The 133,993-nt window shown below is 56.6% G+C and overlaps 5 protein-coding genes across 19 annotated transcripts; 1 reads left to right on the top strand and 4 right to left on the bottom strand.

The window, feature by feature from the left end:
- Positions 1-29,850: 29,850 nt before the first annotated feature.
- Positions 29,851-31,835, top strand: IL17B (interleukin 17B). The gene is made up of 3 exons (XM_057409767.1): positions 29,851-30,052; positions 30,934-31,220; positions 31,423-31,835. Exons 1-3 carry the CDS (start codon positions 30,032-30,034, stop codon positions 31,679-31,681), a joined length of 567 nt encoding a protein of 188 aa, XP_057265750.1. The 5' UTR covers positions 29,851-30,031; the 3' UTR covers positions 31,682-31,835.
- An 859-nt stretch (positions 31,836-32,694) lies between these two features.
- PCYOX1L (prenylcysteine oxidase 1 like) lies at positions 32,695-35,674 on the bottom strand. The gene is made up of 6 exons (XM_057409763.1): positions 35,576-35,674; positions 35,194-35,400; positions 34,612-34,786; positions 34,323-34,534; positions 34,089-34,229; positions 32,695-33,517 (listed from the first exon to the last, which is right to left on the bottom strand). The coding sequence occupies exons 1-6, from the start codon at positions 35,664-35,666 to the stop codon at positions 32,859-32,861; spliced, it is 1,485 nt and encodes a 494-aa protein (XP_057265746.1). The 5' UTR covers positions 35,667-35,674; the 3' UTR covers positions 32,695-32,858.
- A 2,229-nt stretch (positions 35,675-37,903) lies between these two features.
- On the bottom strand, positions 37,904-49,865 carry GRPEL2 (GrpE like 2, mitochondrial). 2 transcript variants are annotated; one of them, XM_057409816.1, is made up of 4 exons: positions 49,783-49,865; positions 44,488-44,656; positions 43,544-43,625; positions 37,904-42,184 (listed from the first exon to the last, which is right to left on the bottom strand). In XM_057409816.1, exons 1-4 carry the CDS (start codon positions 49,848-49,850, stop codon positions 41,829-41,831), a joined length of 675 nt encoding a protein of 224 aa, XP_057265799.1. In that variant the 5' UTR covers positions 49,851-49,865; the 3' UTR covers positions 37,904-41,828. The 2 variants fall into 2 exon arrangements, with proteins under 2 accessions (XP_057265799.1, XP_057265800.1); XM_057409817.1 differs by lacking the exon at positions 49,783-49,865 and adding an exon at positions 45,428-45,694.
- A 989-nt stretch (positions 49,866-50,854) lies between these two features.
- Positions 50,855-73,111, bottom strand: AFAP1L1 (actin filament associated protein 1 like 1). The gene is made up of 19 exons (XM_057409815.1): positions 72,987-73,111; positions 59,857-59,985; positions 59,261-59,344; positions 58,856-58,956; positions 58,598-58,709; positions 58,129-58,227; positions 57,272-57,483; positions 56,765-56,944; positions 56,053-56,139; positions 55,611-55,704; positions 55,317-55,469; positions 54,691-54,902; positions 54,246-54,391; positions 53,770-53,848; positions 53,552-53,657; positions 53,188-53,352; positions 52,791-52,969; positions 52,408-52,536; positions 50,855-52,016 (listed from the first exon to the last, which is right to left on the bottom strand). Exons 1-19 carry the CDS (start codon positions 73,000-73,002, stop codon positions 51,993-51,995), a joined length of 2,307 nt encoding a protein of 768 aa, XP_057265798.1. The 5' UTR covers positions 73,003-73,111; the 3' UTR covers positions 50,855-51,992.
- A 1,259-nt stretch (positions 73,112-74,370) lies between these two features.
- On the bottom strand, positions 74,371-124,685 carry ABLIM3 (actin binding LIM protein family member 3). Of its 14 annotated transcripts, none has more exons than XM_057409801.1 (22): positions 124,220-124,685; positions 94,054-94,194; positions 91,583-91,766; positions 91,138-91,250; positions 88,976-89,102; positions 88,746-88,839; positions 84,781-84,868; positions 83,860-83,918; positions 83,544-83,615; positions 82,988-83,143; positions 81,915-81,944; positions 81,535-81,664; positions 80,566-80,664; positions 79,243-79,293; positions 77,901-78,035; positions 77,597-77,661; positions 77,267-77,414; positions 76,664-76,693; positions 76,190-76,248; positions 75,622-75,690; positions 74,897-74,977; positions 74,371-74,559 (listed from the first exon to the last, which is right to left on the bottom strand). In XM_057409801.1, exons 1-22 carry the CDS (start codon positions 124,230-124,232, stop codon positions 74,428-74,430), a joined length of 2,076 nt encoding a protein of 691 aa, XP_057265784.1. In that variant the 5' UTR covers positions 124,233-124,685; the 3' UTR covers positions 74,371-74,427. The 14 variants fall into 14 exon arrangements, with proteins under 14 accessions (XP_057265784.1, XP_057265785.1, XP_057265783.1 ...); XM_057409802.1 differs by having other exon boundaries at positions 94,054-94,191; positions 124,220-124,683; XM_057409800.1 differs by lacking the exon at positions 124,220-124,685 and adding an exon at positions 116,163-116,358 and having other exon boundaries at positions 94,054-94,191.
- Between the last annotated feature and the right edge of the window lie 9,308 nt (positions 124,686-133,993).

Below are 133,993 nucleotides of genomic sequence, written 5' to 3'. Positions count from 1 at the left end.
GGTTCTTAATCATTTTACTAAGCTGTGTACAGGGTTTCAAAGCAATTTATTAACCTCCTTATAACAACTCTTGAGGGGCGTCCTAAGGCCACCTTGCAAAACGATTGCTTAATTTGGAGCGTGAAGTGCTCCTATGTGCAGTGTACCGGTTCATTAGTTTTAACCTATTTAAGACGTTCCTTGTTAAAAACAAGTGCAAGCCTTTTCTCCCATAAAAGGCTGTGAAAAAGGGACAGATTGCTGTAGGTATCACTTGTTGGTAACATTAGTAATGTTCCTCTCCCTGCCTTGCCCCTGTTCTGTGTGGTGATGGACGCTGGGACCAAGTGATGAATTCAAGCCCTGGCTGTGTTGAAAGCAGTTGGGCTGAAAGCTGGATGTTTCTGGTAGGTGTGTCAAGTCTGTCCAGTGTGCACTACTCTAATTCGGTTTCTGCTGACCTCTGTTGAATTCTGTCTGTGTGGGGTTATTTTTCAGGGTTACGTGTCCTGCTGTGGCGTTGTTCTGCCTATTCTCTCAGTTGGCTCTTTCAGGTGTGTTGCTTACAACTTGCAGGGACTTGCATGTGCTTTGTGTGCTGTGCTTTTCCTACATGGGCTGCAGCAGAGGTGAAGGCCCCTGAGCTGTGCTGCTCTGAGCAGGAGATTGTGCTCTATGCCTCCCTGCAGTACCTCCCAGCTGGATTTCTTTTGTGATCCCAAGCTGCCTTTTTTTGCATCAGGCTTTAATTTCTCTTGACAGCATTTTCCAATTTAGAAGATTTGTTGCTTAGCCGGCTCCATCAGCCCCATCTGCTCCTTAATTGCAGTGAAACCATCATGATACCATATCAGCTTGATGTCATAATGCAAGTTCAGGAGCACGGCAGTCTCCAGACTAAGGAAAAGTGGCCTGGGAGGAAGAGCTGTCTGCTGTGAGCACTAATGCCTCTGGAAACATTAGGTGAGGGATGACACAGAGGAAGTGCCCACCCTCCTAATAGGGCCTGGGTGGAAGGGCTGCGTTTGTGGGGTGTTCTAATGTGGAAATGGCTCTTTAATGTAATCCCAGGGCTAAACAGGAAAGGGGGAGGGTGGTACCAGGCCTGCATGCGAAGAGCTGGGATTGACTGCTGTGCTAGGGCATGAGGACAGGCACTGTGCTCAGCTGCATTAACAAAGCTTTTCAGAATAGAGCCAGGAGTATTGTCCTTCACCATAGGGAAATGTGCTGTGCTAAGGGAGGGCTCTGACCGTGTTTGTAAAGGAGCTGCAGTGTGCTCAGCTGCTGTGCAAAGCTCAGGGCTAAAGGTGTGAAATCTTTAAGATGCTAACTTAGCTTTCTGCATTGTGTGAGATGTTCTTAGATGTGCCTGTTGCAAGTGCTGCATTCAGGTAGCTGGAAGTCAGAAGGAGCTAAGGCGTATTCTCACAGAGTGATTAGATTTCCAAGTCTGTTTGTCCATAAAAGAGCTCTGAAGGTGATGTAGCTCCTTCTTCAGAGAACAGCTTGGCATTTTGGTACCAGGGTCTACTTCAGAAGTACCTGAGCACACTCAGCACTAACTGCTCTGTTTGCTTTCTCCAGGAGCGTTTTGTCCTGTTGATAATGTGGATAATATTTGTGAACACAGCTGGTCTGAACTTTATGTCCTTTCCTCTCTGAGTTGAAGGATAGCATCAGTATGCTGCTCTGTGCACTCCCTGTGTCTCAGTGAGCCAGCTCTTGGTTCCCTGTTCTCACCACCCGTGGACTAACAGCCTTACGCTGCTTTTCAGGTGATGGACTTTGAACTTCTTTGTGAAAGGAAGCAATTCTAGATCATCAGAAGAGCCTGAAGGAGTGTCCATGCTGTCATACAGGCTTGTGAGCTTCCCTTGCTGTACCCAGGGCCCCTGCGTGCGATGATGAACCTGGGCCTTGCCTTTTACAGCGCTGTAAAGGCACAGGGCAGGTGCCTGATGACTGCAGGGGTGGGGTGGTGGTATCTGTATGACTCACTGTGCTCCCTGCCGCCTCCTGGCCCTCCACAACAGGGGCACAGTGAGCAAACGGACCAAGGTACGAGGAAGGGAGAAGGCAGAGTCCCTCCCTTGTTGCTGTGGTGCATACAAAGCAGCGCTAGGGGACTTTCCCAAGTGAGACCATGGCGTGTGTGTAACTGAGAACCCCGCGATTAGAGGCTGGTGTCTTGGCACTGCTCACCCTGGTGTCTGTCTGGCTCGCCCTCGCTGCTGCATGTGCTGCTCATGGGGTTTGTACACCAACTGGTAACTCTGCTTCTTGGCAGCGTGGGTAATTGAAAGGTCCTTGAGCCCATCTCTGCATGACTACAAGGGCTGATGTTTCACCACTGCTGCTGGCCCCAGGACCAGCTTGGGGCTTGCAGCTGAGTTCCAAAGCAGGTTCTTGCTGCTGGACCAAGCTGGCCAGCCTCTGTGGATGGGATTTGCCAGATCTTCATCTGGTGACAGCTATAGGTAGGGCTTTGCCCAGATCAGGCAGACAGGAGCAAGGAAGCGTTTGTCTGCCTTGGTGGACAGGCATGTACATTCAGGCAGTGCAGACCAAGAGCAGAGAAGTAAAGCTAGAAACTGGTTTCAGTGCTTTGAGCTGAGAAGAATCACTTGGGCAGCAAATAGATTGGTTCTTGTGTGCTGAAGGCTCTCCCTGGCACAGCTCAGCTTGTGCCCAGCTTATTCTTCCTTCTCGGTGGCTGCTGGCACTGGGCCAGGACTAGTTTGCACCAGGCACATCCAGGCTGGGGTTACTGGTGCTGCAAACAGCACCTAGAGCGTTTGCACAGTGGAGCGTGTGTTCATGTTCCTGGGGGCTGGCACTTGCATTACGCCACTCAGACCTGGGGTAACTCCTGCTGCATGGCACTGCTCGAACAGCAGGTATAGCCAGAATTCCCTGCTGACTCACATCCTGGAAGTGCCCAGCTTCCTTCCCGAGACCCTTTCTTCTGCGGGAGGGAAGGCGAGGAGCCCGTCTGCGGCCATCCTCCCCTTGGGCTGCCCGGGGAGTATTAACTGATGGCTTTTATTAGCTGGGCTGGTGCTGCACTGCTGAGGAGCAGCAATAAACCCTGTTTGCACTGCACGCCCAGCGTGGGCAGGTGCTGCTGCGCTAACGCTGAGTGGCGCGGCCCTGCCGAGCTCCCGCTGTTAACACAGGACAATTCACCACCCAGTGACCTCCCTCTCATCGACAGCTTTTCACACTGCACCTTTGCCCTTCCCATACCTGCTGGGGAGAGCTCACAAGTGGGATGTGAGCTGAGTGCTGCCAGCGCCTTCCCAAGAGGCAAAGCATGGGCTTGGGAGCTTGATGCTGATTGGAAGTGGCTTGTTTCTTGCTTCCCGACACGCAAACAGCTTGTGGGGTCTGCGCTGCTGTGCTCAGCTTTTCCTAGTGAAAGACTGCTGGGTTTGTCGGCCCACTGCTTCCATTCCTGCCCCCAGTGTCCCAAAAGGCTGCAGTCAGTGGTAGCTGTGTGAGCAGATGCCATCAGTGGCTGCAGAAGATGCAATCACTCTACTGGCCAGACTGGCTCAGCTGGGCAGCTCTTCCTGAGTTGGCTTTTCCAAGGAGGGAGCTGACCAGCCGTGTGCCGAGCCTCCTGGGGCCAGCATTGGTGTCTGTCAAACACAGTTCACAGCAGCTGCCCTGTGACCTCTAGGAAGACGTTTAAATAAATGCAAGACACTGGAGCAAGCAGGGCACAGACAAGCCTATTGCAGGCTAGTTCTCCCTAGGCATGACATGAGGGCTTGTGTGGAGCGTGGTGGCAAGCCTGCGAGGTTCTAACGCATGTGGGGCTGCCATGCTGGCAGGCTGTGCTCTGGCAGGTAATGGGAGAGGAAATCGATGCTGGGAGCAATCCTGCTGCTCTAAATAGCTTGCCAGCTGCTGGTGTTTGTTAATGTGGCTGAGCTGTGGGAATGTGGGGTACTCGGGATCAGTGTTGCAAGGGGAGCTTTGTGGGATCGGAAGGAATCCCAAACCTCAGGGAATGCTTTCCAGGGAAGAAGTGCTTGTGCCCGAGTCCTATCTCTAGCAGGGCAGGGAAGCCTCCTGTGTGGATCCACAGCTGCTTTTAGTCCCACTGTGGTTGGTAAGTGAGAGCCAAGGCTCAAGTCCTGATCTCAGCCTCTCTGCCAACACCCTGGGAACTAAAGGGTGAACCAGCTCCACATCAGCTCCTGAGAGCTCTCCAGCTGTCCCTGGAGCTGACTGTGGGCAGCTTGAGGGTGCTGCCGGCCTGCAGACCTGTGTGTCTGCTCTGCAGCGTGTTCCAAAGCACTGGCCCAGCCCAGGGCTCGGGCACATCCTCACCCTGCTCCCCTCTGCCCCGATGGGTCCTCACTGCCTGGGAGCATCTGCAGAGATGGTCCATGATAGTGCTGCAGCAGCTCTGCCTGCTCCCAGCCTGCCTGGGATCCGTCCCAGGGGATGGGAGTGCTGGGCACGGCCTCTGCAGGGCTTGTCCTGCTGCCCTTGGGCCTGCCGCCGCCAGCAGCCTCTTTGGGAAAAGCCCTGGTTCTGCTAAACCCCCATGGATGAATTAGGTGAACACAAAGCAGCTGAAGCCTTAAGATCACCCTTGTGCCTGGCTGCCGGGGCTGTGCCAGCCCATGGAGCTGTGTCCCAGGAGGGACAGTTGCTGGGGGACCTGACACACATCTTTCTCTCCAAGAAAAAGGTTTTCTGCAGCACTTTGAGTGCAGGGGGGGTGGTGCTGTACCAGCTCCACTGCAAGAGCCCATAAAGGAGACTCATGTGCTCCTGCAGCACAAGCAGAGCTGGAGCAGAGCTCCCTCCTCTCTGGGTCTGTGGGATCAGCCCTCCTGCCGTCTGGGGCACAGGCAATGTCTGTGGTGCTTTGCACATGGGTTCAAAATGAAGTATTGAAGGAGCCCGGTTTGTAGGTGCTGGATAACGCAGCTCAGCCTGGCTGCCCTCTCCAACCCACCCACCACGTTCCTGGCACCCCACCGTCCAGCTTGAGAAATAACACTGCTTTTCCCTCAGATGGGGCGAGAATAAACTGCTCGTTGCTTCAGGTTACATCAGGAGGAGCGTGGTAAATCCCTAGCGTCTAGTCTGGCTTTGCCTGATAGCTGGAGTCTGGAGGTGTTGCTGATGCAAAGCGGAGCACGGCGTGGGAAGTGCTTTGGCTTAAAATGTGTGAGCTGCCACCCAGCCTCTTCCCTGCAGAGAGGCCCCAGGTACCGTGTCTGCTCCTGCGGGGCTGGTCCCGGCTTTCCCAGGCTCCGGAGCAGGAGGGGAGGCTGCCAGCTTGGGCAGTGCCGTCTCTAGGAGCAGATACACGCGCGGGACTTGCCGGTCCTGTTAGATAAGCACCTCTGTCACCCCGCCGGCTGGGCAGGACCAACGCCTACCCCTCAAAGCTGCCATGGAGCTGAAGCGCCGCTCCCGCTGCCGGCAGCGTTTCACCAGACGAACGCGTTCTCCGGCTCTTCCACCCACCAGGGAATGTCTGCGCTGCTCCCACCTCCCCGCTGAGAGCATCACCATGGCCCCGGGAGAGGAGCCGAGACCCAACCTCCTGCTGCCCCTGCATCCCGGCCCTGGTCCCTCCACCTCCCTTGGGGCTGGCTGCGCAGGGATGTCCCCTTGCTGGTGGGCTCAGGAGAGAGAGTGCAGCATGAGGTTGTTTTCAGCTATAAAAAACTCTTAGGGCATTTTCTTTCAAAGCTCTGAACTGGCTCCCCTGCCCTGTGCAAATCTGGAGCTCGCAGGCTCAGCCTGGTTTGTGCCATGGCACCCCTAAGCAGCTGGCTCCAGCTTCTTCATCCCACTTAGCCCAGATTTCCCTCTAAATTAGGTCACTCATTAATTGAGGGCAAGTACAAAGTTGCTCTGTTTCTCCCAGTTCTCGGCTGGACAGACCCACGTCAGGAGCTGCGCGACCTGGGGCAAGGCTGAGTGATGAAATGCTCCTTGGCTGCTGCGGCTCTGGCTGGAGTCTCCAGCTCCAGGACTCTGGGCGCTGGTGCGTGGAGCCAGGGAGGGCAGGTTGGGGCCGACTCTTTCTCAACAGTCTGTGAACGCCCAACCCTTGCTGGTTTGAGGGAGAAGATTGTAAAAGCAGAGCCTGGGTTGTGGCTGTTGGGAGGCAGGGAGGAACGGGGCTGTGCGTACCCCATGGCACAGGGGGAGCAAGTGCTGTGCGTGTTCCTGCCCTTCCTACTGCTGGGCACGGGGATGCTGGTGCCAGCCTGGGTGATGAGGGGTGCAGAGCCCAGCAACGACCATGTGCTGGGAGAGGGGACTGAGCTTTGTTCACCTCCCTTGTGGCATGTTGCCATGGTGCTGTGCAGAGCCCACTGGTGCCCATCTGAAAGGGGGTTTGGGGCAGCCCACAGGGCTCATCCTGGCAGCTCCTGCCCTGCACAGGCTCGTACTCCCAGCCTCTGTATGTGTGTGTTTAGGTTTCCCTGCTCATTTCCATGCAGATTAATGCAGATGGAAGGAGCCAGCTGCAGCCCCTTGTTCAAGCTCCATAGTCCACCTGGGCTTACAGCTGGCTTGCGGCTATAGGACCTTTCTCTGCCCAGGCAGGGGTTTACTGCAGCAGGACAAGCCATAGCTCAGGGTCCCACCACCCTGGCTACGGCATTACCCTGCTCCTGGATGGTCTAGGGTGGCCAAAGCACTCCCAAGCTGGTTTATCCTGCACAGGAACATAGCCCATAGGGGTAGGGGTTAATGCGCCTCAGGACCCCGTGCTTGGGCTGCTTCCCTAGAGGAGGAGATGAGGTAGAGCCAGAGCCCGGCCCACAGCACTGAGGTTGAGGTGCTCCTTGGATCAATGCGGGTTCTCACCATCCCACGGGCGATCCCGGCGAGGGGAGCAGAGCAGTCCCAGCCTGCCCTGTGGGACTGAGCCCGTGCAGCGAGCTGTGCACGGTCTCTGCTCCCGGGGCGCATCAAAGCCAGCCCTCATCCCATGCCCAGAGGGACGTGGGGAGGAGGGAACGGCGGTGGGAACCTGTCCTGCTGGCAACGTCCTGGCGCTGCCTCGGCGCTCCCTGGGCGCGTTTGGCTCCCGCAGGGGGCAGCGGGGCAGGGCGAGCCGGCCCTGCCTGGTGCGGAGCCACGCGGAGCAGGTCTGGAGCTGCCGCGCCGGGCCCTGCTGACGGAGGGGCTTTGGCAGCGCCGTCGGTCTGGGTGTGCGCGCCGGGCTGCGCCTGGTGCCGCGGGGATGGGCTGAGCACCGGCGGCTCCGAGCCATGGGCTGGCGGGGCTGTGCTGCCTGGGTCCCACCGGCACCCCTTGTGCTGCCCGCACCGTGAGAGGGTGCATGGGGTACGGAGATGCGGGTTTGGGCAGCACCCTGCCTGCCTGTGCTTTGCTCAGTCAGGACAGGGCCGCTGAGCTCCTGCGTGCCGGGCTTGGCAGCATCGCAGGACTCAGGCACCAACACAACCCGGTGCTGACTCAGCAGGGCGGGTGGCTGCGAGCCCAAGCTGGGAGCCAGGGCACCCATGGGTGCTGGGCGAGCTGAGCCCTTCAGCAGGCACAGAAACAGACACCCGCATCCCCAGCCCTGTGCACGGGCTGGAGCCATCCCCGTTCTGGCGTCCCCCTGCGTGACTCCTGCACGCCTGGGCTCCCATGGGGCCATGCCTGCCCCCTCCTGCTCCTTCTCCGGCTTCCCACGCACGCATTAATCCCATCCCGCTGCATCAGCGGGAGCAGCTCAGCCGGCGTGGCTGAGCCCTGGCAGGGGCAGGGCCGGGTGTGCAGGCACTGCTCCGGAGCTGGGGTTACCCTGCGGTGCTGTGAGACCGCAGGGTTTGAGGGGACAGTGCTGCCCGCATCCTGCCTCCAGTACAGCCCCGGGGGGCTCAGCAGCGTGGCCCTGGGGAACTGCTGGCAGGAGGTGGTGGATGTGGGGCAGGGGGTTGTGCCGTGAAGAGCCCATGGAAGGGCTGTGCCGGGCAGGGAGGAGCAGGGGTGCATGCAGGGCCCCCTGGGGACACGGATGGGCTCTGCTGCTCATCTGCCTCTCACTGTGTGCGTGTGTGCGTGTTCACACGCCCTCGACTCATCACAGCCCCGCTGAGCTCTTCAAACCCTGCACATGCACAAAGCCCTAATCCCAGGAGCTTTTCCCAGCGCGGGGATGTCCTGCCCTTGCCAGGAAATAAACCAGGGTACTCCACACCTCCTCAGGGCTATGCGCTGAAGCGTCGTGGTGCAGTGCTGTGAGGGCCATGGTGCTGAGTGTGCTGGGCACTCATGGCTGGCACTAGGGTCTGTTCGCGCCATGCCAGGTTGTGGAGCTCAGGGAAGGGCAGGGGGATGCCTGGCTGTGTGTGCTGGTGGGAGCTGGGCACAGGGCTGTGGGTACCAGTGGCTGTCCCAGGGCTGCCACACCAGCACCCACCAACCCCTGTTAAACCCACCCTGTTTCTCTCCAGGCCCTGGCAGTGGTGGCATCACCCACTTCGTGGGGCCCTGCCCGAGGCCAGAGCAGGACACAGGGATTAGCTTTAAGCCGATTGCTGCTGCCTGGTAAGTATATACTTGTCTGTGGTTCCCATGGTGGGTCAGTGAATCTGTTTCGTTTTGCCACCACAGCTCATCAGGGCTCATCATCTCGATGGTCTCTATGAGTGATGGTGACAAGCCCCTGCCCTGCCACAGTTTGGTGGCCTGGTGGGACACGCACAGAACCCTCCTACCACCTCCACCCTGGGCACCCATGGGGACAAGTGTCCCCGTGCTAGGGCAGGGATGGCTCTAAGAGACCCCCAGTATCAGCTTTAGAGGGCTGTGGCACCACATGTGGCTCTGGGAGGAGATGGAGAGGAGGCAGAGAGCGCAGGCAGGCAGCCCCTGCAGGCAGAGGAGGATTTATGGCTGCTGAGTTTCTGCACAGACAATAACTGCCGGACCCTGGGATGGGGGAAACTGCCCAAAAAAGGGAGTGTGGTGCTCAGCCTCCACTGCTGGGTGCTTTCCAGAGAGCAGGGATCGGGGGGGGGGGGTTGGTGGTGGTGCTTGTCCTGCTGGGAGCAAGGAAAGAATGATCATGTCTGCTCAGCACGGCTGCTGCCAGCTCCCTCCTGCATGCGGGGCGCGGGGCTGTGCCAGCGGGGCTGCGGCTGACTCAGGACAACGCCCTTCCCGCATGGCAGCCCTGGCCCGGCACCCAGCGGCACGGCTCCGGCCTGGGCCATGGCAGCACTGGGCTGTGCTGAGCCGTGCCAGCGCCGTCGCACAGTGAGGACACTGAGGCAGGGAGTGTGCGGCGCCTGTGGCTGCTGCCGGGGCACCATGGCACCCCTTTGTCCTAGGCACAGAGTGGCATGGCCCCAGCACTGCCCCGTGCCAGCTCTGCTCACCCCAGCACTGCCATGGGTCCTGGATGAGCCTCACGGAGCAATGAGGCTTTGCCCCCATCCCATGTGGCCTGGCCTTCCTCTCCTGGCCAGTCTTCCAATGCCTAATGGGGCCAACAAGAAGTCTGGAGAGGGACTTTTATGGGAGCGTGTAGCAACGGGACAAGGGGGAATGGCTGTAAACTAGAACAGTGCAGACTGAGATGGTTGGTATCTTAGGAAGCTCTGGCACAGGGTGCCCAGAGAAGCTGTGGCTGCCCCATCCCTGGCAGTGCTCAAGGCCACATTGGACAGGGCTTGGAGCAAGCTGCTCTAGTGGAAGGTGCCCCTGCCCATGGCAGGGGTTGGAACTGGATGAGCTTTAAGTTCCCTTCAACACAAATCAGGCTGGGATTCTGTGACCTGGGGTGAGTAGCAAAGCCCTGGCTGTGTTGTCCTTGTGGCAAGGGACAGGCAGGAAATGTGTGCCTCAGTTTCCCTATCAAGTAGATGGCTCAGTGCTCCAGGCTTTATGCCCAGAGCTGCTGGTAACCCGTATGAATGGGGCTGGGGGATGCACCCAGTGAGTCCCAAGGCGGACATTTGCCTAGTGCAGGGTCTCTGCCAATCCCCTGCTGGTGCTGGTGCTGGTGCTGCTGCCCAGGTAGGTCCTGGTTGGGAGCTGGTAGTGAGAGGTGGGGACAAGGAGAACAGTGGTGCCTCCCACATGCTGGGGCAGGTCAGGAATTCCTCAATTAAAGGGCATTTTTTGGGCCAGAAATCGCCAATATTGTCCAAACCTAAATATCTCAGGGACAGGGTCATCCCTGATAGATTTCCTAGCTGAGAAAAGGGGGAAAGAGAAAGAAGGAAACGATCAGAGCTCTCCGAGTTGGCATTTCCTGAGCCGAGTGCCGTGTTGTTTTAATTTGGGTGTGTGTGAGGCAGACATGACTTTCTATCCTGCACCGGCATGCCGTGTAACCCCCTAACAACCGGCATCAGAACAAACTGCTTGGAAAGGGTTGAGACAGAGCAGTTGCAGCCACGGCAACCCAGCAGCGCTGTCGCGGGGGGAGGCTGGGTTTGAGGCTTGCCTTGGCATTTCCAGAGAGGTTTTGTGATTTCTGCTTATGCGGGATGGGAAGGGCTTTCCCCATCTTTGTCCATTCCAGCTGGGTTTGGGGTGGTCCCTCTGGGAAGGATCTGTCCCTGTCCCATCGCAGACACCCCAAACCCCTCCAGGAGCTTTGGGAACCAAATGGCAAGAGCCCAGTGCGCCTTCCATGTCCCCAGACAGGCACACATGGGTTTGCCCATCTCTCCTTTGAAGGCCATGGGGAGGGGACGGGGCACGCATGGGAGCGTGGTGCCAGGCACCGGGAGTGCAGGCAATGGGGTGATGGGGCCCTGCGTCAGCAGCGAGTCCTAGCCTGGTGTGCTGCTGGCTGCACCCCGCTGAGTCAGCAGTATGGGTGGGGAGGCAGTTGGCCCTGGGACATGTCAGTTACCCCTGGGGCATTTCAGTTAGTTCCAAAGCATTCTGGTTACCCTGGGGCATTTCTGGTTAGCTCTGGGGTGTTTCAGTTAGCCCTGGGGCACTGGGGCATGAGCAGGGAATGGTCTGGGTAGGAACAGGGCTGTGTGGTGTGCGGGATGTGCCATGGCAGCAGCATGGTGGCTGTGCTGGCATTGCCTGGCTGTCTCCAGGGGCCTGTCCTTGCTGTGGGTGTCTGTCTAGCTGCATTTAGGGGTGGGAGTAGCTGGGGGATTAGGAACGCTCGTCTATTCCGGCTGGGAGATAGGGACCAGCGCTGCCAGCCCTGTACCCTGTGCTGCCCTTCACCCTGCACTTGTTCTTAGAGCTTGGGGGGGGGGGGGGGGGGGTCATCCATTGATCAGCTGTGAACGGCAACCAGAGCGGGGGCAAGCGGGGTCCCTGTCCCTGTGGCACCCACCCGGGCAGGTTTGTATCGCTGGCATCCAAGGAGGCAGGGCATGAACTGGAGCGGGGACACGGCGCAGCGGTGCGTGGCAAAGGAGGGGACAGCGGGTGCCCCCCGGTGACTGGGTGCTCCCCCTCCGGGTCCGGCAGCGCTCGGGGGGGGCAGGACTGGGCAGGACAGGCAGGGCGGGCAGCGCGGGCTGCCTGCTCAGACCTACGCAGCACCGCCACCTGCAGTCCGCACCTCCCGAGCACGCTGCCTGCTCTTGCCTGTTCCTGTTCCGGCCTGCTCCTGCTGCCTGCACCTGCTGCCGGCTGCCCCCGTCATCTCCTGTCTCCACCCGTGTGCAGGCAGGAGCAGGCCGGTAGTGTCTCTCTGCACCCGTCCCCCGATCTCGCAGCTCCCGGGCTGGGGTCGGGTCAGCCCCGCACGCTGGGGCTCCGGTGCGGGCAGGGATGTGATTCACGAGGGGTGGACCTGAGAGCCCGGAGTCTGCAGGGAGAGATCCCAGCTCCCGGCCCAGCCCGCAGCAGGGGCAGTGCATCGGTGCCAGTGGCAGGAGCACGGCGGGGCTGGGAGCTGTGGGACACGGAAGGGAGGACAGTGCAGGAGGAGAGAGCAGCCCCCGGGTTGCTCCACGGGTGGCTCCTGGCTCTCCTTTCTGCTGCAGAGTGTGCTGGCATCAGACCATGGGCTCCCACTCTGCTCCCAGCCCCAAAGGAACAGTCAGGACAGAGTCAGTCGGGAGCTGGGACCTTTATTGACCTCAGGGCAGGGAATTGTAGGGTGGAAGCAATGTGCACCGGCCATCTGCACACCAGCTCCATCCTCTTGCAGTGAGGATGTCCACAGAGACATCCATCATTCTCCGGTGTGGGGCAGCTGGGGCTGCCTGTGCTGCATTGCCCACCTCCCCATGGCTGGGGTAGCCATGCCTCCCTCCCGCTTGCAGCTCCCCAGGTGGCCCCATACCTTGGTGGATGTCTCTTCTGCAGGCTGTGGCTCCCCATGGGATGGGCCCTCTGCAGCCGCCGAGCCGTGGCCCCAAGAACAGTATTTCCAGGAATCCCCAACGTAGCACCCAAGGGATTCCTGGGAAAACTGGACCCCGAGGGCACGGCGACCTGGGCTCTGGGCCAGCCCCACACTTCCTCACTGCTGGCTGATGGGGGATGCTGCTGCCACATCCCTGCTGTGCCCCTGACACACAAGGCTCCCGCATTCCTCTGCAATCCCTCCCACTGGTGCCCAGCACCAGGCCAGGGTCCTGAGCAGACCTGGGGGTCAGCTCTCCTCACATCACATCCTCACATCCTGTGCGGTCCCAGGGTGCGCAGTTCCTCCCTTCCCGAGCTACAGTGCTTCATCTCAGACTCCCAATTGACCAGAGATGCAGCACTGCACCTTGGGCTGGGAGACATGGAGGAGCCCGTGGTCATCCTCGCTGCGGCTGGCGTGTGTCGATGGCTCATCCCGTAGGAAAGCTGTGTGTCTGCCTGGCTGGCTGCAGGAAGAGAGGTTTTCCCCCTCCAGTGCCATGTGTCTGCATCCCCCATGCCCAGCCCCAGCACCTTGGCAGGACAGACCTGGGCTTGGTAGCTCTGCTCTGCAGGGACAGACAGGGATAGGGACAGAAAGGGGGGGAGTCTGCCTCTAAATCCATGCGTCCCCCCAGAGAGTTAGTGAGGAGCTGGGCAAGAGAGTGAGGGTGATAGAAGTGCCCCCAGGGCTGCCACTCAGCAGGGCCAGGGCACCCTGGTACGGTGTGGGGCTATATGTATCACAGAGCTCATCCCTCCCTGCCCTCTGCCCCTTCCCTGCCCCAGGGGATGAGGGGCTCCTGCTGTCCCTTCAGCCCTTGTCCCTATCCCAGTCCCCATCAGGGCAGAGCCTGCAGCTGGCAGGAACCTCTGCTTCCCATCCCCATCCATTCCCAGGGTGGCAGGGCTGAGCCCAGCCCTTCCCATGGGCAGGGACAAGGGGCTGTGGGGTGAATGCTCCCTGGACCTTCACCCCCAGGTCTGAAGAGGCTTCAGCCCATCCGGACCCAAGGGCGAGGATCCAGGGGTAAGCAGGAGGAGAGGGAGGATGGAGGGAGCGTCAGAGTCCAAAAAAGCCTTTTGCAGGCGAACACTAACATCCTGTGCAGAGCCGGAACGTGATAAACAGAGCATCTATCAGAGCGGGGCCCGCGCTCCGGCAGCCTGACGAGAAGCAGATGCTGCACCTCCACTGAGCCCCTGCATCCGGCACCGGCCCCCGGCTGGGTGCACCCAGCTGCGAACTGGGGCAGAAGCCACCCCGTGCAATGGGCTGAGCTCCCCGTGTGCTGCCCCTGGTTCTTGGTAGGAAAGAGTGGGGAGAAGACCCCCACAGTGCCCCAAGTTGGTGGCATCCATGGGTTGGGAATGAGGTTTGGGAGCAGCCTTGGCCAGTGTGAGGTTATCTCCATACCAGCCATGGCCAGGCCAGCCCTGAGCTCTGGCCAAGGGTGGGAACAGCCACAGGGACCCAGTGCCAGGGGAGGTGCTGCAGGGACCCTCCTGCCACCACGCCCCATTGCAGAGCCTCTGCCCCACTGCTGGCCCTGCCGGGCAGCACCCCAGCCCCACACACACCCCAAGGAAGAGACCATCCTGCTGTGAGCAAGGAGCGAAGTGCTGGGAGGCAGCCCCGCTTTGTGCAGTGGGGCAGTGGGGACAGGGGCAGGATCCTCCACAGCCTGTGCCCGTGCAGCAGCTGCTGTCCTGCTGGCTCTGCCTGTCTCTTGCCGCTGGCCATGCTCCTGGGGCTGATCGGTCATCACATGCCTTCAGCAGCTCCCATGTCCCCAGGGACACCCATGGCTGAGCCTGTAAGACAGAGGATGGCAATCAGTGTGGTGGGGCAGAGGGAGTGTGGGCTGATGTGGAGCTCTTGGATCCCTTCTTGGGCAGCTGCTATGGGGTCCAGCGCCCCACAGGACAGAGGACAGCAACGCCAACAGCTCCATGCCCACAACAAACTCCATGACAGTCACTCACAGACCTCCCTTTGGTTGCTCAAAGCCATGTGTGTGTGGGACACATTCCCCTCTCCTGGTGGTAGCTGCAGGTCACCCTGCAGGAGCCCTGCAGTGGGCCCTGGGGATGGCCCCTGTCCTTCCTCTGTCAGTGTCCTGGCCTCAATGGGAAAAGACAGAACGGAGCCTTCTCTGCCCCCACGGCCCTCAGCTCCATCCCCAGGGAGGTGGTGGTGGGGTAGAAACGCTGCGAAGGGCTGCAGGAATGCGCTGGGCTGAGCATCCTGCCGGGATGGAGGGAAAACATCTGCGGGGCTCACCCACCGCTGCCACAGCGGAGATCTTAGAGTGAAAGAGGCACCCCATCCTCCCTCTGATGACCCCAGCGCATGTCCCCAGGATGGGGTGGAAAAGCCAGTGCTTCAGGGCCTGCCCTTTCCCCCCATCTCCACTCTTGCATTTGTCCTGGTTTCCCAAGGAAAGGAGGCTACCACCATTATGCCACACAGCCACCACGCTCTGCTCTTCAGCACTCATGTTGTTGCTGGAGGACCTCTGTGTCCGGGGGACACCAGTGTGTCCCAACCTGTGTCTGCCAGGACAGCTACAGCCCGGGGTTGGTTGTCCCCTCGCTCGCATCATGCAAACACTCCCCATAGCTCCAGAAGAAGACACCAGGATAACAAATGGCTGGACTCAAGGTCCTGCCGATGCTGTGGGGACCATCAGACACCACCGCATCTCCCTGCCGAGGCTGCGTGCGTGCCCAGGACAGCGCCCCGGCTCCTTCCTCGCTCACACCAGCACCGCTGGCGCTGCCTTCCCCCTGCCCGCTGCTCACCTCCAGCCTCCTGCTCTGCTGAGCGCTTCCCCGGTGGGTGCTCGGTGGCCACGAGCTGCCTGCCCGGCGGCGCGGGGCTGAGTCAGAGCTCGGCCCTCCCCGCGGTTACAACACAGCGCCCTTTCCCCTCTCCAGGCAGCCCGGGGCTGCAGGAAATGTCCCTTTAACAGCAGTTGGGATTTGTTTCCTCCTTCAAATTCCCCAGCCCCATGAGGCCAGCTGGGAGGCCAGGCCCTCGCCTTTGAGGGAAGCCTGAACCCTCTGGCTCTGCCCTGCTCCCTGAAGGAGGGAGGAAGGCACTGGGTGATGCTCATCCCTGTGCGTGCACCCTTTCTGCTCCTCCTGCTCCCCAAAAGCCTGATGTCCACCGGCCCTTGGAGCTCCATCATTGCCCCAGATGGGCTTTGACCCAGCTTGGCCATCCGCTACTCAAGCAGCCCTGATGCCACCTCCCGGACTCATTGCTGAGTGGTATCAGCAAGGTGAATCCTGCCCAAGGACCCCTCCACCAGGTGCCCCCTCCTAGGTGACGGAGGGGAACGTGCTAGTACTGGAAGAACTCACTGTGCTCTATAGAAACCTAAGGGACTGACCCCAGGGCAGCTTCTGCTGCCTGTTGGATGTCCCTCACAGGCAGCGGTCACACAGGGATGCTGCTCAGTGTTCCTTGGCAGCACACGCTGGTGGCAGGACAGCTCCAACGCCCCTTCCCAGTGGGGCCTTCCAGCTCTCCCAGCATCTCCATCCCGGTCCCCATGGACTATAGCAGCCTCTGCAGAGGAGAGGTACCTCCTGTTTCCCTTCCTCCCTGCCTCCCTCACCAGCACTGGTATTAAATCAAAGGTTTATGAGAAAGTGGAGGGGCCAAGGGAGATCCTAATCTGGTGGCAGGCTGATTAACCCCGGGTTCAGGCTGAGGTCCTGATGCTGGGCTATAAATAGCTCTGCCTTCCCTTTCCCATCCTTCCACTGGTCGCGGCGTTCCAACCCTTTTATGGTCAAAAAGGCAGATTTGGAGACCGGGCGGCCCCCATCTCCCATGCTGGGGACGAGCCAAGGGGGCCCAGGGGGATGGTGCTCCTTGATGGGCTGTGCTGGGATAAATTATAGTGCCAAGAACAAAGGAGCAGGTTTGGGGGGCTCGGAGCAGGGATGGGTGTGGAGGGGAGAGCACATCTGGTTTGTGCTCATTCCCCCTCCCGGGGCAGGCGGCCTCTCTCCTGGTGCTGGAGTGAGGGAGAAATCACCTAATTTGGTGCCTATGAGGAGAGCTGGGCTTGAGATAGAGGGTGGGGATGGCAGGAGGGAGCCCAGGGACAGACAAGGTGTCTGCCACCTTCAAGCTGCAAACCAAGTTGACATCAACGAGGGGCAGGGGACCAGTGATGCCCGTCCTGTGCTACCACAGAGAGCCCAATGGTTTCTGCAAAGCTGCTGGTGCCATGAGGCTGAAATCCTCCTGCAGCACTAGAGCCTGGTTTGGGGGTGAGAAAGAGCCTCCGGAGGAGCAAGCAGGAGGAGCAGGAAGCAGCATGGCTAAGGAAGAGCCAATGCACACAGCAGTGCGGTCATCGCCTTTCCCACGGCCGCAGCCCTTCCCCGCTGCCCCCAGCCCACCAACAGCCATGTCCTCATCCTTAGATGGTTTCCTCCCACTCCATGGGGCAGAGCAGCCCTGGGCCCCCTCCCCAGCCCACCACTGGAAGGTGTTTGGAGCCCGAGGCTGATGCCTGGTGTCCAGGTGCAGGCCCCAGGGCACATGGAGCGTGGGAGCAGGTCCCAGCACCAGCCCTCCCGCTCTGTTTACACGTCACATTCCCGGTCCAGAGGAAGTGGTGCAGGGGTGAAGTCCCAGCGGGAACAGGCCGTCACGTCACCAGCCTCCAGCCCTCACTGGTGGGAACCCAGAGTGCTGTGCAGACAGCTCCCCGTGGACGCTGTTCCCAAGCGGTGCAGGGAGGCTGCTCTAGCATCTTCCTTGCTCCCTGGGCTCTGCTCCTCACCCAGATCCTGAATGGCTTCCAGCCAGAGCTTGCCTGAGGAGCTGATGGAAGGGATGCTCCTTGGGATGCTCCTTGGCATAGCGGTGTGCAGGAGCTCATGAGGCCAACAAAGAGCCTGGAGCTGGAACAGGCAGGGAGCAGCGAGGCTCCCTTTCCTCTAGCAGAGGCTGGAGCTCATTAGGCTGCCAGTGCTCTTGGCTCCTTATCCAGCCCTTATCATCTTATCTCTGCTCCATGAGGGAGAGGGGGATTGGGGGGGCGGTGCACAGCATCATCTGGACATGAGAGGACCCCAGTTAGTAATTCACACCCCCTGCAGGCCCCAGCGTTCCCAGCCCTGCCTGCTGCCCACCCAGCTGAGCAGTAAACGACACTAAAAGAAAAAGCCCTAAATGGGCCGAGCTCCAAGCAAGCAGGAGATGAGATGTGGAAAAGGATGGAGCACAAAAGGTACATCAGGACTGATACTCAGGCTGGTGGGAGTGGTGCAGCTCATCTGCTCAGGTGTGATGGGGTTTGAGAGGGATGGAGGCAGCAATAATGAAAATGGAATTGAAAATATAAGGTTGAAAGGGGAGGGAAGCAAAGGAAGAACAGATCTGCAAGGAGGGATCCCAGGTAAGGCCAGGCTGGAAGCGAGAGACGTTGCCCTGTGTACCAGCAACCAGCGAGTGAGTCCCACAGTGAGCACCAGGCTGACCCACTGGCCACCACAGAGCGTCTGCACCACGCACAGTGTGGCATGTGCCACAGCCCCACAGCCCCATCCCGGGCCCTGTCTGCTGCTGTCTCTTGTCCAAGGGAAGCTGCTCATCCGCCTCCCAGCCCAGGGAGAGGCACTGACATCCACCCCCCAGCCCTGTGTTGCCACCATGACAGGGACATGGTGGTGCACATCCCTGCAGGTCAGATGTGCTCTCTCACAGCGGTCTTGCGGCACAGACCTGGCCGCCTGCATGCTGCCGGCCATCACCCACAGACCCTGCTGCCCTGGGTGGGCAGCATCTAGCACTGCCAGCACATCCCACCTGTAGCAGCTGGGGAAGAGGCTTAACAGTGCTGTCGGGTCCCCATCCTAACACAGCCCCAGCTGGGGCCAAGCACATGAGATTCACAGGGGGCAGATTGCCTGGAGCGGGATAGTGCCCATCAGCACACTGCATCCCAGCACCCTGACCATCTCCTGCGGCTCTGGCACTGCATGGCACTGTGCTTCCCAGTGGGACAGGGAACACGTTGGTGCTCAGCACCTCCTACTTCAATATCTGAAACCAAACAGAGCCTGGGCAGGCCGGCTGCATGTGTGTCTGTTCTCCTGCCTCGCTGACAGCCGCATACAGCACACACCTAAGGCAAGCACTTGCCAGCCCTCCAGAGCCTCCTCCCCATCCCCACAGGCAGTGTGACCATCCCCACTTTGCCCACCAGCACAAAGCAGCTCTGCCCCTCACCTCAACCCATGCTGCCTCACAGCCACCACAGCCCAGGCACTGGAGCTCAGCCCCACTGCACCAGAGCTGAAACGGGCTCCTGCACACTGCTTTGCAGAGGCCAGCTCTGCCCTGGTGCCGCTGCTTCTCCCTGCCCCAGGACGGTGCTGCCACAGCAGCTCCATGCGCAGCTCTGCAGCTGCACATGCTGAGTGTACAGCAGGGATCTGGATGCTGGAAGGGTCCCTGCCTGTCCCTGGGGCAGCCCAGAGCACCCACTTGTTCCTTTCGCTGCCCAGGCTGGCCTTGCTGTGCCCCCCCCAGGTAACCCTGGCTCTACAGGGTTTCGGGGTTCCAGGAACAGTGCGTGCCCCCCCAGCACCCCTGGTCTGCAGCCACAGGATGTGTGTTGGGCTTCACCCCCGGCTGGAGCCTCCCCCCAGTGCAGGATCTGCTTGCTTGTGTCTGTGCTCCCGGCCAAGGTCAAAGGATGGTGAAATGTCTCCAGAGCTCAGATTTCCAGCCTCTTGCCTCATCGCTTGCTGCTCACGGCGGCTCGCTCATGAAGACAAGCTCTTGCTGCTTCTGCCCCTCACAGGTTAAGGCACTGTAGCCATCCTGGGGTCCCCAGCCCAGTGCTCAGCCCCTGCACTGCCTGTGCTCCTGCCTGCCTGATGCCTGCACCACGCTACTGCCCATCACCATAACCAAGGCATGGCAGTGACTGCTGAGCACAGTGCCCAGCATCCTGCCTGCTACTGCAGGAGCCCCACTGCTGGGAGGCAAAGCAGTGCCATGGGCTGAAGTATGGCTCATCTTGGCCATGGTCAGCAAGAAGCTGCGGCAGGCTGCACCCTGAGCCCTGGCTCAACCCAGCTCAGCCCTAGAAGAGGAGTAGCAGGATGCCAGGGATGATCAAAGGCAGGTTTCACTGCAAGTACAGAAGAACAAGCCTTGGAAAAGCCTGATCAGGAAAAATGCTGGTTCTTGGGTAGAAAAGGAGACGGAGAAAAGGAAAAGAAAAGCAAGAAAAAAAAAGCCCTTAATCATCTCCAGACTGCCTCTTGACAATCGTGGAGGGAAATGCCACTCCATCCAGCAGCCACCCAGAGCTGCAGCCTGTCTAGACAGAACCATCCCCGAATTCCTGCTGATAACTGCTTGGGAAATCTTTGGCGGAGGCGTCTGCCTGTGTTTGTTGGAAATAAACTCCTCTCCTGTTGGCCAGCAATGGGGAGGCAATGCCATTGCCCTTCAACAGAGCACCCTGGCCAGTGCGCAGAGGCTGGGGAGCTGGGACAGCATAGGCAGGATAGCTCCATGCTGGGGACGCTGCCGCTAGGACGGAGTTGGCCGTGTCACACTGGTGGTTCTCCATCCCCACATGCTCCATCCCAGTGCTGAGATGCTGCAACTCCTTAGGAGCAGTCAGCGACAGTGGGAATCCATTGAAACACAGCTGGATGGGGACAGACGGGATGGTGGTGGCCACAGCTGCCCTGAGAGGTTACGGTGCCCTGGTTACTGTCACTGTCCCTTTGCAGAGGGACACGTAGCCCATACAGGAGCTTGCACCCCCAAGGATGTCACTCGCCCTGGCTGGACCCACTGTGCTCATGCAGGACCCTGCTGGTGTTTGTCCCTGTGGCAGTGGGAGCTGCCTGCGGAGGAGGAACATGGCAGCTTGCTGCGACATGCCCGTGGGGCACCGTGTCCTCAGGTGACCCTCTGGGAGGGGACAGCCACTGCTGGTGCCCTGGGAGCAGATGGACAGCCCGGAGCCAGCCGTAACCCAGGCAGAGGCAGCACCACGTCCTGCAAGGGACGGGCAGGGAGGAGGCACAACCCAGAGGGAGCCTTTGCAATGCTTCAGCTCGAGGCTGTCTAGGAACAAGCCGTGTCTATGCCCTGAAGCCATCGCAGCGCTGCCATTGCTGGCTGCACGCCCTGTGCTGTCCCCACCAGCCCAGCCGCTGGCTCCCATAGGGTGACCTCGCTCATCAGCCGCTGCTGAGCCGCCAGGGTAGGAGGATGAGGCAACCAGTCACCCAAGTGAGTGATGGAGCTGGGCGATGCCAGCAGCTGGGGTCACACCAGTGTGCTGGCTATGGGCTGCAGCCAGGGGCACAGAGCGAGGCAGTGGCACCGGCTGGGCTGGCACTGGGGTTCCAAGAGCTGTGGGCTGTGGGGTTCTCTCGGTCATTGTGTCTTCAGTACCCTGGAAGTCTCCCGTGGTGAGGTCCAGCCCCCTCTCCTCCCAGCCTGTTTCCCCCGGACAGTGGCAGCATCATGGCCGGGCAGTGGAGCCGAGTGAACTGCCCATGCTTCTGCTGCATGAGGAGCATGCCTCCCTCCGGCTTCCCATTTTTCCCATCCTAGACATGCACAGAGCAGGAAGCAATTCCTCCCCCAGTTCTCGGAGGGCCCTTCCCCACCTCCACAAAGCTGGGTGAGCCCCAACAAACCCCTCTCCCAGGGCCAGGACGGAGCTGTAGGGACAGATTTTGGGGAACCTCTTAGCTCAGGGCTGCCCGGTCCCGAGGCAGCTCTTGCTATTCCTTGCCAGCTCCATGCCCAGTGGGTTTCCCTACTTGCATCCCATGGCCCTGCTCTGCTCACCTCCCTCCCAAAGCACCCCTGCCCAACCTACTCGAAGCCGTCTGGGCTGAGCATCCCATGGCAGGAGGGATGTTGGAGGAGCCACGCTGTCCCCTGCCTGTCCCTGCACACACCCAGGGCAGGCACCAGGCAGAGCAGCAGCACTCACACCGCACCAGCATCCGCCCATCCTCATCACGCCATGCACCCATCGCTGCCACCCACGCACCTTCCCACTCCCTCCATCCACGGGCACCTACCTGCTGCGCCACACGAGGCACCACGGGATGCGGGCACAGCCCCGCCACCTCCTCCCGGCACATTATAACCGCCACTGGGACCCCGGTGCTGCCAGCCGGGGTTTTTTAAGCAGCTGGCACGGGACCCCTCAGTGAAAAACTGCTTCCAGGCTGCTCAGAAGCTGCAAAACCTTTTTGTTTTTACCTTATATGAGCTGCAGGAGGAGGCCAGGCTGCGACGGGCACCGCTGTCAGGGGCGCCGAGGGGATCCATTGGCTGGGGTGCCGTCACGTGGACCCGCCGCCGCGACCCGCCGCCGCGCAGCCGAGTGTTGCTTTTACCCCCTAAGGAAGGGCTGCTTGACAATTTTCATATTTCTTCTAAATTTGGAGATTTCAGACAATGCTGGAGGCTTGGCTCGGGATGCCAGAGGCCCATGTGGAAGTCATTAAGGCGGAGAGGGGGAGCGAGGGAAGGAGGGCTATGGGGGGAGCAGGGGGGAGGAGAGCAGCCAGGGCTGCAGGGCTGCCAGCGGCACGCCTGGGAACCCAGGCCATCCCGACCGGAGAAAGTTGTTTGCAATAGCTGACTTCCTGCGTGCACGGGGGGGACGCGCATCCCACGGCCGGTGGGGCGGGGGTCCGGTGGGGCAGCCTGGCCGTGGGGCCGGCGTGGTGCTGGCGGCTGTCCCGCCGGCCGGGGGAAGGAAGCGGAGATGCTCCCTGGCCCGGCTGGAGGCGGCTCGTGATTCACATTACTTTGAAAGGCTCCATCTGGCCTGGGAAAAAAGGCGTTTTGGAGGACGCGGGGCTGCCCGTGAGTGCAGGGTGAGATCCCGAGTGCTGCTGGGGCCGGGATCCACATGGGAGAGTGATGGTGAAGCCAGAACTGGATGCACGTGGCACCTTTCCCTGGGTTTTAGCACCGCGGGGAGCCAGGGTGGGAGCTTCATCACTGCAGGGCTGCGTCTGCTCAGCCCCTCCCGACTCCGCATGGACCATGAGTCCATGTATGGCCTCCAGCCGGCACTGGGGCCCCGGGAATGAGCAGCCAGTTGGCAGCTGCGGAGGGAAACACTCCGCATTGATGTGCCTTCATCCTCCTGCACCGGCTGTCAGCCCCTGGCATGGCAAGGAAAGCACGGCCTCTGCTCTGAACACTGCTGTCCTGCCTGAGCCACAGCGCTGTGCTGGGCTCTCCTGGGGCAGTGGAGCCAGCAGCTCGACTCCAGAGGAGGAAGCAGCCACTGCAGGGACCTCTCTAGCAAGTGATGAGTGAGGGAGAGCTGGGGAGTGAAGGGAGGACCAACAGCTTCTCCTCTGGGGTTTCCAAGCTGGTATCTCTCCATGGGGGAAGAAAAGGGCTGGTGCCTGGGGTCTCATGTCTGGAGAATTCTCCTGGCTCATGGGAAGGAGCTCATCCTGAGCTGAGCATGGGCACAGCAGCACTGCTGAGCACTCGTGGGGCCTGGGATGTGCACGCACTGCCCTGGCCTCAGTGGGGACAAAGGTGGAGTAAGAGCCTGGCAGGGCAGGATTTCCATCAGCACATTCTGGAGGGACCAGGAAAGGAGACAAGTCCTGCTGTCCTCAGGCCCTTGAGCCTGGGAGCTGGGCACAGCCCCAAAGCCAGGACCAGGGCCCCTGTGCCATCGTGCCAGGCTTTGTACAGGGATGCTGTGGAGCGTTGGTGTTCCTCCTGCTGCTCCTAGACTTACGCGTCACCTCAGCACCAAAGTCCCTGCTACAGAAGCTGAATGTCCTTTCAGCCCCTCTGTATCCACCCTGGGACATACTCCCATGCTGAAGCTGTGGCTGGCCCCAGCAAACCAGCCCTGAGTGGCTGCAGACATCTCTAGAGGGTCAGGGCTGGAACAACCCCTGCTGCCTGCAGGAGATGGGTGCTCAGAGTCATGCAGCTCTCCTGGGGGGTGAAGGAAAGCTGACAAAGCCAGCTCTGAACTGGCTGGCCTGGTTTAGCTCAGCTGATGGAGAATCAGCTGGAAAGAAGGAGCATGGGCAAGACATTCTGGGAGGTAAAAGGGTGAGGAGGAGCAGCAGTGGATGGCCAGGCTGCTGCTGAGCACCCAGCTGTGCCAGCCACCTCCTGGGATGGCACCTCGAGGTGTGAGCAGGGACAGTGCGGAGCACAACCAATGTGGAGGAGAAGTACCAGCAATAGGGTCTAGCCGAGGGGCAGGGTGAGTTGTCTGGGAGGTTTCTGCCCTGGAAAGGAGTAAGGAACTGGAGTGTGATTTTGCACCACTACACACACACACACTCACCTCTGCTCCCTGCAGCAATGAACCCTGCATCACAAAACGGGCAAATGGGGGAACAACCGTGTTCTCAGCCCCGCTCTGCAATGGGGATGCAGGGCTGCAGGCCAGCGTGACCTGACCCAGCGGGGGGAGCACAGGACACTGGTGGGAGCGAGCACAAGGCACTGGAAAGCAGCCACCAACATGGCTGTGGGGGATGCTCAGCATCTGCCAGGAGAGCAGGGACTGGGGCGGCAGCGCCTGGACCTATGGCAAGATGGCCAAAGCCAGGTCAGAGGGAGCTGGGGTCCTCCAAGGAGCCTGGGCCACCACTGGGGTACCTGGCCAGGAATAGGAAGAACTTCCGTGGGGCTGCTGAATGCAAACCCTGACTGCTTGGTTCAATCCCTGCACTCATACAGTTCCAGTGGCCCATGGCAGGACAAGCCTTGATTTTGCTATGGCCCAGGAGCAGACAGCCTGCAGCAGGTCTGCCTGTGGTCACCGGGGCACAGGGCAAGCCAGGCTAGGCTGGACGAGCAAAAGGAACCGCACAGAGCACAGCGTGGCCCCTGTGCTGCAGATAAACCTTGGTGCATGGCACAGAGCTAGGACAGCATGTGTGGCATGTCCCCAGGACACACTGGGGCTCCTCTGGGGCACAGAGCCCTCCCACACCATGTCTGACCCCTGTACCCCTCACTATGTGAGGCACCCCATGCCTGCAGTACTAAGCTCATCCCTATCCCGTGCCCTGTGAGCCCAGCAGCCTCCCTGGGAGCCAGGATGGAGCCGGCATCTCCCAGCCCCTGCCACCCCATCCCTTCTCCTCTCCATATGGCCGTGCAGCCCCTGCTCTCGGTGGGCTGGCTTTGAGTGAAACACAACCAACTGCTGCCATGAAACAAGCCCTATAATTAGAAAACAGGTTTCCTAAATGAAGTGAAAAATGTAACGTTAGCCTCTGTTTGTTCGCTGGATGCTGCTCTCTTGTTCCATGACCCAGAGGGGTCGTGCCCTGTGGTTTCTGAGAAGCCTTAATAAGGTAATGTTTAGGAGGTTACTATCTTTACAACTCTTGTCTTGTTACAACTCCATAAGAAAAACATTTGGGGCAAAGCAGGATTTCTTGGCGCGGGTTTGTTTTCGTTGCTCCTTTGCTCAGATGCTGCCCAGCGAGCCCTCCTCACCGCCATTCAGATTCAGGATCTCCACAAAAGTGCCTTCTTTTTCCACCCTGCTGCTGAGCTCCAGCTCCTGGGCTGGGTGTGAGGGACCGGTGCTCTCATTGCAGGCAGTGGGCAATGCTGTGGGGCGGTGATGGAGAGGGTGCCCTGGGCAGGCTCTGAGGGCTGCTCCCACCTTCCCGTGAGCTCAGGGAGCCACAAGAGAGCCCCCTCTCCCATGAGCCCCGTTGACATCCAAACACACCCAATTTAGAGCCTTTTCATTTGCTGCCCCACATCAGAGGGGTGCTGGGCGCTGTTGGGTGTTTCTCAGCCCTTGAGTGTGTCATTACACCCCAGAGCATGCAGCCCCTGCCTCCCTTGCCCCCATGCATGCACTGTCTCCATTGCAGGGGCAGGACGGTGATGAATGGGTGAGCTGCGCTCTGAAGGTGACCTTCAGGACTGGCCTGTGCTGCTCTGTAAATCCCTTCCCACCACAGACTGCTGAAACAGCAGCACAGGAGCAGGGATGGGGACCAGGGCAGGAGGCTTTCTGCCCTGACTGCAACCACCAGATCCCACCTGGTGACCATTCTGCACTGGTTACCAACACATGCAGCGGTGTCCCCATGCCCAGGGCTGTGGAGAGGAGAGGTTTGATTTGAACACTACGCACCAGACGTCACTGTCACTGCTGAGCTTTCCATTTACCTCCGCCTTCTGCTGTGCCCTGGGAAACTGGGAGCTTGGATGCCTGCCCACAAGCAAAAGCCACCAAAGCCCTCAAAACGAGAGGCTTTCTCCTTGCAGACCCAGATGGCATCGCTGCCCTGAGCTCCCTCCAGCACCGTGGCCTTGCAGGGAGGGCAGCGAGTCTGGCTCCAAGCTGCCCCGTGTCCTGCATGGGGCTAGAGGACCAGCCCTTCCCATGGCCAGGAGCCGGCATGCAGAGGACATCCTGGCAGGACCGTGTCTCACCTTTGCAATGCATCACGAAATGCAGCCACCCCTCGGAAGTCCTCAGGGGTCAGTGACTCATTGCTGCTTTGGCTGCTTTCAGCTGCAAGGGGGAGCAAAACCAACTTATTTGGGAGCCCCACATCGTCTGTCCATGCTCTGCACTGGCGGGCAATGGGGCACACAATGAGGCCAGGAGCCCAAAGGGCTGGGGAAGGTGGAAGGGCAAGCACAGGGGACACAGGGAGCAGGGCATGAGGCCAAGTGCCCATTGGGCTTGGCAGGCTGATGGAACACATGCCCAGGTAGTGCCTCAGTGGTCCCTGCAGCCTCTCTGCCTGAAGAACCCCATGGCTCTGCTCTGTTATGTCCTATGGCGGTCAGGGACTGCCCCACATAGAGAACCCAGAGGGGTCCCACTGGGTCTGGGGTCTGTCCCTGCCATGCCCTAGTCCCGGCCCCTGCGATTGTTCCCCACTGCCACCGTAGGGTGAGCCAGTGTGGGGCAGCAGGAGCAGGGATCCATCACGGCACAGTGCCGAGCAGGGGCGGAAGCAAGCGAGCGTGTCCGGCATGGGAAGCGGCAGAACAGGCTTTTTCCATCAGGTGCTCTGTCTCCAGGAGCAGGAGGCAAAAGAAAACAAAAGGCAGGAGAGGAGAGGGCCAGGAGGAACCTGCGCGTCTGGATCATGTAACCAGCGACGTGCTGTAAACGCTGGGCTGCTGATGGATGTGCCGGCGGCAGGATGTGCCGGACCCGCACCCTCCCTCCCGCCCCCCCGTCACCCCGTCACGGAGCTCTCCCGACGCCGCTGGCCCCGTGTGAGCCTCCTGGGTGCTGCTGGCCCCGCAGCACAGCCCTGCCTCCCGACCCGGAGCCTGGCTGTTACCTCACGCGAGTGATCCAAAGGGTGTGATTTACAGACAGCCCCCAGCATCACCCAGCTCCCCCCCCCCGAGGAGACAGCCGGATTAAGGCTGTATAAATAATACTGCCCTTTGATGTACAACCCAGGCACAGCGAGACCCCAGGCTGCCAACAGCTCATTCAGCCCCTCACACAGCCACCACGGTCACCCCTACTGCCTTCGGCGACCCAGAACCTCAGGGTGGCTCCATGGCCACAAGCACCCACATTGGGTGCTATCCCTTCCCTCCTATGGGAAAACCCTTCCCACCAGGGACTCTGGGGACAGCACCAGCGTCACAGGGGCACAGGAGGGGAGGGCACCCACCCCGCTCGATGCCAGCACCAAATTCCCATCTGCCCTTGCCAGCTGGGCCAGAATTCAACACTTTTTGTTTTTCCCTTTTTTGAGAACGAGGAGTTTTAATTCCCACCAAACAATGTTCCTTTTCCAGGGAGCTTAAAATAAGCCTTTTTGGCCCGGGTGTCTCTGCAGTGCTCACGCGCTGCGCGGGGCTTTGTGCAAATATGGATGTGAGTGAGCTCTGCGCTGCCGGCTAGGATGGGAGATACCTGCTGGGGGGGGGGCCTGGTCCCAGCCCTCCTCCCCACTGCAGTGTGGGGCTGGATGGGGTGAGGCCAGAGCACACTTACTTTTGATGAGTGGAAAATGTTGCTCATGCAGAGGTAGGAGGTGCCACCGCGGCGGTGCTGGAGCCTCCTGCCTGCCCCGGGCACACACAGTGTGTGTGTGTGCTCAGGTGTGCTGGGCATCACAAGTCCTGTGGAAGATCCAGGCTCTGGAGCAGCGTGGTGCCTGGGAAGAGGCCATGCCCTGCAGTGTGGCACCAGCACTGGAGGGACCACAGACCCCATGTCAGCGGCTCTCACCCCGGCAGGAACATTCCTGCTTGTGACAAAGGCAGAGAGCTGTTTTCTGACAGTGGGAACTGGGGTCTGATTGCCCCCATTCCCTTACCTGTGGTTCTCACTGTATGCTCTGCCACATGCTCCCTGGCCAGCACATCTCTTCTGCCAAGCACACCACATCCACCCTGCATCCCTCTGTGCCGGGAGCTTGAGCTTGGCCAGAGGCACAGCAGCAGGTTCTGTGATGGCTACACTGGGAAATATGTGCCAGAGTTTACTCAGGGCAGGTAGAACCTATCTATCTTCATGGCCCCTCCTGTTCTGCTTGGGACACCACACGTTTGCTGTGGCAGTGGGGCAATGTGGTGGGGAGATAGCAGGGATGAGCACTACAACAAACCCAAAACCACATCCCCCCCCACGGAAGCCATGCAGGGGTTTCCAGCCACCCTCCCCATTGCATCCCCGCAGCAGGATGACCCAGCACACCCTGCTCCCCCAGGGGCAGCACCACAGTTGGCACTGGCAAACTGAGCATGTTGGCTGTCCCATCCCAGGCGGGAGGCAGGGGCTGGCTGTGACCCAGCCGCTCACACACATTGTTCCTCCCCTTGTGCGAGGCGATGGGGAAAAGCCACCCCTGCCTCCCCCAGCTTATCAAACGCAGCCATGTCTGGAAAGCCCTGGTTTCCTTTTCACCAAAAAAGATCAAAACTGGGTAACTGGCTGCCGGTGCAGATGCCTCTGAGCCTCTCTCATGTGTAAACAGCATTGCCGAGCGCTGACACAACGCAGGCGGCCGCGGCACACAGAGGCACTGCAGCACCCTCCGGGTGCCCATGCTGCTCACTGCCCCTCCCTGGGGGATCATGGAACAGGGGTGCAGCAGGGGCTGGCTCAGCACCCCAGGAAAGGCTGCTGGCAGAGGGATGAGTGCTGCTGAGGCAGGTGGCTGCAGGGCCCCTGCCATGGCCAGGTCCCCAAAGTGACAAAAGGGACATGCTGTGCTCAGTGCACAGCACCACACCTCATCTGGGAGCATGGCAAAGCCCCATAAATGCTGTTCTGGGGGTGTTGATGTGAGGCTGTCCTGTGTGTGGGAGCAGCCAGACTGTGCTCCCTGCTGCATCCCCGGGGATGGCAGGGCTGGGAGGAGAAGAGGGACAGTGAGAGCTAGGGGTGCAGTGAGTTTTAGCCTATTCACAGGGTTTTCTAGAGGCCCAGTTCATGGGCTGGGAAAAGGAGGTGGAAATTTCCCACTGCTCTACAATGGACAAGGGCCTCCAAACCCCTGGGGATCAACAGCAAGTAAGGAGTCAGAGGGAAACTCAGCATCTGGTGCTGCCACACACACTGGCGGTGCTGGGGTGGGAGCAGGAAGGGCAGAAAACACCAAAGAGAGGTGGAGCATCCCCTCCGGGAGCTGCAGCCGTAACAGTGTAAAGGGTACCTCCAAAGGAGCAGGACAGACCCCGCTGTCCCAGAGGGAGGGGAAAAGCACCGGGCATCTCGCCTCCCGTGGCCGGGGAGGAGGGATGGACGGGAAGAGGGATGCAGGGAGGGATGGAGGGGAAGAGGAAAGGAGGGAGGGATGCAAGGAGGAGGGATGCAGGGAGGACGGATGCAGGGAGGGAAGTTGCGGGGGAAGGATGCAGACAGGAAGACGGCGGGCTGGCGGTGCGGTTAAGCGGAGGACAGCACCATCGTGTGGCACAGCCGCTGCCTGGCCACGGGGACGGGGACAGGGACAGCCCGGGGCAAGGGGCTGCAAAGCCGCGATGCTGCGGCCCCCGTCGCACGCCAAGGCCAGCCCCGTCTGATCAGGGACAGGGCATCACAGCCCCAGCGTCCCCCACCGCAGCACCCTGAGTCTCGGTGCTCGGCACCCCACCGCTGACATCCGCCACCCTGCTGCTCTGGTTTGTTCCCACTCTCAGGAGCTGGGGACAGGCTTGAGGACAGCAGGAGGGGAAGGGCTTGGTGACACAGACCAAGGGTGCAGGAAGTGATGGGTGCGGGGCAGAAGGGTCTGGTGTCTCCTGGGGACAGCAAAGCTGGTGGTGTCACATGGATGGGCTCGGCTGACCCCCAGGACCTGCACCCATCGCTGCCAGCAGAGGACACAGCCCCCCCCCCCACTCCCCCAGCCCAGCTGCCGTGTCACCGCGATGGTGGCACCACAGGGGTCGAGTCCAAGCCCCGTCCCCAGGGCAAGGCATTGCCCAGCGACCCTCCGGGCTCCAGCGGGGTCCCGCTGCTGTCGCAGCCGCAGATGGAACCAATGCCCGGGGAGGTGGCAGGTGGCCGAGTCCCAGACCACGCTGGCCCCTGCCCTGCCAGCGCTGGCACCTCGGGGACCGGACACACCTCCCGAGGAGCACAGCCGGGGGCTGAGGCTTTCCCTTTATAGCTCCCGGCCGCTCTGGTGCCAGCCTCACTGCAGGACGGCGGCCGGCAGCCCCTCCGCCGCGATGGAGCGGGCTCCAAACCTGGTAGGTGACTGCCCGGCGGCGCGGGGCTTGCTCCTCCTTTGCCTTCTTCAATAGAACCGTTTGCACGCTTGTTTACGGGTGGCTACCTGGGTTTGTTTGCTTTGGAGGTGCTGTGGCCTGCCAGCCCCATCACTCCCACACTCGGCATGGTGAGGATGCAACAGGCTCGGAGACCAGAGAGGCAATAGCGTGACCTGACAGCATGGGAAGGGGAAAACAGCCCCGGCAGAGCGGTCCCTGCCCTGGGACCACACACCTCAGGGCACGGCTGCAGGACAGCAAGCAGGGTGCGGAGCTGCCGGCTGCAGGGACACAAATAGCAGGGAGCAGGACTACAGAAAGCCACTTTGTTCGCCACTGGGCAGGCTGCCGGGTGTCGGCACAGGGGAGCTTGGCCCTGCGAGGCTGGAGCGAGAAGGGAAGGAAAAAGCATCTTTCTTTTCTTTCTCATCGTCCCCAGAGCATAGAGGGAGGGAGAGGAGGGTTTGGATAAAGATCCCATTCTTGCCTGTGTCACCTCTAAAGCTCCTTTGCAACCTGAGATGCCAGGTACAGCCTGAGCTGAGGGCAGGGAAAGGACCAGGCACAGCTCCAGCAGCACACGCAGGGAAACCTTGGGCAAAAGCCAGGGCAAGGGGCTTTGCAGCCACATGCATCAGCTGGGCCTTGGGCTGGAGGCTCGCCACAACCGTGTGCCCATCATCCGTGCAAACTGCCCTCATGTGCTCCCATGGGTCTCACCCTGCAGGCTGGTGTTGCTCTTTGGAGACTGCACATGCCCCTCCAAAGTCAAAGTGGTCATGTTATCACCCCGCGGCCCATGGGAGGTGGGAGAGCTGCCCTTCAAGGGGAGCCATGAACCATCCCTCCTTCCTCCTCAGCTTCTCCTCTGCATCTTCACCTTTGCCATGGTCCTGGTTCCCGAAGCGAAGGACCAAAGCAAGGCAGCCAAGGGCAGGAGAAGGGGCCTGGCACGGCCTCCCACAGCCGCCCCTGCCCTCGCCTGGGCCCTGGATGACCCCTATACCACCATGGCAGACTACGAGCGCAGCATCCAGGACATGGTGCACCAGCTGAGGAACAGCTCTGAGCCAGGTGACACCAAGTGCCAGGTCAACTTGAGGCTCTGGAGGTCCAACCGGAGGAGCCTGTCCCCCTGGGCGTACAGGTGAGTTGGGGCAGGGACCTGGGGGATATACCAGCAAGCACCATGGCAGCTACAGCTCCATCAGCGCAGGGCTGCGGTGGCTGCTGACGGTGTGATGCGACACAGCACCCCACGCCACCCTGCAGAGGCAATGACCTGCCCATCCCAAGCCACCCATTGCCCCCCATCTCTCCAACCATGTCTCACTTTCCCTCTCTTCCAGCATAAACCACGATGCAACACGGATCCCAGCAGACATCCCTGAGGCCCGATGCCTCTGCACTGGCTGCATCAACCCTTTCACGATGCAGGAGGACCGCACCATGGCCAGCATTCCCATCTACAGCCGGCTGCCTGTCCGCAGGCTGCTCTGCCCGGTGCCAGGAGAAGCAGGGCACAAGCCCTCTGGGAAGAAGAAGTGTCACAAGAAGTACCAGATGGTCATGGAGACCATTGCTGTGGGCTGCACCTGCATGTTCTGAGATAGCAAAGCTAACCCCTGCAACTACCTATGGGCATCTAACCAGCTTGTTCTTGCTTCCCAGCTTGCCCAGCCCTCTGGAAGAGGGTCACCTCGCTGAGTATCAGGCTGACGGGAGACCCTGTGCAAGGTGATGGCAACTCCAAGTGCTCCCTGAAATCACCCTGCAGGCTCCATCAGCCTCAGGGGACACCCATTGCGGGGACTGCCCCTGCCAGTCACCAGCTGCACAGTCCCACAGCCAGCCTCGCAGTCAGGCACCCCCCTGAGACTCCCCCCCCTTCATGGAATTGCTCAGCAGGGTGGGCTGCTGGTCTCCCCCCTTGGGCAGGATCGGCTCTCCTCCATCCCCAAAGCCCCTGTTTGCCTTCATTTGCTCCATTGGTGCCACAGCTCCGGGAGCGCCCAGTCCTCCTGTGCACCTACCAGTTCCTCTGTGCTGGGCCAGGGAGCGGGGCAAATGGATGGGGGTTTGGGTGGCTTCTGAGGTCCTCAATAAAGCGCATCGCTGGCCCCTGTCTGAGCTGCTCCCTGCCTCAGCCCTTCATGCTGCCCCTCTGGCCCTGCCCAATGGGGGGTGCTGCTCTGGCTTCTCCCAGAGAGGCTCTTCTGATCCCCAAAACACAGCCTGGACAACCCTGGAAGCAAGGAGCATCCGGCAGCACCTCTCCCTGCAAGCTGGAACCTGCGAGCACCCACTCTGCACGCCCATCCCTGGGGCATCAGGCCTGCAAGGGGGGGTTGGCTCCATGCACACATGGCATGGAAGAGGACACAAGATCTCCTGCCTTGGCCGGGCCAGCCCTACCACCCAGGTTATTGGAAGCAAATCCAGGCAGGCAGAAGACTAAGGTGGAAGCTGGGCAGCTCACCAGGGGGAACCCATGTGTGCCAATGCCAGCCACCTTGTCCTTGAAAGCCCCCTGATGTCCCTCCCCAGAACAGATGCACAAGCTTCGAGTAGAGGCTACAGAGGGGAGAAAAGGAAACTGAGGCACATGGCACACACAGCAACACTGGGCAGGGACTGTATTCCTGAAGGTGGTGCATGTTCAAGTCACCTGGGACACAGCCCGTCCCTTCTCCTCCAGCCCCAAACCCCCTGGGGCTCCCATAGCAATAAATACTCCCCACACTACCACACGCAGAAGCTCCCAGCCCACCACCTCCCCTGGGTGTCACAGCTCGGTCTTCACCTTGTGCATCAAGTCCTTCTGGTCGATTTTCTCCAGGTCCTGATGCCAGCGGTTATAAGCCAGCAGGGCCACGTTCTTGGCTGCCACCGCTATCATCTCCATGGAGCTGGCCACCCACTCCACCCCGCTGAGGTAGAACAGGTTTTCATGGAGCACAATGGGTGGGAGGGACTTGGCAGCATCGTAGCGGGGATACGTCTGCCACTCCGTCACCTGCACCGAGTAGTAGGACCTGAAGAGGGTCTTCAGCTGCTGCTTGTCCAGCGGCTGCTGGGACAGGACCCGCCACACCGCGGCCTCCTGGGGCTGCTTGCGGCGGAAAGCTGCCGAGATGTTGACAGGACAGATATTGTCCATGGCGTGGAAGAAGAGGTCGGGGGTGTCAGTGGTGAGGATGCTGGCAAAGGGGAAGAGCTTGGGGTCAGGGAAGCCGAAGTAGGAGGAGTTGAGGTAGCCATGCACCACGGAGGTGACGGAGGGCTGGAAGGCTCCAGGGAAGTCAGTGATGGGTGGCTCGAAGTTCTCAAAGGTGAAGTTGCTCCTGCTGGGGTGCAGGGGAGTCGTCACAACCACCATGTCATAGAAGGCTGAGCCCTGGCCTTCACTGCCCTCGTAGTGCACCTGGTACAGGGCTCTCCCCTCTGCAAAGAGATGGTTGATGGTTAGGAGTATCCCCGAGCACCATGCGGCATTGCCCTGGCCCCCTTTTTTATAGCATGGCCTTCATCCCCCGGTTTCCCAGTACACACCAGTGCTGGACCACAGCATTTGATGGTTAGGGATGAGCTGCTGATGCTTTAAGGCAGCATAAGGAAGATTGTATCAAGTCTGTGGGATAAGTTCCCAGAGAAGCCAAGCCTAGTGGGGCAAGAAGTAATGGGGCAGCACAGTGCACCCCCAAACCCCAGGAACCGAGCCCTTCTGCTGTGCTGAATGGGGGAGCATGCAACAAGGATGGTGACAGAGAATTGACCTGGGGGACCTCAGGATGGAGAGAGTGGAGCCTCAGGGCTGAGGTCTGTGCTGCAGGGCTCCTACTGGATCAGAAAATGGGAGGAGATGGACAGACCCCTGGGCCCTCACCCAAACACTGTACCAGGACAAGGATGCTCTCCAGCCTCCCAGTGCTCTCTCTTTGCTCCAGCATCCCTTGCTGCCACCACCAACCTCCTGCCCTGGTGCGCCCAGAGCAGACCCTGTCCCCAGGCTCACCTGAGCTGTGCAGAGAGACGCCCGTCACCCTGGCTGCAATGACGTTGGCTTTGGTCAGCTTCAGCAGACCTGAACACACCAGCTTGTTGCCTCCTTCCACTGCCCAAGTGCTGCCCTGGGCCCCTGCCAGCGACATGGCTCCTGGGAGAGGAAGAGGAGGGAGGCTCAAGAGCCTGCCCATGGAGGGAACGCAGCGAAGGAGTCACAGGGGGAGGAGCACGGTCCCAGTCTCACCTGCGAAGGCGGGCACCAGCACCGACTGCCCGTAGCTGGAGCGCAGCACGGCCGCGATCACATCGTCCACGAAGCGCTGCGTGACGCCCACCTCCAGCAAGGACTCGGCCACCGAGCGCTGCGTCATGTTGATGAAGGCATCACCCCCCAGTGAGCGCAGCAGCTCCTCCAGGCTGGAGAAGGCGTAGCCATGCGCCTGGTACTTGTAGATCCTGGAGGGGACAGGATGATGTCCTCGGTGCTTGGGAAGGCCCCATGCATCCTTCCCCAGCCCCATGGGCTCTCCTACCTCATGAACTTCTCCATCACCTCCTCCACCCACATCTGCAGGCGCAGGAAGCTGATGCCATAGTGCCACCAGAGACGGAAGAGGTTGAGCAGGTACCAGTCGGTCTCCTCCAGGACGAAGTGCTCCCCGCTGAATATGGCACTCTTCCCTGCCACCTCGCGCCGGTGCTTGAGGCCTGTGGGGAGCATGGGGGCCCCACTGTGCTCGGCTGGCTCCTGGGAAAGGCCAGCACCAAACACCACCATGATGGGGATATGGGCAGAGATGCTCTCGGAGGAGCATCAGGGAGTGTGAGACCCTGGGGCAGTGGGACCCCAGCCAGACCCTGTATGGTGGCGCATCCCATGGAATTGCTCCTGCTAGTGGGGCAAAAGGGGAGGAGGAGTTTATGAACACACACAACCCCCCCCCCAAATCCCACCAGGACCCCTTGCCCTGATGCTTTGCCCAGCTGCCCCATCCCGTTCTCTTCCAGGGTGCAGGGACAGCACTACTGCACACTGGGAGCAGACGTCCCCACTACACCGGGGTAACAATCCTTGGGGATGGAGGCCGTGCAAGTGTTGGGGTGTCAGTGCTCACCCAGGATCTTGACGAAGTCCTGCATGTGGAGGCTGAGCGCGTGGATGGAGGCTCCCCTGCTCTCGTACTGCTGCTTGTTGACGGTGAGGGTCGCCAGCCGCCCGCCCACCGCCGCCGCCTCGTACACATCCAGCTGCACCTGCGGCCCGAAGTGCTGCTGCAGGAAGTAGGCGACGGCCGAGCCGCCCAGCCCGGCGCCCACCACGGCTGCCGGCGGAGAGGGGCGGCGGGGTCAGAGCTCCGCTGCCGCCCCGCTCCCCGCGGGGATGCATCCATCGCGGCAGCGCACCGCGGATGCAGGCAGGGAGGAGGCCGGGCGCTGCCGGTACCGCGATGGGCGCCCTCCCCTCCCCTCCCCGTACCCCCCCATCTCTGCTCTTACCGATGCTGCGCGGCGGGGCGCGGGCGGCGGCGGGCGCGGCCAGGAGCGCGGCCAGGGCCGGCAGCAGCAGCGCGGCGGGCGGCGGGGCCATGGCGCGGAGAGCGGGGCCCGGCTGCACCCGCCCGGCACGGCCCGGCTCGGCTCGGCCCGCCCCTGCCGCAGCCCGGCCCCCGCCGCGCCCCGCCCCAGCTGCCGGCGGGCAGCAGGGGGCCTGCCCGGGCAGTGGGGACCTGGAGCCAGCGCGGCGGCTGGCGGCGGGGCGAGGAGGTGCAGCGGCCGGGCAGTGAGCAGCGCAGCGCCGGGCGCGCACAGCCCCGGGGTAACAACAGCCCCTGTGGTCAGTGACCTCCAGCAGCTACCCCCAGTGAGGGTCAGAGGGGACCTGCGTGTAGCACATGAGCAACCCCCGGCACAGCCACAGCCGGGATCCTCGGTGCCCGCTGTCCCTCACACACTGGCTGTGCTGCCATCAGACCTTCAGCAGCACCGCACTCGCTGTGAACCCACGGGTGAACCAAGGGCCCAGAGCCAGGAGCTCCCCCAGCATTTAGTGTGCTCGGTCTGCACATGGGCAATGGCACATGGTGCTCGGTACCCGGCTGAGGGGAGCAGGCTGGGTCTTGCATGGCTCGCACATCACCAAGGGTATTTCAAGCTTTCACTTGTACTTTCTGCCCTGGGCAAAACATGGTGCCTGAGAGCAGGCAGCTCATGCCATGGGAATCCCATCTGGGAGCCTGCTGCTGCTCAGATTACAAAGGATAGCAAAGACTGAGCAGAAACTTAGAGCAGGTAGGACATGTAATTGCTGACCTGGAACCTGCTGTAGCCCAGCACTAGCTCCAGACCAAGGGACACAATCTAGTTTGAGAATCATCGTCTGAACTTTGTTTCAGGAGAAACTCGACACAAGCACAGACTCCCTCCTTTCCCCCAGCGAGGCCCCACCATGGCGGAGGACACAGGCAACCCAGAAACTCAGGCATGAACACTTCTTTTTTTTTTTGGGGGGGGGGAACAGACAAAACCTCCTGTTGCTCAGCTTACCAAAATCCTTACAATGGGCACTATGAACCCACCAGGATGGGGAGAAGACATTCCCAAAGCAGCTTAAAGCACAGCACACAAGTATCTGTGCAGCACGCTTCTGGTTTTAACAAGCTCTTACTTAACCAGCCTGATTTAACCCCGGCTGTGGGCGATGAGAAATCTGGCTCCAAGGGTGCGGGTCAGCACCGCTCCCCATCACCTCCCTCTCATGGCAGACTGTGCCCTTGCTTGCAGATGCTCTGCAATACTGTGCCAGAAGCAAAATGCTCTTCCCTTTGCTCACAACCTCCGATGCTTTTCTGCAGATGGCTGTGGTTTGAGAACTCCCAACTCTCACTGTTGCCGCGGAGAAAAACCAGAGCCAGAAATTAACTAACACAGCAGCAGGCAGCACTGCTTCCTCGTCTAGTCCAGTTAGTGAGCATGGAGCAGTGCCCACACGTCTTGGGCACAAAGAAGAGCCCTGGCAATGGGATGTAACCTCTGCAGTAAGGGAACCCTGCTGGCACAGAAATACAGCTCTCCCCCCATAAAGGCCATTTGTAAATGGTCTTTTGCAGGTTTTTTTCCAGTGAGAAGTACCCAGGGGCATTCCAAGTTTCAGGAGGACAAGGCAAGCAAGGCCTATAAATAGCTATCAGAACTAGGGAGACTAAAGCAAAACCAGGAATGGAGGCCCATCTATTTTTGCAGAGAATGAGATCTGCTGCAATCACACCCTACAGGGAAAGCTTGTTCTTCTCTCCAACAAATCCCTGAAATCACAACCCACCTGCGGATATCCCAAGCGTTAATATAGGCTGTGTACTGAGCCATCCTGGATGGCGCTCAGGACCTACAGCACGCCTGCTACAGCACATCACACACAGAACACCCAAACCACAACAAAGCAAAGCTGTGAGAGAACAGAAGGGCAAAACCAGACATCAAGAGTTTGACTGCTAGCAGAGCTCTGCAGAATGAGCCGTCAACAAAGGCTTGCAGACAGCGTTTCCCTACAGGACGGCTCACCGGAGGACTTGCTCAGAACAGAGAAGCAGGCACAGGAGAACCAGGGAACAACATACTTGGACCGCTGATCACTGCAGAAATCCCTGACAACTCACCCAACAACTCACCCATGGCACACACATCCAGATACACTGTTAGTAAAATGTTCAACATGGCCAAAGGCTCTCAGTTTGGACCATCAGATCAGAATAGCAACATCTCTCATTTGCAGTCCTGCCCAATCAGAACAAGCAGCAGGCTGGGGCAGGGAAAAAAGGAAGAAGAAGCAACTGCAATGCTTTTTTATTAGCAAATGGACAGTATCTGGACATCTAAAGGAAATCAGCCCTTTCCAACATTAACTCAAATGTTGTTGTCAATTACTTGCACCACTCCCGCACTTCAGTCTTTGTCTTTCATACTGCGTCAGAACCTTTGGGTAAACAAAGAGCAGAGAAACACAAAACAATACAATATATACAGGCTTCCCAACAACTAAAAGAACCTAGGTTTTTGGAGATTAGCAACGCTTTGTTCATTTGCCTTTGCAAGTAACATCAGAGCATCCCAAGTTTGAAAATAAAAAAATACTACAATATTCACAATAGAAAACTTAAATACAGGGGGTTTTAAAAATTAAAGGACTGCTAATAGCTATTGATCTATCACAGCTGTCTCCCAACAGCAGCTCTGCTGATGAAGCACTGAGAATTTAAGGTCCACAAAGCAACATTCACATTCTACACTGCTCCCGGTCAGAGTTCAGATGCCACTGCACTCATGAGACAGCACAGCTGGAGACTCATCCAGGAGCTCAACTCATATACATCCCACCAAGTGCAGCAAGGTCACAGAACAAGGCAAATGCCTACATTGCTGGTGGGACTGCCACCTCTCGAAAGCATAAATGCAGGTCCATGCACCAACACCACCTGCACATCTCACCTAGCTGTCTGCATTCCCAGCTCTCCAGTTTGTGGCTGTGCAAATGGAGTGGAAGTGACTAAGAGGTATGTCCACTTCCTCTCCTCTATCCTGTCCCTGTTAACATTCTCCTCTGTTTTACTAGTCATTGGATAAAGTGACCGGAGAGAAAAAGCTCATGGGTTGTCTCCTCTCTGGTGTAACTGCAGAGTGCAATGGAACCGCAGCAGGGGGAGGCTGCCCCACTGTGCTGAGTGTGCAAGCTTTACACAAACAGGGCAGACCTACAGAGCAAGCACCTACAGCAGAGAAACTCAATCCACCCGTACGCAATCTCATCCAGGAGAAAAGAGATCATAAGTGTGCTTGAAAGGCAAGTGAATCAAGTTTTGCCTAGGAAATCTGGATTCTGCAATGGAATCCAGGTTTGGTTATTTCATTTTCACTTCAACATTCAGAGGAAGCAGAAACAAGGACAAACAACAGCTACAGTATTTATCTCTTTGGTAACGTCTGTAAAAGTCTCTAAACAATGGGTACATCTTACAGTAATCAGCATAAAAGCCTGGTAAGATCCTGGAGAAGTTTCATAGATTGAAAAAAAACAGGGAAAATAACTTGGCCCAAATTAAACAGGGCCTGCAGGAAGGTGAGAAAGACTGCACAGGAACTGGATCCCTCAGATTCCTGTTCTAGCCACACAGCAGTGCCTCAGTGAAACTAGATCCCCCACACACAAGCTGAATCAATAACCTCTTAGTACAGACAGAAGGTTTGGAGTGCATTTAAGGATATTTCTTTAAGGCAAAAATGGGTGAATACAAGCTGAGGAGGCAGGAAGGCTGGCAAATAGTCTGAAGGTGGACCAAGCAGCCACAGAACACCTTCACAGTCAAGGGGTTCTGTGGGTCTATTTAAAGACGATTTGGATCCCATCACTTCTGGTCACACACGACTTTTAAATCTGGCTCAGGTAAGCTGCAGCCTTGCTACAACAGAAAACTACCTGTTGTATAAAATGCCTTTGCTTTTGTTTAGTTCCTTAGAAAGTTTCACATTCAAGGTTAAGTTTTCATAACCAGCTCTTCCTCATATTGCAAAAAGACTCGGCTGATACAGCACAGGCTGAAGAAGCAGCAGAGAACCAGTGCTCCTTCCAGCTGAAGACAGTTTCCTCAAACAGGCTGCAGAGAGTCTTGAGGCAGAACAGCAAGACTTGCATTGCCACGTCTTGTATTTTACCTGTTCTTTGTCTTGGGTAACAGCATAACCTGGTGGCCCAGTCAGCATGCAGACCAGAAAAACAACGAACAGGAGGTCCTGCATATCTGAGATTTCCAACACCACGTTACAACAGGAGCACCGAACAAGAGGTTAGTCCAAAATGATCTAATGCTGCCATGAAGCACTGTTTCAGGGTTGAAAACACAAGTACCTGCCTGAAAACCTAACTACGCAGTGGCAGAAAACTGCACTTCAAATATATCTGCTACCGAGTCACCCCCATAGAGCTGTCACCTAAGCAGCTTGCATGAAGCATATTAAAAACATGCATCTTCCTTAAATTTCTGGACTGACAGTCATCAACTGCACAGAGTCTCCCCAGATCACTGTCGATAGCTGCTAAGTGAAGGCTGCGGTAATCTTGAAGTCTACCACAAAAGGATTATGCAACTGAAGCCTGCAAAGGAATGGGAGAAGAATAAGCTTCCTTCCAAACCAGTGATGGGATCCAAAATAAATAGCTTTTGGAAGTGGGTATCAAATAACTGCCAGGCCATGGATCCAATTCTAGCAAGTAAAAAGGCAGGAATTAATGAATCAGCAAGGATCAACCTGAAAACAACCATTCCTGCCTTGGCTTTGTGTTGTGCAGACCACAGGCTGGTTTTATAAAACTCTTCTGTCACTATACTGTTTGCTTCTCTGTAAAGGGTTACATTCTGATCTTACTCAGTGACTGCATCCGTTCAGCTGAGATAAATGGACTCCCAGGCAAAAGGACCACTGGGAAATACATATGCCATGCTGTGACAACAACATGCCTGCAACTAAGAGGATGGCTTGAGGTCAACTTTCACTTCCTCAGCTTTATGCTTCTCTTGCTTTCTTGTCACTGCTGCTAAAATTGGTTCAAGGGCACTTCAGATTTCTAGTAGAAAATATTTCTCTTCTTGCATCAAAACCCCAAAGGTTTAACATTTACTGTGGGCACACAAAGGTAGAGTCTGAATGTGAACTGGAAGTTGGTGTTATCTGAGTACCATTATTGGGGAGCTGAGAAAATAGAACAGTCCAGATTTCCTGCTTAAGGGCGCATCTCCATTTTGCCAGCAGCTGCAACAAAGAGCATATAGTTTATCATGCTTCAACGCTGCACAAATACCCATCAGGGAAGAGAAATTACTCTCCTCTAAAATACAGGTTTTGGTTAGAGAAAAAGAGATTTGAGAACAGTTTTCTGTTTTCACCAAGAACCACAACCCCTTGTTTTACCTTTAGGAACAAGGAGGTAAGCTGAAATTTTACCTGCAGAACAAATATTAACATATTAGTCTGACCTAACAACCAAATTCTCTTCAAAACCTCAGCCCTATTCAACTGTAGTACAAGAGAGATTTCATTAATTCAGGATTCTTTTCCTGAAGTTGAATGGAAAATAAGAAAAAGTTGCCCCTCAATGTCATTTCAGGTGATGATCTTCATCCCCACCTGAAGGGTCTGGGGACAAGGGAAGACACCAAAACAGCCTGATAATAATACCCAGCCCTTTGGGCTTTTTCTCTTCTGAGTGCTTTGCAAAGAAAAAGCCTCACCACATCCCTGTGAGGTAGGTCAGTAAGTATTATTATACTCCCTTAATACAGATATGGAAACTGAGGCAGAGAAGTGACTTTTCTGAAGGCTGCTGCAGGAATCCATCTCAGAGATGGAGCCAGGAGACAAGATTCCTTAGCTCTCAGAGAATTCCCTTTCTCTCCCATATCTCCCCTCTTCCCCGTACAAGTCTTAATGGAGAAATGAGCAATGGAGAAAGGGGCTACAGTGCCATGTTTCTGACAAATAGCAGGACTCCTAGTACTACTTACTCCACATACCCCAAAAAGGATTATTAAATATACAAGTACCTTAGAATGAATGCCAAAATGACTGCACACATTATAAAGAAGCCAACATACAGTACAAACCTAGCTTAATAAATAAGTAAAGACATGCAGCTGCAGTTGTCACTGAGTGCTAAGGGGTCCTCAGCACAGCAAGGTCCCAGATGCTGGTGGGCAAGCCCACGTCATTCCTGTGACTCTACTGCCACACCGACGAGCGCATGTCTGATGGTGCGACCATGGAGTTTATACCCATCCTGAGTCACCAGTGCTATCGTGCCCGGCTGCATCCCCTCTGCTGGCACATGGCAGACTATTTCATGGTCATATGGATCATATTTGCCACCAACAGGGTTCATCTTCTGAAGGCCATGTTTGGCAAATACACTTTGCAATTTGGCCTCTATGAGAGAGAGACCTTCGTAGATTTTCATCAGGGTTGGGTTTGGATTACTAGGCTCTGCTTCTTCTGCAGCGCTCTCAGCGGTCTTCTCCAAGATATCTGCTACCTCCACAAGGTCTTTGCAGAAACTCTGGATCCCTACGGGCACAAAGAAGCAAGAAGTAAATGAAGGGTAGAACATACAGAGCTACAGCACTGATGACAGGCACAGTCACAGCAGTTTCAAAGCCCCTTTAAAGCTGCTAACTGAATTGCTACTTCAGCAAGAGCAGACAGTGTCTTCTGTATCCTGTAGCCAAAGCTTTAGCATTACATGGGTAATTATCAAGATTCCCCAGATCAAGGTGTGTGCAGGAAAGGTACATCCATAAATACACACAAATATATATAGTATACCTGACAAAGCAGACCATTAGTGTTTCACTCCAAGAAATTCTAGCAATTAAGACTTGCCATTTAGGACACTATTCCACACATGGTCTCACACGGTCCCACAGACAAATGTTTTGCCAAGCCACTCACACAAATGCCCATGCACATGGGAAATAAATACAATGGGGGGAAGTAAAAATAATATATGACCATTCCAAGGTACAACCACAATTTTATTCGTAAGTTAAAACCACTGTGGAAGGCTGGACAGAATGGTCCTTGGGTTGGTCATCAAAAGTCATGCAGTCTTTTTCATTAGAAAAAAGGGGTTAGATTGTATACATCAGTAGAAGTGGTGCAGTACACAGTGCAGAAATGTCAGGAAAACCAGCCTCCCTCAGTTACATAGATGCTGTAATGAACTTACTGGAAACACACATTAGGAAAACAGAGAAAGAAACAATAGTTAGGTTCCGTCAATAGTTGTACATACATGTTTAAACAAGCGCAGAACGAAGAAGCATGAAGGAGAAGCAACAAAGGAGCAGACAGAAGGAGACTGATTACCAACCAGCTCATTGAATCATTTATGTTGTCAAAGCTACAAATCCAGTTATCTTCCCTGATATTAAAGTATTTCTTATAAAAGTTTTAAGGAACATCTGATCTGGGAATTTACAACCTTTGTCCCAGGCAGGATCTACCTCCTAAAAGCTAGAGCAGAAGAGAAGCTGTTAATATGGTAAAGATCACAACCTGGTAACACGGCTAAGAGTACATCATACACCCTTGCCAGAGCTAATTCTCAGCACGCAGAAAAGCCTGAAATTTCAACCAAGTCAGGAGAACTGCGCTCAGCTGCACTAGACCTATTCTATTTAAAAAACAAAATTAAAAAAATGAAAAAAAATCACAGAAGAGTCACTGAGGTAACCCTGACAGGACACTGCTGGACACACAGGAAAACAGTGAGTAAGCCCGGACACCAAGAGTCCAGGCAAATATCATGCCAGACTTTACAATGACTGAGTGCAGAACAGGGGCAGAGAAACACTGCTGATCAGCCCTTTATACTCAGACAGCCATGATAGTGCAGTAAACACATCTCAGCCTCCTTTCACTTACCAAAGAGCTTGGCATCTTCCACAAACTTCTGTGTTCTCCTCCGGACATTCTCAGAATCTGCCAAAGCTTTCCGGTATCGCTCCTGTAACCACCATCACAAGGGGAGACATCAAACAAAGAGATAAAACCCACTTCCTGACAGCTGGCAATCCCTTAAGCTTTAAATAGAGCCTGCTTCAGATCAGAAGGTTGTGCTGGGCTCCTCCTTGTCATTACATGCAAACCCAAGTCCCTCTCCTGATCCATCAGCACAAATGCAACTCCCTCAAAAGACCCAAGTGAAGGCCAGAAGCATTTGGGGTGCAGCTCAACTGAACATCAATGACAGGCTGCTGCTTTTTGCGTGACTCACTGCAACTACTGAGACACTCCCTCCTCTAGCAGGCACTGGTGGTCCCAGCAACGGCTCCACAAACGGCTGATTTATCACTTGGTGCAGTAGTATTCTCAGGGTGATTATCTCCAGAGTTGCCTGGTGCTCCGGTATTTAATCCTCTCCTTTGTCACATCTGTTCTTCAAAGTTCCTATAACGTGATCCCCACCATCTCCACCACACCGCTGTCACTATAGAGGACGTCCCTTCTCAGACAATCCAGATCTGGTGCAACACAGTATGTGATGCTAATTACGACAAAGCTACTGCCATTCCCTCTGTACAATGCTGTGAAAGAATTGACCAGACCATCTCCAACACACAGTTTTGCCTGTCAAGATCATACTCCCAGTGTCTTGCTCCTAGGTACCACTGACAGATGGCGTTTCTGGGGAAGGCAGACTGTACTTCCACAGTGCAACCTCTCACACTTAAAGCACAGCTGCTTTGAAGTCTGCCACAGCACAGCGGTGTTGTGTATGTGCTATAGGGCTTACAGACAAAGCTGGGTGTGAAAGACAGACCAAGTCACAGGGGCTGAATGAAAGATGCCACCAGCAGCATACTCACAGTTAAATCTCGGACTTGTTCTTCCAATTTGATGGCTTTGTGCTTTATGGCACAGTCAGAAAGGGGATGCTTGGGCTCATCATGGGGATCCTCTGGGCCGCACTCGTCTCCTGTACTTCTCTGCTGAGCTGCAGTGCTGAAAACACGGGGGGACCCCCTAAAACATAAGCTAACGACAAAGAAGGGAAGTTAAGTAACAACAGGCTCAACAAGAATTTGAGTTTAGTGTTGTTACTAAAAGCAGCTCTTACAAAAGGCACACAGGTTCTAGATAAAATCTTAGCTCCTCTCAGGAAATACAGACAAGCAGCACAGAAGCACAAAGAGATGTTTTGAAAACTTCTTTTACTTTACACTCATGTCACTACAGAGGCTGAACACTTCCTTGACACGCCTTGCAACGACTCCGATTTTCACACGTAAACAAGCTGTGGGTTGCATTTTTGCTGACCCCCAGTACAGGCAGTCAATACCAAATGGCAAACTTCAGCAAGCTTTTGCAAGGTAGTCTTGAGGAGTTGAGCAGTATAAAGCTGGTTTTAGTGATGTAGAAAACCCCAGACACAGTATTTGATGTATTCAGTTTTTCTCCTATTGAGCAAAGAGGAGAGTTTGAAGCTTTTGCCAATCAGTTCTTGCAAAGTAGCACTCGCTAGACTGAACCAGCTTTCACACTGACTGCAGTTAAGAGATGAAAGAGAACTGTCAGAGACATGACCAAGTTTTGTACACCCCAAATATTCTGGAGCCTTCTGCCAGGACCTTCACAGCTCCATTAGCTCTGGAAAAGGGATTGAGCATGCCAACTGAAAGTTGTGCCTAATATTCTCCAACAGTTCTAAGCACTTAAACTATTTTTATCTCTACTGGCAATGAAGTCCCAAAGGCAAAAAAAAACCAAAACCCAAAACAAGCCCAAGCCCCAAGTGCTGAAGCCTACCTTATCTGCAGTGACTTTTTCATCCCAAGTATGCTTTTCATCTAAAAAGCACACTTGCCAAAGGTTGTGCTGGTACAGCAGGTGGAGCTCACCCAGGAGCTGACTCCACAACTTGCAGATGAGATGATGAAACCACCACAGAGGCGGATAATTGGGCTGAGCTGCATGAACACCGCCTCAGTAACAACCCCACAGGTTTCCCAAAAACTGGATAATAGAAGTCTGGCTGAAAACGGTTAGGTCAGAAGATGATCAAACCCAGTGTGAAAATACTTTTTTGCTTCATTCTGTTCTTTTCTAAAAAGTCCTTCTCCGGCAGGAACAATGCTGTCACTGCCAGAGTGAAACCAAGAGCTTCCACTCCCCCTCCTACACCACTTTTACAAACGGACCTAGACAGGACCCGTTCTTGCCAGCATGAGGCCAAAGCCTCAGCCCATCTCCCCTCTCATGACTTTATACAGGTCTAGACCTAGAATAGGTGTACAGAAGAAAGTTCAATTTCCTTCCAGATCAGCTCCATTCAGGAAACACTTCAGTATACACTTAACAAGGAAGGGTATCTCCTTTTTTGGGAATGCCTGAGCTCTTCCTCTGAGCAGGGCTTTCAACATCCCCTTTAATAGAGGGGTTTTGCATATACTAAGTGCACCTCTACTGAGTCAAATGAAGCATGGCACGGAAATCACTGTGCTGGCTCTGACTCAAACTTGTGTGTTTATACAGCACAATTCAACACTGCCCAGAGATGCTAATTCAGGCTCTACAATCAATAGAGTGAGCTCACAATACCAGGCCTGCACCATTAAAAGCTTTCTTACTTTTCAGCAAGGCTTATATTGCTCAGTTACAATGTCACAGAAGAGTCCATCATTTGTTTCTGGGTCTGTCAAATGGACCATAAGACCAAAGTGCAGTTCAGTAGTCCAGCTAAGCTGAGCTTACAGCAGCAAATGGAAGGGACATGTTTTGCTCCCCTTACTTCAGTACTAGAGCTGTGCAGAATGAAGCTGCAGGGAGTTAAACCAGCTGAAAACTAACCCTACAAAACAAAAAGACTTTTCTGTGTCCCTGAATAGGTCTGCTGACAGATCAGATGAGTGCAAGTGCCAGTACAGGAGACATGAAGCCTGGTGACATGTGGAAGGGAGAATATGGGGAAGGGAAGAGGTGTCCCCCTTTGGGTGGCAGCCAGGGCTCTTTGACCAAAGCACAGTTTAAGAGGTTTATATGTGCCCTAGCATCTCCCATCACCCCAAATTTAACAGCCCAGATGTTGCCTCAGCGTATCTTTAGTACAAGGTTGCTAAATACAGCACTAATGACAAACTTCCTTTTTCCCAACTGAAGGCATTTGCATATGAATTTTTTTATTAAGTACTTAAAACACTATCTGTATGTCAAACCGTTCCTTTTCAGCACACTGCATGCCAAATACTAGTCCGAAAGTGCTTCTGCTACCTACACTTGCTGTAGAATAAGATGTTCTTCTCATTTAATCTTTAAAGAACCAGGAGAGGGGCTGTCACCAGGCTTTTTTAAAAGAGCTACCCAGCCACTGCAGTTCTGGGTTTCAGGAATGCCAACACAGAAGATAACCCCATATTTTATCCCTGGCTGCAGAGATCAGTTTAAGGCACAAGACCCCATCTCGAATGATTTCCAAGATGCTTGCCACCTTTGTGTGTTGACTGGTTAACACAGCACTTTTTCTAAGTTACAGAAATTAGACTAAATTGGAGGTGAGGACACAGGACCCCCTTCACCAAGGCTTCAAAATCAATCCATGAAGCTTTAAACAACTGCATAGCTTCCACTGTAAAATAAAAGGTGTGTCCATGGTAAGCACCAACTACAAGCTCTGTCCTTTACCATCTTACCTTTCACTTAAAGAGCTGCAGGGACGGAAATTGGCCGTGCTACAGATGAAGCAAGGAACCTGAAATGCAGCTGAGGAAGCAGCCTTGGCAGGCACCCCACAGGTTAGACTCTCATGCCTTAAAAAAGCTACACAAATGAGTTAACTCTTGCATCCACGAAACAAAGGTGCGTCATTTCCCTCTGCAAGTGATTTACACTACTCCAATGGGTGTGTTTTGGTGTGTAGGAGAGGGGCAGGAATGAGCTGGTGCCTCAGCTGCAGGGACCTGCCTACGTGAAGCAGAGAGTTGCCTGCATGGACTCCTTTCTCCAGCTCCTGAAACCGAGCCACAGAGCATTCCCCCATGCAGTGACATGCCCCATGCATCGTGTGCTGCTCAGACGAACTGCCTTAAAAGTTGTAGGCAGGATGCAAGAACCACAGACTGACTCCAAAGGAAATTCTTATTATGCAGAATTGAAAATGCCACCCAATTTACATCTTCCTTGCCACTAAAATGGGCAAGTGCCATTTATAGTCTGTCCACTGCACTGTGCTCCATCTTCAAACACAGTCTTGATCACAGCCACCCTAAAAATAGGCAGAAATCCCCCTGGAGGAAGTTGACACATCCTAAAGTGACAGACACATGGAAGTCCCAGAGCATGTGAAGGGATTATACAACTAAGCTGGTGATACAGAAGGATTTACAAAGTGATGTCACAAAACCAGACAGATAGATGTAGCAGACAAGTTGACTGTAGCCACATGGCTTAAGCCAACTGTCCTTAAAGATCATAATTTACGCGATCAGAACACCCCTCTGTGGTCAGAACAACAGTATCACCTCTTTCTGGAGCATAGGCACGATGGTGAAATGTTCCAAGACTGTCTTGTTCCCTCTGAACACAAGGGTCCTACCACACCTCTCCTTAAACACTCCCTCCTCCTCCCAAATTAGCATGACAAAGCACGCAAGTGGTGAGACACACAGAAACATCTGCATTAGCAGTGGTTTAACTCCATGAGCTTGCTTTGGCAGGAAGTCTCCTAACGACCCCCAATTACTGTGCTCAGTTTCATCAGGAAGTGATACCAGAGATCAATTCTATGTGGATTCCTCTCCCATGGAACTGGAGCACACAACTGCACCTTAACACAGGACAGAGTTAAACTGGGCAGCAGGCTCCTGACTGCAGTGAGTTTATAGAATCACAGACTCACAGACTTGTGTTGGAAGGGATCTTAAAGCTCATCCAGATTCAACCCCCTGCCACAGGCAGGGACACCTTCCACTGGAGCAGGTTGCTCCAAGCCCCTGTGTCCAGCCTGGCCTTGAACACTGCCAGGGATGGGGCAGCCACAGCTTCTCTGGGCACCCTGTGCCAGCGCCTCAGCACCCTCACAGGGAAGAGCTTCTGCCTAAGAGCTCATCTCAATTTCTCCTGGGTCAAGTTAAAGCCATTCCCCTTGGCCTGTCCCCACAGGCCCTTGTCCAAAGCCCCTCTCCAGGTTTCTTGTAGCCCCTTTAGGCACTGGGAACTGATCTAAGGTTCCCCGGAGCCTTCTCTTCTCCAGGCTGCACAAGCAACCCTCTGTGGATCAGCTCCCATCAAAGCCACCTACTTCCAACTTGGTGCACACTGTGAACAGTTTTCACATATATATGAGCATATAAAGGGATGACTTTCACCAAGCACCTTTACATCTAGTCCCACACACCGCTGCTTCTATTACATGCTGCAGAATTATTTTAATGCATTTAAATGGTCTTTTTTTTTCTTCCACGGGAAAACCCCCTCTAGAATAAACTAACATAGAATAAACTTTTCTGCCCACATTTTACTCCAATAACCAAAGCACCTGTTATGGATTTCCCTTTTACAAGCCATATCCCACCATGTCCAAAGATAAGAATGGACACTGTTTTTTCTGCTCAATAGCGGCCCAGTTAAACGTATCCTCTTCCCTCATCCATCCAGAGCACGCTGAGAGCACAGGTGCCGCATCACTACCGAGGATAAACCCCAAGGAGCACATGCAACATGTAATTCACGCATAAATGGTTCAGACAGTCAGGAAGAGATGCAGAAATCACCCGTGGATACGTGTAACGGCAGGACACAACCTCACACCGCGGCTCACTGACCGCAGAAACGCCTTTCGCTAGGAATTACAATTAATTCCTCCTCAAAATGACACGTTTCCAGACAAGAGACTGATTATTGCGAGCCCGTTTTTGTCCCGGGCCTTCTGACGGTGGGCAGCGCTGCCCTGGTGAGGGGAAACTGAAGCCCTCCCGGGGGTACGGGGCCCTCCCGGCGCCGCCCCACACCCGCCGGGCGCTCCGGGCCCGGCGCCGCCGCGGCTCCTCGCCAGGCCCGGGCCCGGGGCTGCCACGTCCCGCACCGCGGGGCGGGGAGGGTTCAGCGCCGCGGCCGCGAACGGCTGCGGGGACACGCGGCCGCTCCCACACTCGCACCGCAGCACGTACCTGCCCCGCCGCGCCGCGCCGCCGAGCGAGAGCCCGCTGCCGAGCCGCCGCACGGAGCGGGCGGCCATGGCCCCGCACAGCCACGGCGCCGCCTGCAGCGCAGCGCCACCGCCCGCAGACTACAGCTCCCGGCAGCCCCTGCGAGGCCCGGCGGGCAGCGCAGCGGGGCCGGGCCGAGTTTGGCGGCACAGTGCATCGGGGTGGTGTGGCTGTGAGCTGAGGGGTGATAACGGGATGGGTTCAGCTCTTGATCAGCAAATACCAAGCGGCTTGGCCCAGCAGGCGGACCCGAGGTGGAGGAAATGGTGCTTCTTACCTCTTGGTAAAGAAACAGTAAAAATCCCCCAAGCGGTGGCGGTGTGCCTTTGACGGGTCAGTCAGAGGTGGGGAGGGATCTAACGGGAGTGTAGTGACAACGGGAGGGGAATGGCTTTAACCTGCCAGAGGGGAGACTGGGATGAGCTCTTAGGCAGGAGCTCTTCCCTGTGAGGGTGCTGAGGCGCTGGCACAGGGTGCCCAGAGAAGCTGTGGCTGCCCCATCCCTGGCAGTGCTCAAGGCCAGGTTGGACACGGGCTTGGATCAAGGTGCTCCAGTGGAAGGTGTCCTTGCCTGTGGCAGAGGTTGGAACTGGATGAGCTTAAGGCCCCTTCCAACCCAAACCAGTCTGTGATTCTATTATATGCCTGTAGTAGGGTCCAGCTCCAGTTCTGCCCACTGTGGGCACAGGCTCCTTGTCTCCTTAGTGGGAGAGGTGAAACTTGGAGAAGAGGGTTTCCACCCTTTTCTGATGGGAAATGGGGTGGTGCAGCTGCAGGCCTGGAGGGGACAGGAGCCGTGACAGTCAGCACAGGGAAGCTGATAGGAAGTACAAGCACATCAGGAGCAGGGCTTCTTGCACCTTATCCTTGGGAGTGGGCAGCCGGTAAATCCTGGCTCTGAGCTGACAGTCTGAGATTCCCCCATCCTGGCCCCTGGCAGTGCTGCAGGGGTGCTGAGCCCACCCCATTCCCCGTGGAGAAGCATTTTATCCACCCTCCCCCTAGAAGCAGGGCTAGGGCAGGCAGGCCGGTGCCAGCGTGTTTATTGAAAGCTGCTTACCTGGTTACCAACAAGAGGGCTTTGAGAGAGAGCTCCAAAGGTTAATGGTGCAGCTGTTAGCATGAGTGGGTGACTGGCCTGCTCACTTGTTCCCGGCACAAAAGCCTGGACCTTTCCTTTTCACTCCTATCCCTCGTTTCTGCCAGTGCTAATTGACCTTCCTCCATTTCTCTTTTCTGTTCCTCCCCTCATTTGAAAGCACCTTTTTTGGTCTTTTGTGTTTTGTTTTAAACTTCCCTTCACTCCATTTTGACCACATGCCTTGCCAAACTGTATCTGACTGCAGCAGCAATAGTGTGAATGCGCTGTTGGCTGGGAGACAGCCTTGTCCCTTTTCCCTGCTGCCCCCAGAAGCTAGCATGGGGCTAGGGAAGAGAGAGCCGGGCTGCCTTCAGCCTCAGCCCTTTGCAGCACTTCTAAGCTGTTTAGCAATGTTGAAGAGTGTCCATTGTTAATTTGCTTTCAAATGCTGACACTTGAGTTTTGTTCATTCCCAAGGGAAGCCAGCATGCCCTCACCCTTACTGCTTGCAAGACAAGAAGGAAATACTGGACAAGGGCATTTGAGCTTGAGATATAAGGAACCCTGAGATGAGATCCCGCAGACCTGGGAGCAGTGAGCAGGGCAAATGATCGGCATCTCCAAAGTGTCCGGTCCTGAGCAGCTCATGAACTCCAACACTGAAGGGGGCAAAAAAACCCCAAGTCTGTGGTCACTTTGAAAAGCTTTAGACTGGCTGCCAGCATCCCCAGGGTGGCACACGCTGATCCTGATAAATCACAGTGCACGCAGGCAGTGCCGACTGACACCCCTCTCCTTCCTTATGCATCTTGTGCTGAACTCCTGCCCCAGGGAGGCTCCCCCAGAGATGGGTTTCCCAGTAATATGTGACCCTGATCCAGAAAGGACTCCCCTTTCCCCACCCGCCTCCCAGATCCCCCTCCCGCCCCTTCCCCATGGTTCATAGTGTTGCCCACGAGGCAGATGGTGCTGCAGTGGTGGGGTGTGGGACAGCGTCTCTCGCCCCATGTGCCTTGGAGAAAGGGGGCTTGTAGCTCTTCCATGAGCCCCAGTGTCCATTGGGGCTTGGCAGGCATTCCTGCAGCCTGGCTTAAGTCTGCTTCTTTTCCCATTCCTGCAGAGAAAGGACAAAAAGCAGCGGATGAGGAGACATTGCTGGAGAAGTGAGCACTGAGCTCAAGGGCATCCCTCCCTTCTGGGGGCTTTGGGCCAGTTCAGCATCTTCAAAGGCTGGGGTTACTGCTGCCTTAGGCATTGTAAAAGCAATGCTCTAGCCCCTGCCACCCAGCCTGCACTTCCCAAATCTCCCTGCAGGCTGGGATCATGCCAGCAGTGAGTGCTTCTGAGCTGGGTCAGCCTGGCTGCAGGGGACCCTGGCAGTACCCTTTGCTTTTGGGGTACGGAGCCAAACCCCAATCCCCCAATTTCACGATCAAGCAAAGGGGACAGGGCAAAGGCTGAGATTTCCCATGGGGCCAGGGAGGAGAGGGTAAGTGAAGCAGGACCTTGGCCTTCCGCAGCACGTTCCCCTTGTTGGCAGGGATTATGGAGGGACTTCTTTTCCTCAGTTCAGCTGCACAGTTAACAGGGACCAGGTGCTCAGGGGTGCTCCCATTTGGCTTGTTTGTAGCTTCCTGGAGAAAAGAGGGAGCAAGAAGGACAAGGATTTAGGAGATTCAGGGAACAAGGACAGTCAGGAAGAAGAAAAAGCACAAACTGTCTTGAGGTCAAAACTGATGTGACCAAACCTAACCGATGCTTTGCTTCCCACCTGTGTCCACAATGAGACAAAGGGGCAGGGATATCCCTTCTTCTCCATGTGCTGCTTCCCCCGCCACCCAAGCACCACTGCTAGGGGAAGCTGGAAGCAGGAAGAAAGGATGCATACCCCATTCTCAGCCTTGCTGGTCACAGCCAGCCCCAGGGCCGGGCCTCCCGCCAGCGACTGCTTCAGCCGCTCCTTAACTTCGGTCAGCTTCAGCTCCAGATCGACGCGTCCCTCCTCCTTCTGCCGGCACTGCTCCTCCAGCACCGCCACCTGCTGCTCCAGCTCCTGCAGCTTCGGCCCTGCTTTCACAAGCGCACCAGCTCAGCTCCTTTGCCCAGGGATGGAGAAGCCAGCCATCCTCCTGGGTTGGGACACTAGATGGGGCTGCCAGCCTGCCAGCGGGCTGCAGCCAGCCTGGCTCACAGCCGCAGTGCCGCCACCAGCCCAGTGTCCCCAGCTCTGCACCACAGTGCCTTCAAGCAGCCGCAGCTGCAGCACTTGGATGGCACCAACCTACCCGTGCTGCTCTTCATTGCTTCCCGCAACTCTCGCTTCTCTTTCCGCAGCAACACCAGCTCGCTGCGGATCGATGCTTTCTCCTTCTCCAGCTTCTCCTTCTCTGTCAGAAATCGCCTGGCATCCTCCTCCGCCCGGTTCTTACCATACCTGTACTGGTTGGCATCTGCATGCCCAAGGAGACCCTGTCAGGAAGGCTCCAGGTCTAGCAGCACCGGTGGCAGCTGAGCTGGCGCAGCACAACCCATCACCCGTGTGCCAGAGCCGGTCAGCCCCAGCCTGGCTGCAGACCCCCTTGTGGAAGCAGCATCCCCTGGTCCTGGCCAGGGTCCCCATGGAGCTCTGTGGCTCAGGGCCCCACTCACTTGACGCGTGCCTCTTGACCTTCACTTGTGGGTCCACCCGCCGCGATTTCTCACTGCAGGAGGATGCATGGCGCTTCACCTGTGCGCCTGCTGGCCGCTCCTCAGCCTGCGGTGGGACAGGAGGACACCGTGCTGTAACACCAATGGGGCCGTCACAGAGCATCTTCTGTAGCCTGGCCACAGTGGTGGGAGAGGGCGAGCCATGGAGCCTCACCCACCTGAACCTTCTCATAGGGGACATCATCGTACACCACACGGGAGGAGTCTGGCTGGTGGTCTTGGGAGGAGCTGGCCCACCTGCAGGAGGAGAGATGGGGTATTCACTTCCATTTGCCAGCCCCACATTGAGCCATTTCATCTCAGAGGGATTCCCGCATTGCATTCTCAGCTTCACTCATGAGCACTCTGCTCTACCCTACCCTACTCACTCTGCCTTACCACACGTATCCCTTGAGTCCTTCATCCACACTGATGAAACACTTTATGCTTTCCATTCCTTACAAGGGAAACTGCCCTGCTTTGGGCTGCCCAACCTCTGGGGCAGTGGCTTTCCCCACCATCACAGCACAAACAGTATCCCAGTCTGGGCCTTTTCTAGGGAGCACAAGGGGTGAGGATCTCCATTCCCAGCCCAATGCACTGCCCCCAGAACAGCCCCTTGCCAGCCCACAGCACAGCAGGAGGACAGCCTTACAGGTAGGAGTGCCTCACAGCCGTCACTATGTTGGCAATGGTCTCCACATCCACATAGTCGTAGTGCAGGGCCTCTGGTGCTGTCTGTGAGCCCGTCTCCACCAAGAGGAGACCCAGCCAGCGGCCCAGGTCTTCGGAGCAGCTTGCCTATGGGGAAGAAAAGGGATTGGGGTGCATGCCAAGCTCCCGAACCCTTGTCCTCACTCTTGTCTCCCAACACAAAGCCCTGCTGTGGAGAAGCGCTTTATGACATGAAGCGTGTGTGCAAGACTTAGGAGGGTCCATATGAAAAAGCACACAGGCACATGGAAGAGGCCTCAAGACCCCCAGCCCTGGGCTTCCTTGACATGCAGGGGAGGGGAAAACACAGCACTGCTTGCATGCAAGTGGGGATCATCACAGGAGATGGTCCCCAACACCCCCTGACCACCCCACTGCCTGCTTACCTCCAGCGCCACCACCTCCTGCCCGTTGCGAAGGATGCGGAAGGCAAAGGGGTGTTTGGGGCCCAGCCCCGGGGCCACCTCGCAGCCCCGGAGCACGATGGCATTCACGTGTGTCCGCAGGTCAGTGCGGTCCTTGTGGAAGTAGAGGGTGTTGCCCTTGAGGCGACACCAGCGCTCCTTCCAGCACTGGTTAACCAGGACACTGAGGTAGCCTGGGGGTGGTAGGGTCAAGGGAAGGGTCTCAGACATGGCTGCACAGAGATTACAGCATGGCTCCCTACTCCTTTGGTCCTTGTGTGCCTCAGTTTCCCCACAGAGAGCCATCAGGAACACCCTGGTTCCAGGTGAGGTGCCAGCTCAGTGCCACACAGTGACCTAAGCCTGTTTTCTGGATACAAGTAACAGTGGAACATGGTTCCCTGGGCATCACAGCTATTTGGAGAACTGGGACTGGGCACCATTTCATAGCCTGAGGCATATCACAGGCCTGGAGCAGCTCCATGCCCTTGCCCCCACCCCACTGCCCCTTTACCCCCTGTCTGCCCCCTATAGGGGAGGAAGGATGCTGCTCCCCACCGCTCCAGCCCCACATGAGCCGAGCCCTCTCTGCCCCAACCCGCACGAACCGCAGCAGGGGATGTCCTCCTCGGTGGAGGAGGTCTGCGTGTCCTCGGGGGAAGGCTTCTTCTTGGAGAAGCTGATGATCCTGGTGATCTTCTTCCCCGCTGCGCGGCTCATCGAGCCCTTCAGGTCAGCCAAGCCACTCTTTTTGCCCTTCCCTGGAAGGAAGACAGGGTAGCTGTGTGCCCCTGGTGCGTTTCATGGCATCCACCTCACGGGGAGAGGATGCTCTCAGCTATGGAGCACACAGATGACCCTCAGCTGGGGGACAGTCAGCACGGCTGGGTCAGGGACTGTACCATGCTCGCCAGGCTCTCTGCGCACTGCTGTGGAGCTGGTCTCACCCGTGGCCACACTGTCTGAATCAGAGGTGTGCTTCTCCTGTGACAGACGCTGCGGGAGAGCAGAGCAGGGACCCTGTCAGCAGCATCCCCATCAACAGCATCGCCCCTGTCAGCAGCATCCCCCCTGTCAGCAGCATCCCTCTGCGCTGCCCCCAGGCAACAGCCACTACCAGCCTTTCAACCCTCCTGCGCAGGGCTAGGATGTGTCATGGTACCAGGTGAGTGCTGTTCCCCTTCCCCAGGGGTACAGAGCCCCATAAGCCTCACAGAGCTGCTGTGAGGATGAGAAGGATTCCTCGCCCAGCGCCAGGAGCTCGGTGTTTCCAGCCCCGCATTCCCCAGTCTTGGCCACAGCAGCCCCATGCAGCACTTTGGTGAGGTGGTTAGAAGCCATCACCTTATCCAGGTCCAGCTTGCAAGGCATCATCGGGGAGGTGGGGGCTTCCATCCCGCCTGCAGCCGGACTGCTGGCTTCCTTTATCACCTGCGGAGACAGCCCCCAGCAGACACTCAAAATGGACCCAAGGGACAGGGCATCTTCCTTCCCCTTGGCTCAGCATGCTCCCATCTTGCTGCCAGCGAGAGGCTGAACCCCTGGGATGTATCCTGTTCTTTGCAGAACAGGCCAGCAAGCCCTGCTGAGGGCACCAGCCCAGCTTGCTGAGGTGTGACCCACACCTTGGCCCCTCCAAAACTGCAACTAGTTTGGCAGATTTTGGCAGAGACTTTGGGAATCTCTGTCAATCAGAGGCGAGGGCCGTGGGTGCTGAGCCACAGTCATCCTGCCAGCACAGGACACCCCAGGACCCCCTGTTTTACAGGCAGGCACAGCGTGGCTGTGTAAAACAACCCTGTTCTCCCACTTGTGGGGTAACAGCGGGGTTTGTGGTGAGCTCAGAGGCTCCTTTCCCACCATGGCCCCCGCCTCCTGCCCCTGAACAAAGGCAGGAAAGGGCCATGGGGAAGAGGAGGGGGAGAGCAAACATCGGGGGCTATCAGCACCGGAGACGCCCTGGTCCTGGGAAGCATCTGGCCAGCCCCCCAGACGATAAGAGATGGGAGCAAAGCCCCCTTCCAGGGGGGCAAGACCTTTCCCAGGGCTGTGGTACCTTCAGCCACTCCTCAGCCTGCTCCTTGCTCTGCACGGCCAGCACCAGCGCCTCGGCCCCCGGTAGCGAGAATCGCAGCTCGTGCTTCTTGCGCCGCCCGTCCTTGGGGACGTAGATGACATTGCAGGAGCCCAGGGGCACCTCCACGTGTGGCTGACGGTCCTTGGAGCTCTTGTAGCACTACGGGAAGCAAAGGGAACTGCTCAGAGCCCAGACGCTGGCAGAGCTGGGGTTCCTCTCGGGTGGCACAGATGGAGATGGCTCAGTCTCTGCACCAGCCTCAGTGGCAGAGGGCTGCAGGGTGTCCCCTCACTCCATGGGGTCCCAGAAAGGGGACTCCTCCTTTTGCTAGTAATAGAAGCGAGAGCAACTTCTGCATGTGCTGCAGGGCAGTGGCAGCCTTGGGGCAGGGTCTTGGCTTGGATAGTGCTATTCTTCTTCAGCTTAGACACAACCACCCTCATAACCCACTGACAAGTTTCTGTCCCACAGCAGCTCTGGGCTCACCAGCAGTTTGCTGTCCCGTATGATGGTGAGCTGCTTGGCCCACTGTCCGAAGCGCTTCTTGCGCAACAGGAAGGCACAAATCCTGCAGTCCTTCACCAGGTTCATGGAAGCTTCCTCTGACGGCCACTGGTGTGTGAGCTGCTGGCTCTTCGCCTCCTCCTCCTCCTCATCGTATGACTCGTAAGAGCTGCTCATCGCATCCGAGTCATTGACTGGAAGGAAGCAGGCGAGTCACCCCAAGTGGCACCCCAGGTCCTGCCTGCCGAGCACCCCTCCACACTGCTCTGGGGCAGAGCCTGGCCTGGGTGCTAGAATGGAGGGACTCCATGTCATTCTCTGCAAACAGCAGTGTTTTGACCCCAGCAGTCTCCACTTCCCTTCCAAACCAGGCAGGATGCTCATGGGCTGCAGGCCAGTCCCAGGTGCATCTGTTCAAACCCCTGGGATGGCTTATTTCTGTGTGAGGCTCCAACTTTGAAAGCCTGGGTTAAACCTTCTACCTGCATCAGAGCATCCCGTGCTGGCCCTCTGCACACACCTCCCACACAGGGCATGGAGGAGCAGGGCTCTGCACTGGTGTCTCAGACCTCCTCTGCCATGGCCAAGGCAGCTCACACAGGTCATGAGAGCTGCACAGTCCACCCCATGGTGGTGATAGACACAGCACCAGTTACATCCCTTCTGCAGCACAAGGGCTCTGCTGCCGTGACAAACAGCACCACACGCTCCTTGCTTTTTTGGCCAGCACACTCTGATATGAGAGGTTCTCCAGCCTCAACCCCACCGGCCACCAGACCAGTGCTCAAGCCCCATCTCAGGGCTGGATTTCTGCTGAAGCAAGGGCACCAGATACCTACAGGAGGTTTTCTGCTCCCCGTTCATCCTGGTGACAGGGTAGCTGCTGTCTGCATCCTCGTAATAGCCATCCTCGATGGAGTTGGGGGGGCTGGAGCTGTCTGCAGAGGAAGCAAGGGGCAGCAGGGGCTGTTAGAGGGCTGACAGGGGCTGTTTTCCCCCGAGGATGCTCTGAGCAGGGAGCTGTGAGCCAGGGCAGAGCAAAGCACAGCTTCCCAGGGCATCATCACCGGCTCCCTGTGGATCCAGCCTCTCCCCGTCACTCCCTTCCCCATCAAACCAGAGCGAACAACTCCCTGCAATAACAGCACAGCAGGATGGGAAGGGAACAAGACAGGATCAACGCTGATGGGAGCAGTAGTGCTTCCTTCCCCAGGACGAGCTGCCAGGCAGGCAGGCAGGGGGTGCAGCGGGCAGATTTTGGGGCTCCCCCCCCCCGCCTCCTGCACCCCGGCACAGAGCAGGACTCACTGCGGGAGGTGATGTACTCGGGGGCCTTGCCAGGGCCCAGGGGCAGGGCTTCCTCGTAGTAATCCTCAGGCGGGGGAGTGGTGGGCAGTGGTGGGGCAGGGTCCACAGGAGCCTGCGGCAGAGACACCACTGCGTTAGCAGAGCGGGTCAAGAGGAGTCCCAGTGGTGACACGGGACAGAAAGGGGTCCCAGCCCTGGCCACCGCCACCTCCCCGTTAGGGTGCGGAGCAGACCTCATCGGGGCAGTCAGGGACTCACAGGTTTCGCCGTCTGGGTCCTCGCCAGCTCCTCCCCTCCAGCACCTTCACCGGTGTCCCCCTCCTCCTCCTGCATGTCCTGGAGGTCCCGCAGGTCACAGTCTGCCCGGGGTAAGTGAGAGGGTGAAGGGAGCAGGAAACCCCAGGGCTGCCCTCCCCAGCCATGCCTCCTGGGACCCCCCAGGCAATCACCCATGGCCCTTCACTGGGAGGGTGCTGGGTGATGGCATTGCTGGTAACCACTGATGGTGCACGGACCCCAATGGCCAGGCCCCAAATAGCGATGGGGGAGTGGGAGCAAGTGCCTGGGGTGATGATGCCCACACTAGATACAAGGATACAGCTTTCACCCTCTTTCCCCGGGCACCCCAATAGCCCTGCCGTCAGCAGGGGCCCCAAGACATACCAAACTCCTCAAAGAGAGACTCCACGAAGCTGGTACCGTTGCTCAGGGATGCTGTGTTGACATACATGTAGTCCACATCCTTCCCTGGGAGCAGAGGGATGCTTTCAGCCTGGGGGTGGCTGGGACAAGCACTGGCACCCTTCTTCCCCACAGACACCAGCCCAAGGACACAGCTCAGCTCACCCCACCATGCCATGGGGCACCTCTCTGGAGCAGGCACCCAGGAATCCCCAGGAGGGCAGGAAGATGGGAAGGCTGTGAAGCCCTGGGTCCTCCTGGCCTTCCCACAGAAACCCTTGCACTCAGCAGGCAGGAAGACATCTGTGGAGAGCTGCTTCCGCAAGGACCAGCCCCCTGCAGCCATGGCAGGGCTGACACCGGCCGCTGCATCCAGGGCGGAATGAAGCTGGGAAGCAGGACCAGGGAGCAAAGTGTCCCGAGGGAGCTGAGCATGAGCTGGGCACTGGGCACAGAGGCAGAGCACTCTTGCCATGCAGAACGTGCTCCTGCCTTGCGGGGGATTTGGCCAGGATCCCTCTGGGGCAGCCGCCAGCCCTGGGGACAGACACCAGGCACCACAGGAGCGGGTCACAGACCTGCAGGCGGCTGCAGCTTCTGCAGGATGGTGGACACGGCCAGCTTCTTCTCCTGCGTGGTGGCACTCAGGTACTCATGGTCCAGCAGCTTGAGCAACACGCTGAGCTCTGGCAGGAGCTGGTCCAGCACTGGAGAGAGCAGGAAAAAGCCCGTCAGCCAGGTTGGTAGCGTTAAAACCAGGCAGAAGGGGCTGGAACGTATGGAAGGCCCCAGGATGTGGATCTTTCCCAGCTGGCCCAGCACGGCTCAGGCGGCATTTGCTAATGCACACGTGCTCCTTCCACACACAAGCTCTTCCACCTGCACGCAGACACCAGGATGCAGCCTGCTGAGCCTGTGAATGGGAACGCCAGCTCTGCATGCTACTGGAAAAGTATCAAAGGGCTGAGGACACATTTTTCCGTGCAGATAAAACTACACCTCTGTCTGCCTGACACCCATCACTGCTGTTGGTACCCCCTCGCTGTGACGGGCCCTGGGTGGTGATGAGGGAAGGAAGGAAGAAAGGAAGGAAAGGAAACCCAGATGCCATCTCCAGAGCCACCTGGCAATGCCACCTCCAGCTGGGGGACATTCATATTCCTCTGCTGTGCTCAGCCCACCTCCACATGGTGCCCATACACAGGCTAGAGCCTTCCTCCCGAGGCTCACCAACAGCAGTTCCTCTGCCCTGCTGCCACTCCTCCCCTGTATCATCCCAGCTCATCCACCCGACTCCATGCATGGAGTCACTGCCCCAGCTGACAGTCCCTTCCCAACACAGGCACTTGAAAAGTGCTTGGGAGCATGGGGGGGGGCCTCTCCCCACCCAGCTCTGTGCTGCTGGTCCAACACACACAGCCCAAGATGCAGCCAAGAGGGTCAGAACAGTGGAAATCTTGGCAAAGAGGAGCTGCACCAGAAGCCACAGCTCATCCGCTTTCCAGTGTGTGGGAATCATAGAATCAGCTAGGCTGGAGAAGAGCTTTAAGATCAAGTCCAACCACTAGTCCCAGTACCCACCAGCTTTTGGGCTGCTGCTGCACCTGAGCACAGCATCATTCCAGCAGACAGAAGGGAGACAGAGAGAGCCCAGCAAAAAGCAGGAAAAGAGAATTTGCCACCAATCACCATCACAGGCACAACACAAAGTTCTGGGTCTCCTTTCTGATGTGGTGATTCTTAGGCTATTTTTTTAGCACCCAGTAGCTGTGGGGTTACCCACGCAGCGAGGCTTCAGAAAACACTCGGGTATTTGCATATCAGAGCATGGCTACATAATTTAATCACTGAAAGTGATATTTATGGGGCTGGCAGTGGCTGACCAACACATTAGCAAGGGATGGGAAGGATGGGGAGGACCTGAAATCTCTTCTGAGCTCCCACACTCCCAGTTCTGCAAGTGCACCACATCCTCATCCCAGGTCTCTTCCTGTACCAATCTCCTCTGAGCAGGATAGGACAGAACTGAGCTGAATCCCAAGTCAAGTTTCTGTTTTACCCGGGACCATGGGTACACCCAGATGCCCAGGGTAGTCCTGCAGGGTGCGGTGCCTGCTGGAGATGCATTGGAGAGGCCAAGTTCAGGGACGCCAGCAAACATGCAGCCATGAGGCCACAGAGGGAAGGATAAAGCTGTGATTTCTTCCAGTGGAAGTGTGAGCAGGATCCCTTCCCTTGGCAGCAACCAAAAGTCATCATGGCACAGCTGGGACAGCATGCAGCTGGCCTTGGGTCTCCAGGGACAGTAGGAGAGGCCAGAGGTGATTGCAGGGGCAGCTTGGATGTGCTGACTGACGGAGATGTCTGGCAAGGAGGGGAGAGAATGCCCCAGGAGTATGGAGCATCAGGGACACCCTGTCTGGGCTGTACCCATCCCCACCACCGGGTACTGGGATCCCACAGCAGTGAGGGCTGGCATGGGGTGTATTTCCCAGGGGAAGAGCACAATGCTGCACTGCTACATCTGACGGGATCCTCATCACTCATGCTCTTTAAGGGCCTATGCTGGGCCCTACCCAACCACCACATCCACCCTGCCCAACACCCATCCAAAACTGGGCTGCTATAGTTTGACCCAGGAGTTTGGGTGCCCACCTCCTACCCACTGAGCCATGGCACAGAGCATGGAGTGATTCTCCCAGGACTGGCAGGAAGCAGACTGGCACTGCTGCCCCCAAAGCAGGGACAGTGCAATCAAACAGAGTGCTGTTTTCAGCTGAAGGGAAGCCAAATGTGAGTGGGTTGATACAGATCAGCACCCGGCCAAGATGAGCCCCTGGGCAAGGAGACAGCATGCCCAGCCCCAAATCCCTGCCTCCCCAGGACACAAGGCAGGATGCGCCTCACAAGTCTCTTCCTGCCGCCCCAGCCGATGGGTTTCTATCTCCGCAGACCTTCTGCTTCCTCCTCCCTCCCCAGTGCCAAGCTAAACAGCAGCCTCAGCCCTTTCAGCAAGAGCAGCTTTGCCAGCGCACATCTCCTGTGGGCAGGCCAAAGCAGGACAGGTAACCCACAGGCGGGGAGCAGAAGCCTCAGCACAGCTCCAGACAGAGCTGACAGCATCCCCCAGCCCATAGGAAAATAGAGGGCAACCACAAGGGAAGCGGGGGTCCTGCTCCTTGGGCTGGAAAAGCATCTCACAGCAGACAGGCAGCCACAGGATGCAGGTCCTGCTGATGCTCTGCTCACTGCCGCTCTCCACCATGCACCTCCTGGGGTGGGGACCTGCTCTGCCATGCAAGAACCTCATGCATGGTGATTGAGGGTAAGCACTGAGTTCTCATGGCCCTCTCTTTGCCCCTCTGAACAGGCAGGGAGGGAGGGAAAGTGCTCCCTGGGATGTCTGCAGAGTGCAGCACAGGCAGGAAGGGAGCAGGTTCCTGCTCAGCAATGTGGTGGTGGTCTCCAGCCCAGGTCAGATGCTCTCCCCTGCAGGGCTTGACAGGGCAGGGGACTAGAAAGGAAGCAGATGGGACAAAAAGCAAGATGCTCCCTGTCCACCCAGCACCTGCAGGCATCTAAGGAGACACCCATCTTCCTGCTGCCCCAGCTCAGCATGCTCTCAGCTAACCACAAGCTCCCACAGAAGAGATGGGGACCACGTGCACTCCCTACATCAGTTTCACAGAGCGCATGGAAGCCCTGGCCATGGTGGTCACCAGCACCCTCATCCCCTGCCCTGTGTAGGACATCTCTCATCACAGCCACCAGCTCTTGTGTCAAGGCTTCAGACCAGCTGAGGGCAAAAGAGCAGGAAGGTTCCTATTAATAGTGACAAAGCAGGCAGCAAGGGGACCCTGCTGCACGCAGGGAAAGAGAGTGGCTGATAAGGGAGGCTTGTGGCCAGCATGGCAGGCGGGTGAGCACATCACAGCGCCCTGAGCACCCAGTGCTGAGCTGGGCACACAAAGCAGGGTGAGCACTGAGGGCTCCTTTGTTCCCCACAGCTGAGCTGTCCCCTCCATCTCCCTTGTTAAACATCCTCCAAAACACAAGGCAGTAAAAGAGGCCTGCAAAGCAGGAGGGTACAGAGCTGCAGAGCTGAGCCCCTGCTCAGGGCCAGCAAAGGAAGGGAAGGAATTCATTTCCTGCACTTGTTAGACTTTCAGCGTAGATCAGGTCAATGGGGCGGCTACAGGAAACAAGGGGAGATTGCTCCGGGCAGGAGGGCGATGGGGACTGATGTGATTGACCCATAGTCACCTAGTGAGCAAGGAATGCACATTGCTTCTGCAATAGCCACTGATGGGACATGGACACCTCTGGCCTCACACCCACTTCTGGTACTGACAAATGGCTCCCACCTGCTTCCTTCTGCAGCTTCTCCTGCAACTGACATCCTGTGGGATCGCACTGCTTTGCTGGGATCAGGCTCTGGACACAGGCATCCCAACACAGGGAGCGGTGCCAGCCTCCCCTCCCAGGAACTCCCTCCCCTCTATGCTTGCAGCCTGTTGCACTGCGTAGTGCGATGGGGAGATGTCAGTGAGGTCCCTGAGCCTGGGAAGGCCAGGAGCCGGGGCAGCAGATGGCTTTAGCATTAACTAACTGGGGCTGGATGGATTGGGGCAGCCAGGGCAGTTTTGCTGGGGTGGGGTGAGGCAGGGAACCAGCACCAGGATGCTGCTGCTGTTCACAACAAGGCAGTGTTTGCTCTGCTGCCCTGGCAGTGGTACCAAGCACGATGCTGGCAAAGGAGCTGCGTTTCCTCCACCACCCCTCTTCACCCTGCACCCAGACCAGCTCTATTTTTAGACCCAATGAACAACTCCCCCCCACCCCAGAGACCTGTTTCCACAGCACAGAGATAAGGGTCCAGGCACAGCCTGCAGCTGCAGAGCCCTTCTCCCCCTCCTCGGCCTCTGCTCCATCACAGAGCAGGAATCAGGTCTTGCTCCAGCAACCTGCAGAGAGGAGGAAGAGGAGGAGGAGGAAGAGGCTCTGGCCAAGCCAGAGCAGGAGTTTCCTGGTGTTCAGACCCAGCTTTTGGAGGGGGGGAGATGAGACAATGGATGTGGAGTTGTCACCCCCAAGGAAAGCAGCTCTGCAGCCTGAAAGAGAGCCCCGCGGAGGGGAGAGGCTGTTTCACAGCACCATAACGCTGCGAGGCTGCTGCAGTGGGAGGTGGATGGGGACTTCCATCCTGTGGCCGCGGTTCTCCTGTCCTCCTCCTGCCCCCGGCCACGCTTCCTCCCGCGTCAGGTGAAGGCTGGGGGCGAGGGGGAAATCGGATGCTGGGAGTAACCACCATTGTTTGTAGCTAAAATAAAGCCCAAGCAAAAATAAACCCTTCCTGTTGGCACGGGCGGGCCCTGGGATGCTCTGCCTGCTGCGAGGCTGCTTAGAGCCATCAACACCGCTAAACAAACGTTTATAGCTCCTGGGATGCCATCAATCGGTGGGGTGTGGGCCAGGGAAGGGGGCACAGCAGGGGACACCCCAGCCCCAGGAAGGAGGTCACCTGCCCCATGGGACAAACAGACCCAGCGCTGCTGGGGAATTGCTTGTAGCACACAAACCACTCTGACCTCTCCCTGGGCTGATGTTGACAAGTGACACCCAGGCACCGGGGTGTGCCTCCATGCCTCACTGCCTGTCCCAGCACAGGCTGCGGGTATCACCGGAGGGGTGATGCCTTAACTGGCCGTTGACAGTTTCCGTCCACCGCGCTGCTTCCCACCCCAGCAGGGCTAGCTTTCCCCCACCACCGCCCCTTGAGGAAAGCCGTGGCCTCCTGAGCTCTTAGCTGAGCTCCCGAGGCAGTTCCTGTTCCCGTTCCCATTCCCAAGGAGGTTTCTTTCTGATGGGGAGAAGGCAGGCGCGCAGCCGGTGAGGAAGCGCCTTGGCGGGGGCAGCGATCCCAGAATTGTTCCTTTGTGCAGGAGCAGGACGCACCACTGCCTGCCTGCTCCCTGCCTGCGGCCACTGCTGCTCCGGCGAGGGCACAGCACCCTGCCAAGCAGGCAGGGGAAGAAAGGGCAGCGCTCAGCCCCGAGAGGCAGCAGGGACGAGCAGGGCATCCCTGCCAGCCAGGCACAGCCTCCTGGCCAGACATCCAGCTGGGTGTGGGGCAAACTGGGATGACTGGGATGAGCTGGTGGGGCCAGGAATACCAGCCTGGAAAGTACCTCCTGATCCCTGCATGGCCGTGGCAGCAGCTTATCGTGCTCCAGCCCAGAGGGTATTTAGGGAAAATCCAACCATTAATGATCACACTTAAACTCTGGCAACATCCCATAACAGTGGAAGATTTGCTAAGGGGCTACTCAATGGACATGAATCATCTCCTCCCTGGAAACAAGGGCCCCTTGAGTGGGGCGGATGGGGGGAGCACGTCTTCATCAGACAGTGTCAGCAGGAGCCTGAGAGCTTGGGGCTGGCTCCTCCGTGGCCAGGAACCCTCCACCCTCCCAGCTCTCCGACTGCTCCAGCCAGTGCCTCTTCCCACCCCTCGCTGTGGTTAACCACCTTGCTGTTAGCCCCAGGAGCCGGCAGCGTCCCTGCTCCCCCTTGGCACCACAGCAGCGTCCCCAGTGCTGTGGAACAAGGCGAGCTCAAACATTTTGTCTTGTCCCCCAGACTCCCAGCACCTCCCCGCTGCCTCCCCACAGCACAGCCCGCACAGCCAGGCTGCATCAGGCAGGGACACACATCTCCTGGGATCTCAGCATCCTGACCCCACAGTAACTAATATCCTTAGCTGATAACCTTGGAAAATCAATCTCGAGACATGAATGTGAAACCTGCTTGCTCAAGGGGACAGAAGGTCCCTCCCTGCTCTCCTTCCCAGCGCAGACTCCTGCTGGCTTCTCTCCTTAGATGAAGGAGCCCACGGGGTTTGTGGGGCCCCTCCATCCCACTCCAGACCTGCGAAAGTGGAGATGAGCAACCAGAGAGGTTAAATAGCAAGAAAGCTGCCCTGGCTGTGCCTCCTTCATCTGTGGCCCCATCTGCTCCAGATGCACACCCCAATGCTGACAGCAGCACGGGAGGGGATGCCTTTCCCAGCACAGCTCCAGCTTTCAGCAGTGCTCATGTGAAGGGTCCTGTGTCTGCCCCAGTGCCCTTGCCAGCAGCGGCTCCTCTCCCCAGTATAAATAGCCCTGCAGAAAGCCTTATCGCATGGCCTGGCTCCCAGCAGCTCACATCCCAGCAGAGACCAGCCAAGCAGCAAGTCCAACCTGAGGCCGGGCAGCAGAGCTGTCCTTGCAGCCAGGCTGTCCCTAGGCCCTTTAATCTGTCCCTCTGCACAAAATGGGTTTCTCAGTCCTCGCCACCACCCAAAAGGGGAGAAGAGCAAGGGGAGCTGCTCTGCCCAGCACACCCAGCCAGGCACAAGAGAAATGGTCACAGAAGACTCCCAAAATCCCCATCCTAGTGCACTGTTTTCTAGAGGAGAGACAGGTTCACATCCTCACTGTCTTAAACTAGAAGGAGTTCTGAATAGAAAGATGTGTAATTACAGGCTGACAGCTTGGAAAGGGCAGATTATCACCTGCATTCACGCCCCTGTCAACTCACACACAGCAAAACCCCTCGCTGCTGTGGGGCCAGTCAGGCCTCTTCTGTATGTAAGCAGATTAAAGGAGGAACTGGAGAACAAGGGGATGGTGGTGGCTCCCTTCGCACCCAGCCCTGTGCCGGCAGCGCACCCCTCGCAGCATGGCCCATAGGGAAGGGTGCAGCTCTGCAGCCCCAAGCTGGTCCAGGCTTTCCTAGGGATGCTCATACTCAGAGCATGGCTGTGAGTGGAAAATCAACCCCTCAACAGCAGCACTGCATCTCCAGGGCTCTGCTTGGTGTCATCTCCCAGGGAGCCCCCAACAGTGCCATGAGGATTGAAAGCCTCTTGCTGGACTGCAGGGTATGTCCTTCCTCGCAGCAGCTTGTATCAGAGCAGCTCCACAAGTGGTGCAGGTAATAATTAACAGCCTGATTAAATTACCCACAACCATCTCCTGTGACCCAGGCAGATAACCACCCTCCAGCACCCCATGCTGCAGCAGGACTTCTCCAAGGGCTGTTCCCCCTCCACTGATGGCTTAGCAGCTCTTTCCTCACCTCCTGGAGAGGACTGTTTGCTTTAGCTCACCGAAGGCAAACTTTACCCCTCTAAACCCAAACAGGCTGCATTTGCCCCCACCCCAGAGGAGCAGGGGTGGTTTCTCCATCGCCCTCTTAACTGCTGAGCACAGCAACAAGTCAAGCAAATAAAAGCACCCAGGTGAGATATCGCTGTGACCCTGCTCATGCCCCCAGGCAGTGCATAGGCAGCCTCCTCCCTGTCTGCTCTGCCCTTCATTCCTGAGGGCCTCCTAACCCCAGGAACAAGTTGTTTCCAGCCACAGCTCAGCCCAGTTAACACAATTAGCTCTGCAAATACACCTGGACCAGATTCAGTAGTTCCAGACTCCATTTTAAACCTCAGTGCCAGCCTCAGCGGGTGCATGGCAGGATGCTTGGCCAGACCAGCCTGGGGCTCGGAGGCTGCTGGCTGGAGAATACGTTTAAATAATGAATGAAAAAGAAAGGTTTGAGATGCCCTTTAAAGGAATAGTCAGACAGGGGCGAGACCTGCTGAGTAATGTATAAAGAACAAGCTGCAGGCAGAGGGGAGATGTTAGCATTAGTCAGAACCAGAATAAACTCTTCCTCCAACCTGAATTTTGGTGTCTGCCTTTTCCAAACACTCTGCAGTGCAGGCAGCAGCAGGCTGGCCTGGGCTCCCCACGGACACTGGGACTGGCCCTGGAACCTGACCACCCACTGTGGCAAGGAGAGCATCAGGAATCCTCCCCCAGTCACACCTCGCTGCTGTCTCAGAGCTGGGGGGACCTGAAGCTCTCACCTCTCTGCAGCCCTACGTCTCCACCAAACCTCAGGCTGCACAACAGCAGGAATTACAGCTAATTGCAGGCACCATGGTGGGAAACCCGCTGACTCAGCACCCCAATACTTGATAATGGCTCTCCTGTGGACATGCTCTCCACACTGCCCTGCCTGTGGGCAGGCACAGCTATGTCAACACCCAGGGCCAGGTGGGTCCTTCAGCCCCCAGATCTCTAAAATGGACACCCCAACTCTCTGCATCCCAAAAGGCTTTTCTCTGTGTCCTTCCCCAAAACCAAGATCCAATACACGCTGGGTGCAATACCCAACCCGCAGGAGTGAGATGTGGGAAGGCTGGCAGGCCTGACACATCTTTCTAGAGGAAGAGTCACATAAGAGGCTGTGAAAGTGACTGGACCCTCAGAAGCATAATAGGGTATGAGACTCTCATCTAGCAGGATATGGGTGCAGGATTTGCCATAAGGAGCTAATGGATTAGCCACCAGCCAACTATGCTTTCCCAAATGCTTTCAGCCACGTTGCACAGTGCAAACCCCTCTTTTCAGAGGCAGTGAGGAGAAACCACAGACCCTCTGTGGGGGAAATATCTCCACAAAGTCGAAGGGAGACAAGCACACAGCACCCAGCCTCCTGTATTACATCCCTGCCCCAACCTGGCAATGCCCAGGAGCTGTGAGCTGTGCTGGGCTTGAGTCCTCCCTGCCCAGCAGTGGAATTGGGACCCTCTCAGTGGCCAGCTCAGCCCTGTCCCTGTATTCAGTGATGCTCCTGGGCAGGCAGGGCAAGGCAGAGGGTGTCTGTGTGTGGGGCCTGGCCGTGTTGCCCCGGAGGACCCTCGGAGGGCAGGATAAGCGTATTTTCTCAGCTGAGAACAGCCCTTCCGTTTCCTTCCCTTGCCCAGCTCTGCCGGGAGCATCAGGTGCAGTAGCAAGGCCACCGGCAGACAGCATTTCCTACCCGCTTAACCCCTGCAGGGCAGGGATGGAGAGGCAGGAAAGCCAGTTTATCCCAGCAGGAAAGCCAGTTTATCCCGGCGGGAAAGCCGATAAGCTGGAGCACACGGGAAGATGCGACTGCTCTGGTTAATGCCGATGGCTCCATCAGTGCCAGGACTGGTTCACCAAATCTGCTTTTAACTGCAGGATGCAAAAGCCAACTATCAAACCTGTTGGTAGGAAATTCCTGGCTCTCTTCTTTACACCCTTAGTTTCCGAAGGCATGACACTGAGACCACATGAAATGGGAGGCTGCACCCAGTGGACAAGGAACCAAAAAGGGTTTTCCCGCCCCATTACCAAGCTGGATGGGTTTAATGTGCAAAAAAACCCAGAAGAAAGCCAAAGCCATTCTTTGAGCCACTCCTTCCACATCTCCTGCTAATTGCCAGTAATCAGAACATACCAGTCTCCCGGGGGCTCCCTCTTATCACTTCCAGGATCACATGTGCATGAAACACACTTCAAAAACAGAACAAGAAAAAAGCATTTTGAGCATGGAAACCCCTCGCAGCAAAGATCTGTTTTCGTTCTAAGCTCTTATGAAATATCAGTGTTTTCCCCTGCCTGCCAAAGAGCCTGCCTTTGATGCGATGGGAGGCATATCAGGAACAAAAATGGAAGGGGCTGCAGCAACCTTGGGAGGTTTCCAACCCAATTGTCCTGCTGCTGCCCTGGAAGGGTGACATTTAGTAGATACTTCACAGAATTGACAGTTGTGCCCTTAACTAAGGTTCCTTACGCATAGGAGGAGATGTGTGTTCCTTAGGAGAGAGCTTTGGTTGTGCTAGGCTAGATAGTAGTTGGTGTAGGGAAGGGTTAAGAGGACAGGACATGAGTCTGAGATGCCAGAAACCACTTCAAGCCTCTATGCTATTATCTCTGTCCCCAGCAAGTTACTTGGCTACTGAGCCACACGCAAAGCTTGCGTCAAGCTTAGTTTTTGCTCCCTGTGCTCCCCTGAAAAGCCTTCCCACTGCTGGGATGAGACAACTTCTTCAAAGCCTTAAACAGAGTTTTCCTGGGCTGGGATAAGAACCACCAGTCCGCTGCAGGCAGAAGGGTTTCAGGTACACGGGGGCTCAGTGCTGCTCCATAGCAAAGGGTGAATCAGCCTCAAGGCTCAGCACATTTGCACCGGAAAACAGCATTTCCAGGTCAAACGTGGAAAAGAGGCAGGTTTTCCACACAGCCCAGGACAGTCCCCAGGGCCCCTGGCTGGAGGACACTACCCGGCTGGGGACACCAGCCTGCTCTTCAGCAGCCCCTGCTATCACATGCACCCATGATGTGCAGGGCAAGTCCCTCTGGAGCAGCCAGGCTGGCTCCAGCAGTGATCCAGGACCTACAGCAAGGCTCATTTCCCTTGGTTAAGGGCAGCGTGGCACACAGAAGGATACTGGAAGATACAGGACAGATAAATCCAGTGTTGCCCTGCTCCACTTGGCATCAGCACCCTTGGGGCAATCTTCCCGCTGCTCTGCCCAGCACGCAGGGGCCTGGGCAGCCCACGGTGGGCTCAGCCCCTTCCCCACATGCTCCTGGCTATAAACAGGCGGTGGATCGGGGCAGCTGGGTTTCCAGCGGAAGGAATGGCTGCAATGCGGGGGAGAGCTCGGCACTTGCCTGGCGCTAGCAGCTGATCCCTGCTCCTCACCCCCGTCCACCAGGCTCCGTGCATGGATTCCTACTGCTAGGAATGATCCGGGGCTCCCTCCCACCAACCCCGTGGCCTCCCCATTCCTGTGGGCAAGCTGGAGCCAAGTTTATCCCTGACACACCTCTGCTGGTTTGCTGGATTTAGACCCCAGATAAGTTTGGTGCAGGAGCTAAATTCTGGCGGCAGAAAAGGTCGGGGAAGTGTCACTAATGAGGAGAAGCCGTGAGTGAGCACAGCCCTGCTAGAGCAAAGGTTCATGGCACAGATCACTTCCCAAACCACACACGCGTGTGCTCCTCCATCAGCACAACCCAAAACAGCAACACAAGCAGCCACTGGTGTGGAGCTGAGCCCTGCACTGGGAAGGCAGCAGGCTCAGGTGGAGCATGGGTAGAGATGGAGGAGCTGGCAGATCATAAAGCAAGAGCAAGGCAGGATACACACAGGGCCTGATTGGAGCTCCAGGTGAAGAAAGGGGCTGCCAGAAGGCAGGTAGAGGCTGGGAATAGGGCAAAGAGCTCCTACCCACCACAGATCCAGTACCCCTTGTGCTAGGTAAGGGAGCCTGGTGAGACCCCCACACCTCCCCTCTGTGAGGCACAGAGTGATCCAGCTATTCAGGGTGATGAACAGGAGGTTTACATTAGCAGAGAGCCATCCAGATACTAACAGCACCTCATTACAAGGACCCAAAGCAAAGCAGGCATTGCAGCCACTACCACAGCAGGCACCAATGAGGGGAATAAAACAGCACCAGTGGCACTCTTCTAGCAGGGTCAGCCTGCGGAACAGCTACACCGTGCCCTGGCCTGTCTTCATGGTGCTCCAGGATGGTTTCCATAATGTACCAAGCATCCCCTGCCTGTCCATGCAGTCTGGCTCCTGGTTTGATTCGGAGTGGCCTCCCACCAACTCGCACAGCAGGAGGATGGGAAGCAAAGACCCTCTGCTCTCCTCTCTCCCCATCAGTGAAGCCCTCCAGGACCCTGAAAGACAGCTCTGCCATCGCATGTCATTTGGCAACACTGCTTCCAGCAACAGCATCCTCCTTCAGCGCTGGCAAAGCCACCCTGGCTGGCTGGCAGGCAGGGCGAGCCACAGCCGCGGGGGAAGGCTGTCCCTGTCACCGTCCTGTCCCCTCGCGGGCTGCTGGGCACTGGCACTGCTCCCTGAGCACAGACACGGCGAGCGGCAGCCCAGGAGTCAAACTCCTAATAACTGAGTTTCCACTGCGGAAACGCCACCCCATCCTTTTACATCGGGAAGGGGAGCTCCTGACCCTCGGGTCCTTCTGGTGTTGACCCAGAGCTGCAGACTCAGCACTGTCTGAACCACCCTGGGACTTGTGCGTGGTCCCAGCCTGCAGAATCAGTGATGCCCCTGCCCTCCTCCGTTATAACTTTTGGCTGGTCCTTCTGTAGCACCTCTGAGGACTGGTTAAAGGCCAGTACCCCCATGCTACACCATGTCACCACCTGCAGCCCCAGGCCACTGTTCAGCAGGTGCGAGCAGCAACTCCCCCGAAAGTTTCCTCTGCTCCCTCCAGCGACCTGCGAGCCCCAGCAGAAAGCCCGGAGCTTCTCTGCAAAGTTGGCCCAAAGCCCTGGCAGGTTTATTCATATCCCAGATCAAAGCCCAACATCTACGTGAGCCCCATGCCATAGGCAGCAGGCAGGAATCACACACGTGGGAACGCAGCCTCTTCCCAGCAGGGTGGGGATCAGGTCCTCCATAGCTTTACGAGACCACCGGCATCCTCCCCAGCTAGGGAAATTCTGGATCCGATCAGCTTCATCTAGAAACACCAGCCACCTCCCTTTCTACGACCATAATTGCCCCTAACAAGTGCTTACACCCCATCAACTTGCTTTCAAGCCACTGGCTTTTCACCCATCTGACCAGCAAAGGGAAACTGGTACCAGTTTGCGTCCCTGCTGGCCCTGCAGGGTTGGTGGGGGGCAAAGGCACCAAGGGGACAGAGTCTCGCATCGATCCGGTGAGAGCACCCGCTCGGTTTGGAAAGGGATACGCGACCCGCAGCCCCCGGGACCCGCACGCGCATCTCCGGGCTCCGCACGCCCGGCACAGAGGGGAGAGAGGATGCACATCCCATCCCATCCCGTCCCGTCCCATCGCCCCTTACCGCTGAGCCGGTCCATGGTGCCGGAGCCGCGGGCAGCACCGGCCGCCCCGGGAGGCGCGGGCGGGCGAGTGTCACCGGGAGCAGCCGCCCGGTGGGGCCGGGTCTCGCCGTCGGAGCGGCCAATCGCTTCGTCCGCCCCTCCCTCCGTGCGCGGCAGCGCCGAACGCGGGCCCGGCCCCCACGCACCGCCCGGGGCTGTCCCCATCGCCGGTGCCCCCCCATGGGCAGCCCCGCACACACCTCCCTACACCGCCCAGGGTGCCCCGGGATCCCCGTGAGCCCCCCAAGCGCTGCCCCATACCGCGCACTGAGCACCCCGGCACCCGCAGATCCCCCCCCGTATGAGTAGCAGGGGTCCGGAGTGGGTTAGTTTGAGCTGATTCCCCCACCCAGCGCTGATTCACCAGTCCCAGTGAGCAAGCACAGCCCCTCATTAGCACCCCGCAACCCCTTCATATCCGCTCCCTCCTGGTGCCCATCGTGCGCCCAGCCTGGCCATGATGCTCCCTGTCACCGTCCCTCCCCAGCAAAGACCTCAGAGCAAAGCTGGGCTTCGGAGACCAGTGGGGTGTGAAAGGGAACGTGTGGCAGCAGGAACAGCGACTCCTGGCACCCCCAGGACAACTTCGCCCACCTCAGACCTGCAGCAGAGCCCTCTGGGGACAGCAGGCTGTGACAGAAACGTGTTTCAGTTTCACACGTACCCACTTATCACTTAGGAAAGCAAAAACTGGACCATTAGGCGTGCATTAGCAGCTGGGCTCCAGGGCTTCCCCATCTGGGGCACTCAGCACAGAACAGTTGGGAGGCAGTGGTCTCTCTGCATCCCTTGTGCCCACCTCTGCTGCCCCTGAACAGCATGGGCTGGAGAGGCTTCCCTGAGAGCTAGCATTGAGCCCTGCCTCAGTTTCCCCATCTTTGCCATGCAGGTAGTTATGGGCAACACTGTCCTTAAAATGCTTTGAAAATGAAAAGACTCCCACCATTGTGTTATTATTAATAATGGCCTCCAGGCTTTATCACTGAAACTGCTGCTGGAGATGGAAGTTTCTCATATCCACAAACGGTTGAGCTTGATTTAGGGAGACACAGGTTATAGGAGTAAAATCATTATAAATAAAATCGGTTCATTTGCTGCTGCCCTAAAGCAGACAGGAGCAATCACCAGTGCAGCATTGCCATCCCCACCTCAGCAGTGACAGACACCAAGTGCTTACAGGCCCTGTGGCTTCAGCCCCTGGCAGAACCCAAGAATGGACACAGTAACAGGGTTGGGAAAGAAAACCAAGAGCATAAAATGATCTGCGAGACTCCAATTCACTCTCAGGGGTGCAGAGGGCGCCTCTGCCACGTACAGCACCGAGAATCATACAGAGCTGCAGGATAGAGATCTTTCTATGTATATATTTATAGGTATGTATATATTTATAGTGCACTGCATTTAAAACAGCCGGGCCTGCTTCTTCAGCTCATTCCTCTTCCACAGTGCCAGGCGGTCGAACTCGGCGATGGTCATGCCGAAGATCTGGTAGAACTCCTCTTGGGAGAGGTGCCGCTGGGGAGAGACGGGATGCTGGGCCAGGAATGGGGACCAGAGCCACGACCTGGGGGTCCGATGGCATCCCCTGCCCTGCTGTGCGCAATGGGGTGCTGCAGCCCCCAGCAGTGCTCACTCGGGAGAGCACCCAGCTCCCACCTGCTAAATGCACTGATGCTGTGGGCATGGGGAACAGCTCTGCCTGGCCAGTGGAGCAGCAGCACCATCATGAGTGTGCCATGGAGATGCTCCTCACACATTCATGAGCCCCTCACAGCCTCACACTGCTTGCTGGGGCTAAGGGGACACCCCAAGGGATGGGGTCCCTCTGAGCCCTGAGGAAATTATCCCGAATGGAAAAGGCTCTTCTCACCTCTAACCGAGTCCTGTCCACATCTTTGGGCAGCTGGTTCCTTCCCCTCGTCTTCACCAAGAGCAGCTCATAGGGGTATATCTGCACAGGGACAGGAAGACCATGGGACATACTGGGGCATACCTGGAAATGAGGCTGTGGAAGCCACCAGGATAAAGCTTCCTCCTGCCATGTTCAGCAGGGTTTGGGTGGCTTGGACAGGACAAGGCAACCGGGGTCTTGCTCTCATGGTGACCCTGATCCACACTGAATCACTGTGGTGGCTCTGGAATTTCCTGTTCACTGTGAAACCAGGAGTGATCCAGGGATGAGCGTGAGTGGGGGAACCACCAGCACTACCACCCTTCTCTGTTCCCCATCAAGGAGACAAGTGCCTGGGGACAAGCCCCCATCTGCTCAGCCAAGTGCTTGGGACCCTGGCAGGAGGGAAAGGACCGTGGTCTGAGCCCCATAGTTCCAGGACAGGGCTGTTAGGTGGGGAATGGAGGGTGATGAAGGTAGGGCATGGGGAGCAGAGGGCAAAGCTTGCTCCTAAAGGGCCTGAGGACACATGGACACATCTCTGGGGCTCTGGTACTCGCACCTCCAGCTGGCAGCCACTCCTTGGAGCAGCAGCATCTTACCTTGTACTCTGTGGGAAGAGAGAAAAGACAAGAGACATGAGCCATGCTGGCCCCTCTGCTGCCAGGCATCTGGCTCTGTGCCTACAGGGTCCCCTGGCCCACGGCCTTACCTCGCATCCCCCAGTTGACGGCATTCGTGCTGTCGTAGTGGAAAAGCTCGGCACTGGGAGGCTGCAGGATGGATGCAGGGAGGGAGGAATAAGAGGGGTCCCCTCTAGATGCTCAGCACAACACCTCCCATGTCCCCAGGCGGAAAGGCACCCACCCACCCCAAAGCAGGACCCTCTCCACCCCTGGCAGTGGGGAAACTGAGGCAAGAGAAGGTGAAGTGACAAGCCCAGGTCACAATGAGGCAGGACCAACCCCAGCAATCAGTGCCCCAGGGTACAAGGCAAAGCTCTTGCACTGGGAAGTAACACCAGCGACCCTCTGAATGTGCCCTGCAGGAGGTTCAGGGCAGGCACCTCTGTCCTTCTTGCCTGGACAGGGCACTTTGGTCCCCAGTAAGGGTCAATTTGGACTGGCACACACCAGCAGTGACAGTAGGGGAGCAGAGAAGGGGGCAGCAGGACACCCAGAAAGGCACACCAGGGTCTTTAAGGAACTTGGGGAGAATGAAGAAGGGCGCAGAGATGTGCGGCAGCAGCAGGATGCAGCAGGAGGCACTTACCCGGTGCAGCCCATTCCTCCTGTAGGCAGGGAGGGAGGCCGACTTAGAAATGAGGGGATCTGCAACAAGCCACCAAGGTGCATAAGGGAAAATGCAGGGATGAGCCCCGCACCCTGGGAGAGCACTCTCTGGGCCACCCTACCCCTGTGCTCCCATGTTACTCCCCAGCTCCACATTCACCCAGCTCCATCTCCTTCCAGCTCCAACTCATTTCCAGGCTAGCTTCCTCCTGTGCAGACATTCCTCTCCCCAAAATCCCTTTCCCATGGCAGCCCTCCTGCCTCCCCCTTCAGTGCAACACAATCTCGTTCAGTTTCTCTGTCACCAGCACTGCACTGGTTCAGCTCTACCCTGGCCTTTCAAGGCCTCCTTCTCTCTCCTTCTTCCCTCACTGGTCCCAGCATCCCAGAGCCTAGGCCCTGGACCCCATCACGCCAGGGGACCAGCGGTGGAGGGCTGCAGGCTCACACTCACCACTGTCAGCCAGGTAGTGCATCCGGGGAGCTGCAAAGAGAGCAGAGCCGGGCGTCAGGGATGACCGGGCACCCCATGCCATGCAGAGCTGCCTGGCTGCCAGCCCTATGGGTCCTGCTTGGTGGTCCCTGAGCATCTCTGACAACCCCAGCTCCATGATGCACCATGAGGAAGAACAGCATGGAGCGAGCTGTGCTGTCAGGCTCCCCAGCACCATCCCTGGAGCTTGAGGGCTGGGTGCCCTGGGTGCTGTGCAATGAGAGCAGGGCAAGCAAGGATGGCAGCCCTGAAGCCAGTCATAAGGAGTGAGCCCAAAATAGGTCAGGGCAAGCCCAGCATGCCTGTGCTGTGGGATTCCCAAGGGACCACCAACCACCCCATGAGGCACTTCGCTAGGCTGCTAGACAGACTGCAAACACCCATCGGGCACTGCCCCATCCTGGCCAGGGCACAGGGAACAGATGGAGCCCTGCAGAGGAAAAGAGACTCCCAGGTCTATCTCTGGTACTCAGCACATCCACCCCCCCTTCCCCATCCCCTGCTCTTCCCTCCCACCGGGGCTCTGCTGGGTGGGATGGACAGACAGACAGACAGGGTCCTTACAGCCGTTGAGGGAGCCCTCATAGCCAACTGTGTGCAGGGCTTCTCTGCTGCTGGCTGAGCTGCGAGGGGGTGTCCAGGGGTCTGCATAGGAGTTGGACCGAGCCTTCATCTCCTCCCTCAGGATCAGCCGGCCGATGCCGCTCTGGATCTGGGCAGGGGGGAAAGGCTGCTTCGCACCCCCCGTCAGACCCCATGTTGGGGATGGCCGAGGGAAGCAGGGATGGTGGTGGCCCCTTCCTGGGTGGTGGAACTGGGCTGGGTCTCCTCCCCAGAGTCCACTGCCATGGGGGCAGCTTGCTGCTGGCTCTCCCCTGCCAGGGCATTGCTCACCTTGTGCATGCCCCGATCGTACCCATCCTCCTCCCCTCCAGATGAGAACCTTCGGGCTCGGGGGGCTGCAAGGAGACAAATGAAGGGGTCAGACGGGGATGAAGGTGGAGGCAGGTAGGGAGCAGGCAGTTCCCAGCTGTGTGGGGACAATCGAGTCCCAAGGGCTAGGATTTTTGCATCACTTTGGCACGTATCATGGCCCAACCCCACCTTCAGGTCCAGACCCAACTTGGGGGTGACTCCCCCTCAGAGAATGGGGCAGGAATGGATTTTGCTTTCCCCTCAGTCAGTGAGAGGCTGTTACCTTTGGGGGAGCTTTGGAAGGACCAGTACTCTGACTCGGAGTGGTAGTACGGGTCCGGGGAGTAGGCAGGGCTGTACTTGGATGACTGTGCGATGTCTTCGCTGGTTTTGCTTTTTGTGGCTGCAGGGGGGTTGTCTGCAATAGGAGCAGGCAGAGCTGCAATGAGGACCCTGAGTCCTGCTCGCAGGACTTGCAAAGATCCATCCCGGGATGAAGGCAAATCCTCTTCCCTCCCCTCTCCCCAGTGGCCACCAAACAGCACACGGATAATCCACATTCAAAGTGCTGACGCCTCGGGGAGACAAGGGTGCAGAGGCAGACAGTGGGGATGGTGACAAGCAGAGGGGCTGTTGCTGATGTGGCTGGGAAGGGACCTGAATGGTTCATAGCTCACAGCACCACAGCAAGCTCTGGTTCCTGCATAGTGTCCACACCAGCCACTGTACTGCCAGTGCCACCAGCCTCCCCATGGCTGTCCCATCACCGAGGAGGGGGTTATAACCACACAGGCAGGAGGGGATGGGAGAAGACTCAGTGCAACAGGGAAAGGGCTCTCAGTGGGTTACTGCCAGGGAAGGCAGCAGGGAAGTGGAAGGAGCACCAAGGCCAGGCAATGGGGCAGCACTATCCCACCACCCCATGCAGGCACAGGGGACCCTGCCAATGGCAGCTACTTACAGCAGCGGGTGCAGCCAGCAGTAGGGCAGTGGGAGTTGGGCAGGAGGGAAAGGAGAGCCCAGGGAGAGAAGAGCAGACACAGAAGTTACTGCCTGGGGGGAGCCGCTGTCCCTCTACACACCAAAGCAAGCAGGGACAGTGCAACCTAGCCCTGCCAAGGCACCAACCACCCCATGCCTCTTCCCCATGCCTCTACAACCCCAGGCCCTTTTCACCATGGAGCATCCATCCAGGACAAGCTGTGATTTTTCTCCAGTTCTCCATGTCAAACTGCAAATTACCTTCATCCTCTTCCTGAGGCTGCTCTGGCTCCTGGCATCAGCAAGTGATGCTCCTGGGAGCAAGGCGCCCTCTGCCAACCCTCCACAACCTCATTTCCCCTCCCACAGCTATCCCTGACCCCAGTCCCACTGACAGCCTTTGCCTCCATCTCTCCCAACAAGGATGCAGTCCAAAGCTGACTTTTTCTCACTGAGCCCTGCAACTGCTGCCTGGAGGGGAAGCAAGAGCACCAGCTCACCTGGTGAGCACCCCAGCATCTCACACCGTGATGCCTGCTCCCATGTCCTACCCTGCCCCTAAATGCCACTGAGCCAGACCAAGCCTTGTGCTGGTACCCTGCCCATGTCCTAAGGCCAGTGCACAGCATGCAGACCATACGTACCGTGCCGCTTATAGATGGGGGGCTTCCGGTAGATGTTGCTTTCGCCGGCAGCTGGTAGAGGAAAGGGAAGAAAGAAGGAAAGAAGGGAAAAGGGGACGTCAGTGTGGGCACCCCAAGTGCTGACAGGACACAGGTCCTGCAGGAGATGCTACCCACGCCGTGTTTCCATCACACTACCACCTCTGGCTCCACGCATCCCATGGGAGCCCAGCACCAGGCCAGTGCCTGGCAGGCTGCAGGAGCGAGGTCCCGGGGCTGCCCTCAAACACGGTGCGCACGAGGACATGCAGTGAACACCCCGGCATCAGCATGCACCACCAGCCCCGGGAGCGGCACAGCCAGGAGCCACCGGCTGCTGCTGCAGCTCCTCAGGGTGCCAGCGCCGGGAACAACGGCCTGCGAGCTGCCTGGGGCAAAACCACATCAGCCAAAGCCTCTTTCCACAGCAGAGAGAGAAAAGAGCGAGCCGGGAGGGAAAGCAACTGGAGCCTGGCGCTGAGAGCTACAGCCCCTGCGCAGGGGACAGGCAGAGGAGCAGGGACGGGGCCATCCATAAACCACCGACCGGCAGCGGGACCGAACCCTGGCAGGGGTGGGGTGGGAGCAGGGGACCGTGGTGGGGATCCTCTGGGTGTCCTCATGGTTCTGTCCCAGGCCATCAGCTCTACATCACGGAGGACACGGGCAGCAGGAGGTGCTCCAGCTGAGCAGGGTGTTGCGGGGCTCTGCCCTCCCTGCGCATGCTGAAGGATGGATGGGCAGCTGCCTGCTTCCCTCCCTGCCCCTCCGTCCCCATCCCCGTGGGCTCTGTGGGAGCGGGTGGTGGCCCTTACCTGGTGTCCCCCTGCAATCCCTGCAGAAGGGGAGCAGGCATCTGGCAAGCCCAGAAGACTCTGGGGGGAGGGAGCAGCGGGCCCTATGGGGAGTATAAAATAGTCATCTGTAGCGGAGGGGTGCGGAAAGGCCTCCAGAGACACGCTTCGGCTTGTGATCCTGGGAGGGAGGCAGGGGAAGGGGCAGGCTCTCTGCAAGGGACTCATCTCCGTGTAGGGAGTGGAGGAAGATAAAAGGAAAAGGGATAAGAGAGACACTGAAAGGATCAAGCAGATTCCAGGTGGCTCTGGGACATCCGGGTGGTGATGGGGAGGAAGGAGGGTTCAAGCTGCAGGTCCTGTTTATGGATGGCCTCTACCAGGGGTAGATCCTGCTGCCGGCTGGCTCTAGGCAGGCGGCGGAGCTACGCATGCGACACAGCAGGGACGGCACATGCTGGCATGCCACAAACACGGCGCTTCCCCAGGGCTAGGGCACCCCAGAGCCTACCTGGGATGTGGAAATGCTTGGGCGCTTGGTATGAGGTTGGAGTGGAGGACCTCACATCTAACTGGCTATAGTAGGGGGAGCTGCGCCCGCTCTCGGTGCCTATGCGGTGCCGAGCAGAAGCAGCCATAAGTGACCGAGAGAGAGAAGAGGCAGAAGAAAACGGGTGTTAAATGCAGCAGTGTTAGAGGAGCAGGGGGTGACCCATGTGGTGACGTGGACGTGTGCCAGGCTGTGGTCCAGGATGGGGGGTGATGGAGCAGAGGAGATTTCCCACATCTCTGGAGGCAGCGGGATGCAGAGGAAACCCTATGTGCGGGTGCTGTGCAGGTGCTGTGCAGGGCTGCCCCGCTGCTGGCAGAGGAAAGCCGAGCGTGCTGCAGAGGCAAACAGTGACAGGCCCTTGGCAGCGCAGCGCAGGTTATGCGGGACCTCTGGACTTACTGACCTCGGATTTTCCCAGTCGCTCCTCCCTGGCTCCGAAGGGCAGGAGACATGGCACAGACACGCTCTGCTTCCCCCCGACGTGCTCCAGGGCATGCACACACATGTGTACATGTGCATGTATGTGTGTAAGGACCCCCCCCTTACAGCACTGACTGGGCATAAGCGCTTTCATGCACACCTCTCCCAGAGACAACAAGCCATTCGAGGGGTCTTCACTGGACCTTGGGCTTACCACCCTGCCATCCTCCATAGGCTCCAGCTCAGATCTGAGCCAGGACAAAGCCCCTCTGGCCTCTTCTCACGGCTCACATGAGTCAGGGGAGGCAGTGGATGCACACAGCAGAGCTGGTCACTGCCCCACAGCTCGTGTTGCTGTCAGCCCCCCACAGACACCCCAGGCCTCCTGCCTGCTTGCCAGGAGAGACTTCCAAGGTCCCCTGGGATAAGTAGGGGCCAGTTTGGTGATTCCGACTCCATTTGGGGTCTCAGCTCAGCTTAGCCTTGGGCTGCAACTGAAATCCTCACCTGAGCGGTAGAAATGGTGTGGGGACCTCGGGATGGTTGGGGACATGCCCTGACGGCTGTAGGTGGGAGAGTCAATGTAGCCAGGGCTGGAGGCTCGCCTCTGTCGTGTGTCAAAGCTCTCATAGATGTCCTAGGGACCGGAAAACATATGGAGAGAGCAGGATCAGAGCTGGCGGGATGAGGGATGAGGCAGGTCCTCTGCCAGGGAGGGCTTGCACACTGCTCTCCTGGGGGTCCAAAGGACAGGACCCTGCTGGGCCTGGTCCCCCCATCTCCACCCGGGCAGGGGCATGTTCAGCAGAGCCCAGTGGTCCCTGGGCACAGGGACACCCTGTAGTGGCAGCAGATGACAGACCCCAAAGCGCCTGCTGGGGCATTACCTGTGAGTACGGGGAGAGGGTTCCCAGGGACTGGAGGCAGCAGGAGGCAAAGAGAGGCAGGGAGAGAAAGAGAGAGACAGCACATGGTTAAAGGGAGCAGTGACAGACTAGGGTCCCATGTTACAGCCCCATTGTAGGTAGTGAGGCCAGCTGGTGGCACAGCTGGAGCTGAACTGTGCCAGGACATGGGTATGGAGCCCCTGGTCAGGAGGAGAGCTGGTGAGAGGATGGAACCTCCCGAGTCAGCAGCCTGCATCCCTGCTCAGAGACCTTGGTGGAGTGGCTGTAAGGGGAAAAGGTGGTTGCTGGCCCCACGGTGCTCCACAGGGGGCCATGGCCATACTGCCTGCACCATCATTGGTGGAAACCAGACTTGTGAGAAGCCTTGGGATGGAGACGCAAGAGATGCTGCTGCGGGCCATTGCAAAGTCCTCTTCCAGGTCCACCTCAGGTCCCCATCTCTGAGCTGCTCAGAACCTCTTCTTCCACAGGCTTGCTGAAATCAGCCACTGGGGCAGTGGGGCAGGGCAGTCCCATGCCATGTGCTGCTTGAGCACCATCATCACATGCTTACAAAACACATTGACCAAGCCCCTTTCCCCTGGCTGTGGGACCAGCATCCAACAGGGGCAGCCCTGCATGTTCCAGAGACACCGTGCTGAGGCTGAGTGGCCAGGCTCTGCTGTTCATCTGTCCCTCCATCCCAGAGGGATGCATGAGTGCTGTGTGCCCTCCTCCTCTCCTGCTGCAGGCTGCCATGGTGAGCTCCCTGCCACTTCACTCCTGAGGGTGACACCGCCTCCTGCACAGCACTGCCAGTCCCTGCACACTGGGCCTGCAGCACTGCCTTCAGCTGATAAGGTCACTGGTTTCTTCCTTACTCTATAGCAGCAATGTAAAGATTACCCTTCTGGCCCTCTTCCCAGTGATGGGGAGCCTCTGGGAGAGGTCTTACCCCCCTCCTGTCTCCCTGCAGTATTCCCACTGGAGCAAGTGAACCCACATGCAGCTCTCTCCATCGCCTCAGACTGGGGCCCAGCTCCCTGCAGAGCTGGTGCATCGAGACTCAGTACCTCCCCATAGCTATATCTCTCCAGTGTCTCATCCGACGTGTATCTGTGATAGGGCTCGTAGGAAATGAGGTCAGGACGCTGCACTTCATAGATGGCTTTAATCTTGGGAAGAGCTGCCAGGTCTTTGTAATTAAGGATCTCATTATCCACTTTAGCCTAGGGAGAGGGAGAGACAGAGACAGAAAGGAAGAGGAGGAGACAAGAAAGGGGGAGGCTGGAGTGCACAGTGTGGAACCAGCACAGAGCAGACAGAGCCCACCGGCACCCCAGCAGCAGGAAGAGGTAAGCGGAGATGCCTGAGAGGCAGCAAGTGGGAAGGAGCAGAGGAGCTGGGAGTGGGGATTGTGCCCCTCTGAGCACTCCTGGCCTGTGCCAGTGGCTCTGGCAGCATGGCATGCTGCTGCAGAGGGGACATGGCTTGTCCGTGCTGGCCCCACACACACGGCTGTCCCTGGGGGACACCTCACACTGCAGAGCAGCACTGGGAACTGCTGCTCTCTTCCCTGTGGCCAGAGCATCCATCCTGCCCCATGCAGACGGGCAGAGCTGTACTTACACAGATGACACGGTTCGGGGAGCCGATGCTGGAACCAGGGGGTGAGATGGAGGTTTCTGACGTCCTTCTGTGCTGTGGAGGCAGAAAAGTGGAGGACAGATGAGAGCACCACAAGGAGGGACCCCTGCACAGGCACAGTGCTGGGTGCAGCAAGCAGACTGCTTCCTCTGGGCAGCAGGGACATGGCTTGTACCAGCATCAGGAAGCCACCCCGGGCCTGGACAGTGCCACAACTGTTCACCTCCATCAGGGACTCAGGGGCAACATGCCCTGCGCAGTGCCACCTCTGGGAGATGCTCATCACCGTGGTGCCTACCTTTAGCTTCTTCTCTGCTCTGGCCGCCTGCTTGCAGATGGGGTGCCACACTTCAGAGCCTGCAACGCAGCAAAAAGAAAGCATTTCATCAGCTCCATGCACAGCTGAGCTCTGCTGCCAGGGATCATCCTGCTGCCCCTGCCACTGGGGAGACCTGTCCTGTCCTGCCCTGCCACCTCCAGCACTGACCTGCAGCCTGTGCCCCCCCCGTCCCCAGCAGCAGCTGCACTGCAGCTACAGGTTGCACTCCTGTAACCGGTGTAACCACAGGCATGTGCCCGTTGGGAAAAAGAAATGCAACAGCTTCCAAGCACTGAGATGTAGTGGCCAGCACTATTAAGCCGTGACAGCAAACCCGCGGGTGCTGTTGGCATAGTCCCAGTGCTCAGCCAGGCAGCTCCTGAGGGTTAAACCTGGGGTAACACTGAGCCTGCAGCATTCAGTTCCCTCAGGGCTGGAACCAGCAAAGCCACCAAGCCCCTGGGATGTACGCTGAGCGCACCCATCCTGCTGCCATGATGGGGCCGTGCTGGGACCCCCACTTGGGTGCTCCCAGTGCACAATTCCCCCTTTGCCACCCATGGGATCATTAGCGACTCAGGGTGACAGCAAGCACAGGTTACTGAGCAAAACCAAACCCTCCTTTCTGCACTGGAAATACCCCCTAAGGGTGCTCTGGGAATGAGCTCCTGCTGAAACCAAACCCAAACCCAAACCATTCAGCTGTGCCCAGCAGAAGCCTGACCCCTCAGGTGCTGCTCCCAGTGTAACCTGGGCAGGTGGGGAAGGGGTCCTGGGCCACCCTTCCTTGGGCACCCATCTCCATGGGCACCCAAACCCCAAATGCTCCGGCAAACAGCACACACATCCCCCCAGCCATGCAGGGCAGGGTTGTCCCTCCTAACTGCAGCAGATCCCTACCTGTGAGGTACATCTCCTCCCCTTCTGTGAACATCTGGTGGCAGCGGACACATCTGGCACAGGTGGGGTGGTAGTGCTTCCCTCCTGCCTGCAGGGGTGAGCACAGAACAGGAGCTCCTGATCAAGGCAGGACATGGGGACCTGCTCACACCCCTGAGGGCAAGTGGCCCTGGCATCCCTGCAGCAGACAAAGTGAATGGGGCAAAACTGCCCAGGGTGGCCTCAGGGACTACCACAATGCATGGAGAAAACGAGACTGCTTCATCACTAATCTTCTGACCTCATGGACTACAAGTCAGACTGGAAGCTTTCTGCTCTCCGAGCTGTCCAACACACAGGAAAGCACAGCCAGAAGTCCCAAACCCCCAAGGACGATGCCCCTACAAACCTCACACCTAACAAACTGCCCTTGCATTCTGGAAACAAGAGACCCTCTGCAGGAATACTCAGGCATGCTCCTTCCCCGCTACAGCTTTGAAGAGAAACAGCAGATTTGGCCCAGGATGTCACAGCAGGGAAGCAGCAAAAGGAGAAGAAGGGCCCCAGTGATGAACCTCACAAAGCCATCAGACCCTCCCTGGATGCCACTGCCAGCCCCTCTCCATCAAGAAACTTTTCTCCTCCTACAAAGCCATGCACAAACCTCAGCTCCAGGAACAAGCCATTCCCCAGCTGAGCTGGAGCTGGGCTGCTCCCTTTGCTCTTTGACAGGGATAATAGCTTTAATTGGTAGCTTGTTTCCACTCAAAGTGTCTGCCTGCACCTCAATTACAGGCTCGTTTTCTGGGCTGGGAGGCAGGAGGTGGCTCAAGGCAGGAGGAATCTGGGCTGCGCTGTCAGAACTCAACCCCAAAGGCCATTTTACTCCCATAATAATCCAAACGAAGAGGAACGATGATTTAAGGCAGCAGAGGGAAGATGAGGTTCTTGCTGACAAAGAGGGTTACGGTAGAGGGGCCTGGAGCCAGTCTGAAACATGAGGATCAACAGGAAAATTTGCTGTGAGAATAACTGGGAATCTGCCAGTTGATTGCCCATAAAAATCAACCCGGAATTCAATGTCCCTGGGGTGCAGATGGCAGCCAGCAGCTTTTCCCCCTCTATGCCAAAATAGAGTGCAAGGGTTCAGGGCAGACAAGGGAGGTGAGTGGGAGAGTTCAGACCCACTGCAGTGCAACCCAATCTGGGGAAGGGGCAGCCCCGTGCACAGGCATCTCCCTGCGCCAGCTGCAGCAACACAACTACTCCTGGGCTGGCTCGACTGAGCCCACAACCCAAGAGCTTGATAACACGGCAGGAGAGTCACCGGTGAGAGGGCTGCAGGGACAGACCCACTGTGAACACAGAGGAGCAGAGAGGTCACCCACCACCAGGCTCTGCCCCATGCTCCCTAAGGACAAGCAGCTCCTCCTGCTCTGTCCCATGCCCTGTGCTCAGAGCCCTGCCTGGAGCTGCCCACTGCAGCACAAGCCAGCACCCTCTGCATCAGGTACCCAGCAGCAGCACCCACAGCAGGCACCCTGAGCTGCATCAACAGGAGATGGCTGCAAACACAGGGAAAGGGGAGAAAACTAATCCAGCTCCCACACGCTTCAAGCCAGTGTGCCTGCAGTTCCCACTGCTTCTATTTCCAGCTGGCTAGAGGCAGCTAAAGCAGGGGATGTGGGGCTCTGATGTGCTGCCCTCCCTAGTCCCTCTCTGAATGCGGGCAGCGTTTGGTGCTCTTGGACCCTCTTAGTACTCTCAAACACTTGGTGTGCTGACAGTAAGGGAAAAACCAAACCCATATATAAACATCTTTTCCTACCTAGACTATATGGGCTGCTGTCACAGGTCAGACTGTGCCAAAAGGGGATGCTTTGCAGACCAGGGTGTGGATGTAGAGGGACAATGGCTGCTCCCCCAGTAGTATTTACCAGCCCACTCCCAACTTCCATTTCAATGCAGACCTCCATAAACCCACTCAGCATCTCAAAACACACCACTTCTTCTCGAGGAGCAACTCTCCAGACCATGACCAAACCTTGTTCCTTTCATAGTGGTTAATATTACAGCTCATAAAAAACTGCGAGGGAAGAGACCTGCTCATTATCACTTGGGGTCCCTTCAAGACTTATTAATCATCCGAGCCTGGCTGCACAGCTTGGAGCAGTTGGAAAAGCCTGGAGGCTGCTGGGACAGCATGGGAAGGCTCCTTGCAGCCTAAAGTTATTTTAAGGTGCCCTTTCCATTTCACGCTCTGCCACAGAAGACAATTAAAGCCTCTGGTTTTACACATCACTCAATACTGCAAGCAGGCACGTGCTGGGGAGAGTGGCGAGGTGAAAGATGCTCGCCCAGCACTGCTCTCTGGTACCCAAACCCCATGCTCCTCTTGGCTCCATGATGGCACATGAAAGGAGGTGGCACCTTGGCTCTGCCCACTGGGACCCTGGCACCAAAGCACCTTACTTCTAGCCCACAGAGTCCCATTGCACAGGAAGGGCTCGTGTGTGTGGCCATGGGTGCAGCATGCAAGGTGCTAATGCAAGAGGACTGTTTCCTGGAGCATCTTGGCTCCCATGGGATCTCAGTGGGTTTTGGTCAGCTCATTCCAGCCAGGAAGGGCAGATGCTGAGAGGAGATCTAGGGCTGGAGGGCACAGGGGGAGGTGGACAGAACTAGAGCTACTGGCAGGAGAAGAGCCAGGGGAAACAGACATATGGGAGAGGAAGGAAGTTGTCTCCTTTCCACCACCCCAGGGCTGCTACCCCACACTTGTTGCTCTGTCTCAGACACACAGCTGCAGGAACAACCTATGCTTGTCCTGATATCACTGTGGATGCACTGAGCAAGGAAAACCTGAGCGCAGCGCAACAAGTGGCTCAGAGGCAGCAGTGCCCAATGGCGTCGGCCAGGCTGGTTCCAGGTCCCCTCTGGCTCCTCTCACCCACTGATCATCCCACATCATGTACACCCAGCCTGTTTGCCCTGCTGGGGTGGCTGGAGATGTTGGGCCCTAGCACAGGGTTATCAGGGAGCAGCAGCAGGGATTCCTCTGGCTTCACCCTGCTCCACTCGGATGTTTGCTGATCAAGTGGCCCCATGATGGGCAGCTGCTGCAGTGCTGAGCTCGCACTCACAGCAGCCAGCACTGGGACTGCCACCAGAGCCTGGAGTCAGCAGAAAGCCTTCACCAGAGGCTGCTCTCTGAAGAGAGGGAAGAAGCTGGAGGACTCCTGCTCCTGGCTCCAGCTTCAGGAGATGTTCCCCAGCCAGGCTGGGTGCTCTTAGGCCAGCAGGACCAGCAGGGGTGATCACCTCTTGGTAGGCAGTTAAACAGCCACCTGCACCCATGCCTTGCTGTGGGATCCCTGCATCCCTCGGTGGCTCTGCTGGAGCAGCTCCTGCTGCCCCCAGTGTGATGAGCAAAACCCCTCCGGATCCAGCACAGGAAAGGGGACCCCTGCTCTGGTTGCTGCCCTGCAGGAGATGTGCCATGGGGATGCTGCCCATGGGCAGGGTGCTGCAGCCCCTCGCCCAGGCTCCGCAGCAGCAGCTGAGCTGGATGCGTTTCCAAGGCAACAGCAGGCTGCCTGCACAGGGTGCCTTCGGAAGGCTGGGACCAGCGTGGTGGGGACACCCCAGAGCTGGGCATTGGTAGCAGCATAGTTAAGGCTTGTGTCCCCACATCTTGGGCTCCAGATGTGTCCCAGCTCACAGAGGCCCCCACATGCTCTGGCTGCTTACCTCCGGCACCCAAACCACCATTCCAAAGGTCTGCAGCACGGTGGTGCTCCTTCCCCCATTGCCACCCTCCAGAGAAGGTGATCATACTGTACCACAGGAAAAGCCCTGAGACATCAAGGTTATTACAAGGGCGCAGGATGATGTTCCCACACCTCCTCAAAGCATGCACCTTTGGATGTGACGTACATGGTCCCTACTACAGACTGGGATGGGGTGGCTGGAGCCCCAGGACTCACCTCCAGGACTCTGCCGCTGATGTACCTGTCGCAGGTCTCGCACTTGATGCCGAACTGGGCATGGTAGTCAGACTCACAGTAAGGGATGCCATCCCTTTGGGAGAGGGAGAAGAAGGGGGTAAGGGCAGGTAAGCAGGGCTGGGCACCCCCTCGCTTCAGCCCCAGCCCCAGGGGCACAGCCTGACAATGGCCAGCACAGCCAAGCCTGCTGCCAGGACGGTGGCACTCACTTGCTGATGTACTCGCCGGTGAGGATGATCCCGCATGTTTGGCACTTGAAGCAGCTGACGTGCCACTGCTTCTCCAGGGCCAGGAGGGACTGGCCTTGCTTGATCTCCTCCTTGCAGCCTGCACAGTCTGGGGAGACAGAAGAGGGGGCTGTGGGACCACCGCAGTTCGCTGTGGGGCTCAGCACCACAGCAGGAACACCCACATCTGCTGACCCACACCAAGGCACCCCAGCTGCTTAACCTGGCACACCCCTTGCACCCAGAGGACACCCTTTTCCAGGGATGCTGCTGTTATAAACACCCTGCTCCTGACACCACTCCAGGGGCAGCCTCTTGGGGATCATTTCTTCATGGGGAATCATTTCTTCATGGGAATATGCCACCTCCGCTTGCCCCCAGCAAAGGAGGCAGGAAGAAAGTGTCCTGCTGGAGCTGGGACTTCCACAGCACCACTGGCACCCAGCCGTCCCACCCAAGCACCCACCAGGCAAGGTCATGGGCTGGCAGGACCATGCTGCCCTGGCAGGTCCCAAGGGGCTCCCATCCAGGCGGGAGCAATGGGAAGTGACCGGCAGTGCGTGCGGCAGAGGAAGGGCTGTGCTCTCCGGCAGCCGCGTCCGGCCCCGCTGCAGTACTGACGAGACTCCCTTCCTTCCCCTCTTCCCCTGGCTCCCGTCAAGGCTGGGAGCAGGAAGCACATGGACCCCTGACCTTGACTCCTCCTTGTCCTCTTCTTCCCTGGGCAGCAGGTTGGCCTGGATGGGGTTTCTCCTTAACCCCCTCCCAGCTGCCTCCCTCTCCACTGCGGCACCAGGGGGGTACAGGAGCACGGCACTGGCAGCCTGAGCAGACTTCGCCTCTCAGCCCATCCCAGGCAGCTCTGCACCAAGTCCCTGCCAGCTGGACAAAGCTAAGGAAGGAGGATTTCTGACCCCCGGCAAAAGCAGGCTGGCCAAGTCAGCTGAGACAGGATCTGTGTTTCACAGGTCCTGCTGGCTTTTGGGCTGCTCACAGGGAGAGGATGAGCATCTCCTAGGGATGTCCTGCCCAAAGAGTATACCAGCACTGCCTCCAACAGGCACACCTTCCCTGCCAGGGTCACCTGCGCAGCAGGAGGCACATGCTGGCAGCAGGGTACAGCTGGCTGCTGCCTATGAATAAAGCACGGTGTCCTCAGGTACTCCTCCCCTGCAGGCAGGTAGGAGCACTGGGCTGTTGGGAAGGGGATGGGAAGAGAGAGGAAGAGGCAGAGCATGTGGCTACTCTTCCCTTGCCTGCTGCCCTGGCCCTGTGATGGGAGACAGCAGGGTGCTGCAGCTGGCCACAGCCTGCCTCTGGGCAGCTCGAGGTGCTGATGGAGGAAGACTGGGGAAGCCCTGTCCTTTGGCTGGTGCTTCTTCAAACCCTGCCACATCCCCTAACTCCACTGAGGCCATGGTGAGAGCTGGGGGAGTCAGCTTGGGAGGGCTCCCAGGGACCCATCAGCACCAACCCATAACTCAACCCAAACAACCCCCACCATTGCCACCATGGTGAATGGGTGGCAGCAGCTCCATGCCACAGTGATGCTCTACCAGCCCCCAGGCACAGCACCTATAGATGATCTGCAGTGGCCTGGGGCAGCACGGAAACACTGTGGGGACAAAGCATGGCATGAAGAAAAGGTACCCCAAGGAACAACCCGGGTCAAAAGCAAAGCCAAATCTAAAAGAGCCTGCCTGTTGCTTGGACTCATCAGTGCAAGGGGATGAGTGTAAGGAGCCTTTCAGTGCTTGTAGAAGCACTGAGTCCCAGCAGCACTGGCACAGCGGGTGAGCAGTGCTGGGGCTGGCACTTGGACACAGACCTTGGTGCAGCTGGACACAAACATCTGGGCACTGCCTCAGAGCACACCCGGTTCCAGCACCTCCCCACTGCCTCAGACAGCTCCTGCTGGGCTGGTGGCCCCGACCCAGGTCACAGACAGGCCAAGGGAGCTCCCCAAACCAGCAGTGACCTGCAAGGTGGAGCTGCAGGACTGCCCTGTTCCTCCTCCGAACCGCTGTGAATGCCTGTGGCTCTGTGCAGGGCTGCACGCTGGCCCCAGAGCCCAGCCCAGCACCACCCAGGGACACACGGTCCCTTCTTGCAACCATCCCATAACACAAGAGCATTCAACTTACGGCTGGGCCCGTGGATCTTGATGGGTTTGGTGCTGATGAGGGAGTGGGAGCAGTTCTGGCACACGCAGTCCTTCCCACTGAACGTGACCTTGTCTCCAATGGGGAACGGCTTCCTGTGGCCAAACAGAGGTGGGGAGGTGTGAGCTGCTGCTCTCCTCCATGAGGTGCTTGGGGCTGCCTGTGAGCTCCTTCCCCAGGGCTAGCAAGACCCATGGTGCTGAGGAGCAAGGGCTGCCAAGGGAGGCAGTGAGCATGCACGTGAGCTGGGGCAGGAGCACCATGGCAGCTCTCCTGGGCGCGATGGGAAGGGTCAGAGCCGTTTCACTTCCACCAAGAAAACGCAGAGGAGGCCCCTGCTTGAGGTGCTGAGCAGGGAACGGGGGTAGTGAACAGCCCTGTCCTTGGTGGCCATGAGGCCATGCACCCTGGTGATGGCAGAACTCACCTGCACGTGCTGCAGACGAAGCACTTGGGGTGGTAGGTCCTGCCCAGGGCAGAGATGACCTCTCCAGTGATGAAGTCCCCGCAGCTGTCACAGCGGGTCCCATAGAGCTGCTGGTAGTCGTGCGTGCAGATGTACTCCTGGTTCTTGAAGAAGAAGCCAGACTGGGCCAGGTCGCAGCCGCACACTGCAGGGGGGACATGCACCGTCAAGGGGGCATCTCTGAGCCCACCTCTCCAGCAGCATCCCTGAAGACGCAGCTTTCTCCAGGTACCTCAGCAGGTTTCCCTTGCCACTGGACGCGCTGGGGCCTTCGCCCAGCACCACAAGATGTCAGTGTTGGGCTGCAGCTTGGTGCAGGATGGTGCTGCCCGGACAGCCAGGGCTGGGGGCTCACACCCTGCAGCTCCCACTCGCCATCCACAAACAGCTCACGGCATCCCCCTCCCGGACCCATGGCACCCGGGGGGGATTCAGCCCCTCCGTTTGACATTGACAGTGTCAGGAATCACAGTACAGAACTGCCAAAGAATGGGGCATGCCCTAGGGACAGCTGGGGAAAGGTCTTCACACCCTGGGGCATGGCCTTCTCCATGGTGAGCCATCTCTGCTCCCTGACCTGGACATGAAGCTGGGAACGGGTCCTGGGAGCAACTGGTGTTGACGCTCTCGCTGCTTGTTTTTCCTTAGGTGACCAGCTCAACCTCACTTCCTTCCCTGCTGTGGGAACCATGGGTGGTGCACAGCCCATCAGGGTAATCCAAGTTGACGTGGCAAGCCCTGGCCCTTAGTGTCATTTCCCTCCTATGTCTTTGCCATTTGCAGAGAGACCTCAAGAGCATCAGCCCCTGGAAGGTACCTCAGGAGTGGCATAGGGGTCCTGGGGTCTTTGTAATGTCCATCACCCATCCTGCAAGGTGACGAGGTGGAAGGGGAAACTACAGAGCAACTAGTACCTGCTGGCACAGCCCATCTTGGTCCCTGCTTTACCCCTCATCCCCACATACCCCTTGGTCCTGTCCTTGCACACCTCACCCATGGGCCAGCCCACGCATAGCCACCCCCCCCAGGCAGAGCTGGACCCGCTGCTGCAGGGCCCATGGGGCAGAGATGCATCTCCTCTCCCACCAAACATCCTCACCACCCTGAAGCAGCTCACAGCATTTACTTGTCAGTGACAAGGGACAGGCCACCAGCTCTGGGACAGCGCCAGGGAGCAAAAGCAAGAAGAAACGAGGCAGGTCTGGGCCCTGTTTGCTGTGGGAGCCATAACACTTCCCCAGGGGCTGCACCAGCCATGCCAGGCTCCCAGGGACATGTCAGGAACAAGACATGGGGCTGGCGAGGGAGCTGGCAGCAGCCAGAGGTGGCAGTGGGGTAAGAGCTGTGAGCGAAGGTGAGACAGGAGGATGTCCTCTCATTAGTTATTCCCTTTCACTTGGAAATCGGGCAGCGAGTGCTGCCAAGCTCTCCCTGCTGGCTCCTGGACCCTTTGAAGCCGGCGGCTGTCTGAGCTCTTTGTCTGGATGTGCAGCTCCCGCTTTATCCCTCCTGTCCAAGCTGGGAAGGGGCAGAGGACTCAGCAAAGCCCCTGCACATGTGGGGTAGCCCCAAGGGCAACCTGGGACCCACAGTCCTCCTAGAGACCTGGGGGGACAGCCTTGGGGAAGAGTCCCCTCCAGCCAAACCTCCTGCTCCCCAGAAAGGAGCAGCAAAGCATGACCAAGAGGATGGGGATTTATGTCCTGCTTACCACAAAGTGCTGGGATCTTGGAAGCCCAGAGCCCTGGTAACGGGATGCTTTACAACCTACAGAAGCAGACACTGGCCTGGTTGAGAGGTGCTGCTTTAATAAACGCGCTAAGGAGCCCTTCAGCATCAGCTCTGGGCCGTTAGCTTTTACAGCTCTGCAGCTCCTGTGCACAAGGAGGATTCAAGCAGCCTCTCTATCTGCCAGCCCCTGGGGGCTGCAGTGTCCCTGCTGCAGCAATCCACATCCCACAGTGTCTCGATTGCATCCCATGTGCGAGTGGCAATGGTCCATCACCCACCCCCAGCCCCATCAGGAGCCACTCAGGGCATCTCCCCTACCTTGCTACCTCTCAGTCAGGCTGGAATCACCTCCTCCTGATGTGGGGGCAGAAGGCTGAAGGACATGGGGACCCCCAGATCCCAGATGGGCTGTGGGAACGTTTGGGAACGGCACAGTACAGGCTGTTGACATTCAGATAGCTCGAGGGTCTTGGTGCCCAGGCCTTGGTCACCCCTGTTCACAGGGGCTCTGCCATCACACAGGGACACTGCCTGCACCCTGCAACCCCCTGCCAATACCTCCCCTCCTGCACCACGCCATGGCCACCCCCAGGTGTGTGACCACATCCCAGTGGTCCAGGTATGTCTGCCCCCAGCCTTTTGCTTTCCAGGCTGCACCCAGGGCTGTGAGGGAAGCAGCTCGTGGGGCAGCACCCTCCTACCTTGGCAGGTGAAGCAGCGGATGTGGAAGTGGTTGCTCTGGACTCGCACCACCTCGCCCTTGCAGGTGTCCCCGCAGCGGTAGCACTGGATGACGGTGGAGCTGCTCCCAGGGGTGTAGGGGTTCTGCTGATAGGGAACTGCTGGCAGAAAGGAGAGAAGCAAGAGAGAGGAAGGGTCTGTCAGCATTCGAGACACACACTGACCCCAGACGGGTGGCTGCAGAGGAGCCCTCCAGTGTCTGCGACACAGCGCTAGTCATCAGGACATCTCTCAGAGCAAGGACAGCAGAGACTGTGCTGGCACACAGGAACTCCAAGCTGGGTGCATATTCCTGTCTGGATTCAGGACTTCCCTGTCCCCGCAAGAGAACCACTACCTGTGTTTGGCTCACAGGTCTGCAGCCCTAAGTGCCCAGGCACTGCTCCCTGACCCTGTGTGCATAACCAGGTCACCCGCACCATCACCCCAAAGCCTCACAAAGCTACACAGATGCTCTCCTATCTCCTAGGCAAGTGCAGAAGGACAACACATGGACCATCTACCCTCTGGCTCTGCTCCACTCAGCTCTCAGGCAGTCCTGGCTTCTTGCTGACCTGCTCAGCCACAGGCCAGCGAGCACTGATTTGGCAGCAGCACGGGAAGGAACTGTTGTTTCTGTGGAGCTTCCACTTGTTTGGGTAAGAACTGGATAAAGAAGTAATTTTTCAAGGAGCTTTCAAACACCACAGCAATTGAGCATTTAGCCCTGGTGGGTCTGTCACCTCCTCGGTGAGGAGCAGCACTTCCAGCCCCACTGCTCCTTCTGGAGCTGCACCGTGGCACGTGCAGGCTCTGTGCTGAGCTGGGGGCTGCAGGGGAGGACAGGAGAACACAGGTCCCTGGAGCAGTGGGAAGAGCTGACCTTCTCCTGCTGCAGATGGTGCTGGGTCTCGCCTCCACGCTCACCTCCTGCTGCAGCTCTGCAGACCACCACGAAGGGCTGATGCTCGGCATCTTCACCCCACGCTCCAGCAGAGGAACCATATGGAGCAGGAGGTCTTTCTGCTGCCCCAGCACAATCCCCAGACACATACAGAACACGTTTTAAAGAGCAGCTCCTCTTTCCCTGCCCCATCTGCAAGCGCATGGGCTGCTTGCAAGAGGTGACACCATGCTAACCGCTGCAGGCAGGGGCCAAGCAGCAAAGGACTTGCTTGTGTAAGATGTCAGAGAAGGAGATGCAACTTGGGCAGCTCGAGCAGTGAAGGGCAGGATTTCAATGGAGCAGAGACTTTCTGACCTAGTGCTGAACTGCATTCCCAGGAACAAGAGAAGCAGCTGATTGAAACCTGGTATGAGAACTCCCTCCAGAGCAGGGAGGAAAGGACACAGGACAGAGGAGATCACTCATCAGAGGCTCCTCATTCACCAGGGGTGCAGATCATGTGGCAGGGAACAGAAACAGCCCATTATTGGCTTCAAAAGCAAAGAAAAAGAAGTCAAAGTGACACTGAGACTGCCACACAGTAAAACCTCATCCCATGTGCCAAGTGCCCAGAGACACGCTCTGGGGACGTGCAGCACTGGGAAAATGGGCTGACCGTCCCTGCCCACTCCAGCTCCATCCTGCTTTGCCCAGTCCCACCTGAGGGCTACAAGGAAAGCTGAGGTCTTTCCTGTGTACTCCCCAGCAAAGCTCAGGCTCCAGCCTCAATGGGAGCTTCCAAGAGCTGCTGGGGCTTCCCTCCTGACCGTGCTCTTGCAGCTCTCAGAGGTCAACAGAGGTACCCAAGGTACTAAAGGGCACTGCAGTGCTAACAGAGGACCTACAAACGGGATTCAGGTCTGGAGCTCAGACCAGCAGGCACATTAACTAGACTAGGTATAAATCACTTTGAGATCCTAAATACGATGAGGGATACCTGTAAAGGGAGCAGGGAGGCACAATCCCTGGGAAGAGAAGGGCAGGACCTCCTGTGGTGGCTGCTGCTGGTGGGAGTGCATGAGCTCTGCAGCAGCCTGGGAGGACCCAGGCCTGATCCCAACAGGATGTCTGGAATAAAGGGGGGGATCTCTTCTATAGGGGTCTCCAGCAGAGCAAGAGTTACAGCACTGAAGCTTCCTCCCACACACCCCATGCTCACACCCTTGCCTAGAATGAAGCAGAAGCCAAGCCCTGGGTCACAGCCATGGCAATCCACAAAGCCTGGAGGAGAAAGCAGGAGGGAGGTGGGATGAGAGGCTGGAATTAATCAACACTTAAACAAACATTAATAATAAAAAAAAAGGAAGGAGAAAAAAAATCAATGTCAGAAAATGCAGGCATCACTTATTCCGGGCTTCTGGTCTCCAGGGGAAACTTCCTGGTGTCCATAGCAACACATCACCAAGCCCCTGCACTGGCAGCTCTGATGGGAAGGAAGGCAGAGGAAAAGGAGCCAGGATGGAAGAGATGCTTATAGCTGCCTTACACCACTGGCACAGACAGAACTGATATGGTCACTCCTATTTGTACCCATAGAGATGGGTCAGGACCCGGCTTAGGCACCGTCACCCTCCCGCCTGCCAGCTTTGTTCAGCATTATGCCAAAAGCTCCCTGATTTGTGATTAACCTCCGGTCCACGCTGGAATTTCGCTCTGGGAACATTAACGCATTGTGTTGCTGGGGCTCTGGTTGTTTGTGAGCAGGCAGCTGCCTGCCTCGTGGCCCTGCACAGGAAGTATTACACATCACAACACCCCTGAGCAGGGGGACAGCTGAGCGGGGCAAAGCTCATTACACCCAAATAATCCAGTAATAATGTAAGTAGCATTAGTGGCCTTGCAGGCTGGAATACACTGGGGGCGAGGGAGCTGCCCGAAGAATGCCTTAATCTCACCCCAGTTTGCTGGTGCTATTGCTTGTAGAGTGGGAATTAAGCTGGCTTCGCTCAGCAGTTAATGCACTCGTGCACCAAGATGCAGTGCAAGAGGTTGCCCAGGGCTGGTCTCCTGCAGGGATGCCCCATGTCCTGTGTGGTGCCTGATCTGCTGTGGGTGCAGCCAGGGCTGCCTGCGCACCCAACAGATTTCCAACTGATCCGGATTACGGTGGCACCTCCGGTCAGGGATCCGTGCCCTGCATGGGTTTAGGGACAGACAACAGCAGCCATACGTAAGCAAGGGAGCCTGTGACCTGGGAGGGGGGAGACAGTGCCCCTGGCAACACCTAGGAGCACGTAGAGGAGCTCTGTCCCCCAGGAGGGAAGAGGGACCTTGCCGAAGAGATGCTCCCAGCCACACTGCAGGGAGCGATCTGCACCTTCCTGCTGCGCATCCCTGGGCAATCCCCTTCCTTCATTCCCGGAGCACCCACCTGCTGCTTTAGGAGGGCCAACAGCCTTGTTTGCCTTCCTGTCCTCTTCCTGCGAGGCCTCCACCGAGGAGCAGCAGTATGGGGGAATACTGAACCCTTACATTGCCTCTGAAACACTTTGAGTCCTTCAGGAGGATGGAGCTGATGGGAGATGATCCCCATCATAAAGGGATAGCAGCTAAACACCAATGCAAGTAATAGGGCACAGCCCCCCAAAACAGCTCAGGGGTGAAAGGCTCCAAAGAAACTCCATACCCCACCAGCAGCAAACCAGGACCAAGCTTCCAGGAGCACAAGCTGAAAGAAGACACCCAGGGGCATTTATAAAGAACCATCCACCATCCCTTCCTGGGATCTGACCGGGTCCTGCTGGTTTCCCACCTATCTCCTCCTCCCAGCCCATCAGCCCTCCAGAAGATCAATTAGGTAGAAACTGTTGCAGGTGGAATGTGCATCATTAGCAACAGGTAACTGGGAGAGTCTGCCCTGACACCCTGTTTGCTATCAGCATGTTTATGAGACAGCATCTCCACAGGGGGATGGGGAGTCCTGATTTAATTAATTACCAGTAATTAATATTTGCACAATGCTTGGAGAGCCACAGGTGAAGGAGACCGTGGAAGAGCAAAGCATTCAAACTTCAATTAATAACGAGAGGTGCTGCCACTGTGGGAAGCTGAGCTGGGTGGGTGCCGGGGGCTGAGCTCTGGCACGTGCAGTGAGATGTGAGCAAGTGGATGCAGGCTGCACGTACGGGAGGTGTCCTTGCTGGGTGCTGTGGGTGTCAGCATAGGATCCAGCTTCATGGGTGCTGGGGATGTGCCTGGCAGTTGGGATGGCTGCTGGGAGGTGAGGGGGAGCAGCAGCAGCAGTGCGTCAGGGCAGATGATGCCGTCAGGATTCCTCACACCTCCATAGGGCTGAGCCCTCTTCCAGCAGCCGCTGCCTCCCACTTCTCCCTGCTTCTGCAGTGAGCAATTGACCACTGTCATCCTCTGTGCATCCCCTGCCCCAAGTGGGGCTGTAAATCATCCTCTCACCCTCATCTGCATGCACAGGGATGCCATGCATGGGATGTGGCTCTCCTGGCAAGGATGATGGAAGCTGGGCACCCAGGTGGGCTGGGCTGGCAGACCCAGTCCCCTCGTGTCCCTAGGGAAGGTTGATGCCACGGCAATGGTCGAAGGCGAGGAGCAGGCTGGGAGCATGGCGGGGGCTGCAGCAGCTCAGGAAGAGGAAGCCCAGCCCCATCAGTGTGCGCCGGCCCCGGAGGCAGTCGAGGCCGAGGGGCGGCAATGACTGGCCAGAAAGGAATTTTGCTGGAAGCACTGGAGGCCGAGGCAGGGATGAAGCACGGCTGATGGGACACAATGTGCCGGGCTGGGGGTGGAGAGTGAGGGGGTGCGAAAGAAACCCCACTGGGATGCAGGGAGAAAGAGGTGCTGCGAGCCAGCCCCCCAAATCCCCCTGCTGCAGCAGGGATGGAGGGTGACCCACCCAACTCCAAGCCCCAAGGGCAAGGGCAAGGATTTCCCCTTCAAGAGCTGTGCTGTTCCCCAAGGGTGGCCGGGAGGAAGGGTGGGAGCTCCAGCAGCCATGGGATATGGGTTTCTCAGCAGCAGCAGGCCTGAGGGCTCCTGCCTGCTGTCCTGCAGCGGCCAAACAGCTCGGCCACAGCCATAAGAACCCCTTGGGGAGGAAGAGAAAGATGGGATTGGAGCCAAATGCTGCCGCTGCTGCAGGCAGGTGTGGGAGAGCTGCAGCCAGGCGTCCCGTGGGGCTGCCTCCGACCCTCACGTGTGGGAATGAGCCTGCTTCAGCTGTGTGGCTGCAGGGCTGTGGTGGTGATGATGGGGAAAGGTGCTGGGGGCTGCTGGCAGTGGGTAGGTGGGTTGGGGACACAATGTGGGCACGTGCACCCTGCCATGCCAGTGCTGATGGCCCAACTGCAGGATCAGCCAAATCACCCCTGAGATAAAGGATGGGGCAAGCAGTCAGGACGCTCAGCTCCGGGGGCACATCTGATATGTCCTGTGACATCTGCAAGGCCATGGCGCTGCTCAGGCAGCTGGCCACTGCTTTCCATCCAGCTTCCGCAGATAAAAGTCATTCTGATCAAGGAGAAAATTACGTATTTACTTTTGGTCACAATATTTTCTGTTCTGGTCTTTCCCTTAAGGAAAAGCCAGAAATGTCACACGGTTCCTTACTTAATATTTATGGTTTTAAACTGGGGCAGGTCGGGTGCTCCCAATAAAGGCATGGGCTGAGGGCAGGTACCATGGATCTGCTGTGGGACAGTCTGAGCTTGGAGTGGCTCCAGCTGCTTGTCCTGATGTTTGCATTGCATCTGTTGCTGTCCCCACACGTGCAGCACAGCAGTGGGCTGTGATGGGTACTGGCAGGGAGCGAGGCAGTGTGGCTGGGAGCAATGGGGACCACCCTCATTACGCAGACCAGGCACTGAGGGATTTCCAAGCCATGAAGAAACAGTCCCGTTAATCAGCACTGAGCATCGTGCAGGCAGGATTACAAGCCCCTGGCAAGTCCATGCCAGCCTCTCCTCTACTATGGCAGCTCGCAAGCAGAGCCATCTGTGACTTACAGCTAAAGCCCCTCCACCAAGCCACAGCTCCTAATCGAGCCCTTGGCTTCCCTAATTAGATCATGACCAATTACTGCTTCCACCTGCCTCATGCTGTCCCCCTGCCCCTCACTGCTGCCACTCCTGCACCACATCACCTTCCCTGGCGTGACACAGGACACAGACAAAGTGTGGGTGCTGCGAGGACGGCAGCCACTGAAGCTGAGCAGCAGAGCCAGCATGGGAGAGGCTGAGGCAGCAGGACAGGGCTGGGATGGGGATGTTGGGACGGGGATGCTGGGATGGGGATGTTGGGGTGGGGATGCATCTGGCATCACACGGGACAGGGAGGAGTCCTCTTTAGCTAGGTATTGGAGGGAGGACCTGAATGAGCATGGCTGGGCATCACAGAGGATAACTGCAGCTAATGTCTGTGCAAGCCCCTTCTGTGCAGAAATAGGTCAAGGGAGCAGGGCAGAGGTGCCAGCCCCATGCTCCCATGCTGCAGCACCTTCACTGCTCCCCAAGTGCCACTGCCCAGCTCATCTGTGCTCCACAACCTCTCCTAGTAGGGCTGGCAGCCAGAGAAACCCTGCAGCAGACTCAATGAGCTCAAATGTGCCCTGGTCCTGCTCCATCCCTGTATCCTGGTGCTCACGGTGGATGTGAACCTCGCCTAGAGACGCTCGAAGGCTCAGGCCCTGCCTCGGTGGGATGACAGGAGGGAAGGAGGAGGGACAGGGCTGTGGGCTCAGCACAGAGAGCTGACAGCACTGTGCTTTGCACCACGTGGGCAGTGCTGCCCATGCAGAGGCATGGAGGGGGCACAACCAGCCTCTCCTATTGCTTTGCTCCCCATGCTCCCAGCACCATCCTGGGAAGCAAAGCAGCCAGTGCTGGGGGGGGCTTCCCCCATGCTGGGGAGTTCCCCAGAGCTCATGTCAAGCTGGAACTGGTAGGAGGCAGCAAACTGTCGCTGTCACACAGACTCAAGTGGTGGCAGTTGCTGTGGTTGGCCAGCGGCGTGGGAAGGTGCCCAAACGGGTGCCAAAGCCTCGTGCTAACAGCAAAGGCATGGCAGAACCATGTGCTGGGGTGGGAGCTGGACCGTGGGAGGACACACACTGCTGCTGGTATGAAAGGAGATCAAAAAAACACAGGGAGAGGCAAAGGACAAGGGTAAAGAGGGAAGGAAAGGAGGAGGAGAGAAAGAGGATAGAAGGCCAAAGGGGAAAAGCTGCAGCAGTGAACAGCGAGGGCCCTGCCCATGGAGCAGAGTTTGCTGCTGGCTGCGTTCATGGAAACTGTTCTCCCAACGCGAGCAGTGAGGAAGCAGTGATTGTCTCCCCGCGCTGACCCCGCTGCCGGCTGCTGCCCTGCCTGCCCGCAGGATGTTTGCTTCCCAGGGCTGCATCAGGGGAAACCCAGGACCCCGCTGCCAGCCGGGCTGCGGCAGTTGTACCTCCCCTGGCGCATCCAGGGCCCCGCGCGTCCCTGCTTTGCTGAAAGCAGTTGTGATCCTCACAGATTCTCGAGGAAGGAGCTGCTCTCTGAGCTCTTGCAGCCGCAGGGAGATGCGAAGACAGCGCACAGCAGCGGGACAACAGGAAGCCTTGTGTAGTGCTCACAAACCTCCCGAGCATGACAGCTACACCCTAGGCTGGCGAGGCAGGGAGCACACTGTGCCACAACCCCAACCGTCCTGCCTGGTAGCAGCCAGGGAGCACCACAGGGAGCAAACCTGTGCATGGCATCCTCAGGGTTGCAGCAGTCATGCCCAGAGCACCATCCAGGAAACAGGTCCTTTTGCCACTTTCCAGGTAAAGGAGGAGGATGAGCACCCTGCCACAGGCTAAAGGGCATTCCCGGCCCCACGCTGCTCTGTGCCATGGGGTGTGTGCCCGGAGCTGGGCTGCACCTCCCACTGCTGATGCTCTCACCCCAGCAGCAGCACTCACTCATGGCACTGGGGTATCTAACAGCAGAACCATCCTTTAGAGTTTCATCTTCACTCACCAGCCCCTGCTACTGAATAAATGAAGAAGGGGAGGGCTTGGGGGGCACAAGCCTGCACTGCCATGGAATTACTGCAGCATAGGGCTGGCATCTCTCAAGAGCTTCACTAACATCCTCCCTTTCCTGGGATGGCTGCACAAGGACTAGAGAACAGTGAGGGACCAGGACCCTGGCTGTGCACCCCTGTGTGTGGCAGCTTGAGGGGCACAGAGCTCAGGAGGGGGCTGGAGCAAGGCAGCAGGTCTTAGGGGTGTAACACTGGAAGGTAATGCATGTTAGGAGTTCCGTGTGTGCAGGTGAACACCTTGTTCTTGCAGCCACATGTCTGCATGGCTGGCATGGTATGTATGGATGTGCCCTCTGCACTGGCTGCATCCCCCCATCGCCAGCAAGTGCTGCCGGGGTCTTTTTTCCCAGATAACACTTGTACAGCTTGTCATGGCAACAAGATCTCCTTGAACTGCAGTCACAGGCAGGACGCCTGGTGCTAGCGCATTTGCCTGTCTGTAGGCATCACGGAAGCCCTTTCCAGCAGAGCTCTGGGCTACACAGACCCCCAGACTGGGTGTGAGCAGTACCCTCAAGGGAGGGTGGCTGCTGACTCCCCATGCCAGGCCCAACCTGCTCCCTAACTGGGATGCAGCTGAGACCTGGGTGTTTTTCGCAATGATTAACAGAGCATCAGGCAGTTCCTCTCATTTCATCCCTCTGAGCATCTGTGGGATGCTCAGACCCCTGCCACCGTGCTCCCTTTGCTCAGACCCCTTGCACATGCTCCCTTTCCCAGCAGCAATTTGCAGGAGGGATGGAAGGCCTGGGAGATGTGGGAGAAGGAAGGTTGTGCATCCAGCATCCCCCTCACAGGCAGGGCAAGGCCTGGGGCTGTTCCTTCCACAGTCAGTTTCCTGGGCACAGTGCTCAGAGCTACAGGCAAAATCCTCTTGGAATTGCCAGCCAGCACTGCCCTCCATAAGCAAAACTGTTCTCATCACAACATGCAGCATCGCACCCAGAGTGCCTGTCCCATAGGGACCTCAGGCTGCACCCCAGAGCTGACGCCGCGTGTTCCAAATAACCACATAGGGCAGAGATGGGGAGTTCAGCCCCTGCAGTGGCTCATGGAAAAGAGATCCCGCAGCACCTGGTGCACCATATCTGCACTGAGGCTGACCATGCTGCAGCTGCATGCACATCTTAACGGCATGCCCAGTCTCGCAGGCAGGCATGGTATTTCCACCCAGCGTGGGGCTGGAGATGTAGCACTCAACAGGGAACCACAGGCTCTAGGAATGGCAATAAATCTCCAAAAGGCACAGCTCGAATTTCACAGCTCCCATTTAATTCCCCTCCCTATTATCCCTGAGAATATTTTAGCAGTTCTTGGTGTCTTGGGGAGAGGAAGAGAAAGGGTAGATTGCATTTTAATTAATAATGGCTGAAATGCATGGCTGCCCAGGGCAGGAGCTGCGGTGAGCCCAGAGCAAGGAGTGATGCTGAAACAGAAGGGGATAGCAAGGCAATTCCAGGAGCCAGAGTCCTGGGTCCTGCTCTGAGGTGGCTCCATTGGGACAGCCGTGAGCATCCCCCTCTGCCCATTCCCCAGCAGAAGCAAGGATGCTCCGCATCTCTGCAAGCCAGGTAGCTACCTTCCTTCTTCCTCTTAAAACCATTGCAAGGACATTAGCTATCACAGCCCTGGAGCTCTGACACAAGATCTGGCTCCTGAAGGAGTCCCAAAACAGCCCGGTGAAGGCGGAGCTTCCCCATAGTGAAGCTGGGAAGCAGCAGATATCACACGGCCAGCCCTGGCTGTAATGCCCAGAGGTAGTTGAGGCTCTTGGTTGCCAGACAACAGGTTCAGTGGGGCACCAGCAAGGACCATGGCAGTGCCAGAGCAGGATCACTCCCTGGTGATGCAGCTCCCCAGTGTTTGGCTGTCCAAATGCTATCCAGATCCACTGCAGTGCTATGAAGTCACCAGTGACTTGGGACTAGCAGCGCTGGGAAGCGAGATGCTTCCTGCAGCATCCCCTAATGACTACCAGGTGAACTGTGCTGCCAGCTCTGCTGGGTCTCCCTGTAAGTGCAGCCTGGTCAGGAAAGCACCCCAGCTGGCACAGGTATCAAGTACAGCAGGGCCTGAGGGGACTACATCAGAGCTGCTCTGGCCCCATGAGCAAGCCTGCAGGGCCCTGGGGCATCACTGCAGGACCAGATCCCAGTTCCACTGAGCTCCCCACAGCCACACTGAGGGCTCTGGCACAAGAGACACTTTCACCCTAAGCTTGGGTCGTGCTTTTGGTGCTTGGTGTAGGGCTGGGGAGCTGCACGGAGCTGCCTGGGCGTGCAGACAACTATTGATTTGCTTTGCTTTCAAGAAAAACAGAGCAGTGAAGCCATGGGGGAGAGCACGTGAGGGGCATATGTGTGTGAGCTGAAGGAGATGGAGGATGTAGACAGCAAGCAGGCATCCCCAGGGGACGAACCCAGAGCATATGCACTGCCCAGACCTCTTCTCTCTCCCTCTCACCTCAGCAGATGACGACAGGGGTGCGCTACCAACACAGGGGACACATGCGCTCGGATGCCCCAGGCAGATGCCTGCATACATGCAATCCGGTCCTTACTCAGATCAGCTAAGATGCTGGATCTGGGCCCAGAAAGCCAGAACAGGTCCCTCTTGAGGGATTGCCTCTTGATTCAGAGGGTCAGCCTCAATTTAGAAGGTCTGATGAAGCAATAAGCAGCAGGAGAAAAGCCAAGGGTAATGCAGGGATACAGGAGCCACCAGGAGCTGCGGAGAGCCCCTGGCTTTGTGCTGTGCATCCCAGGCCTACACCGGGCGGTCACAGCCCTTCAGATCCAGAGCCTCATGGCTCCTTCCAGGAGAGACAATACCAGGCTCCTACAGCACTGCACAAACTCACCTTTTACCCACAAACCCAATGACAAGGGGCATGGTGAGAGCCAGCAAACACGCTCCTGCCCTCTTGCACCTCTCTGCAGCATCCCAGCCCTGACCCACAGCCACAGGCATCCCCTGCCTGTCACATACAGCCAGGGCTGCTCCCACCGATAGTGTTTGCCACCGCTCCCACCAGCCGTTGCTTTGCCAGCAGATGCGCAGCACTCTCCGAGATCAGCATTTTGGGCTGCAGAAAGGTTTATTTGAGGCAGGCGAGGAGGGATCCCTGCTGAGAGGCTGAAGATGGGATTTCATCCTTACATCTGGTTCAGCTTAATAAGAGTCTTGCCCGAGCTGTTACAGATACAACTAAATTGTGTATGAGTGAGGGGGTGTGAGGCAGATGAGTGCACCCTGCACATAGACACATCACACATCCATGGCTTGAGTGCTGCCTGCGGCCCAAAGCAAGGCTGGGGACTACCCTGGGACAGGGATCTGGGCAAGCACAAACCCAACCTGAGCAGTCATAGAGACACAGAGCTGCTCCTGGTGGCCCTCTGTGGATCCCAGGTGCAGGACAGCCACCTCAGGCCACGTTCCACAGAGGACACCTCTGTACCAGCCTCCTGCCCTGCTGCTGGACCCTGCCATTCCCATGGGGTGACACAGCCCCAGCCCTGAATCTCCACTGCAGTGAGATGCTGCAGAGCAAATACAAAAGCTTTCTCCACATCCCCTCCTCCAGCATCCTGTGACATTCCCCTCCCTCGGTACACACGGCCACTGCATCCCACACATCCTCCAAGTGTGGGGTCAAACCAGGGCTGCCACTCCCAGCAGGAGATTTGGGCCCCTTCAGCCTCTCCCGTTGCTCCCCTGGGGTGATGCTGGCTGGGGAAGGGACCTGGGTGGTCTCGAGGGAGGCAGCCAGGCACTGGCCAGAGCCCATCTCCTCCCCCAGATCTTATTCATGATGCGTGACAAGTGGGTGAGATACAAACAGCTCACACAGCGAGAACACAGGGAGAGCACGCCTTGGCCGGGGGCTGCACCCAGCCCCAGCCCACACGATGCTATTTCCTGCTCTAACCAGGCTGGACAACTTTTAAGGGTCCATGCGAGAGGATGCCTTTGGGTCCTGGTGTCAAGGGGTGCCAGATGTGCGCGGTAGAAGAGACTAAACTCGAGGTCCCGGCCAGGAGATGAAAACCATTAGCTCATCATTTTGCCAAGGCCAAATTCCCTGCTCAATAGAGTCTGTGTTCAGTGTTGGGATGCAGGCAGTGCTGCGTGGGAGCACAGGGGGACTCTCCCCTCCCTGCCAAAGCCTACCCACGGCCAGCAGCCAGGGATGCAGGAGCCTGGGTGAGCTTTAGCAGGAGGGATCCATCCCAACCAACAAAACCACCCCCAAACCAACAAAAACCCCCAAAACCAAAAGCAGCAACAGGGCTTTCTGAGGAAAGGACAGGGCAAAGGAGCTGTCAGATGGGCTCCGACACGGTGGCATCTCCCGCTGGGCCTTGAAGGGGGCTGTGGAGTCAGTGCCAGGGTGTCCGGGACAGGAGCTGACACAATGGAAACATTGAGGCTCGCTCCTCACATGCACATGAGCGCGCTGGAGACAGCCAGGACAGAAAGGAGCTTATTCCTGGCTGAGGCATGGCAGGATTTTCTGTTTGCTGCTATGTTTTGTATCTGTGGCTTCCCGTATGGAAATGCTTTTTCCCTTTAACCTCCACCCACAAGCCCAATGGATTTCGTTGCAGTTTTCAAAACATATGGTGCATGCATCAATAACATAAAGGATGCTATATTTAAAATATTACAAAGCAAGCCAGGAGCCAGCATTTTTAAACTAGGGCAGTGTCTGGAGAGTGAAAAATGTGGGGATTTAGGATTTTCTATGCTAGATCAGAGAAACAGCCCTGTTAGAAGAGATGGAGCCAGGCTGGCAACCCGCCACCTTGCAGCAGACTGTTGCTTGCATAGCCCGCTATCTACTTCTGGAGAGGATCCACGGGGTCAGCCTGCACCCAGTGCAGTGCTGCTGAGCCCAGCACCTCTCTGCCCCCATCACTCCATCCAGCCGATACTTGGCAAGGTGGTCTGTGTGCGATGCTCTAGAAAGACAGCCCAAACCATAATGCACTGAGCTAATTTCTTTCTGGTTTCTTCTGCAATCAGTTGATTCCCTGATGAGCTGAATACCTCCTGTATTACTCCACTAATAACTCTGTGCATAGCATCATTTATCTGGCCAATACAAGCACTGCAAGGAAGAGGAATTCTTGCCTTTTGCAGGCAGAGGTTAGAAGACCAGAGGACGACTCCATGTCACTGGAGCTTGTTCTCCTATTCTGCAGAGTGCAGTGCATTCACTTGTTTTATTTTAAACCACATTCATGCTAGCATTGTAACTCCAACCTGAGAGGCTGCGTCATCGCCAGGGAATGAGGGGTGTTGGATTTGCTATTTTTAACTCCTTCGACTCCAGGGAGGGAACTGGAATCTAATCTCCATCCAGAGACACTGCATAGACATTAATGCAATGAAATGGGAATTTGGACTGGAGGTGACAGCTGGCAAAGCAAGCCCCGGCGTCACAGAGGGGACAATCTCCCCATAAATAGGATGCATGGAAGGGGGATATGTTACAGAGCAATCCCGATGCTATCAACGCGTGCTCAGAGGGACAGGAGGCTCAAGACCAGCCAACCCCAGCCAGGCCCATTCCAGGGGATGAATTACAGCTCAGGGCTGTGGGCAAGACACCATTGGGAGCTTCCCCAGCAGGCTCCAAATTCCTGTATCCACTCTGATATCCTGGGAAGGTGCTTTCTAAAACAACTGGGATCTCATCAGCTGTGCTCCTGGGAGGGGGGCAACACAGCCCAGGGCTGCAGCATGAAGAGCACTGCCACATCCCCTTGGAGCCCTGTTGAACCATCCCACTGCCTGCAAACCATGGGGCTGGAAGACACAAAACACACACCTGCAGCCAAGTACTGCACAGCACAGAGGGTGTTTACTGCTTTTCTTAAGCTACTGTGATCCCGCTCTAATTCTGTTAAAGGTACCAAATGGAACCTTTAAGTGGTCATAAAAAGATTGTGCCCACCCCCCATGGAGCTCATCTGGCCATGCACAAGTGGCAGAGGGGAGCACAGCAGGCACCAGTGTGCAGTGGGGGACAGCACTGTGCCAGGGAGCCCTATGGCCACCAACAAGTTACAGGCACCACAAGCACTACAGGACAGGCAGACACTGATCCATGGGCTCCTCAGGATGGTGCTCGGAAACACCTTGTGCTGGCTGTCACAGTCTCACCGATCCCATCCTCAATGCCTACGTCAGGGTAAAACCCTGTGCGACAAAGCATCTTGCACAAGTTACGAAGAGCACAGCCCCTTGGCACTGCAAGGGTCAACAGAAAGATACCCCCGAGGGGATGCTCCTCTATCAGCAGCACCCCTGAGCATGATGGGCAGCCAGCCAACAGCAGTGACAGTGGAGATGACCACATCTGAGGCTCCAAGCCACCTAGCAGAGATTAAAGGTGGGTTGAGAAGGGGGAAACTTCCTCCCTGCAATGCAGGGATGCACTGAGGAGTCCCTGGGACAGAGCAGTCACAGATCACCCCTGGTGCAGAGCCACTCTGGGGCTCTTGGCAGCTGAAGCCCGGCCCATGGCTGGCTCCTATCACACAGGCATGTGCTTACACAGGTATGCACAGCCAGTCACCACCACAGCCTGGCTTCCCAGCTCCTCCACCAGCAGCTGCCATGGGCTCCCATCCATCCTCTGCCCTGGGAAAGGCAGATCCCACTCTATGCTCCGCCACAGCTCCAAGAGCTCCTGCACAGGCTGCTGAGGTGTTCACCCAAAGCTGTTAGTGTTTAGCTTCTGCCATGTGTCGGTTTCAGTTGGATGGAAACTGAGTTTCGATATTAAAAGACAGCAGTTTTTGTTCTCCTTGCCATCTGTATGTTTGTGTATTTCCCCTACCACAATAATTAGCAGGCTGGGCTCCAGCCAGGCTCAGGAGGAGATCTTCATAGAGACATCTTCCCAGCAATTCAAACAGCTTCATCGTTTCTTTTATGGCTCCCCTAGTGCAGCCCCCATCACCAAGGTCATCACAGCCCAAGCTGACGCTCTTGGCAAAGGCAGCAGGGATGGAAGTGCTGCCCCCCAAAGAGCGTCAGTCCCTGTAGCTGTGGAGCTCAGTACCCAAGAAGTGCATGTGATGGATGAAACCCCACATCCTGAAAGGCAGTGGGAGGTCTGTCACGCTCCTGCCAGGTCCCCAGCACAGACCCACATCACCAGCACCTCCAGAGCCCTGCCACAAGAAGCCCAGCCCTCCCTGGGGTGCACACCACTAATGTGGTCCCTACAACACACAGAGCCCAGCTGATGACTGGCATCAGCCAGCCACCTTCTCCCTGCGTGTCCCCTCTTCTTTCCCCCCTGACCCACTCACTAGCCCTAAGGCTTGAAGTCACTGCTGCTGGCCCAAGGGTGGTCAGGACTCAGCCAAGCCCAGCAGGACCTCAGCTCCCATGCCAGGCCAGCGCTGTTGAAAGCCTCTGCATGGGTTTCAGCAACTGCATCTCTCTTCCCTGCCCCTCCATGAGCACACCCACATGTCCACCTTGGCAAGTTGGGTTTCTCCTGGTGCAGTCTCCTACGGTTGCTCCTGCTGCCCTCACAGAATCATTATGGTTGGAAGGGGCCTCTGGAGATCGTCTGGTCCAACCCCCTGCCAAGGCAGGGCCACAACAAGCGGGTTACACAGGATCACATCCAGTGCATCACCACAAGCCCCAGCCAACAGCCAGAGCAGGACCCTGCACAGTGATGTTTGCAAAGCACTTGTGTTTGAGCAGCTCTGGCAGCGGGAAGCAGGGATGTGCTGGGATCTCCATGTGGGACCATGGGAGAGGAGTGTTGCTGTTACTGCTCCGCCTTGGCAAACCATATTCTGGTTTCAGGCTGGCTGATAAACAGACTTCAGCTTGCACATACACAGACATCTGCCTGAGGCAAACAGCAGGACACAAATGTACAAGCAAATTTGGCAACTTTATGTGAATTAAATGTGCATTTAATTAAGATTTATGGGGGGGCTGTGATAGCAATTGATTATCAAAATCAGATTATTTATGGGGGTTTAGCAACTCTACAGGAGATTAATGTTGTTTCCAGAATAAATCCTCAGTAAATATATGTTTCCCCAGTAATCAGCTAATAACATGTCATCCTAATTATCTCATGAAAGGGGCACAGCAGCTCTGACAAATACTGAAGAGATAACACTGGTGTCTGCAAATCAGCACCAGAAGGCCACAAGCCACACTCTGCCTCCAAATCACACTCCACTGGTGTCCTTCAGCACCAGACCACGGCCAGGGGATGCCTCCAAGTCCCCAGTACCAGCCTCAGTCTCAGGCAAAGACTGGATCTGGGATCCAGATAATGCTTTGCCCAAAGACAAAGGGAGGTTTGCACCCCACAGCCCTGAGCCTAGCCAAGGCAAGGTCAAGTCACTTCAGTCGCTCACATGGTTACAGGGGACAATATCAAGAGAAGAAGTAGCATGGCTCCTAGGATGGAAAAACGTGCATCTTTGCTCTTGTTCTTGGGAATAAGCCCATGTCCTGCAATGGGGAACAGCTCATATTTATACAATCTTATATTGCTCTGCTGGCAGGTTGTCTTGCCCATTAGACCCAAAGGGACTGCTTGTGCTGCAGCAGCTCCTCTGTTTTCCTTAAGTAGCACTTGCACACTAAAACCCCCAACATTTATTGAACAGTTCTGGCAGCAAGAGGAGAATGAAGCAGTGCCATGCAGCCAGCCCTGCCAGCTCCCCTCCCAGCCCCCTGCACAAGGTGCTGCACAGCCCCGGTGAGGCCACCCCATGTCCTGATCCATCGTCTCCCCAGACCCCAGGATATGTCACCGGGATGGTCCCAGGGACCCCCATCCCTGGGAGGAGGTGGCAGCTGGACACTGTGACCATGGCCAGGGCAAGCACAGGACCATTACTCTGGGATGCAGAGAGATGCTCTGGCAGTCGCTATGGCAACCCTGATACACAGCAGAGTGAACAAAGCTGACAGAGAAACAGAGGAAAAGGAAAGACAAAAAAAGGGAAACAGTTTAAAGTCATGGGGCAAAGACTGGGGGCAGGAGGGAGCATGGGATGGGGAAGTATGGGTGTTATGGAAGAGAGCTGCCTTGAGCATGCCAGCCTTGAGATGACCTTCAGCAAGGTGACCCAGGGTGTGCACTGAGTGCACCACCGAGATGCTGTCTGTTGGCACTGCTGGGACAGCCCCAGCAAAGGTCCCTCCAGGACACACTGGGCCACCTCCATGGCTGGTTGTGAAAGGACCCTGGAAGCAGTAGGGGTAAAGTACACTTTGTGGCATGGCTTGGGGCTCACCTGAACCCCTGACCCAAGGTCTGGGTAAGAGGCAGAGGCAAAACCACTAAAATTCACTGTTGTAAGCCCTTGCACTGCAAGAACAAGAGCTGCATCCACTGCCAAAGCATGTTCCATTCTTGCTTCTCCATCCCACTTCATTAAGGCAGAGAACTGAAAAACAGACATGAGGGTTTGGGTCAGAAAACAGCAACTACAGCCTCTCTCAGCTGGAACGGAAAAATAACATCCCACTTTGGCTGTTTTTTCTAATGAAATAAATCCACAGAGGGAAGCTCCCCCCTGCTGAGTCGCCCTCGCGATAGCTGAACAGTAAACACAGAAACAGCCTCTTGCAGCAGTGCTGCCTCAGCCCACTGGTCATGGGGATGAGAGCAGGGTACATGGGGATGAGAGCAGGGTACATGGGGAGCAGGAGGCGGTCAGCAGGGCTGGTTGTACATGGGAACCTGATGGCAACAGGAGGAAAACTGAGAAAACTCCTGGGAAAAGCACTGGGTGGAACAGCTCAGCCATTTTGGCAAAGGGAAGGTGAGAGGAACTCCAAGGTATTTAGCACTGATGCTACAGGAGGAGCTGGAGCAGGGCAGCAGCCAATGGGCACGTGTGGGAGAGGACCCCTGTCCCTACTGCAGCACAGGCAGGTAAAGCACACCCCTGCACCAGTGCTCACACAGTACAACACTCTCAGGGAGCTTAACCATTTCCCCACACATCCTGAGCCTGGGATGGAAGAACATGGGGCAGCCCAGCGATGGGGCCAGCAAGTGACAAGCAGGGCTTGGCGCTGGGCAAGGACAAACCAGGCTGGGGACGTGGCCGGACAAGGCACATCCAAAACAATAAACTTATGAGCAGACAAGGGGTTTGGGCACAGACATAATCCTGACCCTTCCTCCTCCCTGCTGTCTGCTCTGCTCAGCTCTTGCATACACCCAGAGACCCCACTTCAAACAGAGGGGCTGCAGTGCGGGAAGCGGCAGGCAGGCAGACACAGCTGTCTCCTGCTAAAAGCCTTTGGTGCCAGGGGAAGAACAGCCTTCAACCATCAGGCTGCAGGCAAAGAGCCAAGCCCTGGCATCATGTCCTGCTGCCCAGCTCCTGACATGGACCAGGCACAGAGATTCAACCTCCCTCCCAGACAGGGTGGGTTCAGCCCTCCCCATCCCACCTCTCTGCTATATATACACGTAAATAAATCCAACTGTGTACAGTAAGCACCAGAGATCCTCTTAACCCTCCACGCTCTCCTCTCTGGAGTCAGGGCTAAGCGCTGCTGCCCTGTGCTGTAGGCACAGGAACTGGGGCATTCTCCACTAACAAACCCATTCGTGCAGCAAAACTCACCCGCACCGAGGTCACGGCTCCCTTCCCACTGAGATGTCCCTCCCAGGCTGAACCGACAGTCTGTCCCCAACAGCCTCTGGAAACCACAGCTCCCAGCTCCTCATTAGCGACAATTAACAGGCACTCAGCAGGCCCAGCAGAGCTGGCACTTTCCAGAGGGAACAAGTCCCCTTTCAACAGGGAAAATGAACGTGCTTTGTTGCGCACACTTTTGGCTTAAATGAGCCAAAACCTTCCTGCCAAGGAACAGAATTATGTCCCAGATCGGACCCTTTGTGCCACCTTTGACCAACCAAGCGAGTACTGAAGGCCAGGGCAGCCGCAGATAACCTCTGTTGGCAAGCCCTCACTCTGCCACATGCCTCAGGATGCTTCCACAGCAGCCCAGTGACAGGCAGACAAGGCAGGAGCAGGGGCTGGGGGTACCCCTGCCTTGGGCAGGGCCACGGGCACTCATGGCTGCGCTGCTGGCTCAGAACCACCCGCTGCTCCTCCAGAAGTTATTTCAGACCAGTGAGAAACTTCTTGGAGCCAGGAGAAGCCAACCAGGGTAAGAGGCACCTCTTCACCCTCCCCAGGCGAGGGGCTGCCCCAGGGTTTGGCAAAGGAGGTGGGTAGAGACCTCAGCACCCACAGAGGGTGGCTGCACTTGGACTCCCACGCTACAGCATTAAAGCAAGCTGTGGGCTTGAGACATACAGTGAGATCAGCACATTATGAGTGGCAACCTCCTACCTGAGGCCAGTGCAAGGACCAGGCAGCACACAATCTCCAGCATCATCATTGCCCCAGCCTGGAGCTGGGCAGGGATAACCCATCCCCAGCCTCTGCTTCCCTGGGTATTTGCCTAGCTTATGAGGAAGAGAAAAAAAGAAAGACAAGCAAGCAAGAGGGAGACAGCCTGGATGTGACAGGCTGGCAAGTCTGACAGAAGAGTCTTGTTAGCAGTGCTTTCTCCCTGCAGTTCGAGCAGGGGCAAAGCCAAGGAATGCTTCCCAGCAGCCTGCACCAAACAAGCCCAGCTGCACTGAGATTTCAACTGCTATGGCAGAGCAGGGGTGGGCAGCACAGTGAGGGGTCTGTGAGGACAGAGCAGCACGAGCAGCATCTCACAGGGTGTGAAACCGCCACTGCCCCCCCAGCCAGCCTTCCTCCAGCAGGAAGGGTGCATCTGACCCCGCACTGTGTCTGACGGGGGCTGAGCTTGGGGTGTTTCACCCTGAGGCTGCAATGCCCTGATGACAGCACATCCTGCCTTGTGCCACTGGGTATTTGGGACCTCTGGGCCAGCTCGGGTGCAAGCCTGCAGCTCAGCTGGGAACCAGGGATGTGGGGATCGGCAACAGCCACGGCAGAACTCCACCAGTTCTCCAGGAGAAGGAGAGGAAGGATCTGGCAGATCTCTAAGCTGACTAAGAGCTCTGAGTGCCCAGTGGCTCTGCTGTACCAAGCACAAGCCAAAGCAATTAGCATTTCTTGGAGACGCTCTGTGTAATCTTCCCTGAGTGATGGGGAGAGCTGCCACAAGCACAGGGGAGGGCCTGGAGCCACTTTCCGGGACCAGGAAGATGCTGTGCTGGCAGTGACACAAGGCAGAGCAGGGCTGTCCTGCTGAAGGGACCTCCTGCCAGCAGCCCTGGTATCACTGCTCCAGCCAGGCGCTGGGGAGCTGCATCCTCATCCAGTCACAGCCCCACCACCAGATCCTGCCCCCAGGTGCTACAAGCTGTCAGGCAGCAGGAAGCCAGAAGCTAGAGCAGAGAGGCAGCTCTCAGCCTCCTTCTTGGAGCACAGCCCAGGTGGGGAAAGGCCACCTTGGGAAAAGCCAGGGCCAGGACCAACCTCATCCATCAGCTCCCAGGCAGAGCTGTCAGCCAGAGCCTGGAGGCAGGAATGGAGCACAGATGAGCCAGGAGCTGTTAGGGGAATCACGCAAGAGCAGCAGCAGCCAGTCCAGCCCAGGCATCCAAGAGTCAGGGATTATTTTTAACGGCTACTTGTAGAACACAGCAAGCACCCACAGGAGAGACAGACAGAGCTGATGCTCACCCCATCCCTCTCCCCACACGTGCAACAAGCATATCTCACAGCCAGGCTTTTTATAGGGTTCCCCATTCCCGCTGGGCATGCAGCTCAGTACGACCACACCACCCCCTCCCTCAGTAATCACTCACATGCCGTTCACTAAAGTCTTTCCATTCCCTCTTGAGCTGTTTCCTCTCCTCTCCTTATTAGGGATCCACCTACCTATCCATCTTCTCATTCTCTCTCCCTCAGTGGCTATTTTTAAAATGCCATAAAAGCTTTCAACTGGTAGCATCCTCAGGGATGCAAGGGATTTTATATGTAACCCATCACAAGCAGTCATCACCACATAACTCACTATGCAGGCAGCGACTTTCCTTTTCTCAGAAGCAGGGGAGGGGAGAACATCCACGCTCATCCTCAGCTCTCCCTGGCCAGCACTGTCAGGCATCTCCCATCCCAAAGGGGAAGGATCAGGTCCAACCCACTCCTCTCCCAGGGTGGCAACTGGGACAGATGGTGGGATAATGGTGCAAGTCCCCTCAAGTAGCATCTGTGGGTGTATGAAGGGGTGGGTTTGCTTACTGAATAAAAGGCTGTGAGCTGGGCATCATCCCCTTCCATGCCTTAGCATCTGCCACCAGCTGAAGGAGGGCTTCCTTGCTGAGAAGATGGCTGTGTTTCTCTTTGTATGCCCATGCTCATGTAAGCTGCTATACTGCTTGGCTCCCATGCTGGCTGATGGTCAAGGGGTGGGGGATACATTGGTGCTGTCAGCGAAACCCTCCAAAGCCACAGCTTACCCCAAGAACTGCATCTCTGCCAACAGCCAGAATATATAGAGGACCATGGTTTTCCTGATCAACCCCAACCTCCAAACCAGCTTGGATGGAGTGAGGAAGCACTCAAGTACCACCCAGGGGCTGCACCAGCACCACAAACCCCACTTTTCTCTCCCTGACCTGGCTATTCCCTATGGAACAGCTGCCTTCCCCTTCCCTACCAAACCTCTGCCCAGACGCTGACACACACACCAGACATCTCCTTGCCCTGCCCCATCCATGCCAGCACCCGGGCACAGCTCGGCCAGAGCCGAGGGCAAAGCTGCTAAAGCTCTACCGCAGAGGAAGGCTTCCCATGCAAGCTGTGTCAGTGCCGCTGCCAGCGAGGTGCGGGCACGCCTGACCCAGCCACAGGACGCCAGCCTCGGCGGCTGCCAGACGGGATTAGGCCGTGCATAACCTGAGCGGTGTCCCGTGGTGTGCTAATGCGATGACACGCTCCGTGTCACCGGCGGGAGCCCTCCTGACCAAGTGCGAGGTGTGCCTGCAACGGAGGCAGGTCTGCGGGAGCCCGGACGCACTCGCAACGCTCCCAGACGATGCTTGGGTGACGCGGCTATTTATAGCAGGAGGAGGTTAGGGGGAGCTCATCTTACCTTGCTCCACCTTCTTCATCCTCCGAGCACTGCGAGCTGATGCAGCGGGTGCCGAGGAGGCAGCGGGGCGATGGGGAAGGACACCCCACAGCCCCCGGCACAGGCGAGGCGGAAGGAGGGGTTTGCAGGGACCAGCGCTGAGCCGTGATCTGAGCGCAGATGAGGGAGCGGGGAAGCCTGTGCTCTATCACACTCTGAGGACTGCCGCGATATGAGCCGAGAGAGAGAAAATCCGGAGCAGAGCTGCCTGCTCGGATGGCAGGAGAAGCCGGCACTGAGCTGCACGGCACACTGCCTCCCCAGTGCTGCCTGCACCTGGCTGCACACAGCCCCACATGGGATGCGTATGAGCTGGGTGCTGAGAGCAAGTGGGGTCTGCACCACCTCCAGAGGAGCGCTGGGATTTCTGCCTGCTTTAGTCCTCATTTCTTCAGGCTAGGCAAGGAGAGCCTTTCCAAGCCTGTGCTGTACTCAGCACCTGACCATTGATCTCCAGCTTGCAGGGCAAGCATATAGGGACCTGCTGCAGGTCCTTCCTGGCAGACCACAGACCTGTTTGCTGCTGTAGTCACACACAGGCACCCTGGGTGACACAGACCTTGCAGCCACACTGAGAAAGCCACTCACCACCCAGCTGGGCACTGCTGCAGCCAAGCCAGCCAGAGGTTATTTTACTGGGGAAGAGCATGCTGATTCAGAGCGGCAGGAGACAGGCAGGGCAGTAGCAGCCGACAGACAAGCCCTGATCCAGCCCTGCCTCATGGTCAAGGCAAGGAAACCCCTTCCTTTGGAGAGGGGCTGCTGGGAGAGGCAGCTCACATGGCTTGGATGGCCTGCAGCTCCTGACATGAAGCAGAAATGGGTTTCACACAGAGCTTCCTTTCCTATTCCTGCTCCTCTGAGGATTTCGGCAGGAAGAAGTACTTTATTAGGAGTAAAACACTGGGACACTCCCTGCTTCCACTGAGAATCCAGGCTGGGGAGCAGCTGTGACTGGGAGATCCCATCGCAGCACCCAACATGTCCCAGCAAGTGCTGCTGAGCCGTGGAACAACCCACCCGGTCCCTCAGCTGCCTTAAAAATAGCTCCACAAGCAAGTGCCCCTGGGCTGGGCAGTGCTCCCAGGACACTGTAGTGTGCAGGGGTCCCATGGGGATGTATGTCAGGAGAAAAGCAGCAAGATCCTCAGATTTAGGTAGTACAAAGCACAGATGCTGGGATGAACAGGCAGGGCTTTGCATTGTGCCTTCAAAAGCAAAACGCTGCAAGTGCATTTGTGTGGGGTGCTCAACTGCAGAGCCTGGCACATGCACGTTGGGAGCTCACAGTTTGGGTTCTGGTCTAGGTCTCATCCAGCTTGGCTCATGCATCTGAGAAAGTAACGTACTTCACCACTGTGAGAACAGGTCAAACCCTGAAACTTCAGATTGCAATGGACTCAGGTTGGGCTGAGGAAGGGCTCTGGGGTTGACATTGCACTAGAAAAGCCTTCTTGCCCCACAGCAGTGCAGTGTTCTCCAAAACATGCCACTTGTTGCCAAGTAAGAGCACAGAAGCCAAAAGGATGGCTTCAAACCCTCAAGTACATGCTCCAATCTTAGGCTGTCCTCTTCCTTAGAGAAACATTCCTCCCAGTGACTTTCACAGTTGTCCAAGTCTCAAAATCAAAAGGACTCAAAATGAAAGTGGAGTAAAACATCCATGAAGTGAAAAGTGATGCTTGGGGCTCAGAGGACATCACCAGTTTAGAAAGGGTAAGAAGAAAGGAAGGTCAGGCAGCCTGCATAAGGAAACCATAGCACCAGCTCCTTTTTGTTTCAGATCTTTGTCCCAGGCAGTGGTGAAAGCACATCAATTCCCAGCCCAGGGCTTACAGCTGGTACTGATAAAGCATTCAGAAGACTATACCCAAACTTAAAAATGCAAGTGTAAACTGCATATCAAAAACCCAACCCACCATTGAATAAATGGGAACTTAGCAGTTTGCTGCACACTAGATCAGTTTGGTCCTGTTAAGTATCAGATACCTCTTTTCTAGAAATCAAGGCATGTCCATCAGGGCTGTGCATCAGTGCACTCAAGCTCTTCTATTTCCCCAGTCATTTCCTGAGCCTACAGATGCAAGGGGCAGAGACAATGGGCACAGGAGGACTTTGGATAGTTAGGTGCCCCCCAGGCAAGAGCTACCTTCCTACCCTGCCACGCTTGCCCTGAGCTGCTCACAAGCAAACTTCCTGGGTCCGAAATACCTCGACTTGGGCTCTGCCTTCCCTATGGCTACTGTGGTCACTCCAAGCCCCCTTTCATCCTGCAAAGCTCTCTCCTTTCCCCATCACTTCCCAACTGAGTCCTCGCCATCACCAGTCTACCCCCAGCATGCTTCCTGGAGGTGCTGCAGTGCTCACAACTGAGAAACGCTGATGTATTTGGTCTAAAAATACATAATTAGATGTTCCAACCACTTCATTACAGCACCATCACGATCAGACTGCAGGGTCTGGCAGGAACTTGGTGGGTTTGCCTTCACTTCTGTGCAGCTTTGCTGCAAAGGCAGCACAACTGACTCCTTGCTGATAACAGGACAGTCTGTCATCAGCCCAGCCTCCTGGCAATTACAAATACCATTATCTGGCTAAACTGATCATCACTTTGTCATCAGAAAACTTGCTATTTTATAATAGCATGGTAGGCCCTTGAATTAATTCAATTGCTTCAACTGACCTTACAGCATGCACTTCGTTGGCCTGCAGTAACACTTTCCATGGCTTCTGCTCTTCAAAGTGTAAGCTGCCAAGATAGATGGCCTGCAGGAGAGCCTGAACAGAGCTTGGTGAGAGGACAGTGTCCATCCACCCGCCCCAGGACAGGGAGAAGCTGCCGGGGCTCTGAATTTTATGGCATCAAGGTGAATGCAACAGATGATTACCCCTTTGCTAGGCTGCCTGGGAGAACAGAGGGGACCATTTCTATCAGGTTGTTTGTGGCTGCAGAGTCAGGCTTGATAACTGAGAAGACCAAGATGTGGGTGGAAAGCCCAGAGTTCCCCTTGGTGCCCAAATCCTGCAGAGCACAGTGCTAGAGCCCTCCATGGAAGAAGCATGGACCCTAGATAATGCTCACAGCTGGGTTTGGAGAGAACATCCTAGAAAGGTAGCTTTTAATCTAATGCAAACTCTCTTGTATCCATGTCCCTCCTCTCTGCGCTGTCCCACCTGTGCCCACACCTTGAACAGAGTCTACTCCAGCCTTTCTAAAAGCTCTCCTTCTCCTCCACGAGATGCTGCAGAGAAAAGAGCTCTGTTTGAAGAGCTGCCTCTTTCCCCACTTCATGTGAAGAACCTGTCCAGCAGCAATCAGGGGAGCAGGGGTGAGGACCAGGAGTGCTTATCCAGAGCCCACCTCAAACCCCCAGGGAATAGGCAACAGCACCATAACCATAGCGTCTCACTCTGCTGGGTCCTCCCTCACTGGAGATGTGCTTTGTCCTCCATTCACTTCATGCCTGTGACAGCCTGAGCATTGCAAAGATGAAATAGGAATCAGTGTTGACCAGGAACTATGAGCGCTATGACTGTAAAGGTTCATGTGTAGCATAACCCCCCAGGCCTGGGTCACCCCACAAAAAACAGAGCCTCCTCACAGGGAAGACACTACCACTGCTCATCACACCAACAGGCTGATCCCTTTGGGTTCACTACACTTCCAAACACAGGAGAAAAAAACCCCACGTCCTCCTCAGCTGGTCCTACCCCACTGGGTGGTGAGACGTGGTGAATCACCCTGCCTGGTGCAGAGCAGAGCTGGAGCTCCCAGAGATGTGCAGCACCATGTGATTCCTCTTTAATTACACAGGGACTTAATAGAGTTTGCTGGTAAACACCTTGTAACCACATGTGCCTAGAGATTACTGGGTAATTATGCTTAGTGGATCACCATGTAAGAGGGAGCGTGATTTAGGAATGAAAAACAACCAAGCAAGCATGCTGCATTCATCGGTATCTGTTCCTGATCAAAAGCTTAACTGACCAGCTTTTCCTCATGTCTTCTTCCCCAGCTTTCTGTAACTAGGGAAGCCTCAGAGGAGGCATTTGAGAGGTCCAGGGGTTGGGATGGTCTGGAGCAACTTCCCGCTTCACATACCAAACCCTCTGCAAGAACTCTCCATGCTCCAACAGGCTATCAGCTGCTCAGATGGAACAGAATGTGGGATACACGGTACCAGTTCCCCCCACCCTGAATTCACTTATCATGGGGATAGATTTTGGTCTTCCAGTACATGCTGGAGACAGAAAGGAGTCTGGAAGAGCTCTAGTTTGTGAGCCAGTTTCAATCACCCATTGCAACACTGATCCAGAGCCTGCCAAACCTACCCCCTCCAGGAGTTGTGCAGGTCTCTGCTCAGACCAGAGTGACTATAACCAGGGACACCTTGCTTCTAACAAGACACATGCCAAGACCTCCAGCAGCATCCCCTCCCACCCCAACAGAGCTGGACCAAGAGAGACACTGTGCAATTACCATTTCCCATGGCCCCTACTCACAGACTGTACTCACTGCATGGACCTGCAGCACCCAAACCTGATGGTTACCTTCAAAACAGCAGAAGGAATTATTCACACTTACTTCAGGGAGTCTTAAATCCTCATCACAGATGACAGCTCCAACCCTTTGCCTTCTAATGAGCACAAACAACAGCACTGGTCATGTTAAAATCCCTGCACCAGAACAGTCTGAGGGAGAGGTTGAGCACAGAACACAGGCGATTTCAGGGGGTGAAACTAAGGGGTGCTCTCTCGGGCAAGGGTTTCTGCTACAGAATCCAGCTTCAATGGAAATGCAGAGCAGCACTGATTGACCTGTTTATGAATGTATGAATCCATTTGCAACCACTTAGCAGCTCTTAGCAGAGTGGGAGGTATAAATACCATCACCAATGTAAACATCAACACTGTGCCCTCCAAATGTTCTCTGCACACCTGTGAGCACAGGAGGAGAAGCCACCTTCCCAAGCAGCACAACCCTTGCACCCTCAGGGCCACCTAGTCTCATCTGCAACCTCAGGATATGAGTTTACGCTCAAGATCAAAGGCCTTTTCCTCTTCACCTTAAAAGCACATTTCCATATGGCTTTGCCTTCCTGCATCACAGAGAGATGACAACATGGGTCCCCCAAGCCTGGGACCCATACCAGGGTGAAAAGCAAACCTCTGTCCCCTCAACAAGGGCTGGCAAGACTCCCGTGTGACGTGCACAAAGCATGTCCAGAAATACATCTATACAGCCCAGCAAATCCTGCACAGAGCTCTCCGGAGGCCTCACAGGTAGTTTTGTACAACATGGCTTGGGGCCAGCCATGGCCCTCAGCCGCAGGTTTCCTGCCTCATGTCAGCCTCAGATGGGATAGGAGTGTTTTCTAAATGCACTGAGTGGAAAGGAGCAGTGGGAATTCACAGATCAGATGGTGGCATTTCATCCTCAGCTGCACATCTGATTTGTCAGCCCCAAAATCTTGCTCCTGCAGCCATAGATACACCTGCATACGATCAGCCCATGCACAATCTGGCTTCATCATCCCTCCTCCTGCATCTCCCTCTCTCCTCCCATCTGCACAGGTTGAGTGCTGTGCACCAGGGGCTGGAGTGCAGCAGAGCTGCTGGCTGGATCCCACCACATCTGAGCCATTGATCACTGCAGGGACTGGGCAAAAGCCAGAACAAGAACCAGTGCCCAGAGCAGCAGAGCTGGTCATGCCTGGGAGGCAGAACCACAAGCAGGGCAGCCTCTGACCAACAAGTGGCACCGAGCTCCCCTGAGCCACTGGCCACTAGCAAAGGGATGCAAAAGCCACTGCAGGTCACTGCCAGGTAACATCAGCAGAGTGAAAGATGGCACAGATGGCAATGGCACAAGGCTTCTGAGCTCATTTTTTGCCTTCCAGGCACACAAACCTAAGGGATAGAGCCTGGGTAAGGATTTGCAGAGCTGGGTGAGGCAGCAGTGAGGAGACAGCTCTTGGCAACATTCACACCAGTCACAGAACATGCTGATGGGAGAGATGGCACCCCATGCCTTGCTCACAGAACCAGCTAAGAGATCGTGCCTTAGCTAAGAACAGACATGAGCCAGCATTTGGGTACAGCAAGTCCTGGTTTGAACCCATCAGCTACTGGGAAAAAGTCTGGAAGCACAACAGGGCAGAGCCCACTGCCTTCCAGGCAGTGCACAGCCCTCATACCACCTGTGGTCCCAAAGGGATCTTAAGCAATCCATAAGTGTTCAACAGCACAGGAAGTGGTCAGCAGATGTTAGAGTCCCCAAACCTTTACTAACCCCCCTGGCTACTTAGAAGTAAATGGCAATATTTAGGCAAAGATGGCAAAGGCATCCAAAGGGCTGGCAAGAGCCATGGTGGCAGCAAATCCAGAAGCTGAGGCACAGCAGTGATGTGCCCAGGGTCACAGAGCAAGGCAGTGGCAGGAAGAGAAGCACCACTCGAGACACCCAGCCCTGTGCTTGCTGCATACCCGGTGGCCTCCTCCCGTGAGTCATGTCAGAGCAACAGGCAGGCAGCATATTTGGGTTTGCTGGCACCTCTCTGCATGTGGGGGAGGACCCAGCGAGGGAGCTCTGCTGCACAATCAGATAGTTATAACACATCAGTGCCATAAACAGCCCTTATCACTATCAGCAGCCAAGCTGGCTATTAAGGCTGGAAAGGAATCCCAAAAGGAACCAACATGCATTTGTTAAAATTGGCTTAGAGGAAGCTTAACAGTCCCACCTGACCACTGTAGTCACTGACCCCAGCGAGCACATCCCAGCCCTCCACACCGGACCACAGCTCATTGCCCAGAGAGGCAGAGGAGCAGCCTTTGTTATCAGCACCCAGCCGGCGCAGAATCAGTCCCTATTGTTCCCTACCCGGGCACCACCAACCCCGCTCCCCCGGGATGGAGGCTCGCTCCTGGTCCCAGGCATGTCTGAAGCAGAGGGCACCTGGAAAGTTTTCTTGGCTCTGACACAGCCCAACAGAGCTGGAATCACCTGTTCTGTTGCCTTGCAGCATGCCAAGGCATTTTTCACGGTGTTTTGCTTGGGAACCACCCCAAGCCTTCGGATTGAGAAACCTCAACAGCCAATGCAATGGAGAAGTCACTACTCCTACTGCTCTCTGCCTGGGGGAGTCCTCCTGTCTTCATATAGCCTCTAGGACCCCCAGGAAGGGAGGACGCCTTCCTCAGGCAGGTTATCCTAGGAGGACGACCCTCGGGTGGTCATCAGCATCGACACCTTTGGCTGGGGGCTTGCTGCTTTTAAAGGAATGACTCAAAGCTGTGCTAGTGAGGTGGGTACCACTGCCACACATCGCATCAGCAAGAGATAAGAAATTGACTGTGACTCAATCAAACCTGATCAATCTTCCCAGACTTTGTAACAAGGACACGAAACCTGAAGTAGCCAGACTAGTACCAGGTGCCAGTTCCCATCTTACACAGCACATTTCCAAGCTCTGCTTTAGGAATTCATGCATACTGCATGAGTGCCTCCGTCCCCATCTCACACAAAAGAAACACCCACATCCCCAGCTGCTGAAGGTACATGTTTTTCCCTGCTGCACCTGTGCTTTGCTCAGGCCCCTGATTTCTGGGTCTCTCCTTACCCTGCTCCTCCTCCTCATCGGCTGTTCCCCCCTGTCCATTTATATGTAGGCAGCAGCACCAGCGAGCAAGCCTGCTGCCTGTCAGAGTGCTCCTGGCTCCCTCTCACCATGATGCGTATCAACATTTTATTCCATGATCTGCCCTCCAAACCCCAGAAATACAAGCCAAGAAAAGTATTCAGCAGAGATAAGCACCATGGCTTTGCCCTCATGAAAGAGGGGCCAGCAATGCCAGAGCCTGTCAGAAAGCAAAAAACTAGGCAGGAAATAATAGAAATCCATCCCATTAGGCTTGTCAACCCGGCTGTGACATTTTCTTTCCAATTCCTCCCAGCCAGACCAGTGCAAATATCAGCCCCATTCCCACAGCCACGGCCAAGGGAATGCCATACTTACTGCTAGTGCTCATCTTGCTGGTCCCTCCTCTGTCCTTCTCATCCAACAAAGGGGGCAAAGATGCTCTTTAAATCCTCTTTTTCTTCCGCGCCCCCTTCAGCGGGAGGAGGCTGCCTCTCCTTCCCAGCACGAATACCTCTGCGCGATCCGCCGACTAACGCATCCCAACGCAGCCCCGCACCGCCGGCTCCCCGCCCGCCGCGGCTCCCGTTCCCGAAGAGCAAGGTCAAGGGTGTCTGCGGCTGGGAGGGGGCGCGGCGGGACAGCGGGGCCGGCCCGGGGGAGGGTCCCGGCGGAGCCGCGGTACCGCGGGCGAGGCACGGCCATGCACTGCGGAGCGCGGCGCGCCGCGGCTCGGCTCTTATAGCGGGTGTGGAGCCGCGCCGGGGGACGCGCAGCGCCTCGGCCCGCCCCGCCCCGGCGGCTCAGCCCAAGGACGGCCGAACCGGGCGGGGCGGCGGGCAGCGGAACCGAGCGGAACGGAGCGGGGCAGGGCAAGGGAGGGGAGGGGGCGGTGGCCCGCACCCGGGGGAAGGCGGCGGGACGAGCCGGCCCGGCACCGCCGCCATCTGCCGGGCACCGCCTGCCCGCTGCCTGCCCTGCCCTGCCCTGCCCACTCCCTGCCCGCTGCCTTTTCCTGCCTAGCGATGCTCGCTGCACACCCAGCGCCGGTGGGACGGCTGCAGTCCCGCGCTGCTCACCCTTCATCTTGGCCTGTGGTGCCTGAGCTGCAGGGGAATGCTGTCCCAGGACAGAGGCGGGGTGTGTGTGTACAATTGATGCTGAAATCTGGGTTTCCTCTCGTGCCACGGTTCCTCTCCAGCCGCTGTCCAGGCCTGGCCTGCAGCCTGCTGCCTGTCCCATGCTGGGAGCAGGGAGAGGGCTGTCAGTGCCTGCACTGGCTGCAGGATGGAGAGGGGGCTTTTCCCCCCATGATCAGCAAGCAGCTTTACTGGCAGCACATCAGGACTCCTGGAAGGGCTTCAAAGCCATTAGCTCCTTGTTTTGTTTGTGAGACTATCAGAATAGAGCCTTACCCAGCAGACCTGCTCCCGGGGTGCGAGGGGAGACGGGGCTGCTCTGCCTGGGAGCCCCTGGGAAGCTGTGCTGAGATTCAAAGAGGCGAGCTACAGTCTTGCCACTAATGAAAGGGGTTTTTCATGCAGCGTGACAGGCGCCGCATCTCTCCTGCTCCTGGGGCTGGAATGCTGCTATGAGAGGGCCTTTTGCTTTCCCTTTCCCTCGTTGTTCTATGTGTGCAGCAGATGTTTGCGTTGACATGACAAGACAGGTAGCAGGTCATATGAGCTATGCTTGTGCTGCCGGTGACGCAGCCAGCTCGCTGCAAGCCCTGCTGCCTGTCCCCTTTGGCTCTATTCCCTCCCAGAGGCCTTGAGTGGGTAAGAAGAGTGGAACCAGCAGTGGGGATCCCTGCAGGGCTTGGAGGGGAAAGCAGTGCTGCTGATACAGCATGGCTGGATAGCTTGGGCTGTCCTACGGTGCTGATTTGGTGCCTTTTATGAAGTTTTCCTCTGCCTGACAAGTCCCTGGGTGTCCCAATCTCAACGGGAGAGTGCAGGACCCCATCAGGGTGAGGTTCGCACCTACTGTATCAATAACGTCCATTCAGAGAGTCAATAAAGCAGACACGATGCGAGCTGGTCCCCACGGTTCAGTGAGCTAATTAAGCTTCTTCCGCTGACCTGGTTTGCAAATCTTGTTAACTTGCTGCCTTCAGAACAACTTGAAATTGGGAGGCTGGGTTGGCAGAGGGATGCACATGGGGTGCTCTGGTGAGCTCAGGGGGCGACAGCGCAGATCTTCTTCCCCTTCATCCCCTTCCATATGGGTGATCCCAGCACCAGCTGTGCCATGGGGCAGGGGAGTGGGTGCTGCCAGCAGGGCAGGGCCTCAGGTGCCTTCAGGGGAGATACTTGGGGTTTGGCACTGGTGAGCTGACAGCAGGAAGCTCTGACCCTCGTCACCTCCCTGCCTCAGCCACCAGATCCCACGCAGGGACCTGTGGTGCAGGGCACTCCTCAGAGCCCATCACTGTCAGCGCTGTCCCAGGGTGTTTTGGAAATCCCATTTCCTTTTCTTTGACAGAGGAAACGGGCTGCAAAAGCTGCTGTAAAAGGATGTTGGGGATGCCTGAGAGGAGAAGTCAGAAATGAGGAAATGTCAGGATGTTAAGGCAGCCTCCTTTCATCCCTTTGTGTCTGTGCATTGCAACAGTCTTTCACAGCAGTTATTAGATGCATATTTTTCCCATAAGGCTCTTTCCTCATTCAGTACCCAGCGTGTACCACGTAGCTCAGGCTGTGCAGAGGAAGTTGCTGCCTTCAGGACCCTGCATTGCTCAGTGCAAAGGGACTTGGTAGTGATGGGGGTAAGAGGACAGAAGAAAACAAGGTGCTAATTTCATTATTTTTACTGATGGCTTCCCTGGACATTGGGTTTCTCATCCCTGCCTCCATGGCCTTGTGAGATCATGAGAGTCACCTGAACCAAACTTTGCCCACTCAGTCGATAACAGCTCCTTCTTTCCCTGATGCCTGACCTGAACACTGGCTGAATAATGTGAGAGCTGGAGGGTGCTGGCATCACCAGGAGTTGGGCCCAAAATGTGCTATGCAACGGCAGGAACTCAGATAAATCAGGATCATTGCCTCTCCTACCAATGGCTGTATGTTTCCATGTGAGGCTGTGCCCAGCCACTGTCCCTGGGAAGGAATGTTGGTCCCCAGGGCTGGAGGGGCAGCCCTGTCCCACTCCTGCAGAGCAGGCTGCCTAGGGAAAGCCCCTGGAAAAGGGTATCTGTCCTCACTCCTGTGTGACTTGGGGAGGAATGTTGAGGCTGCAAGCGAAATATGAGATAGCAGGTCCCAAGGCCAGAAGAGACAGGGTTAGGGGAAGTTAGAGAGTTAAAAGATCATGTAAGCATCTCTGCCCTCAAAACACATTGCGGGGATGGTTCATCATTACCCTTAGCTCTGGCATTTCTGGTTTACTTGAAGCCATAACATCCCTTTCAGCACACCTAGGTACAGATACATGCACACATACGTGTTTGCAGACACACGCAGATGTACAGTCACATGAAACAGCTTTCAGAGGTCTCTCTGTAGGTACCCCAAGCTTTCTACCCCCTTCCTTTTCCCTTCAACTGGTAATCATCTTGGTGAACAACCTTTCCTGAATCACAGTTGCAGGAGGAGTGGAAATGCCTGGACCAGAAATCGCAGCTGCTGCCCTTGCTCCGGGCGCCGTAGCATCAAAGTGTCTGTCTGTCCCAAAGGCACCAGCCAAATGCATCCCTGCCAGCCCGTGCTCCTGCAGCCCTGCTGCATGTGTGCTGGCAGCAAAGCCTCTCCTTTCTCAGGAAGATTTAAGTCCAAACAATGGCAGCGAGATGCCCATGGGGACCCCAGCCCGGCACTGGGCAGGCTGCAAAGAAGCAGGACTCTGACTCATCGGAAGCTGGTGACATTTTCCACAAAGCCTCTAAGACCAGGGCTGTAATGCTCTCAGAAGGCAGCAGAGAAGCCTAAGGGGTCTGCAGACCCCATTATAGCACAGCACATGTTCTGTGTCATGGGATGGAGGAAATTCTGCTTCACTGGACACCTCCCCACCTATTTTTCTCTTGTGTCCTGCCTCCCCTGTGAGGTGGGATCTGGCAGAGGCAAAGGCAGGAGTGGTCAGATGCTGCTGCCCACTGCCCCAGTGCAAAGCCAGGCGCACTCATCCAGTGATGATGGAATTACTTTCGTGATGATGGAGATCAGCATTTTACTTTGGAAGTGCCTGGAAAACAGAAACTGGGACCAGAGACAGTGAAATGGTGTTTTAAGAGGGGACCCTGGGAGGCTATGGTGGGAGCTGTGCCTCATCCAGCGCAGGACCCCACTCTTCTTCCTCAGTCACAGCAACCATCAAGTCGTTTGCTGGTGCTTTGGCTTTCTTCCAGTTTACACAGCAGCGCAACAGCCCTTCCCAGCAATTCCTCATGTCGGCAGGAGAAGGCACAGACAGGCAGAGGCAGATGTTCCCCAGGCTGCCTGCATTAAAGCGATAATCAAATGATAGATTATTTTCAAACAAACTCACATTTTCAGCCATTAATTTTAGTGCTGTGCAAATAGTTTCAGAAAAAAAAACAGAAATACCCAGACAGTGGAGAATGATTGTGAGCTGCATCTGCTCCAGGCAGTGTTGGTGTGCACCGTAGCCCGTCTGTAACCTGCAGCTATGCTGCAAGGCCAGGAGGGGGTGAGAACACCATGCACAGTAGGAGCTACAGGTCCTCTGGCATCATCCATCACATCATCACAGGGGCTAAGTCCCTACATCAAATACAACAAACATTCCCAAATCAAAAGCTCAAGTGAAAAGTGCTTCAGAAGCTCTGGTCCTGCATATTGTGAATGCTGAGCCTTCACCTTTCCTCTTGAAAGATCAGGACAGCAGGAGAAAAGATGTGCTATATGATCTGCCAAAGGGAGGGGTGATGGCAAAGGCTTTAGGGCATTGGAAACCAGTATTTGTCCTAAAACCTGCAAGAGTCTTTCACTCTCCAGCCCTTCAGGAGAGCTAACATCCCTGTGTAGACTTCTGCCACAGCAGCATGGTAGGACAGCCAAGGAGCACTCTGCTGTGGCATGCAGCAAGGCTGGGTCTCCCAGACAATATCAGGGCTTATTGCTTGAGGTTGAGCATCTTGGGGCTGCTCCATTTCCCCTCTGTGTGTGTAACTGAGTTGGTGTGCACTGTGCTGTGCAGCCCTGCCACGGGGTGAGTGGGGACCCACCGGGGACAGCTGCCCCCAAAACCTGGCCCCTGCCAAGCACCATCATCAGAGTGATGCAAAGGGAGATGTACACCAGCTGCAGCTCTGCCCCCGAGGTACCTGACCTGCTTTCCCATTGCCAAGTATGCTTCAACCAATTAAAGGTCATCGGAAGTTGGGTTTATTTTTAGTTTTCCCTTTTAAGTTGCCCTGAAGCAGTGAGGACTGATGGAAGGAAGAAACATCCTCCCTCCATTAGGTCAGGATCCTGAGACGTTAGTGGACAGCCTTGCCCATCACGAGACCCCTGTGAGAAGGCAGCCCCTGGAACTCTCTGCTCATGGAAGGTGGCTGGCCAAGCTCCCATCTTGCCAAAGCTCCTCGGGGAGCATCACCTTCTCAGAAAGAGTGATTTTGCCTTGCAAATGCTGCTTCTTTTTCATTGCTGGAGTGGCATTATGATGATGATTCCTTTTCCCTTTTGTTCTTCATATTATTTAATGAGGAAACTGAGAGTCAGGGTGATTCTGGGAGAATCTGGGGGACCAGCAGCAGAGTCAGACCAGGTCTCCAGACCATGCTGTTCAGAAGGCCAAACAATGCAATTAAGAAAAGATAACTTCTTTTTATTCCTCTAAGCACGTGAGATGCTGCAGAACGGGTAGCCCCGGGTAAGCAGCGGGTTATCTCTTTTCTAGGAAATCTGTTTTTTTTTCCCCAGTCTATAAATGGAATGCAGACACTGAAAATAAATTCCCAGAGAACGAAACTGAGAAAACACAATGGGCTTTGGATCAAAGCGTTTGGATTAATTAGCTTAAAGTGAAAGCTTTCGTTCTGATTTCTGCCTCGGCTTGATGTACAAAAATTAAAGCAGCAAAGCTTTGTAAGTTGGAAAATCAAATTGTTCCACACTGAAAATATCAAAATGAGATGCTTAGCCTCGCTGGGATGCTATGTTGCTTTCTAAAAGGAAATGGCATCAAGACCAACACCTTTACAAGCAGCCTGGATCATTAAGAGCTTCAAAAAAAGACCTAAATCAGCATAAGCAATTAATATCTTAATCAATTTTCCTCCTTTTCTTCTAAAAGAAAGTATAAAAATATTGATTTTTTTTTTCCAAATTATCAAAAGATTTCTGTATATATGTTGCCTTTACTGTATGGTTAAACTTGAGCTTGAGCTGTGTGAATTAGATGGAGTGGTTCATATGAATCACGCCACTGCTCAGGCTCCGTGATGGGCATTGATCATATCAACACTTGCTGGGCTGCCAGCGGGACAAGTAGCCACTGGATTTGCCCTTGGTGTTATATGTGCAGGAGATGGCAATTGAGCCCCTTGCAACTCATATCGTGGATGTTGAAAGGAAAAGTAATACCGAGATTGGAATTTTATACATGCTTGTAATCTAAAGATGGACAAAACGTGGGTTTGTGACCATTTTCCTACTGTGGGTGAAATTGAAAAATGAAAAATTGGAGATCTGGGGAGTTGTGCTCACTTTGTCATTTTTTATTCTCCTTCCTCGTCCTGCTCATTTCTGTTTCAATGGCAAAATAGGAACAGGGTAAAAGCAAAGGGGAGAATAATAGAGGGAAAGAGAGACTTGGAGGGAGAAATACAGGGGAAATGAGAAATTGAAATATTTGGACAGCTTGATTTGCTAGAGATATTTCCAAATGAAACACATTTCTTGTGGAAGCCTTTCCGAGGAGAAAAACAAAACCGAGGAGCTTTTCCTTCTGATTTTCAATTGTCTCTCCCCAGTGCAGAACCTGAATGAACCTTGGCTGCACATCCCAGGTGGGGTTTGCCTGTTACCTGTCCCACAGTGTCTTTAACACAGAGATAATAAAACCGCTGCTGGCAATGAGCATGGCTTTGCTGGCTGCTCCTCAGCGCCCTGCATTGAGGATGCTTCTGCAAGTCAGCAACCAGAGGTTCCCAGCCGTGTTCTCACAGCAGCCCCCTATAGATGGACTCCACAGGGTCATCTTACGTGGACGTGTCCTCCAGATCTGGATGGTTGCACTTGTGTCCCCTCTAACGTTGTTATTTCGGAGGTCCCCTATTTCTGAGCCTTCCCTTGGTTTCCATGCAAGCCCGGTTCTGCAGTTCCATCCTGGGGTTATTTCCCTGCCCATGGTTCACGTGTGGACCATGTTAAGGCTGCTGGTGCTGGTGCTGTGGGCAGCAGGGCTGGGGCCTGGCTTCAAATCAGTTTTTCCCTTGTCTGGGACAGTGGAGGAGCGGTAGCTGCTGCCATCTAATGGCTCTGACAATTAGTATTCGGGGTGGGGAGAGCCGGCACACTGTGCTGCTCCACCGGCTTGGTAGCGATCAGCTAATGAGCTCTGATGGGGCTAGGGGGGTACACTGAGCCCGAAAAGCAGCCCAAGGTCCCCTGAGGTGACACTGGTCACAATGGGGAAGGCAGAGGCTGGACGCTGCCATTTCAAAGCCTATGAGAATATCTTCAGAGGTGATGCTTTCACTCTACAACTACCTGGAAGGAGGTTGTAGCAAGGTGAAGGTCAGTATCTTCTCTCAAGTAAGTGATAGGACAAGAAGAAATAGCCTCAAGCTGCACCAGGGGAGGTTTAGATTGGATATTAGGAACAATTTCTTCCCCAAAAGGGTTGTTGGGTATTGGAACAGGCAGCGCAGGGCAGTGATGGGATATCCATCCCTGGAAGTGTTCACGAACTGTGTAGACGAGGCCCTTAGTAACATGGTTTAGTGGTGAACCTGGCAGCCTGGCAGCAGGTCCCAGACCAGTCTGCAGTCTGCAGGAAACCAGCTCTGGTTCACTTCTCATGGGCATGCAGCCCTGACACAATGGCTTTCCAAGCACCTTCCCAAAGAGAGGCATAGTTTCACCTTTTTTCAGTTGTTTGTACAGGAACAGCAACAGCCTCTGGCTTAGCAGCATCACCCTAACACAGGGAACACATCAGAGAGACCCTTTTCTGCCATCCCAGCATAGCCTTATAGCTGGACTACCTGGGGCTAGGTCCAGAGAGATGGGCAAGGCAGGAGGACTCCCAGTCAGATCTTGCCTGAGCTCAGCACCCCAGTGTGGGCTGCAGGTATTCATCCAGCCCTCAGGTCCTGCCTGGCCATGCTCAGGGAGGTCTCAGTGCCCTTTAGAGGCTGTCAGCAGTCTACAAGCTACCTGCATCAATTCTCCTGCATTATTGATAGGGTTAAGGCCATTTCATGTTCTGGCCAGTGCTGGGCAGAGATACTTCCAGTCTGGGGGAAGAGCGGGGATGAGAGGCCAAGGGGACAAGCCATGACTGGATGGGGCAGCAGGAAGGGAGGAGCTGGGGGACCTCTTTGCAGCAGCTCTTCCATCAGTCAGGAGAGATCAGATGGCCAAAAGACACTTCCACCACCTGGGGACCCTGTTCTGCTGTGAAGATGGGGTGGATCTGACTGCAGGCTGTGAGTGCATCCTGGTGGGGCTGATTCCTGGGGTAAGTGCATGGTGTGGGCCCATGGGACAAGCTGGGAACTTCAGGGGCTCATGACACATCTCTATGTCCCCTTGTGCCCTTTGCCAGGGTGCAGGTGTCCTTGTGAAGGATAGAGTTGCTGCAGGGCTGAGGGCCTGGCACCCCTCATCCCTGCAACCTTGTCGTGGAGCAGGCACAAGAGAACTGACAGGAGTCAGAGGGAGCTGGGAGGAGTATCCTGAGGGTGCATAGAGGTTTCACGAGCTGTTAGCTCAGATCTGGCAGAGGACGCGAGGTCCAGGTTACCTCCACAACCTTGGGAGAAGCTGTTCTAGAGGCAGAAAGAGATTTTCCCTGATAGTCCTGTGCCTAAAAACTGCTATGATGTGTGATGCTGTGGCTGTTTCACCTGCAGCCGTTGCCAAAGCAGCAGTGGTGCTGGAAGGTACCACAGCTCTGCCTGCTCCTGGGTAAGGATGCCCAAGCATGGCAGTGTGCTGGAGCAGTGACTGCGGTGGGCAGGGTGGCCGAGGAAGGGATGCAATAACCAAAAGAGCTCCAAAAGGCCTTGAGATAGAGCACTGTGACGCTGTACGCTCACGACTGCTATTCCTGTTGCTCTTCTACACCTCATCATTGAGCTCTCTATATAGTGAAACTGGTGCCTCTAAGGCACCTGCATGTGGAGTATTACAGTGGGGCTTTCCCTGACGCCTCAAACCTTCCTGCAAGGTGAACTGGAAAAATCCCAAGGTGTTTGCACAGGGCTGAAATAAAGGATGCTTCCAGCAACACAGTGCCAGGCAGGAGCTGCAGCGATCTTCAGATCCTGGAGCTCAGCTGGCTTGCTCTGGTCCTTCCTTCTTCCTTCCCATGCCTTATCTGTGGCCGGCACTTCCCTGGCTGTGTCTCCAGGCAGTCTGGAGGCTCCCCTGGGTGGTGACGCCGCACTCTTCCTTTGAAGCACTGGTCGTGTTCGGGGGTCAAGTAGGATGCTTTGGGTTCACACCCCAGTGCCAGGGAGGACACCTTGGATCAGCACCCTGGGCTGCTCGCTGCATGGCTTCCCAGTGCTCTGTGTGCCAAAGGGTGGTCCCAGCCTCTGGACCCACCCAGGCACTGCTGACACACAGGGTCCATGTTCCAGCAGCACTTACTTCCTCTGCCCCTGGCTGAAAACAATGCAAGAGGCGCAGGTCTCAGCATTACTGAAAAGCACTGAGTTCAGCTTAGTTCAGCCCCAGAGCCTGCTTAACCCTGTAGCTGCGGGATGGAGCAAATATCCTGATGCAGGCAGCAGCTATGGATTGCCGTGTGCTGCACAGAATGGAGAAAGGTAAGAAGGGTCTTGACAGTGGAAGGGAAATCTTGAGTGAGTGCCATCGATGAAAAGACGTGTCTCAAAGCCAGGCCTGTCTGCCTGCATTTCAGTGACTTGCCATGCTGGTTTTGCTGCAAAACCATTGCACTTCCCGTGTCCTGACACCCTGCTTCCCGAGCTGCCGGCACACCAGGAAAGAT

This window comes from Pezoporus wallicus, unplaced genomic scaffold, assembly GCF_028554395.1.
Source record: "Pezoporus wallicus isolate ANWC-B61680 ecotype Strahan unplaced genomic scaffold, APGP_CSIRO_Pwel_v1 contig_4309, whole genome shotgun sequence".
Classification (NCBI taxonomy): Eukaryota; Metazoa; Chordata; class Aves; order Psittaciformes; family Psittacidae; genus Pezoporus; species Pezoporus wallicus.
Note: the sequence above shows the minus strand (reverse complement) of the source record. Positions and strands in the feature narration are given on the sequence as shown.

Excerpts from the sequence above, each read along its gene's own strand:
- IL17B (XM_057409767.1), top strand. The coding sequence starts at position 30,032 with ATGGAGCGGGCTCCAAACCTG. Across the intron at positions 30,053-30,933 it reads TGGAGCGGGCTCCAAACCTG|CTTCTCCTCTGCATCTTCAC; the intron begins GTAGGTGACTGC and ends CTTCCTCCTCAG. Across the intron at positions 31,221-31,422 it reads CTGTCCCCCTGGGCGTACAG|CATAAACCACGATGCAACAC; the intron begins GTGAGTTGGGGC and ends CCTCTCTTCCAG.
- AFAP1L1 (XM_057409815.1), bottom strand. Across the intron at positions 58,957-59,260 it reads GTCTCTCTTTGAGGAGTTTG|ACTGTGACCTGCGGGACCTC; the intron begins GTATGTCTTGGG and ends TACCCCGGGCAG. Across the intron at positions 57,484-58,128 it reads CGGGGAGCAGAAAACCTCCT|TCAATGACTCGGATGCGATG; the intron begins GTAGGTATCTGG and ends GCTTCCTTCCAG.
- ABLIM3 (XM_057409800.1), bottom strand. Across the intron at positions 80,665-81,534 it reads ACACCATTTCTACCGCTCAG|GCACCGAGAGCGGGCGCAGC; the intron begins GTGAGGATTTCA and ends GGCACCGCATAG. Across the intron at positions 76,694-77,266 it reads TGAGGGCTCCCTCAACGGCT|CTCCCCGGATGCACTACCTG; the intron begins GTAAGGACCCTG and ends CTCTCTTTGCAG.
- PCYOX1L (XM_057409763.1), bottom strand. The coding sequence starts at position 35,666 with ATGGCCCCGCCGCCCGCCGCGCTGCTGCTGCCGGCCCTGGCCGCGCTC. Across the intron at positions 35,401-35,575 it reads CGCCCCGCCGCGCAGCATCG|CCGTGGTGGGCGCCGGGCTG; the intron begins GTAAGAGCAGAG and ends CTCCGCCGGCAG. Across the intron at positions 33,518-34,088 it reads CGTCTCTCTGCACAGCTCAG|AGGGGAGAGCCCTGTACCAG; the intron begins GTGAGCCTGGGG and ends ATCTCTTTGCAG.
- GRPEL2 (XM_057409816.1), bottom strand. The coding sequence starts at position 49,850 with ATGGCCGCCCGCTCCGTGCGGCGGCTCGGCAGCGGGCTCTCGCTCGGC. Across the intron at positions 43,626-44,487 it reads AACAAGTCCGAGATTTAACT|GAGCGATACCGGAAAGCTTT; the intron begins GTGAGTATGCTG and ends TGGTGGTTACAG. Across the intron at positions 42,185-43,543 it reads GGAAGATGCCAAGCTCTTTG|GGATCCAGAGTTTCTGCAAA; the intron begins GTAAGTGAAAGG and ends TTGTGCCCGTAG.